Here is a 144179-nt window from a genome sequence, read left to right as displayed (position 1 = left end):
ATGTTTTCATACCTCCTTCTCAGTACATGCTTAATTCTTTTTAACGTCCCTCTTTGAACAGAAGTTTAATATAGTCAGCTGGGCAGCGGTTCTCTTCTTTTTTTGGTGCTACCCGTGCTCTCCATTCAAACAGTAGAGCTCCACTCGCGTTGTTTTGATGAAAGTGCGACGCTCATTGGTTGGGCGTTACCAATCGGTTCAATGATCACGTTAGTTCACTGTGCATTAACTAACGTTAACAAATAGGCCTACAATTATTGATTTTAATAATGTATTAGTAAACGCTGAAATTAACATTAACAAAGATTAATAAGTGCTGTAGAAGTGCAGTTCATATTAACTAGTTAATATAAAGTGTTACCTTTTATTTGAATAAACATCAAAAATCTAAAATGTTTGCATTATACCTGAGACCTAGATGAACACTTTACAGTTGGTTTCGTGACTAAGTCATTCTCTTTAAACGCTATTGAAGGTAGAAACGTGAATACCAATGTTGTAACTTTAGAGACGGTCCCTAAATTTGCGAATATCAAACGTTCAGCGTCAAACTACCTTTATGCCAGTATCTGCTTTCTTGGAGCCTCTATAGTATAGCTTACATAAAAAATGGTCTTTTATATCACTGTTCGAGTCCATTAAGCTGTGTTAAGAGTTTTACATGTCCTGGCAGGGGAATCCTATGACGAATGAGGGAAACCATAGTATTACAACACAGCGCCGCGATATAAAGTTAAAGAAACTAAACAACAGAGAGAAATATTTGTCTACCTCAGATTTAACGTTTGATCTGTACACCAGCATCGGGCAATAACGTTATCTTGTTCACTGTAGAGAAAGCTGTAGCCAACACAGGGAAAGTAACCGTAAAGACACTGAATTAAACATAAATGCAGCTTTTGTGTCTTTATCAGCTTTTCTGCATGTATACTGGCCCTGATAATCATCACACATTCACTTACTGCTTGCTCTAATTCTGTAAATCCGTTTTTATGAATGAATGATGACTTACTAGCTGTTGCTCGTCTTTGTAAACAGCCGCTAGCGGCACCTGCTGGTGAAGAAGACTAACAGCAGATGGATATCATGCATCGGCGCTCTACTGCTTTTCCTGCAGTTCCCCGGATGTGAAATGTTGAATTTTCTGCCGAATTTAAACCGCTGAATTTGTGGAAGCGAATTTGAAAAGTGAAATAAAATGGACTGAAAATTGCTAGTTGAATTTTAATAGTTGTATTTTTAAACAATGAATATTTTGGAAGTGAAATCTGAAAGGTGAATATGAATAATTGAATTTTTAATAATGAAAATGTGTGTGAAATATTTTTAATTGAAATATTCACAGCTTAAATATACGACCATGTTGAATTTCAGCCTATAAAAATGCAAGCCTTAAAAATACAATGCATCAAAATGCAAGTACAGCTAATGTAATGCATATTTTTTTTCAATTAGTGCAATTCAACAAGCTTTTTATTTCAAAAACATTTGGCATTAAATTACTTCCATAATATAAGGAATAAGGTTGGTAAACATCAAGTGTAATAATAATGAATGACAATAAAACAACTATGAATGTTTTGAAATTTCTTTTAAGAATACAAACTCATCAGTAAATATGTTTGGTCTCAGGTCGAAAATGCTGTGTCCAGTGGGCTCACTGGCATAGCCTGCACAGATGAGCAGCGACTCTGGAATGTGGGGATCCAGAGGAACCTCTGCCCGAAGAGGTTAATGGACATCACCTTTTCCCACCACCGAGCTGCTGATGTGCTGCTGAGACCAGAGGTAATGCCCAACAATCAACCTCTGCCTCCCACTCCTTCATTTCACACCCAGAATGAGCTGAGAGAGGGTCTCAAGCATCTTCGACTGCCTGTGGTCAAGCCTTCTGCACAAATGTCTGAGTGCTGCGCAGAGACAGGAGCCAGAACAGCCTGCATCCTCACCACATGCTGACCATGATGGCACCAACATCTACCAGAGGTGCATGTTGTTTTATGACAGTTTTGTGGCCATTGGTCCCAACAAATGTACACCACTGGAGTGTGTAACTCTTGGGCAGAGTTCCTCTCACCTGTGGCATGGCTCTCGTAAGGTTAGAATCATTGCTGCAAAGAAAGTCCCCATCAGAGGCAACTCTCAAACCTTTATCAGTGAGCACCTCTACCCCAGGTTCCATGGGAATGTGATGGGCCTCACCCATGGGACAGAGGTATGATGTGAAGATGGTGGAGGGGACACCTCAGCTGCAGCCAAATGGTCCACGGGGCATCTATGTACAAGTACAGCTTGGCATGTTCTGTAAACTTACGTAAGACTGAGGAATATTACTTAAGCTCCAAGTAATATTTCACCATTTAATTTTCATATATAATAAATCAAGATTCAGTTAATTTGCTAACTTGACATGGCTTATGCTTTCAAATCAGAAGACTTAATTCCTTTTAAGTTTTAATGGAACTTAAAACCGGGGTTAGCCGGGGAGAGGAGGGAAGCCTTTTACTTTTCTTTTACCTGCATAGGTCATTTAGTTCTCCTTCTAACAGTTAGTAATTCTTTTGTTTGTTGTTTTGGCTAGCCCCTCTCCAGAAGACAGTTTGCTTCCATTTTCCCTGCATAATTAAAATAAATTTTATATAAATAAGTGGCTCATTCACATTTCTGGGGCAGAGGACTGAAGGGAAACCACCATGTTCTTTGGTTTTGTTTCTCTTTCTAATTTAATTTAATCTTGTTTACTGTCTCCCAACCATAGACTAGGAGAGCTTGTAACATTACAAATATAAAACACAACCCTGACTCTTTTTGTTAAATGCCAGTTTTAATGGTCAATAATAGCCATTATAAAAGTACAAGCAGCTACAATAAAAAATAAAGCAAACGATTCAGTCAAACATTCAAAGTCAGTGCTCAAGTAGGCCACAACAGTAAACTATAATGCATAACTATATAAAGTTATGAGATTTCACTTTTAGTTCAAATTATAGATTCATGAGACCAAAGATCACCTGTTAGAATTACAAAAGATTAATTAGATCTCATGTTTAACCACTACAGAAACATCAGAACCAGTGGCAAATGTCAGAAGGATTGGCCAAGGTTAGGCTGTTCTCGGCGGGGTACATGAGCACTGAGCGCCCAAACTCCAAATAGGCATTACTTTTATCAATAAACCACAAATTTGTGCTTTAAACCAGTATATTCTTACCTGAAAAACTCTTTAAACTACATATGACATAATAACTGTAGTATGTTTGCATTACACAGGTTTTCTGCTTTACTATTGACGCTTGCTGGTTAGTGTGCGATGCATTCTGGGATAGCTGGCTGTCTCAAGTCCGCACAAGTCACCTCTCGATGCATCCTCAATAAAAGGGGCGGATCAAGAACACATCCTGGGATTTGAACTGTACTTGGCTAGATGTGAACTTTGAATTGGAACAGTACTTGGGCAGCGACTGATGACGTTTCACAAGAACACAGACAAGAAAGCATATTGAAAAATGGCTAACTATGAATAAATGAATGAATGAGGCATGTCGGGGTCTCTCCTCTTCCACAATCTGGATAATTCAACAGCAGCCACAGAGCAACAGCGCCAACTATAGGTGGAGATATCTGACTGTGTCTAACTTAGACAGAGACACTGTTGCTGAGCACAAAGATGAACTACTTATCATGATTTCAGACTGTGGTGATGTGGTTTCTTCACTACATGGATCTTCATGTGTATCTTCAGCTGATTTTTAAAAGAGAAACTCTTTCCACATCATGGATCCTCTCGTGTGCTTTCAGATTTGATGAATCACTGAATCTCTTGTCACACTGTGGACACTTGTAAGGTTTTTTTCTCCAGTGTGAATTCTCTGGTGTAGTTTTAAACGGTTTGCTGTAGTAAAAGTCTTCTCACACTCAAAGCACATGTACTCTCTCACACCAGTGTGTGTTTTCTCATGTGCATGTAAATATTGCAGCTGTGAAAAACTCTTTCCACACACAGAACATGAATGTGGCTTCTCCTTCGTATGAACTGTCAGGTGTTTCTTGAAGGCTGATTCCCCACAAAATGTTTTGCCACAGTGATCACATGTGAACGGTCTCTCTCTGGTGTGGATCCTCATGTGCTCTTTAAGGTGTGATGATTGTGTGAAACTCTTCCCACACTGATCACATGTGTGTGGCTTCTCTCCAGTGTGAACTCTCATGTGTTCCTTAAGATGTCCTTTTTGTGTGAAACTCTTCCCACACTGATCACATGTGAACGGTCTTTCTCCTGTGTGAACTCTCATGTGAACATCAAGACTCTGTTTGGTTGAGAAACTCTTTCCACACTGAGTACAGGTCAATTTATAAATTGAGTGATCCATTAAATGATCCATTTTCTTTTTCTTTTTTTCAATTTTATTTATAAAATTTTCCCAAAGCATTAACAGAAATATTCACACAATTTAAGTTATAACTTTTTTCCCATAAAACCCCTTCCGCCAAAATAATGCATAAAATATTAAGACAATGACAATCATAATAATAATAAATAAATAAAAACATAAAATGGTGAATAAACTTTAAATAATATACTTATTTACAAATGAGCAATATCATTATAAGAAATAAGTAATTTGAAATAACCATTAAAATAATAATAAAAAAAAAACAATACAATTCAAGTCTCTGACATGTTTGTGGTCTGTACATATTTATAAAACCAAACAACAATGGTGATCGTATTTAAATCAGTTTATCAAACTTAGTTACTATGATCAATTAAGTGGGAGAGTCTTCATATTTTCAAAGTGTGTGATCATGGGTTGCCAAGTTTTTTAAAAGTTTTGAACAGATCCTTTCATTAAATACTTAATTTTCTCTCATTTTAAATATGATATCAAGTCACACATCCACATTGAACCTTTGGGTGGGTTAGTTGACTTCCACTCCAATAATATTCTTCTTCTTGCTAGTAAGGTGGCAAAAGCAATAACATTTTTTACCTTATTTGTCAATGAAACACCATGTTCTGGTACTCTGAAAATAGCAAATTCAACACTGGGTATTATATCTAAGTTAAAGGCCTCATTTAGTGTTTTAAATATGAATGTCCAATAGTCATTCAGCTTTTGACAAGCCCAGAACATGTGAAAAAGATCTATCTTATCACCTTTGCATCGATCACACAAATCATCAACATTGGGGTAAATTTTTGAAAGTCTGCATTTTGCGTAATAGGCACGGTGGATAACTTTAAATTGTATAAGACTGAGGCGTGCACAAGAGGTTGATCCATTTACTCTATTCAAAGCCTCATCCCAAGTTTTGTCAGGTATTTCAGTTCCTATGTCCTTTGCCCATTCATCTCTAATTCTTTAAATTAAAACATTATTTGAGGACAGAACCATCTTACATATTGTCGCAATTTGACCTTTAAGAACAGTAGGAGACTGTCGAATTTTATCCAATAGTGAAGTGGGTGGCGCGTCTGGAAAAGTTGAGCTCTGAGCTTGAATAAAATGTCGGACTTGAAAGTAGCGAAATAGATTGGACCGAGACAATTGAAATTTCTCTGTAAGTTCTTTAAAACTGGCAAATGTGTTGTCTATATAAAAATCACTACACCTGGCTAAGCCTACTCTCTGCCACTGTGTATACGTGAAATCTATTTTACCAGCAGGGAATAAGTGGTTATTACAGAGAGGGCTAAGCATAGTTTAGACAAAGGCATAAACTCATCAACTTTTCTGTGACCATATTTCAAGCGTGGAACATACAACTGGGCTTGAAGAGTACTTAGAGGGAGAAAATGGTAATTTCATTGTTATTAGAGCAGAAAGTGATGTAGAAATACAAGTATTTGCCTCTGCCTTACACCAATCAACCTCAGGGGAGTTATACCAACAAATAATTATTTGAAAATTTGCGGCCCAGTAGTAGCCCATAAAATTAGGAAGAGCTAAGCCTCCCTGGGACCTTTGCCTTTCAAGGAGCTCTTTACGGATTCAAGGGTTCAAGAAAGGTTTAATTTGTAACCTGAAAAACTGCCGAAATCAGATAGCTTCTGCACTATTATTGGGACCTTTTCAACTGGATTTGATATGAATAACAGCAGGCCATCTGCATATAAAGGAACCCGGTGTTCTATCCCCATTCGATCAATGCCTTGTATAGACTGCAAGGATTTAAGCATAATGGAGAGCGGCTCTATCACTAATGCAAAGAGAAGGGGGCTTAAAGGGCAACGCTGCCTTGTGCCTCTTAGTATTAAAAAGAATTGGGAACGTATTTTGTTTGTTATAATAGATACCTTGGGATTAGAATACAGCAGTTAGACCCAGGATATGAAATTTGGGCTAAAATAATTTTTTTCCAATACTGCAAATAGGTATCTCCACTTCACTCTATCAAATGCCTTCTCTGCATCCAGGGATACCACCACCTCTGGGACCTCCCTGGATGCAGGAGAATGCATAATACCAAGAAGCCTCCTTAAGTTAGTAAATTAGTGGTGAACCCTAATAAAGCCTGTCTGATCTGGAGATACTACTACTGGTATAACAGTATCAATTCTAGAGGCTAAAAGTTTGGGGAGAATTTTAACGTCAACATTTAGCAAAGAGATTGGCCTATAGGAACTGCACTCAAGTGGATTTTTTCCAGGCTTCAGAATAAGTGTAATGAATGCTTCTGTGAGAGATTGTGGCAATTTTGCATTGTTTAAAGAATTCTCAAACATTTTCAGGAGAAGTGGAGCTAATTTTGTAGCAAAAGCTTTATAAAATTAAACAGTATATCCATCTGGACCAGGAGTTTTACCATTTTGCATTGCATTAATAAAGTCTATAATCTCTTACAGATCGATTGGTTGTTCTCCATTAAATGATCCATTTTCATTTAAAGTCAATTCACATTTATTTGTAAAGCACTTTTCACAATACATAACGTTTCTAAGTAGCTTTACAGGAAATGCATGTCAACTTTAGTGATCTGTTATAAGAGAGGACTGTGTCCAAATTATCTAATGTGGTATTAACCTAAAAGTTGATGTCAAAATAGGACTGTTAAGTTGATATTTAATTTATTTTCCTAAAAACTGTGTAATTATTAAGGGCCAGTCACAGTATTTACACTCACAACCCTGTCAGCCATTCTGGAAAGTTCATTTACTTCATACATTTTGGTGCTTACAATTTATTCCTAAAAAATAACAATGTTGAAAAACTGTATTGAAAATGCCTAAATTCTGGTAACACTCTTTCAATTCAATTCAATTCAGTTTTATTTATAAAGCACATTTAAAATCAGCCTGAGCTGGCCAAAGTGCTGTACATAGAGATTAAACGAAGAGGAGAAAGAAGAACATAAAAAAAAAAAAAAAAAAAAAAAAAACCCACATACAAATTATCAACAGTTAAAAGCACAAGAAAAGAGATGTGTTTTAAGCATGGATTTAAATTCAGCAAACGTAGAGGCAGTTCTGACTGGTGGTGGCAAGCTATTCCACAGCTTAGGGCCCGCTACTGCGAAAGCTCGGTCTCCCCTGCATTGCAGACGGGATCGTGGTACCAATAAAAGATGACTATTTTGGGATCTAAGTGATCTCGAAGGATTGTACATAGTAATCAAATCAGATAAATATTTAGGAGCTAAATTATTGAGGGCTTTGTAAACGAATAGCAAAATCTTATAGTTGATACGGTGTCGTACTGGCAGCCAATGCAGAGAACGTAGGATTGGTGTAATATGGTCATATTTGCGGCTACCTGTGAGTAGACGGGCTGCCGCATTTTGGACCATTTGAAGGCGAGAGATGGAAGAGAGAGGTAACCCGGAGTACAGAGAGTTACAGTAATCGAGTCGAGTTGAGATAAAAGCGTGGATGACTATTTCCAAACTTTTCCTGCTTAGGAAAGGTTTGACTTTAGCTAATTTGCGAATATGATAAAAACTGGTACTAACTATGGTGTTAATTTGTTTGTCTAATTTAAGACCATTATCTAGGTGAAATCCTAGATCTTTAACATCAGAGGTAAGATAAGGTGTGAGGGTACCAAGGTTGATAGAATCTTCATCTGGGTGCTCTTTTGGCCCAAACTGAATGATCTGGGTTTTATCATCATTGAGTATCATAAAATTATTTGTAAACCATAATTTGAGTTCATGCAGGCAAGCTTCTAATCTCTTGTATGCCGAGTTATCCTTACGTTTAATAGGTATGTAAAGTTGTGTGTCATCCGCGTAGCAATGATACGACACCCCAAATTTATGCATAATTGATCCCAGGGGTAACATATACAGCGAAAATAATAACGGTGCTAAGATTGATCCTTGGGGTACACCACAGGTAACGTGGGCCACGGAGGATGAATGAACACCTAAATTGACTGTGAATCTTCTGTTTGACAAAAAAGATTGGAACCATTTCAACACTGTACCAGTGATACCAATCAAGTGTTCAAGCCGAGATATAACAGAATCTTGTGGTCAACAAAATCAAAAGCACAGCTCAAATCTAAAAGCACTAAGGCCAAGGTATCACCAGCATCTGTGGCCATTAAAATATCATTAAGAACTTTTAAAAGAGCCGACTCCGTGCTATGAAGGGTTTTAAAGCCGGATTGAAAAATATCAGAGATAGAGTTGATTTGCAGGTAGTTCCTCAATTGTATAAAAAAAGGCTTTTTCAAGAATTTTGGATAAAAACGGCAAATTAGAGATGGGTCTGTAATTTGCATATATTGCAGAGTCAAGTACTGGTTTTTTGAGGATAGGAGTCACAGCAGCTAGTTTAAAACAGGCTGGAACAGTACCAGTGACTAAACAATTATTAATGATGCGCAAAATGTCTGGGCCGACTATATCAAAGATCTGTTTTAAGAAGCGAGAAGGGAGAATGTCGTGAGGGGAAAAAGTAGTAAATTGTGAACCAGATATGAAATACATGTAAAATAAATATTTAGTTTGATTTGATGTTGACAATTAATATGAAGGTTTCTCAAACCGAGTTTTAAAAATGAACATTATGTGTCATAGGTTTACTGTTTCTCTAAATGTGCAGATGTGCTTGAATCTTTCTAACATGAATGTTGTTCAGCATCATGAATGAAAGAAAGAATAAACACCAACCTCTTTGTTCTTCAGTATCTTCAGTGTGTTTCATTCTGCAGAGTTCTGGATCACTCATGTTCTTGGCAGTTTTCAGCTCTTCCTGATGCTCTGATGCTCGTCTGATGGGAACAATTCTGCATTTATTGGAGAACTGCTGTGGAAGGAGCTTCACTGATAATGTGACAGCTACGGGAGGAGCTTCATTAAGTGAAATTGCAGTGGGCGGGGCTTTGTTGACTGAACTGTGGATTGGTTGGAGGAGATGATGTGCCCAAATAAAAAATAAATCAGTTACTGTGCTATGTAGTGTCTGCATCAAATGAAATGTACAAAAGTGATTTTACATAGAAAACCCACTAAATGAAATGTGTCTATTTTAATGTTTCAAATTACTTTTGTGAAAATAAAATGTTTTAATGTGCCATCATCATTTATTTCACCCATAAACTAAGCGCATTAAGAATTTATATTGGTCTATCGTAAAGCATCTGATGCTAATTCAGAACTTTATTCTGTTTCTCCATTAAAATATTGACAGATATCTAAAAAAATAGTGAAGAACGGTAAGAAAAACAGTTAAAAGCACAAAGACAAAAATAATTGTTCATATTAGAGGTCCACAAATCCCCTCAGTCTGTTGATAGCATTAATGAGCTTTAAGTTCTTATGTGTTCCATTATTATTATGTATTTGGATCTTCTTAATGTAAAGCACTTTGAATTACCATTGTGTATGAAATGTGCTATACAAATAAAATTGCCTTGCCTCGCCTGTGTTGTTCCTGTGTTGTTAAATAAACTACATGTTAACTGTGGCCCTCTTGTTCTCGTCTGTTGTCTGACACGGTGCATGCCTGGTTGACCTTTCACTGTGCTCCGTGGCTAACAGGCTAATGCTACACTGTTGGAGAAATTTATAAAGAATGAAGTTGTGTTTATTAATTATACAGACTGCAAGTGTTTAATAAATGAGAATAGTGACAGCTCTTTTCTCCATGAATACAGTAAGAAATGATGGTAACTTAAACCAACATTTAACAGTACATTAGCAACATGTTAATGAATCATTTAGAAAGACAATTTACAAATATCACTAAAAATATCATGTTATCATGGATCATGTCAGTTATTATTGCCCCATCTGCCATTTTTCTCTATTGTCCTTGCTTGCTTACCTAGTCTGATGATTCAGCTGTGCAGATCCAGATGTTAATACTGGCTTGTGTAATGCCTTGAACATGGGCTGGCATATGCAAATATTGGGGGCGTACATATTAATGATCCCGACTGTTGCGTAACAGTCGGTGTTATGTTGTTGAGATTCGCCTGTTCTTCGGAGGTCTTTTAAACAAATGAGATTTACATAAGAAGGAGGAAACAATGGTGTTTGGGACTCACTGTATGTCATTTCCATGTACTGAACTCTTGTTCAACTATGACAAGGTAAATTCAATTTTCCATTCGATGGCACCTTTAAGTACTTATTGAAATTAAGTACCTATTGAAATTAAGTACCTACTCATTGAGTAGGCTGTTTTGAACACAGCGCCTGCATCCGAAAACTGGAAAATGCTGCCTTCGGAGGACACATTTCAAGGTAGTAAACAGGAAGTTGTTGTAACTCAGGCATACCATGTCCAATCTCCTCCAAACTTAACACAATCATATTTTGATAATATTTCTGACCTGAACACATCTATATCACAATATTAATTTATGGACAAAGTGCAACCTGTTGGCAGCAGGAAGTGTGCCGTTTTGTACCCACTATTCACTCTTTTTTTTCCCCCTAAGGTCAATGGGTGGTGGTGAGCCTATGGTGGTGCGAGGGCCCTTTCAGCGCTGCCTGCAGCTTTATATATTGGGGGCAGTCTTGGCCTAATGGATAGAAAGTCGGACTTGTAACCCAACGGTCATGGGTTTGTGTCTCAGGTCCGGCAGGGATTGTCGGTGAGGAGAGTGAATATCCAGCGCTCTCTCCACCCTCAATACCACGACTGAGGTGAGACCCTCGAGCAAGGCACCGTACCCCCAAATGCTCCCTGGGCACCGCAGCAATGGCTGCCCACTGCTCCGGGTGTGTGTGTGTTCACTGCTGTGCGTGTGCACTTGGATGGGTTAAATGCAGAGCACAAATTCCGAGTATGGGTCACCATACTTGGCCACATGTCACTTCACTTTATTTATTTAATTAGCATTATATTTGCGAGTATGACTCTCACTCCGCTTGTGAATCAGTATAACTTGCACACAGCCACTTAAAAACTGTTCACATGCTTCTATTGGTTTGATTTTGGTTGTCATTTGTTAAAATACAAAAAAACAAAAAACAAAAAAATCGGTGTCTTTCTGCTGAATGCCCATCCGATTCTCCTCCATGGCCATAAGGGAAAGTGAATATTTACACCATACCAACAAAGAAATGGATCAACTTCTGTCAGCTTTTTGAACACATTTATTTATTTGGACATTTTCTACCATATGATGGCTGAAGTATCTGCATGTGACACTGTTCTCATGGTAACCAGATCAACATTGTAAACTGAATTCTACAAAAAGTGAAAACACCAAATTATTATTCAATGGGATAAAATATCTTCTCTTCCCTGCAAACGATACCATGAAGAATGTTAATATTTAACGAAGTCAAAAACAAATAAAGTAAGCAGGAATCCATATTCATTTCAGTATCAGCAGACACAAAATGCTATAAAAAGGTGACAACTTTTAAAGTAAAAAAAAAACCCTTACACGTTACATAAATGATAAAAGCTCATTGTGGTTTCTCGGTTTGATAGATTTGAGCAACCATAAAAATGCAAAAAATAGGAATTTTGAGTTTGTATTAGGATTCCTATATAGAAGAATTACTCCTTACTCTCCTGCCACAGTTCGCCAGCAGCAATGACATCATGTGCAAACAACCTATAGAGAAGGGATAGGACGTAGCATACAGTGGGGATTGAAAGTTTGGGCACCCCAGGTAAAAATTTATATTAAAGTGCATAAAGAAGCCAAGAAAAGATGGAAAAAAATCTCCAAAAGGCATCAAATTACAGATTAGACATTGTTATAATATGTCAAAAAAAAAGTTAATTTTATTTCCATAATTTACAATTTCAAAATAACAGAAAACAAAAAAATGGCGTCTGCAAAAGTTTGGGCACCCTGCAGAAGTAATACCTTGTACTGCCCCCTTTGGCAAGTACCACAGCTTGTAAACGCATTTTGTAGCCAGCCAAGAGTCTTTCAATTCTTGTTTAAGGTATCTTTGCCCATTCTTCCTTACAAAAGTCTTCCAGTTCTTTGAGATTTCTGGGCTGTCTGTCACGCACTGCTCTTTTAAGGTCTATGCATAGATTTTCAATTATGTTGAGGTCAGGAGATTGTGAAGGCCATGGCAAAACCTTCAGTTTACACGCATCTTCATGTAATCCACTGTGGATTTTGAAGTGTGTTTAGGATAATTATCCATATGTAGAAGCCATCCTCTCTTTAACTTCAGCTTTTTCACAGATGGCATCAAGTTAGCATCCAAAATTTGCTGAAATTTTATTGAATCCATTTTTCCTTCTACTCGTGAAATGTTCCCTGTGCCACTGGCTGCAATACAACCCCAAAGCATGATTGATCCACCCCCATGCTTAACATTTGGACAGAGGTTCTTTTCAGTAAATTCTGTGCCCTTTCTTCTCCAAACGTACCTTTGCTCATTCGGCCAAAAAGTTCTATTTTAACCTCATTGGTCCACAAAACTTGTTTCCAAAATGCATCAGGCTTGTCTATATGTTCATTTGCAAACTTCATACACTGATTTTTGTGGTGAGGACGTAGAAGAGGTTTTCTTCCGATGACTCTTCCATGAAGACCATATTTGTACAAGTATCTCTTTATAGTGGAATAGTGTACCACAACTCCAGTGTCTGCCAGATCTTTCTGGAGGGATTGTGCAGTCAAACGTGGGTTTTGACTTGCTTTTCTCACAATCCTGCGAGCTGTTCTGTCTGATATTTTTCTTGGTCTTCCAGATCTTGCTTTAACTTCCACTGTTCCTGATGACTGCCATTTCTTAATTACATTCCGAACAGAGGATATTGGCATCTGAAAACGCTTTGCTATCTTCTTATAGCCTTCTCCTGCTTTGTGAGCATCAACTTTTTTTCAGTTTCAGTTTTCTAGACAACTAGAAGAAACCATGGTGCTGATTGTTGGGACAAGGTCAGATGAGTCTGGGCATTTAAAACCTTTGAGATTGACATCGTCAGGTCTTTCCAGACGATGATTGAGAACAATCCATGACACTGTCAGGTCTCAGCTTTTCAAAGGGGGCAGTGCATGATATAAACTCTCCAGGGTGCCCAAACTTTTGCAGACGCCATTTTTTTTTGTTTTCAGTTATTTTGAAAGTGTAAATGATGGAAATAAAATCTAACTTTTTTTGACATATTATAAGAATGTCTAATCTGTAATTTGATGCCTTTGAGATTTTTCCATCTTTTCTTGGCTTCTTTATGCACATTAATACAAATTTTTACCTGGGGTGCCCAAACTTTCAATCCCAACTGTAAGCTTTGTGAACTACAAGATTTTTATCCTAACATTTAAAGGCTGGTTCACACTGTGCGATTTTGGCCACGATTTGGTCGTCTGAGACAAATTTTGCAAATCCTAAAAGATTCCTATAATCCTAGCCTAAAATCTGTAGTCTTTGATCAAATTTTACCTCAGACAAAATTCTGGCAATGTCAGAAGTTTTGCCGCACAATCCTGCAGTGTGACTTCTATGACGAATGTCAAATTGTATTTGTTTTTCAAGACAAGCTGTGATCAAAATTAATGATAGAGATGTCTTTGTTAGCCACCATTTCAGTCCTGTGTGTAATGCAGCTCACTGTCACCGAATGTGTATGAGTTGATGATATAAAACTCGGGACAATTTTTCATGCATGTGTCCGTTTTTAACGCGTCTTGACTGTCGTACAGTCTGACATTAATGACAGCTGAGATCCCACAGTGTGACATGAGGATCTTGTTCATACAGCCTGAGAAGCAACCATCGTAAAGGACTGTTATAAATCGCACAGTGTGAACCAGCCTTAAGAGGCTGTTGTGTTGACCTTGATTTATTGCAATATTGAGCTGGTCAATTTCTTTTGATTTTAGAAAATAATAAAGAAATCAAATAAATTTCTTATTTTCACTGACATTTCTGAACTAGTGCATCTTCAAGCCTAAATTCAGCATGGTTATAATTAAGTCTCAGAAACTTTAAGACTTTAACTCAAATTGTATTAGAATTGGTGACTTGTATCTTGTAATGGAGTCATTTTTGTTGTAAGGTATCTGAACCTTTATTCAATTATGGTTTTCAGGTACTCTTTACACCTCTGCTCTTTCCACAGTGATGACTTCTAAAAAAGTCCTCTTTCGAGTGAATTTTCATGTGGCCCTTGAGGTAACCTATAAATCTGAAACCCCTTCCACACTTATCACATATGAATGGCTTCTCTCCAGTGTGAATATTCATGTGGTGATAAAGGGTCAATTTATGTGTGAAACTCTTTCCACACTGACCACATGTGAATGGCTTCTCTCCAGTGTGAATATCCATGTGGTAATAAAGGCGTCAATTTATGTGTGAAACTCTTTCCACACTGATCACATGCAAAAGGCTTCTCTGTGAACTCTCATGTGTTGCTTGAGGCTTCGTTCCCGTGTGAAGCTATTCCCACACAGAGTGCAGGTGTAAGGTGTTTCTCCAGTGTGAGTTCTCATGTGGGCTATAAGGCCTTCTTTACGAATGAAACTCTTTCCACACTCTTGACAGGTATGAGGTCTTTCTCCAGTGTGAATTCTCATGTGGGCTTTAAGGTTTCCTGTCTCATTGAAACTCTTTCCACACTGTTGGCAGGTGTAAGGTTTTTCTCCAGTGTGAATTCTCATATGGATTTTAAGTTTTCCTTTTTTACTGAAATTTTTTCCACACTGTTGGCAGGTAAATGGGCTCTCTCCACTGTGATTATTCATGTGGGCTATAAGGCTTTCTTTTCGACTGAAATTCTTTCCACACTCTTGACAGGTGTAAGGCTTTTCTCCAGTATGAATTCTCATGTGGCCTGTAAGGTTGCCTTTGTCACTGAAACTCTTTCCACACTGTTGGCAGATGTAAGGCTTCTCTCCAGTATGAATTCTCATGTGGACTTTAAGGCTTCCTTTTCTACTGAAACTCTTTCCACACTGTTTGCAAGTGAATGGGTTCTCTCTAATGTGAATTCTGATGTGGGCTGTAAGGCTTCCTTTGTCACTGAAACTCTTTCCACATTGTTGACAGGTGTAAGGCTTTTCTCCAGTGTGAATGCTCATGTGGACTATAAGTCTCCCTTTCTCACTGAAACTCTTTCCACACTGTTGGCAGGTGTAAGGCTTTTCTCCAGTGTGAATTTTCATATGGATTTTAAGTTTTCCTTTCTCACTGAAACTCTTTCCACACTGTTGGCAGGTGTAAGGCTTTTCTCCTGTATGAATTCTCATGTGGACTTTAAGGCTTCCTTTTTGCCTGAAACTCTTTCCACACTGTTGGCAGGTGTAAGGCTTTTCTCCAGTGTGAATTTTCATATGGATTTTAAGTTTTCCTTTCTCACTGAAACTCTTTCCACACTGTTGGCAGGTGTAAGGCTTTTCTCCTGTATGAATTCTCATGTGGACTTTAAGGCTTCCTTTTTGCCTGAAACTCTTTCCACACTGTTGGCAGGTGAAGGGTTTCTCTCCAGTGTGAATTCTCATGTGGACTTTAAGCTTGTCTTTATGTGTGAAACTCTTTCCACACTGTTGGCAAGTGAAGGGACTCTCTTTAGTGTGAACTCTCAGGTGGACTTGAAGGTTTCTATGTTGATTAAAAGTCTTTCCACACTGTTGGCAGGTGAAATAACCTTTAGTTTCTGTCTTTTGAGCTCCTTTTTGTTCATGACTCGCTACTTTCAGTTCCATTAGGTCTAAGGCAAAAATAGACATAAAACAATTTAGACATTTAAAGCATCAAAACCAACAAACTGTATGATCTATACCCTATCCTATCTTATGGATCAGGGATGGGCAGCTTTGGTACCATTCTTTTGCAGAGTTAAGTTTAATCCCTAATCAAATACATCTGCCTGTAATTGTCAAGCATTCCTGAAGACTTAAGGCTGACTTATACTTCTGCGTCGTGTGTACCCTGAAGATATGGCATAGGCTGTGAGTGCCACACAGACTAAAATGTAGCCTGACGTGCACCTCTTTGAAAATGTAACAACAAGCAATTCTACACGGACCGCAAGCCCTATGATTGGTTTGCTTATTTGCTGCTTCTCTGCCGCCTCTATTTGTAAGCTTCTCTGACAACGTACATGACAAACAGACACATAGCCTATGGTGCAGAGGCTCCAGCGTAGGTCTGACACAGAAGTATAAATCAGCCTTTACGATTAAATAATGGGGTTGGGTTAAATTTTGCAGGTGTGGTTGATCAGGGATGGAGCTAAATTTTGCAGAATAGTGTCCTGCCAGGACCAGAGTTGACCATCCCATCTATAGACCTTATACTCAATACACCAGTGGTTTTTAAACCTGGTCCAAAGGGACCCACCACTGCACATTTTGTATTTATGCTTTATTTTTCACATCTGGTTAAGATCATCAGGTTGTTAGAAGATTGCTGATATTGATGGAGGAATTTGCAAACTACAATTCCTGTTCATCACTAAGGTGAAAAGTGCTTTACTATTCAATAAGTAATAGAAGATATTTGTTGTTGTAATGATGTCAGACATAGCACACACAATAGTAGTAGCCATTCTGTACTTGGTTGTGACCTCACTTTATCCGTACCACTTCCAAGCCTAATCCAACTGTGCCTTCTCAAGCGAGCTAGGGCACGATACAGAGAGATCACACTAGTGACATTAGACTGAAAGAATGAATGCTTATGAGATGTGTTTCCTTTAGCACAAAACTTACATTTTATGGTTATACTATTACCTGTAAATATTATAAAATTGGGGCTTCCGGTAATGGCAGCGGAGCAATCAGTTGTGTACCGATTCTAGCGAGGCTAGTGCTAGCAGCGATCATGCAGTTAGCCATGAGAGCTCGTTACCTGATTTCTCACATGGATTTTTGCTTAAACACATTGCTGAAGTCGTTGCAGAAGAAGGTCGGTGCACACAAAAGGTGTTGACTGACTCTTTTAGTAAATCTGGAGTCCTGGCTGGATGTGAAAGTTGATAGTATCATCAAACGCATCGATGAAGTTGCTGTAGTTGCCGACTCCCTTGCGACTTGTCAGGCTGAAGCGGAAACTTGTATCTCCGCCTAGGAAGATGACATCGCACTGCTAAAAGTGAAACTGGCTACACTCAAGAAACATAACACGGCACTTATGGAGAAGGTTACAGATCTGGAGGATCATTCCAGACAGGACAATATCAGAATTCTAAAGCAAAAAGAGTCCGTTGAGGTGATCCCATACATTTTTTGAATCCTTCATCCCAAAACTTGACAGTCCAGTCTATCGCAATTGACCGTGCACACCTGAGGGCTTGGTATGCCTAAAGATGGTCGCTGTCGCCCTCTTATTATCAAGATTTATCGCTTCAGAGATGTTGCTACAATTCTGACCACAGCTAGATGCAAAGGCCAGCTTCAATACGAGGATCAACTTCTCCGCATCGCTCCTGACATTTCTCCTACAGTTTGCACTGCAAGGAGAGCCTTTAACCCTATCTGCGCTGAACTCATTAAGAAAGGCATCTGCTTCCAAATGAACTTCCACGTGTTGGTCTTCAAGGCAAAAACTTTCAGAGACCCGAAAGATACCAAAGCATAATTGGACGATAATATGTAAACTCTTATCTTCAGTTTTTCGATGAGTGTTTGTGATCTTTACAAAAGACATCTCTCTTTTTTCTTTATGATTCATGTATGTTCTATGATATGACTTGTATGACCATTGATGGGTGGTCGGCAAAAATATGGGAAAGTTCTCTTATGTATAAACCTTTATTTGGCGTGATGCTTTTGGTTTTTGATTTTAGCTAGGATATTGAGCAGGCGTGTATTTTTTTTCTCTGAGTCTTTGAATGATAAACAGATCCTTGTTTTTTATTTTTGTACCTCAGGAGTTTTAGACATGGGGGCACCCAATCTTCTCCTTGTTCTGTTTTAGTATAGTTCTAATACTAGTTCATTCAAGCCTGGACCAGAGATCAAAATAAACCCTTTCCTTTCTGTCTTTTTCCCCCCTAGGAATAGTTTACTTTTTCTGTTTTCTATTTTGTTTAACTTTTTATCACTTCTTAAATGGCTGATGGTGTCAAGTTCAAGGGGCCTAAATAATCCATTGAAACGAGTTGCTACTATGGATTTTTGTAGAAACAAAGAATAAATATAGCCTTCTTACAAGAGACTCATTTGGTCAAAAAGGATACAAATCACATGTATAATTTTTTTCTGGGTTCTTGCTTGCTCCTCAGCTTCAAATAAATCTAAAGGTGTGGCGATTTTATGTCAGTGTAATCTGCTCTTTAAGCTGTTGGAAACTTGGGCAGATAGCAAAGGTAGAATATCAGTTGTGAAAATTCATTATAAAAACAGAGATGTTGCCTTAGTTTCAATTTATGCTCCTAATAAAAAAGAATTTATCAAACAGATCACCAAGGTACTTCTGGAGCTTTCTGGCTTATTGGTGCTGATTTTAATGCTGTTGTTGACTGTTCAGTTGATAGGTTAGGAAACTCGTGACAAAAACTTAGATCAAAAATTTGCTTCTGAGGCTTACAAGTCCAGCCCTCTATCCATTAGGCCACAAACTGTTAATTTGCTGCGCTGAACTGCAGAAGAACTGATGACAGCACCTGTTTAATGTTTGGTTGACCAATCAGCGGAAAGGGGCGTTTCATTCCCACCCACATGTTGAGATCAAATATTCAAGTTGTTTATTCATTTTCTACCCCTGAACAAAAAATGAAAAATCAAGCCGAATTCTTGTTTGTTTTGTTTGAAAAAAAAAGTGTGAACCAGCCTTAAGGCGACCCCCATTATGGGGAGTTCTGCAGACAGGGGAATCAGTTCAGGAAAAAGAGGACAAAAATTAATTGGTTTGGGGAAACCAGCTGTTCGAACTTACACCAGCAGGTGAATCCTCCAAACTGGATGTCAACCTCTGACGTTTGATGACGGGTTCACCCGACAGAACAGAGGAGGGTTGTGGTACGACAACCACAAGAAGACATGACTCTGGAGACTCAGACATAGTGTTGCAAGGCTCTGAAAGATCAGCAGAGACATGACTTGACTCTGGACAATCAGCGGATAAGTGACGTGACTGGACGAACAGAGGAGATGTGAAGTGGCTCTGGGAGGTCTGCTGAGATGTGACAAGGCTCTGGGATGTCTTCTGAGACATTAAGAGGCTCTGAAAGGTCTGATGAGAAGGTGATGAGGCTCTCGTGGGTCTACTGAGACGTGACAAGGTTCACGAAGATCAACTGACTTGACTGGGTTCAAGAAGATCAACTGTGGCTTGACTGGGCCCACGAAGATTAGTTGTGACTTGACTTGGCTCACGAAGATCAACTGTGACTTGATTTGTTGTTGTGATGGCCAACATTTTGTGAGCGGGTTCTAGTGCAAAAGGCACAGAAGTAATATTCGTTTCCTCCTCGACTCCCACACTGAACGAAGGACCACAAAAATTTAAGGCATAGTCCATAAAGTCTCTTAGACTGCAATTGAACTTCCCTTCAGAAAACCAGGATTTTATGGGCTCATATAGACCAAATCGGAAAATGTCCTTCAAAGCCACATTGTCAAACTGGAACTTGAAAACATAACTCACAGAATTGGAGAACATATTCTTCAATGGATTAGTCTCTTTGCCGAAGATGAACTAGCTGGTTGACTGGATCCATGGTTGGACAAGAAACGCTCATAAAAGCTGTGGATCTTGGTTTGGCTGAGTATTCTGTAACGTATGGGACGGGACAACGGAGTTGGAGATCCACGTGCAGGCTTTATTAATACGATGAGCGTAGTCTTACAGGCAGAGGGTCAAACACCAGCAAACAGATACAAGAAGGCAAGGCAAAAGAGTAATCCAAACACAGGCAAAGGTCTAGGCAGGAAGCAAACGCTTATAAACAAGAAAACAGTCCAGGCACAAAAACACAGGCAATGCAAGGAACAAGGAGACAAGGACGGATACAAGGCTAAACATTCCATCTTTTTACTTACTTCTCCATGGGGGGCGCCATATTGGTGAGTAACTTCCGGTAGGATGCTCTGAACTTCCGTTTAGTAATTGTCATCAGCTAGATGATGTTCCTAGTGATGACGAATAGTGGAGGTTCTGGGAAAATTTGTGCTGTTTAAGGTTGTCACAACAGCTAGAGAAAGCTCAAAAAACCTCTGGAAGATGAGTGTTTCGACCACAAGCCATCAAAAAAATTGAATGTAAATTGTCCAAAATTGTGTTAAATTGCACAAGATGCCAACCGACAAAGAGGGCAAAAGACAATGGCTCGCTGCACTTAATTTTAAATTCCCGCCACGTAATCATCCATGTATGTTCATTCCATTTTGTGGACAGACATCCAACAAAGGAAAATCCTTATCCTGAACTTTGGCTTGGATATGTTCATCCATTAGGAAAGAAGAGAAGACGAGGAACTTGTCCAGACCAAGGTGAGTCTATTCTAGGGCTGGGCGATAAAACGATAACGATATGTATCGCGATAGACACGTGATCGATATCAATAAAAAATGTGTTCGATAAAACATTCGATATTTTTTATTCTTCATCGGAAGAAAACAGAGGTTGCGAAGCAAGTTTGGTTGCATTAACAAAGGTACTTGCTCTCTGGTAATCTAGCAACGTAGGGAGTGACCATAGACACGCTAACAGCCAATCATGTAACAGTATCAATTTTGGTTGCGCCATATCGTTGTCTCGTGCTGGATTCCTCTTCAGTAACCGGCGACTGATAAGCAGAAAATGAGTGCCGCAGTGAGTGAGAAAATTGTAAATAAAAGAGGAAAAGTGTTCATTGTGACTTTAGACTAGGGTGACCACCTGACTATTGATCTGTTGCAGGACAGTAGATGTGATTTTGCGGGACAATGCGGGACACATGACACAGATAAATTTACAACTATTACGCTATGTAAGTATTGATTTACATTTGTTGGCAAACTCGGCATATGCGCCGATTAATGTTTCTGCCGGTGGGTGCCCACACTATAATGTTGCGCTTATGGCAACATTAAATCCTGGAGAGAAGACAATTCTAGATTCACGGCTGCACATGCAGGAGGACAAAAGTTTGAGCGCGCAGATGTGATATCTGAGCGAGAGCGCACGAGCCTCCAGTTTTGTGCAAGGGAATCCGCCTGTGAGTGGAGAGATTGCTTCGTTCTTTTGATGCGCTTTCGACATTTTTCAATATAATAACACCATAGAACCCACATTAAATGAAATATTAACGTGAGAAGAAAGTCGTGTCTGAATTTCGCAATTTTGTATTGGTTAAAACAAATGGAGAATATCTCGGTTTTCTGTAGGTGCTCGACCATTTCCGTGTGTGGCACTTGATCGCCGCTGTTCGTTGGAAATATTTAACATCAGGATGGATGATTACATGCTTTAAATCATCGATTTGGGCAGCTTTGAGCAGCACTTGAGGTTCTTATCCAGTATGGAAGATGAAATCCTTGCTGGTGTAGTTGTGTTTACTGACTTTGATGAGGCCCGCTCTTTGTGCTGTCCATTCAGTTGTCATCAGAGGGAAAACCTCTCTCTATGATTGCGTTGGTTGGTTATTGTGACGAGCAGGGCGGCGAGAGCCGTGAGGAGAACGGCACGAGGCCGGTGACGCAAGTGATAATGAGCATCACCTGCGAGGCGCGCCGGCCTCGAGTCTCTCACTGAGGAGCTCCGGAGGCATAAAAGGAGGAGCGATGACAGTGAAGGACGAGAGAGGACCAGGCCTGGATATTATTTTATGTTTTATTATGTTTGTGTGGCCAGCAGACGTCCGCGAGGGTCTGCCGGGCATTACTTTCGTTTTGTATTTGTTTATTTTGAATTAAAGTTATGTTGAATGTTCTCCGGTTCCCGCCTCCTTCTTCCCATATTTACGAACTGTGTTACAGTTAATTTCACAGCTAGAATATGACGGCTGCACTAATAGATTTTTAAATGCTCACAGTTTTTATTATATTTCTTACTGTGGTATTGTAATTTCAGGGATGAAAAAAATGACAGACATAAATGAAATGCGGGACACTAAAGTCTTGCGGGACAAAGCTCCTAATTTCGGGACTGTACCGCAAAATGCGGGACGGGTGGTCACCCTACTTTAGACTTATGTTATTTTAATTATTTGAGTTTTCCATGGTTGTTGACATTTCTGTCTTAATAACTGAGGGGATTATGATCAGAGGAAGGTTAAGTTTAAAATAAAAATGTTTAAATGTAATATATTTTTCTCCTGGTCCTTATTTTAAATGGGTCATAAAAAATATCAGTAATTATCGATATCAGCCGATATGAAACACTGATATCGTGGCACAGTTTTCAGCCATATCGCCCAGCCCTAGTCTATTCACTAACGTTATTTACAAGTCTTAAGTGCTACTAGGTCAGCAGAATTGATCGAAATGCGGCTTATGATATGATATTATATAGATATTATGTGTGCTTAAACATCTTTAAGAAACCAGCCTTTCCTTCAGCACTTGAATGTTAAGTTGTAGCATAAGTGTATGTGTTGCATTGTTTTCACTGCCTGATTCAGATGGATAACAAGAGGAGTTTGATTCATTTAACATATGACTCATCGGTTCTTTAAACGATTCAGTATTAAGAATCGTTTAAATGAGTCTGACTTGAACTCAAACTTAAGCTCCACTTTGAGTGTCAACCAGGCACTTTTTTAATGGATATAAAGAAATTGTGTTTTTATTCTGTTCCCTTTTTCAAAGAGGTCCGAGTTTGTTCTTGTAAAGAGTTTACCCAAGTTTGCAGACCCTTAAATATTGACTAAATATTTTGGCAGCAGAGTGTGGTCTTCAGCAGTACGAGAACTTAAATGCTCGCCATATATCCCAGCTCAAATAGTAATATTTAAAAAAATATCAGTGTTTGTCTCATATCGGTTTACAAAATGTGGAAACTTAAAAAAAAAAAAATTGTAAAAATCGAATATAAAATTTCCTTTTTTTTTAAATACAAAAAAAACTCATTCTGTTGCATATAATGACCCAGCTAATGTAAGTTACAATATATAATTCCTTTTCTGTTTTTACAGGAGCTGGTGATTGTCAAGAGCACATTGAATGGAGGAAGGCCTGGAGAAGAGAGTCTTACATGTCCCACCATTCCCATGCAATCAAATGTTGATGACCACAGCTGTACATCTAAGAACTTTACCTCTGTTGGAACACAATGGGAAGACCACATCTTTGAGGAGCACTGTTATACTAAAAGAGAACACCATGTAACTTATGTAAACCAGTCAACACAGTGTGATACATTCAAGCCTCATACTCTGATGAACGACTGACTCTAATCTACACCGGGCTCCCACTCCACACATTTCATACCACACATTTCATACCCTTATAGCTGTTCTGTGTCCCCATGCAAATGTGTTATACCAGACTGAAGTTGAACAACAAATCTTGCTCACCCTAATGAAGCTGAAATTAAATCTTTTGATAGAAGATCTAGGCATTCGATTTTTTTTTTATATCAGTGAGTCAAGTGAGCAGGATAATTTCTTTTTGGATTGACACCATTGCTGTAGTCTTGAAGGATCTGATAGCATGGCTCCCCAAAGAAACAATAAGGGCCACAACACCAGAGGCATTTAAGCAGCGTTATCCCAATGTTACTTGTATCTTAGACTGCAGTGAAAGTAAAATCCAAAAGCCAAGGATCCTGGACTCAAGGTCTGAATCATTACAACCACTACTATGCTTGCAACACTATTAAATATTTAGTGGCTATTGCACCTTGTGGTCTAGTAATGTTTATTTCAGCAGCATATGGGGGCCGCTGTAGTGACAAATTTATCACCTGTGACTCTGGTATTCTTGAATACTTTAAACTGTGAGATGAAGTGATGGTGGATAGGGGTTTTTTGATTAGAGACTTGTATGAAAGACAAGTCAACTTGATAATTCGCCAACAAAACACAGCTGACAGAAGAAAAAGCCACATGGAGCCACAGGATTGCAAATGTAAGGATACACGTTGAAAGTGTACAAGGTGTTGTCTCAAACCTTGCCTATCACTTTTATGCCAAAGATTGATAAAATTCTCTGTATATGTGCAGCTTTATTAAATTTGCATGGTGACTTGATCCGTGAAGCAGATAATTAATGCTCAGACTGTTGCATGCGGTGAAATTTGTACGTATTTAATCACAATATTTGACATTTTTAATTCTAAAAAAAAATCTCTCTCAATATATATATTTCTGGTACTTTGTACATACACGTTTTTAAATTAGTCTAAAAAAAAATCAATACAAAACATACCAAGTGCAAAACATGTAAACGAGGAAATATCAAATAAATCCAAAATTTTGAAAACTTGCCTTGACAGATTACCAAAATTTTTTCTCTTAAGGCCCTTTCACACCGGACGCGTAACGGAAAAGCGAAACGAACAAACAAATAGTTTGCATGCAAATAGTTCGCGTCAAAACCATTCACATGAGCCGCGACGCGGATTTGCGACGTTTGTGCTCTGAAAGATTCCAAAACATTCGCAGCGACAACTGAATGAAAATATATATATATTAGGGCTGCACGATTAATCGCATGCGATTGTCATGCGTGTCTATATATCAGTAAAGCCGGTTCTGTGATTAGCGGTAAATGTCCATCACCTGCTTTCAAATGGAGCGGCACTTAATATACAGAGCCGTAGTTCGCGGACAAGCTACGCAATATCGCGTTCATAATCGAAGGTGATTCATCAAAAAGTTTAACTGCTCAAGACAAACAGCATGGACATTTCATCATCCTGTGAAGACGAGCTTTTCATTTTTTTTCAAAGACGTGCACTCAGTCAACAACACATTCACTTTCCATAGTCACGGACACAATTAGGTTTAAAAAAATTCAAGTTTTACCTCAAAAGGTTGTTATCCTTGTCTATAGCCTACAGCGACCTGCATACTCCCACAGGAGCTGTAATCTCGTGAGAAATGCGATACCTGTCAAAGGTTAATGTTGATTGAATAGCTAGTGACATCTACTGGACATTTCGTTTACAGAAAAGAAACCCACTCACATATACTGTGAGTAGCCAGGCTATAGGCTTCTGTCTAAGATAAGCAAACCTTTATTTGTACAGTGAAATTGTAAGTTATGCCTATGGACTACAGATAGAAGTTTAACTACTAGACATATAGTTTAAATAAACATTCACAAGGTACTTTAGTTTTCTATTGCAAATGCGTCGACACACATGCTATGATCCGTCATTGTTGCTGTGACGTCACCGTTGTTTCCTTGTATTTGATTGGTTGAAGCCTTTTCTGTCACCTCGAAAGTCAAAAAAATCAACATCGAAGCAAAAAAAATAAACGTCGTTTTTTCGCAGCAGCACATTCGCGTTCAGCGTGGAAGCACTCACAAACAGCTGATCAAAACATGAAACCATTGCGCGAATAATTTGCACGTCAAAATCGCGTCCAGTGTAAAAGGACCTTTACATGTCAGGATCTGTACACTTTTTTTTTTTAAAAAACCTCGTTAGTCTTTGTTTGTACCAGTAGTTTCAGGTTTTTTAACAATATTTTAGGTATTTTTCATTCAGTTTGATTTAATTCATTCACTACTCTTGGAAGCATAACAGTAGAGGTCTGCATTCCCACGGCTCTGTCGCAGGAACCGATAAGAAAGGCAGATTGTGGCCGGTATCTATAGCGTACTTTATGCAGGAGCGGGCAGTCTGAAAATAACCTGGTCACTCTCGAGATGCTTTGACATCAACGCATCTGTGCTTGAACTTGAAGTGAACAAATCTTTACTGACCAGTGGTTAAATAAACGTTCACACAGGTCCCCAGTTCCCTGTCCAAATGAGAAACCTGGCAATGATCCGTCATTTTTGGTCATTCTGCGCGAGTGCACCATCAGAGAACATTCAACCTTTGTGATCGGGTTTTGGAGAAGAGATGTTCTGAAATGGTCAGTCAGCGTCATTCTGATATTTTGTGGATGATATCAGATATCAGAAAAGATTTCATTTTGCAGTATAGCTAGTAAGCCAACAGTTTTCTTTATGTAATTTTGGCTCAGCCTATAGTTTTAAGTGACATGTGGTAGGCATAGATATACATAATAAAGGCTAGATGTCTTACGGCGGAGTCTCTAACGTCATCACCGGCGGCCATCTTGTCACAGGCAAGTTTTCTGGTGGGCTCTGTGGTACCTGATGTAAGGTGAGTGATCTGCACAAACACAAATACTCTTATCTCGCTGAAATCTTGACGGATTTACAAATGGTTTGGTTTCTTACAAACGTTATTAACGTGGCTATAATTCTGGATGCTTGAACATGGTGAAATCGCAGCTTTTCTTTTCAAAAAACAACTTAATCGTGCAGCATAGTTGTGTATCATGGCTACTTGCACAAGCTATCAAGGCTGAGACCACAATCGAGCTGTTCAATAGGTTTTACTGACCCCAATAATGATTTTATGACAGCTTTTGTCTAAATTAAATATATACTATATGAATATTAATATTACTATTATATAGTAAATATATAAATATATAGTAATATATATATATATATATATATATATATATATATATATATATATATATATATATATATATATATATATATATATATATATATATATATATATATCTCATGTTGCCATTCTGTACACTGAGTTTTAGTAGCCTATATATTGATTTAAAATAAATACCTTGTGCGTGTGTATATTCATTGCACCTATCTGTTCTGTTCAATGTTATTGTCATATGGAAGTCAATGGTTATAATTATTCATAAGTATGCAGTGTCATAAGTACATCTCTGACGTTTATAACAAACCAAACAGTTTGAAAATCGGTAAAAAATTGAGCAAGTTATGGTTATTTAAAAAGTACATGCACCATTAAAACACAATGTTATGAGTGAGCGAGCTGACTGTGACAAGATGGCCGCCAGATGCGGATGTCGACCTTCATTGGCCAGCAGCGTGGACGAGACATCTAGCCTTTATTATGTATATCTATGGTGGTAGGCTATTTAATTTAGCCTATTTTTCTCTGTGATATTTAGCCTATTATTCTTTGTGACATTTTTTCTCTGACATTTTTAGGGTGTTGACAGCATCATAGACTAGTTTGAACGCGAGATTCTGGAAACAATCTTTAGCTGGAGCCGTCAGGTCGGGAAGAATATCACTATATGCGGATAGCAAATGAACACCGAGTCAATTTTAGGCAGAAGCGGGTTCATGCGGAATAGAACCATTGCGGGTGCAGGTCGAAAAAAACAGTCCCGTGCAGATCTCTACATTACAGAGAAGAAAAAGCCTCTGAGACAAGTAGCATGCCCTGTTAAATACTCTGCATCATATGGCACATCTATCAGAATGTGTTCCTTTGAAGACCAGACAAGTAGTTTTGCCATTCTTAGCCCAGTACAAAACATGCCTAATTGTATCTGTCTGTAGTAGCTCCTGACTCCGTTCCTCTGTAATTCAGGCTTCCCATCTACCACTTTGATGTCACCATTACTCTTAGTGAAATGGTCTGCTAATGAGGTGGTGTCGTTCTTAGGAATAGGGCACTTTACTTCCAGAAGTTCCATACCATTTATTATGCCATCAGGGCTTGCAGACAGCCATGGCTCTGTCAGGCTGACCCTGCTACCTGAGAGGGACACTTGTAGACCTTTTTCTGCAAGAAGGTTTCGAGCTATTGCCTCATTCTCACTCCCATACTTCGTAGCTGCATTACCCCGAAAGGTAGAGAAGAGAATATGCTCTCTCATGAATTTATCAGGATTTGTCGTAACTCATACTGGTACACCTTTAGCTGAGCTAGTAGTGATCCTTATCTGTCTTGCACTATGCCAGACCTCTGACAAACTCTGATTTTGTGTTTGAATATCCAATTCAGCTGCCTGGTCCCTGTTCATTTCTATTTATATGTTTTAAAATGCTTTACATTTACTGCAAGTCAAAGTCTTCCCATGTGGCTGATGGGTTCTAAGCTCTCAGTGCCATCTGACACATTGGCATTGTAGCACTTTACCAAAAGACTATTTTTAGTTCAGAAAATTGGTTGTGTGTCTGAAGAACTGACTCTCTCCCTGAAGTCCTGATGTGTGTCATAGCTTGGTGTAGATCAGTGGTAGCCAACCCGTCGATCGCGATCGACTGGTCGATCTTTATCACTTTCCTAGTAGATCGCGAATATAACAAATATGAGTACAAAAATACATTACATTTCTCCAGTCATTGTACTGTATTTTTGTATTTATGTTATTTTCGGGGACTACTGGGACAGTGATAAAGGTGAATAGCCCACATCGAACGCTGAAGATGAACGCAAAAAGGGGAGAAAGTCTGTAGCAGACAGCATTGTTCAAGATGCTTGAAATATGGGAAGAAAATATAAATATTTAATTATGGGAGAAGGGTTATATGCATCTCTGAAAGGAATTGTCTTCAGAAAAATTTTGTTGGCAATGGCTTTTTATTTTTAAAGGTGACTTAGAACCAGTTTTAACAAGATGTAATACAAGTCTAAGGTGTCCCCTGAGCGTGTCTGTGAAATTTCAGCTCAAAATACCCCATCGATTTTTTTAAATTAATTTAACTACCTATTTTCAGCCATAATTACATATGCACCGATTCAGCGCACGTCCCCTTTAAATCTGGCGCTCCCCCGCCCCCGAGCTCTCGACTGCCTTAAACAGCATTTAAACAAAGTTCACACAGCTAATATAACCCTCAAAATGGATCTTTACAAGATGTTCGTCATTCATGCTGCATGCATGCATCGGATCATGTGAGTATAGTATTTATTTGGATGTTTACATTTGATTCTGAATTAGTTTGATAGTGCTCCGTGGCTAAAGCTAACATTACACACTGTTGGAGAGATTTATAAAGAATGAAGTTGTGTTTATGAATTATACAGACTGCAAGTGTTTAATAATGAAAATAGCGACGGCTCTCGTCTCCGTGAATACAGTAAGAAACGATGGTAACTTTAACCACATTTAACAGTACATTAGCAACATGCTAATGAAACATTTGGAAAGACAATTTACAAATATCACTAAAAATATCATGTTATCATGGATCATGTCAGTTATTATCGCTCCATCTGCCATTTTTCTCTATTGTTCTTGCTTGCTTACCTAGTCTGATGATTCAGCTGTGTTAATATTGGCTTGAGTAATGCGTTGAACATGGGCTGGCATATGCAAATATTGGGGGCGTACATATTAATGATCCCGACTGTTACGTAACAGTCGGTGTTATGTTGAGATTCGCCTGTTTTCTGGAGGTCTTTTAAACAAATGAGATTTACATAAGAAGGAGGAAACAATGGAGTTTGAGACTCACTGTATGTCTTTTCCATGTACTGAACTCTTGTTATTCAACTATGCCGAGGTAATTTCAATTTTTCATTCGATGGCACCTTTAACTTACCTCCAAATTAAGTAGCTAATTATTAGCGTAGTTCAGCTTTGTTTACAGCAGTAACCAAGGAAACGCAGTATCACTGCTGTTCTCATTCAGCCTGCTGTTTTTGTTTCATGCTTTTTTTGTGTATAGCATTTATAATTTCACACAGATAAAGCCAAACCGTTCTGTTTTTGCTTTAAATCTTGAAATTAAATCTAATCAAATAAAAAACTGCTCTGCAATGTGTGTAGCATCTTTGTTTGGATTATTATTAAAAACAGTGTTCTCTCTAATTTGAAATCTATGTGTTTTTGTTTATTATAATAAGAATAATAAAAAATATCTGCAACCAATATCAGAATGAGCCAATTTGCTTGTAAAAAATAGAATAAAAAAATCTACCTACCTACAAGACCTCTGGGTCCAACTACACAGTGTCCACCAGCGATGCGTGGATCAATGTTAAACAACCCGCACCCGACCGACGTTTTCAACTAACCCGCCCGCAATCGGACCGCAAAAAAAAAGAAAGAAAATATTGTACCCGACCCGCTTCCTTAAGCATTTTTTAAAAGTAGTAAATGCTCATCGTAGCGTCTGGGCCATATTTGGAAAAGTGTGACAGCCCTAGGAGCGCAAACTGTTCTTTTTTGAATGTTGTATGATATAGCCTAGTGTTATGTAATAAAGGCTTGATTTATTCATTTATTGTTTCATTTTCTTAACAATTAAGATGCTGCATTGTTTATTATAGTGTGCGTCTCTCCCCCGACTTTCCCAACAAAAATCCCGCCCCTCTCAGAATAATAAAAGCTAATGCGTTTAAAATAGCCTATTAAAATGGTGCAATGGCTCAGTTCAACGTGTTGGGAAATCGGGCGTTTTGTCCCGCGTCAGATTTATCAAAAGTTAATAAGCCAATAATAATGTTACTATTTCATTCTTTCATTATTTCGCAAATGTCTCCCACACGTTGCTCTTTCTATTTGTGTATTTGTGGCGCTTCCACTCCCCAGTCTTCACCTTTTCTCTTGCCTGCAGACTGAGCTCGTGCGTTATCTTCGCAAGTTATTCACCCAATAAAGTCTAGGCCTATGTATTTCAAAAAATTGTGTCAAGTACTATATAAATTACAAAGGTTTATTGGCCTTTATTTCAAACGACAACCGCGACCGAATACATTAATAATATTTTTGGACTCGTCCGGGTAAACGGGTGACCGCAGGCACCCGCTCATTTTGGACACCCGCGTACTGGTTTCCACTACTCCCTTAATTTGTAACATAACCCATGCGATGTGATTGGGTTTTTTTAACAGCCTGACTCGGCTCTACCTCCGCTTTTAGGAACGTGAACTACTGATAATTGTGACAAAGAACTCTTCAAATTTTATTGTGCTTCTTAGCTTCTCGCCGTCTACACCCTCAGACAAAACAAGATAATTGAATATGTCAACATATGTGACTACTGGCCATTGTTTCATATCATCCATCCAGGAGGTGGCGCTGGTCAACTTCGTAGGATAAGGAACAGACAAAGTTACGTTGTTTATGATCTTTTTTAAATAGTTTTTCCTGTGCTGCCACCGCGAACTAATGTTGCCATCACTTGTTGACATTATGGACATTAAAATGAGATTACAACAACTTTATTTTCAGAGAATTTCAAGTAACTTTAACGCCTAACTGACTAAACGCATGAAGTTGCAAACCTGAAGTCTATTTAATGCATTAATGATTTTTAATTAATTACGCATGCATTAACGTTGACAGCCATAATCAAAATGTAAAGTCTAATGTTATCATTAATGTTTCACTTTAAATACTTTGGTGAGTTAATAAGAATAATAGTTGGTAATTAGCATGAACATTACTTATTGGTGTATATTTATTAAAATATAATATATTTTAATAATAATGAAATTCAGCTGTGAGAATAAAACCAACCTGTTTGCTCCTCAGTATCTTCATGTTTCACTCTGAATGTTTCTTCAGTCTTCACGTCTTCAGTCTCCTCTTTATTAAACGCGATCTTTATGTCTTCAGTCTCCTCTTTAATAAATACCATCTTTAGATCTTCACTCTCTTCCTCTTTAATAAACACCATCTTTAATAAGAGAATAATTTAACAGAGTTAATGGACTTAAATGATTAAAATAAACACAAAAAACGAACACTGCAAATTAATTAACTTCATATTTAGGCATTTATGACCGATGAAAACACGATTAGTTAGTTTGTTTGTGTTTGTTGTTCTCGTTCATGTTCACTGTTTGAGCAGCACGAGTCGTGATTCACTGAATCATTTCTCAAAGTGTTTGATTCAATTGACTCGGAGTTGAAAAGTTCAGTTTCTCCATCAATACTCTCCAGAGACTGAACTCGTATTCACGATAAACGGATTTAGAGAAATGAGACGCAGGTTTACTGTTTCTCGTCAGTGGATGAGCTTTACTCACACAAATATCATTCATTACAGTTAGATAAATAAATCAACATTAAATAATAAACTATTTTACCATCGCTTGTTTAAAACAAAACACACACCTATTAATCATTTAACTGTTTGTATCGATTAAAACAGCTTAAATTCTTAAAACAAACCTTTCTTAGCAGAATCACAGCAGATGCAGTCTTATGACGTCATGTCTTCACTCCAAAATAAAAGTCCTGTTCAAACGCTGCACTGTCTACAAACACAGTGGTGCATAGAAATCTAGCTGTTTTACGGGATAATTTAAAAACAGTAATAAATATGATACAAACAAACATGTTATAACGGTTGTATGAGTTCATTAATATGTCCGAATTAAAACACGTTAATGTCAAAGTTGTGAATTTGTTTAATTAAAGTTAGAGTGTAACACACACACACACACACACACACACACACACACACACACACACACACACACACCAGTGGCGAGCGGAGACTTTTTTAACCGGGTATGCTGTGTGGTGAGTCATGTAAATAAATGTGGCCAATGCCGTTGAATGGGTTTATAGCTAATAAGCGAGACACTCACGTTCTCTCTGGACATTGTTAGTGATGGATCCGAAAGGGTCAATATTCATATTCATGCATTTTTATTAATATTTATGTTAATCGTTTATGGCTTATGATTTATCAGTTTCACGTTTGATTTCCTATGTTTATGTACTCATACTTTATATATATTAATTCTTGATCATATTTTCAAGTATTTACTTGTTATTGTACCCTTATGGTTATTCTTATTTTATATTTAAGAGTATATTGTTCTTCAAAGTGTTTCAGTGTGACAGGTCATGCTGACACGTTTGTGGTTAGACATTGGACGCCTGACAAGTACTGCAGAAGTGATGTTTTTCAGAATTAGGGAATTTTGCAAATCTTGCACTATTAAATGTCAGCAGACACTAAGGGTTAAAACAACTATTTTTGACACTGGACCAGTGGACGACATAATGGGTGAAATTAACCTTTTTCATTTTAACAAAAACATCAGTTGGAGTGGGTTGGGAATCTCCCTGTATGCTTATGGTATAATATGGAACTGAGTTGTTGATAATTGAGCTTTTTCCCTCCTTTACTCTCCTGGGCTTCTGCTTCTTCTCTCTTATCTGCAAATGTCTTGAATGTAAACATAGTGAAGCAGCCCCTGCGTATAGTGAATCGATTCTCGAACATCCATTCAAAAGCATCGTTAGCCAACTATGGTCAAAAAAAAAAAAAATTCCTTGCTACAAGCACTTTCCCAGCAAACACATTTACGTTGTGGCAACGTCTGTGGCACGTTGCAGTTCTACTATGGCAACGTCGCGGTTTACGTGCCTACAACGTTGTGACAACGTGGAATTGTAAGACGCCTCGGGGCTGCAGCAACGTTATAGCGCAACTTTGAGCAACTGCGACACGACGTTCTGACAACGTTTTTTTTTAAATGGTAGATTATAAATATTTCCCATTCTGCGTGTTATATTTTGTGGTTAATTTTTAATCACTCGACATTAGATCACTATATGTTTATACTTATTATTATTTATGGGCAACAAATTAGTCAATTATAATCAACACCTGCAAATGTACACTTTGAAGAGTAAAAATGACATACAAGGTTATATAATTCAACTTTATTAAAACTGCATATGATATTCTAATTATTCTTCAAAAGGTATGCATTTATAATAGCATGTAATATATGTGACAGCAAATAAATTATATATATATATATATATATATATATATATATATATATATATATATGTGTGTGTGTGTGTGTGTTTAATAAATAAAAAATAAACAGCAAAGGCAATTCAGAACATTTATTGAACAAAATTGGGCTCTGTACATGGCTGATAGGTGAGCATAGTCAAAGGCCAGGTGAAAAGATAACCAGAATGAGTCCAGGAAAGATCAACAAATCCAGAGGAGAGATGCAAGCGCAGAAACCTTGAGGCATGAGTCAGAAACCTGTAGACATCCAGGACCAGAGAGGGTTGCACTGCAGGCACAGGTGAACTGGGCAGAGAACAGAGCAGATCGGAGATTGATGTGACAGGACTAGACCGGGAGTGACTAGTGAGCAGACAGAAGGAATCAGTCTTCTCAAAAAGGTCCTGTGTGTGTGATCTCAAAATGGTAAAATTCTGATTATTTTTCATAAAAAGCTCTATTTACCTTACCTTAAAATTGATGAGCCATAACCTTGTCCTTCATTCTTGTCATCCATGTTTGGTGTGTTGCAGAAATCTAAAAAAAAAAAGATGTTGTGTTAACAAGAAAAAACAACAGCCATGTTATTATTGACTGACATTTGTAAAAATGTATCAAATGTTACCTTTATGTTAACATTAGTTTATGTAAAGGTAACATAAAGGTAACAAAGGGTTAGTTCAACCAAAAATGAAATTTCTGTCATTAATTACTCACCCTCATGTCGTCCCAAACCCGTAAGACTTTTGTTCATCTTCAGAACACAAATTAATATATTTCTGATGAAATCCAAGGGTATCTGATCCACATATCCACACAAATGCAGCATTGTCATTTCACGTTTTGAGGTCCAGGAAGGTAGTTAAACACATTGTTAAAATAGTCAACGTGGCTACAGTGGGTCAACCGTAATGTTATGAAGCAATGAGAATACTTTTGTGTGCCAAAACAAAAATAACAATTTTACTGGCGAATACTGAGCCTGCGTTCAGACCTAAACACAGAACCGCTGAACGTAAACAATGTAGCAGAATGACGGGACAGACAAATTTGTAGAATACATTTATCTTAGTTTTGTTTTTGCACAAGTATTCTCATTGCTTCATAACATTAAGGTTGAACCACAGAAGTCACATTGACTATTTTAACCATGTGTTAAACTACTGGATCTCAAAAGGTGCAATGATGTTGTTATCTATGTGTGGATCAGATACCCTCGGATTTCATCAAAAATATCTTAATTTGTGTTCTGAAGATGAATGAAGGTCTTACGGATGTGGAACGACATGAGGGAGAGTAATAATCTTTTAAAGTGTTATCAAAAGAAAGATTACCTTATAAGAGAAATTACCTAATTGTTGCTGTAGCATCACTGAATGTGTGTATAGTTGCTCCGTAGTCCCTCTAGCATCTCTGGATCAATGACATACAGTATTAGTAAATTATGACCATTTTTGATATATAATGTATTGTGTAAATCTGTGTATCTATATATACTTGCCAAAAAAATCCAGCTCTTGGCAAGGTGTCAAAACCCCATGATGGCTCGGGTGCTGAAAATAGTATGCAGAATCATATTGTTAATAAAATTACTATCTGCTGTTATAGACAAATGATATCAAAATTATAGTTCACAGTAAAAAATAAATAAAATAAAAATCTTTTAGATAAATTCTTACTTGTTCTTGGTGAGGAGAGCAGGGCCTGTTGTATGGTGTTGATATTGCCTAAAAAATAAAAAAAAAGAAAGAGAGAGAGATTTGTATCTAACAACACTTTCACACAGTACTTATCTAATGCATCCATGCATCAGGAATTACAGCTGCACTGATCTGAGGTGAATCTCACTAATGAAAACATTCTGAAAGTGTTACTTACTTTTTTATTGTTACTTAATCTTTAATATTAAATTTAATAGATTTATTAATAGACCCATTCAATTGTTTACAAGAAAATAATTAAAATAGTGTATGCTTACCTTCATTGATAGTTTTCATAGGAACACCCACCTGGAGGGTAAAACAAGGCCAAAATCAATATACAACTTATTGATGATGAATACTATACAGGCGGGCGAGCAGATGAGCCTAGAACACACAGAACGCACAGTTTGTCATTAGGCATTGCATTTATGTTCTAGGCTCATCTGCTCGCCTGTATGTAGTATGCAACATCAATAAGCTGTATTAATAATTTGATCTCTTAATCTCACTGTTTTATTTACTTTAAGGTAGCCTACTTATAGTGAATACTCTACAGTTCAGTGATTGAAATACTGCTGCAGATGCTGTATATGGACCACAAGTGCCCAAAACGTGCATTTTACACTCATATTTTGTTTACCTTTTTTTGAGACACAATGTAATATTTGTTGTTTGAAACAGATGGAAAATTAACAGGCCTGTCCTGCAGTTCTGTGGGTGTTTTGCCCTCCAGGTCTCTGCTCCAGTCACCTGACTGAAAGATATGAGTTAAGAACTTAGCCTGTTGAGTAAAGAAATAAACGAAAATCAATATAAGAATATTTGTTTTTTCAACCCTAGCAAAGATTTACATGCATAACATACACTACCAGATTCATAAGTTTGGATCTGTAAGATTCAAAGACATTTGACTCACTTACTTTCCAAGGGTACATTCATTGTATTTTATCAAAAATACAATATAAACAGTAATATTTCAATTATTATAATTTAAAATCTAGTATTACAATTTGTAATTTATTCCTGTGATCAAAGCTGAATTTTCAGCATCATTACTCCAGTCTTCAGTGTCACATGGTCCTTCAGAAATCATTCTAATATGCTGATTTGATGCTCAAGAAACATTTATGATTATTATCAATGTTGAAAACAGTTGTGCTGCTTCATATTTACATGGATTACATATCTTAACTGTCACATTTGATCAATTGAATGTGTCCCTCCTTGGATTAGTGTATTTATTAATGTACATTACGTATAAATTCATGCATTGATTTATTAAAAAAATAATCTTACTGACCCCAAGCTTTTGATGGGTAATGTGACATGCTACACAGTCACTACAGAACAGCTTCTGTAGTAATAAACAAGGTAAACAATACCGTGTTTCTAGCCTAACTTTAAACTAGCCTAACTAGCCTAGCGTTAAACATATAAAATGGAGTCGCTGTCTGTTCATAATGTGTTAAAATGTCAACCATCACTCAAGTAATTTTCTCTTTACTATGGCTAATAACTTTTGGCGTTATGTTAAAATATTTTTCATTTACCTGACCAGAAGAGGTTTTAACGTTCTGATCTGCATAAGACAACGTTAGCAATTACACTGGTAAATTTTGCATTAGATCGCAAACACTTTAGTCCAGTTTTTAGACAACAAATAAATGTAACATTTAGGCTGTTTTTGAATATTTGCATATCTTATTTATAGAGATAAAATAAAAGCAATACTCACGTATCCTGGCTCGATGAAGAGACGGTTCAACGGTCATTTGTAATTTAAAATGCGCGCTCCAGAGGAACAGGAGCAGTGACGAGTAGACGTCGTCCAGTGGTAGTCCAGACACCAAAGCGCAACCTTGAGCAATGGAACTGAGCGGTGGTCAGATGTCAACATTGTGACAACGCTGTAACAACGTTCACAACGCAACGTAGTTATAGCAACCTTTTGGCCACGTTGTTAGAAGGTTGGCTACGTTGTGCCAACGTTGTGTGTTTGTTGGGCTGTTCTTAAAAACTGACACTACAAGAGTATATATATATATAGGCTACACTATCAAAAAAGGGAAATACAAATTGTACCCATCAACATATCAACTACAATGTGTGGGGATCAGAGGTGTAAAGTACTTGAGTAATTGTCAGATAAAATTATTTGAAGATCAAATAGTTCGAGAAAATGTTTTAGGTTGAGCAATTCGGCACAGAAAAGCAGGTACCTGGATGCCAAAAAATGAGACAGACTCAAAGTGCAGTTCAATTATTTGGCACAAACTCTATTGTCCAGAGTTGCATTATATAATTAGAATATAAGAAGTGAAACTAGCAGTTCAGTGACTGAAGTACATAAAAGGAATATAAGGCCACTCATTACTATGACGTGAGGCCTGCATCTCTTTAAGGTGCACAGAGAAAGATCACATGATGAAAAGGGCACAGGATGTTTTTTGGAATCTCACAATGGCCACTTTCAGACAGAATGTCTTACCATTAAAACATCATTGTGCACAAAACTTGATTATTGTAGACATACACACACATATCCTTTTTTTTTTTTGGTGTTAGTTCGAGTATATATCAAACTAATTAAAAATCTGATTGGTTACTTAAAAGTTAATTAGATAATCTTTATTTATATGAAAAAAAATGTAACTCATAAACAATCACTTCTGATTAAAAATTGTAACTCATAAACAATCACTTCTGATCAAAAAAAATTGTAACTCATAAACAATCACTTCTGATCAAAAATTGTAACTCATAAACAATCACTTCTGATCAAACTGTAATCAAACAATCACTTCTGATCAAAAATTGTAACTCATAAACAATCACTTCTGATTAAAAAAAATTGTAACTCATAAACAATCACTTCTGATTAAAAAAAATTGTAACTCATAAACAATCACTTCTGATTAAAAATTGTAACTCATAAACAATCACTTCTGATCAAAAATTGTAACTCATAAACAATCACTTCTGATCAAAAATTATAACTCATAAACAATCACTTTTGATTAAAGAATTATAACTCATAAACACGGGCATAATCACAGTCACTGGCATCAGTATCATCATCGAACTCACGTTTGTTTGGCTGAACAACAGTTGGACGAGAAGATGTCTGGGTATGTTGAATATTTAGCATTACTTGGTATGTATCTCTTGATGTAATAGTTGTAATGGAACGCATAATGAAATTACTGATACATCGAAGCAAGCATGGTGCTATCAGCAGTAAGATCAACATGAGAACAATAATTGGTATCACTGTGCTGAAAATCCAGGTTCCCCATCCGCCCCAAAGAATATCGAGCCAGCCAAACCAAGATTCATCTCTCTTTGGCTCTGGGATGGATTCCCTCATGTGATTGATGATGTTTGTGATGTTGTCTGAATTATCTGGAATGTAAAAACAACAAGATACATCCAACATACGGCACACTCCTCCCCTTTCCGACGTGAGAATATCTAAAACTAATCTGTTCTGGATGACTGCTTCTCTCATTTTCTTCAATTCATCTGAAATTATTCCTAATGCGTGGGTGGTATCATTCTCCAATGATAAAACCTGCCATGCTAAGCCATTGATCTTGTTTAAAGCAATTGTGGTCCCTACTCCAGTAAAGAAACCTGCTAAAGACCATCCTACATTTTCCCATGGAGTTGTCCATGGACTAGAGATCTTGTATCCCTTGTATCGATCAGGCATATTATTTACATTTCATTTCTTTCGCTGTGGTGTCATTTTGCTATCGGTATCAATATTCTCTCTGGTCAACACTGTAGTTCCCGTAGAAAGCAATGCTGGATAACAGCATCCATGCCAATTTCCCTCATCTAAATGATAGTACGCCATTCCTCCACAGGTCCAAATCATTCCTGGGGCACTATCGAGGGATGAGAACGGGCATTCAAAACTTTCCATAGTTTGATTATGATACTTAATGCTACAGTTATTTTTATTCATAGCCGTTTGATTTACTGTTATGGTATTCCTACAATCTGACGTTCCTACATAATGCTTGCCTTTATTCGAACAAATACACAAATCTGCGTGATGTGATTGCACATGAAAAGCTGGTCCCTCAAATGGAAGACCTGTATATGAGCAGTTATAGTCTTTGAGAGAGGATGTTACAGTTTTATTAGCTCGTAGATTATCCGTCATCTGTACTATAATAGACATTTGTCGTGGCATGTCACATTTATTTTTCTCAAGATGTACTATTTCTGCGGTTATTGGGTACGTTTTCCACGCTGAATGTAGTTGCATACAAATCCAACATTCTCCGTCTATCTCATTCTTTAAAGCACCTCGTTGTAAAAGCGCTAATGCACATGCATAATTTCCTTCACATCTGGCTTTAGCTGCCCTAACTTCCTTAATAGCATCACTCAAATCTGAATTCATGATGAACTCTATGTCTTTTGCTGACATGTCCGGTGATAAATCATTAGAAGTTGGGGATAGCCCTGTTATCACGTCCTTAATTGTCATGTCTGCTTCCTGTTGAATTACTTTAATCCGGACTTCCTGGTAACCATCTTTACCTGTTCTAGCCCATCCACAGTAATATGTTCCTGCATCAGAAGGCTGTACGTTAGGTATTGTAAAATTCAGTACTAATGAGCGCCTTTTTTTTCCATCTGTCCAGACTACTCCTATCTGGTCCACTAATTTTGCGCTTGCTTTAAATCGTCCTTTAATTCCCCACTCATCTGGTCCAACATGCGCTTTTATCTCTGACCAACTACATGACCCAGTACAAAGGTATAACCCGCTACCATACAGGTTTCATATCGATTTTGAGTTAAGAACCATCGTCCCCAGATAAGCAGATATAGGGTCACACACAAAGCTTTCATCCCTTCCTTAAAGTTACTACAAGTGGGTTGGTATATGGTAGATTTCTTGACCCTAATTCTCTTTTATGAGGAATTGTGTCATTGTGTTTGAGTTTCTCTACTCCCTTCAAAAAGATCACTGACACAATTATTGCTGTTATTGTCATGAGGATACATGTTGTTCCTCTTAGACCACACATACCTTGCCATCTAAATGGATGCCAAGGCCTCTGCACTGATTCTACTCTTCTGGACATAAGAATTTAAAATGGGCTTCAATTAATGATTTCCAAACTTTGTCTATCTTATACACAATCAATTTTCCTTCCTGATGCGCTTCTTTTGGTTTGATTATATGTACTAGATCAGTATTTGGAGGTCTTGCTCGTAATCTGTCCTGTAATAAGTACCACGTATCTCTTGCATTAATTGGTGGACATGCATATATTGTAATTCTACCAAGGATGACGTTTTCAATGGGTAACTCAAAGTTAGATAATGTTTCGGATGCTATTTCAACCCACGTTTCTCCTTGTACTATTGTCCACTCATGCAACAGGTCCAATAAGGACATTAATTTGCTTCTTGTTTATACACTTCGAATGTTCCGTATTTTAAAAAACAGATATAGCACAGTTCTGTTTGGAAATGGTCTCTCAAGAATTATCTCTTCCAATCTAGGTTCTTCCTCTAGAGAACGCTTAGCTAAGTGAACAATATTTTCGTTGAACGCTGCAACAGCTTCTGCAACTGAACACTGTGTAAACCCCTCTAGAGGTAATATATCCATTAATAAAATTTGGCCCTTAGTGCATAGAGGGGTGTGTAAGGAGTTAACACTGTTTGGCTCAATGGGCCATCTATCTTCCAGCTTTGGCTAACCCCCACCTCACTATTAGAGGTAGTTCCTTCCTCAGCTTAACCAGTGTTTTGCTCCTCCCTGTTAGGCAGTAAGGTGAATCCCCTTTTGAGATTCTATTCTAAATTGGAGCTTGCCTGCTCTCCTGGAGGACAGTGCTTTATTCTCGATGCGTGTATCCACTGTGGTTGGTAGTCTGTCAGAACTCCTGTCCTTGTTACAGCGATCACCGTAGCAGGTCCAAGATACCTCGGCTCTCCCACCTTCGTCGGTTTCAAGCTTTTGATCAGCACACTCTCTCCTGGAACAAAAGGGTGAGTAGGCTTTTCTGAGGGAAGAGGAAGACACAGAGAAACATCAGCACATATAGAATTCAGCTTCTCGATGAGGGAAGTTACGTAGTCCTCCTGTATCACCTCCAGATCACATAGGGAAGTAATGCCTGCGCGGCCTTTGACCCATGGGGTCGGGAAAGGCCTACCCATTAGTATTTCAAACGGTGATAATTTAGTAGTGGAAGATGGAGTCATTCTTATCTCTGTCAATACCATGGGTAGCAAATCTAGCCATTTCTTTCCGGTATCTATGCAGGCTTTCGTGAGCCGCCTTTTTATCGTTTGATTAAGACGTTCGACGTTTGAGGAAGATTGTGGGTGAAAGGGGAAGTGAAAGTGCCAGGCAATTGATAATGCCTTGGCCAAGAGCTGCGTTACCTTTGATGTAAATGGCGTCCCATTATCACTTTCGATAGTGGTAGGTATACCAAATCGAGGAATTATTTCTTTGGTTAGAATCTTTACCACAGTTTTAGCATCTTCTTTTGCGCATGGAAATGCTTCTGGCCACTTTGAAAATCGGTCCACAATTACCAAAAGATATTTTAGATTACCTATTGGCGGCATGTGCGTAAAGTCAATCTGCACATTCTGAAATGGTGCTTGCGGATGCGGCAGTGCATCATGTTTAACTGGTCTGTGCTGATTTACTTTTGCGCATATAAGACATGCATCTAACACGAGCTTTGCAGTTTTGTGTACATCTGCAATACAATACAATTGATTGATTACTTGTACTACTTTTGCACAGCTTGTATGTGACAGGCCATGGTAGTGCCTGATGAGGATTATTAATCCTAACTTTGGAAGCGCTATTCTTCCCTTTTCATCTCTCAAGATCCCATCTTTATCTGGGGCACATCCGTGTTTTCCCCAATGCTCCAAGTCAGCCTGTGTTGGTTGACTCTGCAGGATCTTAATGTCAATGTCAGGTATATTAGTTATATGCGTAGCCATAGTTACCTGACTCTGATTACCCACAACAAATGTTGATTTGATTTGGGCCTTTGCCGCTTCCTTGGCGGCTTCGTCTGCGTTTCGGTTTCCCACCGCTTGTTCGTCATTCCCCACCATGTGACCTTTAACCTTTACTATGGCCACTTCGGAGGGTAACTGTACTGCCTTAGTCAATTGTCCTATTAGGTTAGAGTGAGCTATGGGTTTGCCATCTGCTGTTTTAAAGTCTCTAGCTTCCCATGTTTTAGCAAAATGATGCAGCACCCCCCATGCATACTTTGAATCAGTGTAAATAGTTACACGTTTTCCTGCCATCAGTTCACATGCTCGAATTAATGCTACTAATTCAGCAGCTTGGGCCGAATTATAATCCAAGGCGAAAGCCTCTATTACCTCTCCAGTGTCTGACACCACAGCATAGCCACAAAGGTAGACGCCATCAGAGGGTTTTGAACATGACCCATCAATATAAATATTCTCCCCCCCATCCAGGGGCGTATCCAAAAGATCGGCCCTGGAAGAACATGAGGAAGTCAATTCAATGATACAATCATGATCTGTCACATTATCTACCATGTCGGCCATACCTAGAACGCCTAATAGCGCAGGGTTGATGGATGCTGTTGGCTTAATAGTGAGGTTTTTGGTAGCCAGCAGGATTGCCTCATAGCCTGAGCGTCGTTGCGCTGTCATATGCTGTGTTTGCATATTATGTAAAATAGCTCCTACCTGATGAGAGGTATAAAGGATCAGCGGATGCGATAAAACCATTCTTTCTGCCATCTGTACAACCAGAGCAGCCGCAGCTACAGCACGAAGACATGCTGGCATACCTGATGCTATATTATCTAGTTTCTTAGATAGGTATGCTAAGGGCCTATACGTGGAGCCATGCTGTTGCAACAGGACGCCAAGAGCCACCCCTTCCGCCTCTCGGACATGCAAATGAAAATCTCGAGAATAGTCTGGAAGGCCCAACGCGGGTGCCGTAGTGATGGCTTGTTTCAAGGCAGTAAAATGTAACTCTGCCTCATCAGTCCATTTCAAAAAAGTACTTGGGGGAGCTTTGTGGTCAATCAGGTTTCGCAAATGCCTATCATGTATGGCACAATCAGGTATCCAGGATCTACAATAGTTCACTAACCCCAGAAAACTTTGAAGCTGCTGTACAGTTCGAGGGGACTTCATTTTTCTGATCATCTGGACCCTATCAGTCGAGATAGCTCTCAAACCTGGCATTATAATGTGTCCCAAGTATGTCACCTTAGACTTGACCCACTGAAGCTTGTCTCTTGAGGCCTTGAATCCAGCTTGGGCGAGCACATTGCAGACGATGATGGAGGCCTTTTCACAGTCCTCTTTTGTCTCCCCGGAAACCAGGATGTCATCTGCGTATTGAAGCACACAAACTGTAGAAGGCAAATCAGTCATTTTAGCTAAAGTTCTTTGCACTGCTGCCGAGAAAACGGCGGGCGAATCAATGAAACCCTGAGCAAGGCGTGTCCACGTCAGCTGTTTACCCTGAAATGTAAAAGCTAAAATGGGCTGAGTATCTGGATGTACAGGTACAGAGAAGAATGCTGCGCAAAGATCAATGACCGTGAAATATTTGTGAGTACACGGAATAGAGTTAACAACAGTTGGAACGTCAGGAACGATCGGTGCCAACGGTGTTATCAATTGATTTATAGCTCTTAAATCCTGGGTCAAGCGCCATGTTTTTCCATCGGCCTTGACCACTGGATTCACAGGTGTATTGTACGGAGAATGTATTGGTACGAGGACACCCTGCTGGACAAAATTATCAATTAATGGTTTGATACCAAGTTCTTTATCTTTAGACAAAGGATATTGTTTAATATAGACTGGTTTGTTAGTCTTCAATTTAGCTTTATAAGGTTCCATGTCTATGAAACCTGTGTCGTCTTTGTATTGGGACCACAATGATGGGTTAATCATGTGATGTACCATCTCAGGTGTGCCAGGCTGTGGTGAGGCAGACTGTGGTTCACTGGGCTCTTCCCATATAGGCAAAGGATTCACTGAGACCTGCAAACTAGACTGGAAGGAAAACACAACTTGTTTATCAGTAAATTTAATATCCATGTTGAGTCTGTGCATAATATCGCGTCCCAGCAGATTGATTGGGGCGTTTGGGATTATGGTAAATTTATGGAAAAATGGTTTAATTCCAGGAGCTCTTACTTCCAAAGGAGGCGTTACGGGGCATGGAATGTCAGTTCCTGATATTCCCACAGAGTTAACTACTTTATTAGAAATTGGACCCTCATAGTGTGTGGAGGTCATTGATGTCACATCTGCTCCAGAATCCAAAAGGAACGTTTGTGGCTGACCATGCACCATCAATGTAATATAAGGTAAATCTTCACTATGATTTGAAAAGGTTAAAGTTATCATTGATAGATCGTAACTGACAGAACTCTGTGGGCGACCCTATTGATTATTACGCCACGTGGTAGGATACGTGGCTTCTGGTTTATTTCTCTGTTGCTGTGGCTTTGCCCATGGCTTCCTCTTTTGTTGACCTTTCCATGCCCTACAATCACGGCGTAAATGGCCCTCTCGCCCACAATAATAACAAACTATTACTGAATTTCTTTGTTGGGCTGAGGGTTGTCTTACTTCTGCTTTTTGGTCATGAACTTTCACTTGAGGCTTCTGCTCTGCAAACATTGCGGTCTCAGTTTTAACTGTGAAACCTCCAGACGAGTCTAGTTCCCTAATTCGCTGTCCCAATGCATCTATTTCCATATTGAACAGATTAGTTGTTGTAATTCTGATCAGTTGGGCTTGTTTGCTTTGCATATTGTTCAAGAAAGTATTTGTGAACAAAGCCTTCATTTCATTATTTATTGGAAGTTTAGTTTCTTCCACCCATGCCTTCTTAAACCGCATGTAAAAGTCTGAAGCAGACTCTCTCGGCTTCTGCTTAGTATTAGCAGCAAAGGATAAATCTTGCCTTGCACCTATGCGCTTGTCTAAGAAAGCTCTTAGCTCTTTGAAAAAGATATCGTGATTTTCAGGCTCTTCCCAGAAATAAACATGGGGTGAGGCAGCTGTGCCTGAGCCGGTTGGTTTATCATTTTCACGTTTTAGAGTTGGACATTCATCCATTAACAATGCCTCAGTGACATCTTCTTGCAATGTTCTCAACAAAACTGCTCTGTAATCTGCCCCTGTAAGGTGAGCATATTTTGTATGCGTTTGCAGAACAGTCACAAATTTACTAGGATTCTGAGGAGAAGGCAGGCTTTTGCATATTGACTCCATATCAGACATTTTTAATGGTTTCATAGATATTGCATTTCCAGCTCTAAGCCACACCATTGCATTCTGACTGGGCGCCTCAGTTTCGCTTCCCCTTTTTACAACTTTCGAATCATTCTGCAACTTTTTTGGTTTTATCACAGAAGGTGCAGATGGTTCAATACCCATACAATAGGGTGGGGGTTTTTCTGCTACGAGTGCTTTTTTCTGGGCTACATAAGCAGCTATCTGTTTCTTTTCTGGCCCCTCATCCCAAATTTTCTTTATTTCTTTCCAGACATTAAAACTTTTTGTCATATAATCATAATCCCATTGCGGGTCCCCCCATCCCTCCTTCACTAAACGTTTAGCCAATTGCATATTTTCTTCTGTAAACGAACCCTCTCGGGGGTATGATACTTCAATTTGTGGTTTCATTTGTTCTGACCACCCTGCCATATTACTGACATAAGCTTCAGTGTAAAATCCCTGATTGTTTCTAAACATGAATTCAACTGGCGTTTCATTAAGTAGTGGTCTAGAAACTGAACCCCCCATCTTCCACTTCAATGTGTTAATAATTGATTTCAGCGTTAGTAAGTGTGCGCAAATCTCTGTACCCAATTGCCCAACCTTCAACCGCTTTACATGTATCGTATCTGTGACATGGGTGATGGTCCTATGTTAGGCTCGCACAAGACTTTTCGTCCTGATTGCCTCTATATTCACCGTCATTTGTTTGGGTGTTTTAATCTAATTTTGGGCTCTCGCCAAATTAGTCCGAATTCGGGTCGCCCCTAGAACACCCCTTTTTTTTTATGTCACAATATATCAACATGCAATAGCAATTGAAATTATTTCATCAATATGAAATATTGAAAGTTTTTTTTTATTTTTATGAACCAGTATACGCAGCCGTGATCCGAAGTACAGTGTGATCAGTACTGCACTTCCAACCACCCTAGTTAATAGCTTCATCAAAGCTACTGTTGCCAGCCGTAGTGTCACAACAATGGAACTGACAGTCCACTAACATCTGGTGATTAAAACCCAATCCTCACGTTAATAGTTTATTAAAACTACTGTTGCCAGCCGAAGTATAACAACAATGGAAAATAAATTCCACTAACAATTGGTGATTCAACCCAATCACTCTTATGCTAATAGTTAATTAAAACTACTGTTGCCAGCCGTAGTGTAACAACAATGGATATATTCCACTAGCTACTAGTGATTACAAAAAAACCTCTCGTATTTCCACGAGATGTTATAATAGGATCCTACAGGGGTAAGTGCATACTTCATTTAAGAAATATCCAAAAAACACTTACCCCCTTTTCCGTAGGTCCTCCGATCCCCGGTGCGCTTTTCTCTTTTCCCAGTTCTTCAGGGAGAATCCCCCCCGTTTCGCTGACGAGCCCCCAAACTGTTAGATAAAATAATTTGAAGATCAAGTATTTAGAGAAAATGTTTTAGGTTGAGCAATTCGGCGCAGAAAAGCAGGTACCTGGATGCCAAAAATGAGACAGACTCAGAGTGCAGTTCAATCATTGGCACACACTTTATTGTCCAGAGTTGCATTATATAATTAGAATATAAGAAGTGAAACTAGCAGTTCAGTGACTGAAGTACATAAAAGGAATATAAGGTCACTCATTACTATGACGTGAGGCCTGCATCTCTTTAAGGTGTACAGAGAAAGATCACATGATGAAAAGGGCACAGGATGTTTTTAGAATCTCACACTAACAGATACAATAGGGGCTATAGCACCTTTGGTGCTTAGCCCCTAAAAATGTTAAATTCTCTCTATAACTATATCAACTATATAAACCTTACTGATATAGCAAGATTTTTTCTTTTAGTTGTCCTCTTTCATAGACTAATTTCTTCTTGCTGTGTAAATTTGTTTAAATTCTTAATATTTTTCAATTTATAATATTCTGCAGAAGAGAATCGTGCTGCTTCTCTCGTGAGAAGTGAATTGTAGTTTTACTGTTCTGTACAGCATGTGATTGGCTGATCACTACTGATGTCACACATAAATTCATAAAAGCCTGAGTTGATAGAGAAAGCTGTTGATCAGCGTCATGGTACCAACAAAGCCTGATTGGATTGGATTAATTCGAAACTAATCCTGTAACCCTTAGTTTGAACAACTACCATAATGGTGTGGCCCCAGGTTGGATATATATGGATTTGACAACTCTAAACCTACTCTGAAACTCAACTAGCTTCATGCAACAGGCCTCAGGCCTGGTCCTCTCTCGTCCTCCTTTTCTCCTTCCGAAGCACCGCATGAGACTTGATCCATTCCCGCAGCTCTCGGACTCACCCTGCTTGCTACAATCATTAATATCAATATCATTATTTGTAATATTGAGCACTTATTGTCTTCGTTTTGTACTTTGTAGAAGGCACTTGCACTATAGCATCTGTGGGTTGTGACAAATGAAGGCAAATTAAAACACATTGGGTAGTACTACTGTGTGTTCTCTTGTACATTTTAAAACAGTTAAAAACAGTTTTTGTGCCATTATCATATCTTTAATTATCTTATTAGTTTTTCGAGGATGAATGTCTGACAGAAACTTTCACAAATAGTCTATCTTTCACAATTTGCCCAACATCAAATAAGGAGTTTAAGTGTTGATAAACTGGAATATTAGTTCCACTTTAATGATAAAGATCCACTTTAATGATAAAGCTAATTTAATCTCGGTATGTAAAACTGAATCTGAAACCACAATCACTGAAATCCCCTGTTTTTCCAATGGATGGTCCTTTGTGAAAGCAAAAGTACACAGCAATTTATATGCTCTGTTGGGACAGATCCAAGCTGCAGCGTTTTATATAAAGCATACGGCTTCATCCATTCCATCAGACCGTTAACAGACCTGAACTTGAAGCATCTGGCATTTCAACAGGTAAGGGTTATTTTGTCATTTTAAAATGAGAGCAGTTAAGTTGAAGTACAGCTTTAAACAAAAGCGGTTGTTATTCAAATAATTATAACCTTATAGCTATTAGCTATATATTTTGTATACCGTGTGTATATATATATATATATATATATATATATATATATTATAACTTTATAGTTTTGAGTGTTTAAATAGCCTGAATATATTTAAAGAAAGAGCAACAAATCAGATCAAAACTCATTTGGAAATGCAAGTTTTAAAACCTTCAATCTAATCTATCAATCTAAACAGCTACATAATACATTACATTTCTGATGGATCTCTGTGTGTAGATTCCATATTTCTTGCCTGAGCTAATAATCAGTCAGATTCACTATTGTTTTGTGAATGGATGTTGCTGAAGCATACCCGGGCCTTTGCTAACTGCTAACAGTGGTCTGATTTTGTTGTCACGGAGAGAAAAGCTACTGGATGAATTACTTCAGGGAGTATTAAATAATATCTGGATGCATTCTGGTAAAAGGTCTCCAGCATGCCATGTAGCACTGTGATTTAATTTCAATTGAATCATGTTGCAGAAAGGACCAACTGGAGTTTAATGTTCAGTAAAACATTTTGAAAAGACAAGAGTTAAGAAAAATAATAAATTATATAATAATAAATAAAATCAGACGAGCAGTCTTTATTGAACATTATCTCCATTTGATTCAAGAATGCATCCAGATATCATTTAATAATTCCTGATGTAATTTATCCAGTAGCCTTTCTCTCCATGACAGTCTACTGTAAGAGTTAGCACTGCAGTATCAGCAGGAGCATAGGCAGGGGAAGTATGGCAAGCCGTTTTTAGCTTAAATTGTTGACAGTGTTACTCGTCGTAATTGCATTTTTACTAGACAGAATTAAATCAGAGAGTGTGTGTGATTTAGAGTGAATGGAAATTACCTGTTTGTATTTGACTTTGAATCGTGTTGTACAATTAAAAGACTGTATGCTGTACAGTACATAAACAACCGTGTTCCTGCACTGGTATTAGCAAAGCTATTGAACAATGACTTTATAATATAAAACTTTATAATACTAGTACATGCAGTTATCGGCAACCAAAGTTCAAATTTTCTGCTTAATAGTAATGATCAAAACTTCCAAATAACAGAAACTCTTTCAAAAGTCAAACATATGATGTTTCCATTCAACAAAGATATGTTGAGACTTCAATAGATCTTAATCCACTCTCTGTGTCTATATTTGTTCTTCATGCTATAGTAAGTGCTAAATCCTCACTTTTACAAAAGTATATTGTCAAAAACTGCAGTAATGTATTTACTAAGGCAGCACACTCTGCACACAACCTACAGTATCTGCAGTCAGTTTTGACTGCAAAAGATGAGGTAATTTGATTGGATGTCATGGCATTTTGCCAGTTAGAAATACATGATCGGTACACTCTTAGAAAGGATGTGTTAAACTGACTCAAACTGTGTTAAATTCTTACACATCAATGGGCGAGTTTAGGGACAACGTTTGTTGTGTTGATTTCTACACAGTAACTGTGTTAATGATTTTAACACAGTAAATGTGTCTGAAAGGTTAACACAAAGATGTGTAACACTGAGTTATCCTTGGCTTCACACATTTTGTTATCCTTGGCTTCACAAGAAAAAATTAATGTAAAGTCATTGGTTGTTTTTCTTATTGTCAAAACTTATTACAATAAAATATCAATAATTAAATTCAATGCAGAATATAACAATACAATTTTAAGCAGTCAAAAAGGACAAAACAGTTCTTTACAGTCTCATTTGGCAACATGACACATAACCCATCCCCACCTCCAAAATAGTTTTACTTATTTCCAAACATTGTTGGATTGATGTACATTGCCAGCCAAAAGTTTGGACAATACTAAGCATTTTAATATTTTTTAAAAGAAGTCCCTTTTGCTCACCAAAGCTTTAATTTGATACAGAAAATACAACAAAAACAGTAATATTATGAAATATTACAATTTAAAATAACTTTTCTATGTGATATGTTTATATGTTAATTTATTCCTGTGATCAAAGCTGAATTTTCAGCATCATTACTCCAATCTTCAGTGTCACACGATCCTTCAGAAATCATTCTAGGATTTGCTGCTCAAGAAACATTTCTGATCATTATCAATGTCTGTACTGCATCTTCTCCACAGCATAAAAGTGATAACAAAAATAGTCTTTAAAAAGCCAACACAATGTTTTTGTAAACCTTTGGGAATAAAAGAACTTCTCCAAAGATTGGTTTCTGTTCAGACCTCGACTGACGACATCAGAATTTTCCCTAGATGCATGCATGTCCACAAACACAAATGTGCTCAGTTCTTCTTCAGAAAAGATCGCTGTTCCAACACTTTATAAAATATAAGAGGGAAAGAGAGAGTGTCAAATTGTTTTTTAATCTCCAACATACTATATTTTAGAATATATATTTGTAAGTAACAACTTTTTGTCAGCATATTCACACATTTAAGTTGAACTGTAAACTAAATGATGCCAGATTAGATTTTAATACTTACATCGCTAATTCTCTCCAAATGATTCATGGACGTAAAGACTGCAATCAAGGATTTAACCCATTTCAGCTTGTCTGCAGTGAAGGGATAGCTGTGTAAGATAAATGCACAATAAGACACATGCAAGAAGTCACCATGTGATGATTTTTATTTCCCTCAGTAGTTACGTTAACCCACCTGTGTGCTAATATGCTGAAATCATATTAGGCATCTTCTTGGTCAGGTGGGACTCTTGAACCTAATAAAATTTTAAAATAATTCAAAAATAAAAACTACAGTTGTTTAAAATAACTTGATTTGAGTTAATGATTAGTGAGATATACTGCATGCTTCCCTGAATAAATTCAATCTGGTGAGACTCACTGAACATAGAAAATGGTCCATCTTCTGATTAGCTCATTTGCTGTAGACATAATGCAAAAGTCACTTATAAAGTTAGAATATTTATATATTGTATGCAAACGTTACCTAGCCTGCACCGCACCAGTGGCTCCAAAGCACTTATCACATATTGCCAATGATTTCAGCAAACTTTCAAATCCACTACAACTACTTAAGACTAACACTAAGGAGTAGACCATTTTCAATATGCCATTAGGCCTACAGACGACATTTTGTGTAAACCGAGTACAATAGAGTACCTCAGGTGTTTTTGTCATAGACAGTAAAAGAAATGGACACAGCGACCCCATTGGAACTCAATTGAGACAAGTGAAGCCCATTTTTAGCGATTTTTAGCACTTCCGTTTCTGACGCGCAGACTCAAACTAAGCTTGATGACGTCAGCAACCTGTCTGACAGATGTAAATCTTCTAGTAGCTGTGCGTCAAAACTGCCATCGTTAATCTTGCAGAGACGGCGAGCTTGAGCGGGGAGTTCTTTGGCGTGAGTGAGCAGGAGTAAGTATTCTGATTAATTATTTTGTATAGTATTTTAAAATGTAACGCCAGTACGCCATATTAAGATAATCACCCCGATTGCCTGCGAGCATCTCCTCCTGTCTCTACGGTAATTTCTCTACTGTGCGACAGAGAGTCGAGTGGTTATGACGCAATCGTTAGCCTATTTTTACAAAAACTGTTTCTACGGGGCCATAATGTAACATAGAAGGTAATGGAGCCCTTTATACATTGTCGTGTATCTTTAGAAATAAATAATGGACAAATGGAGTCTTTAAACGCCTCAGATGTAAAGTTATTCACTGTCAAAGTGACGCCAAAATGAATAGGAGTCAATGGGGATGCTAACGCAAGTGAAGTTCTGCTACAAGATGGCGGCACCCGGCCGACTTCAACTTCCGGTCGACTTCCTTGGGCACTGGTTTTTGTATGCAAAACCCAGAAGCGAGTTAGCATTTTAGGACTTCCGGTTCCATCGCCCCGAAGTCAGTTGTTTTTTTGTTTTTTTTTTATGGGTTTTTGCTAAATCGCCTGAAATAAGGTCTGTGGTTAACAAAGCCTCTAAATATTTTCACATTTTGATGTATGACATAAAACACACCAGTTATAACCCGCTTGTGATTTTTTAAACCTTTATTGGGTCTTAAAATCGGCGGTTGCTAACAAATTGCTAAAAGGACTACTTCCTTTGGCGGGGACTTTAGACGTCATCATTAAAAACGGGACATTTGGACAGCATTTCTCCTGAAAAAGTGGATAAGTATTCATAACAGGGGCGTAAATCGCGGGGGGGACGAAGGGGACATGACCCCCCCCTATCTGAGTGCTGTCCCCCCAAAAAAATATAATTAAAAACCACTCTAAGTATTGTAAATAAATGATATATCCTTAAAATAATTGTGTAAGAAGTAAAGCAATACAAACGCAAACAGGCGTTTTAAGTTTAGAAACATTTTGAGTGACCCCTCCCTTGCCTCACAGTGGTTTGGTCCACCGCGCACGTCACACTCGTGCGTGTAGAAATCAAATCGGGCTGCGCCGGCGGGAGAGAAGACAGACAGTAGTTGAGAGGAGCTCTAGTAAGTAGGCTGTTAAGGCTATTTTATTCAAAAACATCGGATGAAGTGGTTATTTTTGCTTTAATGCTGACGACGCTGAGTAATTAGTCATAACAAAAAAAAGCAAGATGATAACATGATTTTTTTTTTTCCGTGAGTCCGCTATTTTAGCGATTATAATGTTACCTAGCGTTTGGTAGCTTGTTTACAATTATAGCTTGTTGGGATACTATGTCACCCACACCAACAACAATTAACAGTGTGATAAGAATATGTGAACTCTAATAAGGCTAGTAGATTTACTGTTGTGTGTTGGGTTTTGCTCAAAGTGTATTCATCGTATTTTGGTGACTTGGTTGTAAACAACTTCAAAAATATTCCAATAAATAAATGATTTTGAATATTTTGGTCAATTTAGTCAGTTTTTTATTGAACCAAAGAGAAACATTGCATAATGGCAGTCTACATGCTACACTAATAATAGTAGTAAGGTTTTCTTCTGTGTAACATTACATATATCCAGGGGTTAAATTGGGATTTCTTATGTGGGGGGGCTCTGTGGTTTCAGGCTTTCGAGGAGTGCACATGTGTATGCAAAGCCTACAAAATCTTATCAATTGACAACCTAAAAATAAGTCGACAGAGCCCTCTGCTATGAACACTTAAATGCAGATCAAAATCATTCTAGATGCTGGCAGTGTGCAAAGCTACATCTGATAACAAAGTCTTTCTGTAGGCCTAAAGGAGAGCATATCAATACAAAATACAGGGTATTGTCCTTTGGACAAGTAAATTGGTCACTTGTCTGACCAAAAAAGTTGTCTGGAAAAAATTTGATTTTTTTTGGTGTAAATATAGTTTATTCTGAAGCTATATTCTCAACAGTGTTCCGTCAGCTTTTGCATATTTATATCTGCATATTTGTGATATTTACCCCAAGGGCATTTTTTCCCCTTATCTTATTACATGCTTCATCTTTTATTTCATTTTTTTTTTTTACATTTGATCAATAAATTCAATAAGAAAAATAAAGCAGGACTGTTATGAATCAAATTAAATAATTTACACTGAAAAATTACAACTGCATTAAATAATGTTATGATATTCTTTAAATATTTTTGAATAAACAAATAAGAAATGTTGGGAAAATTTAAACATGAAACTGAACCGGCAGTAGGTGGTGGCAAGAGACTGTCCTAGTCATTCATTCAAACGATTTGTTCAAACGGCTGATTCATTCAAGAATGAGGCAGGTGTTTTGGAATAGGCTATTACTGAATCTTTGACTCAACCGATTCGTTCAAAACGCTGAATCATTCATTAATAAAATATTTATTATTAAATATTTATATTATCCATTATCAATCGCCACTTACACTAAATGTAATAGAATCATGCTTGCGTTTTAGTGATTCCCTAACTATTTTTGTTATTGATGTTTTAATCAGGACAAGTAAAGCTCTCTTTCTCTTGCCCCTTCAAAAAATTAAGCGTTAATGTCGAGCCCTGATAAGCCTATGTGCCGGGGCTCAGCCCCGGACGGCCCCGGCCCAATTTAACCCCTGCATATATCCTTTATAAGTAAAATTTTGGCTGTATTATTTGTGTCCCCTTCAAAAATTGCTCTTGAGAAATTTTATGTTTATTGTCCCCCCCTACTGTCCGATGAAATTTACACCCCTGATTCATAACAGCACAGATCATAATCAGCGAGCATGTTTTTAAATAGAGTTGTTTTTTAAATACAGTTTGAAGAAGATTGGTGGTGACGACGTTGATCCGCGACCATGGTGTGCTGTAGTCCGTTTATATCTGACCACTTTATTTAGGCTTCAAAATTTATAAATGTTGTGTTAACTTGTAAAAATTATCTTGATAGACAAAACGTGTAAGTGTCATAACCCTTTGTTAAACACAGCTTATTTTGTGCGCTTTTCCAAAAGTCTATGGGAAAAATGAATAGGCTTTCGATCGAGGGAACCTGTGCGCCGCTTATTTCTGGGTTGGCCTACAAAAGCACGTCATCCCTGAGGTACTCTATAGAGGGTATGCACGTGACGTGACCGTCGACCGTTATGACTGCGGTTACGCCCACTGAGTGGCACAAAGACTGAGCGGCAGCATTGGTTTTTAGCGTGAATGTCACGAAAAACACACAAAATACATCCAAAACAGAAAAGAGCTTTGAGATTGACTGTACAAATAGCTTTGACACAAAACCTGAGGTATATATTTAAAGACTGCCGAAAGCTACAGAAAAAGAAGCAAATGGATCGTTGCAATTCACAGAAACAACTGGACTCCAGCAGAGAAACATGGATTTGCAGTTATCATTTTGTGTCAAATTGTTGGATTGTGAGGTAAACTCATACCGCATATATTGTATTGTTATATATTATGTTGACAACTCATCAATTAAATACTTACCATCTTATATTCTGCATAATTGGGTGTTTTTAAATTAACACTGACAAAAACGATACTATATATTTTAGGGCTGGACAATATGACGATATAACACTGATATAAGTGATTACTCAGATTTAAGCCTACCTATGTTGTAGTTATATAAAATATTCACAGGCAGATTTGCTTTATGTATTTCCCCGGCGTCGAAATCAGGCACATATAAATGTCAGGAAACACGACTCCTGGCTGCATGTCAATATCCATGGATTAGGTTTATTTGACAAGGTGTAAGGAACACTTTCGAGCCCAACCTTTAGTGTAATAATTTGTTTTAGTCCGTATTTGTAGTTTCCCCTATTAATTCCAGTCATGCAGCAGTTTCTTTTGCCACTCAGTCCAGCTGAGGGAGCGCGTTCCAGCGGGAAAGTGACGTCGATGCATACTCTCTATAGTAACAGGTGCTGCCGATTGCTGCGAGGCGATGGCTCTTGCAATGATACAGCCCTTTAAGTTTGAGCCCGTGTCCACATGGGAAGTGTGAAAATATTCACAATTAATTATATATGTCATATCTCATGTCATTTGTAACCTGAGACACTAATCATCCGGTAACTTGTTAACAGTTGAACATTATTTAACTAATTTCAATGAAATGGCAAAGGGCATACACAGGTCATATTTGAAGATGCACCATTGATATGGCAAAATTGTACTTATGTATCCCATGTACTAGAAATGAGGTGACATATTTTCATAATTCGCTTATAAGGTGTATATTAGCAGGTGATATTCTAAAGACCCTTAAAATGACAATTCTACATAGAATATCAAATAAAAATAAAATAAAATATGATTGCTATTGTAGCGTATTCTGTACAGGTTTAATCAATTTATGGGTGAAATATATGAATATAATAAATCATAAAGCTTTATGATGAATTATGATGCATATATTGACCCAAGGGGGAATTAAACATATACTGTGAATTAACTACAACGAATTATAATCAATTACATATATGATTAGTTCTGGTTTAATAATTATTTAGAGAAACTATATTAGTTTGTCCAGCAAACTGTTAGCTCCTCACAGATGATTATAATAAGAAAGGTTATTCTCTGGCCACGAGAATACACTTCCTATTCTAGCATCCAACGTAAAACGATGGTGCTGGATCGAAAAACGTTAAAGTGACCTGGTTTTTGTTGAATGAGCAACAGAGCAATCGAGCATGGATATAATGTGTTTAATATATGAAAACTACTACTACAGAGGTTATACGTCTAAATATACACACATATATACAAGAACGGAAGTAAAGACAGGAAAAGAGAGATGACCAAAGATTGGCAAATTACAACAGTTAACCCTTTGAGAGCCAGCACAGAAATCAGTTTAAACGAATTTCAAAGAAATTAATACTTGCATATTGGTTCAAGTCAGTGTGCAGTAGAGTTTCAGTGCACGGCTTGGAGCGTTTGGTCCTTTCCGAGAGGGTTTCCTCCGGCGGGGTTTTCAAACGAGGTTTAACTGATGAGTAAAATAACCGAAAAAAGAGAAGAGAGAGAGAGTCGAAGGAAATGGTCGTCCCGGAAGAAGTTGAGCGCGTGATGGGAGTGCTGTCGCCTGAGGCAGTTCAGAGGCAATCGAGAGACAAAGGAAAAGTTGCGTGTTGTTGCTTTTATGGAAAACCAAGCTAACATACCTCCTTCTTTGAAACAACCAATAGTCAGGGTGCAATGTTTGGCGGGCAAAGTTTTCTTTGTCTTGTCTCCTGGCTGGATTTGCATAATTTATGAGGTATCAGATCAGATAGTTCTTTCTTCACAGTACCATTAAAAATAGAACAATGCATTTTACAGTTATGTAACATACATTGGTGAATAAGGCAGACCAAGAGCTTTACATAGACACCAAGCTTGTCATGTAAGAACAGCATATAAAAGAAGTTATAGTTTACAGTCAAATGGAATCGTTAGAAATGAAACTAGCACAACTAGTCTAAACACTAGGAAAACATGCATGCACTTGACATACACAACGAGTACATTTTGGCACAGTCATATTTTGAGAATAACTGTACATACAATCTCTAAGCATGTTTGTGTGTGTGTCTCGGTGTGTGCGTATGTGATGTGTATTTGGGCTTTGGCTGGAATGTCTGGTCTGGCACTTAGTCCACATGAGGGGCCCCTTTGATGTCCCAAGAGCTAGGAAATGGGGTTCTCTGTTTAACCTCAGAGGGTCCACGAAAGTGTCAAAGTGCTCGTCTTTCTCAGACCGTCCGGAGCCGGTGTGAGATTTACAAACACAGTTCAGCAGGCTAAAAGCATTCTGAAAATTCCAAAGTTGGTTGGCTAAGACTGATTCTTGTACAGACGCTACACTATAAAAACTCACAGGTGAACTTGTGGCAATTGTGGTGCAATGTTGACAAAACTTTGTACCCAGCATATATGTTGAATGTTACCTGAGAGATAGGAAGTGAAGGAGAGGGAGAAAGAGACAAAGAAGATAGGAGGCAAAGAAAGCATGTTTTTCAGAAAGGGACCCAGAGGAAAAGAAGAGCAAAGACAAGAGAGAGAATGATCTTCCTAATCACTGGATTGTTCCACATCGGTTGTGTCTTGGTCTGGATCATAATATGTGTTGATTTCAACTTTTGACACTTCCTCCTCTATTGCTGTTTCCTGCTGTTTTCTCTCCTCCTTTGTTACCAGTCAGTAACAAAGATAAGATCAAGAGCATTTCTTTCAATATATTGTTTTGCTGCTGTGCCGCCACAAACTGAATTGTGAGCAAGGTCTCAAAAAAGCTTTATATACCAGAGCAACGAGAAAATTCTATATAGTTTTAAAACAATGTTTCAATTTTTGTGAGAATACCAACTGGTTGGGTTCCCATGGGGGAAGATTCATGATTCACAACCCACAAGTGAGGACATTGACTGGTTCTCACTAGTTTTATCTCAGCCATAACATGTTTTTATTTAAATCTCGTGATGGTTACATGTTTCTGTGATGGGTAGGTTTAGGAGTATGGATTAGGTGATTGGGTTAGGTGATAATATCATTGACCTGATATAAAATCATTGAAAGTCTATGCAATGTCCTCACTAAGATAGCAAAACAAACCTGTGTGTGTGTGTGTGTGTGTGTGTGTCCAAAAATACATGCATGTAGTAGTAACAGATTACATGTAATCTGGATTACATAATCAGATTCCAAAAATCAAGTACTTGTAATCAGAGTAAACTACTTTTTAAAATACTCGTAATCAGACTACAGTTACTTTTTTATGGATTACATGATTACATATTATTTACACAATGGCAGTAAAATGTTAAATTCATCGATTCTCCTAATTTTTCATTTTTTTAACGTTTATATTTTTTCATAATAAACCTGACGCTTATATATGTTCATGATTCTTTGAGTTTTTTCCAGCAGTAAGGGGAAATGTATGAAATATAGATGAATATATATGAAATAATATAATAATAATATATGAAATATAGATTTAATATTTGGTGTAGCAGTGATATTGCTGTGTTTTTCAATTTTTTTGTCGTAATGTTGCCGTTTTCTAAATTGACTTAATTTTAAGTAAATATGATTACAAGTCTTGAGATGTGATTTTGTTTTATTCAGTGTTACTATCAGCAAACACATTAGTGTTAGTATTTTGAAGTATTAACTGTCCATACATCTGTTGAGGCTCTTGTTGGAGAATAGAATATATTGTTTGGAATGTATTTTTTATTTGTATCTGTCAAAATAGTACAAGATTTTCCTACAATATACGTAACATCAAATAAGGGTTAGCACAAAAGTAATCTAAATGTAGTCCAAAAGTAGTCAGATTACGTCACCAAAAATGTGTAATCTAAGAGATTGTGTTACTGATTACAAATTTTGTAATTTACCCATCTCTGCATGTGAGGGTATGGGACAGAAACTCTGTGCATGTCAAAAATGGGCATGTGCCTCAACTCAATTTTATAAACTTATTGTAGTCTTTTCCATTCATTTCTAATGACCGGTCAATTTTGACCAGGAACACCACAGGTGTACACAAGTTAAATAAAACACACAAAAGTTATCAAAGCTATTTTGTATGTTCAGATGCCCTGTGTGGACATGTCAAGGAACCTCATGACAATCAGATTAAGTTAACTACATTTTTCAGAGACAAAAATTGACCGTAATACGACAGGAGGGTTAGATTTCTTGCTCAGTATCCAGTAGTGATATGTGATAACATCCTGTTTTATATTGGTAAATGATAGTATGAATCTCATGGTAGTGAGCTAATAGTTTTTTCTGTTACTATCACAGGTTATAGTTAGCAAAACACAGAGTTCCTTTTGATATCTCCAGGTCAAGATGAAGAAAAAAACCTTAGTATTCTTTAGAAAAAAAAAAACCTAGACAGAAAGCCCCAACCCTGTCTTCAGTCAGGAGATTCATAGTGCAAGATGCAGGTTATCTTAGGTGAGATAAGGTAGGTATGAAAATCCATTCTTACAATGTCATGATTTTTGCAAAAAAAAAAAAAAAAAAAGGCGAATTCAAGCACTAAAGGTCAAGGTCAGAGTTTGAAGTGGTTTCCTTATTTGGAAGAAGGAAGGTACTAATTATTAGATCGGTTGTCATGACAGTGATGAAAACGAATACATTACAAGAAAGTTATAAAATGCTTGGAGTCTTCTGCTCTTGGCTTCCTCTTGTTCAGGTCATTCTGAAAGGAACAAGATCTTTATTTGTGCAAAAACTTGGTAATAAATCTTTTTGCTAGTGTTCAAGTGAAATGTAATCTTTTGAAATTTCTCTTTACAATCAGTCTAGTAACAACAGTTTTTACACTTATTACAGCAGCAGCATGGTGACTTCTCTTACAGTTAGATATGAGAATTGCTCTCTCTTCCACTCATTCACTGTCTCTCTCTCTGGACTTCATGTGATATTCTTTGGTGGTCTCATGTTTATATTTTCTCTTAAAAATCATTGTCCATTACTTTGCAGAATAGCCATGGTGATCTACACCGTAACGACACACACAGGAAAGCGGCTCTGGGCGGGCACCACTAGCCTTATCTCTATCCAGCTGTGTGGTACTGAGGCTGAGAGTGAGAAACAGAATCTAAATTGCTTTTCGTGGTTTTGTCAAGGATCGGTAAGTGCAACCAGTTAAACCAACAGTAAGGAGTTTTGGTCCAAAAAACATTAGTCAGAATCCTTACATTTGGAATACATTTGAAAATAAATAAATAAATAAAAGTTTTGAGTAGTAAGGATAAAAAAATTTGCATTTTTAAATTTATCTTAAAATATATTCCAATATGTCTGTGCAGGTGCGAGCATTTAAGATAAATTGCAAGGCGTCCCTGGGAGAGCTTGTATCTGTCGAGATCTACTCCAAGCCGTTTATGGGTCTTATTTACAACTATTGGTTCTGCGATAAGATCTTGATCAAGACGCCCGAAGGTGACGAGATTTTGTTTCCATGCTACTCCTGGCTTGGCTGTAACAAGAGGCTCGTTTTAAGACCTGCTAAAGGTAGGCACTCCCATTTCTGGTCAGGGCCAAAATTCATATTTATCAGTGTACTTTAAAGTTCAGTGGTGATGTCTTGCAAATGTACTGCGTGCACACACACAAACGTCACATATGTCTCTTACATTTAAATACATTTGAAGAGTTTGGTTCCAAAACGCTATACCTCAATTTTGATTAATAAGTAAAAATGTGTTTTCTTTACCAAGATGAAAACCAGTATTTTCTGTTTCAAACTTTCACATAGCATCTTTAGGTTATAATAACATTAAAAATTCAAATCTACATTTTGATTTTAAAAGATTTCTTAAAAAAAAAAAAAAAAAATTACCTAAAAAGGTAATAAATCCATGACACGTTTTTTCCCCCCAAAATGCAATTAAAATGCATTTAATTCATTGAATCAATATAAAGGTTATGTTTAATATTGAAACTTAAGGGTCAATTTTTTTGAAATTGAGATTTATACATCATCTGAAAGCTAAAAAACGAAGCTTTCTATTGATGTATGATTTGTTAGGATAATATTTGGTCAAGATACAACTATTTGAAAATCTGGAATCTGAGAGTGCAAAAAAAGAAAAGAAAAAGAAAATCACCTTTAAAGACCTGAAGGCATTTTTTAGAGTTTTTTTTCTTAGTGACAAATACACAAGTAAAGACTCATAACTTACAAAAATATAGCAAGGAGCCTCAAAAGGTAGGTATTGTTTGATAAAACACTTTTTAAATTTTTTAAAAATATAAATACATTAAAATTGGACATTCTCATGTTGAAAAACTGCTGATAAAAATAAACAAATATATATATTATTAATGTTATCGTTGCTGGGTGGCGCCGGTGGGCGGTACACTCCAGGTTTATAGAGACTATAAGCATTAAAAAGCCTAGTTTTGTGTTATTCCGAGACTGTCCTCCAAAAAAACCCAACCCTATAGGTCATTTTTCAAGCACCTTATTACGACCCATATTTATGTTTTAAAGTCATGCGCCCTCTAGCTGGCGTAAAAATAATGACAGTGTCGTGTTATGTCTGTCGTCATGAAATGACATTTGACTATCGTTACCAATCAAAATGCGTGTTCATTTAAATGCAATGTGTGGACTTTTTACACCATTTCTCCTATTTTCATTTAAGAAAACTCATTTTTTTATTAACAACTACACCGACCCCAACCCTAAACCAACCCATAGTGATTTATAGTGCAGATACATTTATTAGCACATGCGTTCCCTGGGATCGAACCCACGATCGCATGATCACATGATTGCATATTGTTATTGCAATGCTCTGCCAGTTGAGCTACGCAAAACCTGAAATGTGATGCAGATAAAAGGGAACAATGCATTAAAATGAAAGTGTCCTGTTGTCGATAGGGGCGCCACTTTAGTAAACGCTCCTATTGATCGTATTTCAGGGAAGTGACAGACAACCTATATGGTCGTATTGGTTGGAGAACATGTTGGTTATTCCACATTGGAAAATAAGCATGGATGGTTCCGCGAACATTGGATAACACATTGCATCCTGGAAAAACAAGAGACATATTTTTAGCCAAATATGGTACATCATTCATCAGTAATATCTCGTGATCACCACAATGGATTATGTTGTTTTTGGGCTCATTTTAATCTGTAAATGATGTGTCATGATATGATCTGTGCAATTTTCATGACGTTATGAGCAAATCGCCACATGAAATCAACATTTCTTTTCAGTTAGCGCCTGTGCGCTGTGTTTGTTGTAAACTCAATTTGTGCAGACTCAAGTCTAATGATCATTAGAGGGTGAAAATAACGCAACAGGAGCATGTTGGATGCTTGATCTGAATGTGTAAAGTCTCTGATTTTGTATGCAAAAATAATTATTGTGATATCTACTTGGTTTCCGTTACTATTGGCTCTTAAAGAGAGACACGCAAACGTCTTTATAACACATTACTTACAAAAATACATTTTTTATATATTTACGGTAGAGAATTTACAAAATATCTTCATGGAACATGATCATTACTTAATATCTTAATGCATTTTGGCATAAACGAAAAATCGATAATTTTGACCCATACAATGTTGGCTTTTGCTACAAATATACCTGTGCGACTTACGACTGGTTTTGTGGTCCAGGGTCACAGCCTCTGAACTTGGCCAATACTAATCTTATATACAGGTATTTGACTAAAAATACATTCAGTTGTCGCTCCCAAAAGGAATTCAACGGGTCATCTTGTTAATGTTATAAATAAATGTCTCCGTTTGTCATTAGCGATTAAAGAGTATCTGGTGCCACCGCACGGTTAAAATAAAAACAACCCATTTGTCGAGTACATTGGAATGGACTATAGAGAGTATGCACGTGACGTCACCGTCGACCATTATGACTACGGTTACGCCCACTGAGTGGCACAAAGACTGAGTGGCAGCATTGGTTTTTAGCATGAATGCCACAAAAAAACATACAAAATGGGAAAGAGCTTTGTGATTGACTGTACAAAAAACTTTGACACAAAACCTGAGGTATATATTTAAAGACTGCCAAAAGCTACAGAAAAAAAGAAGCAAATGGATCACTGCAATTCACAGAAACAATGGAATCCAGCAGAGAAACATGGATTTGCAGTTATCATGTCGTGTCAAATTGTTGGAGGTAAAATCATACCATATATATTGTATTGTTATATTGTCAGACAACAGACAGGAACAAGAGGGTCACAGTTAACACACAGTTTATTATTAGACAGAGGCACAAACACAGGAACAACACAGGTAAGCAGCTTGTGGATATGAGCATGTTGATGACAGTCACTTAGCTGAACTGATACAGAGTCCTTTTTCTTTGACAGGTAGTTTGAAGACTGAAGACAAGACGAGACACTGGAGTGGAAACATGGAGACATCAGAGGGGTAAGGAGTCCAGGTAAGTGCAAACTAGACCAGACACTGATGTGAGGGAAGTTCGAGTCTTTATAGTGCAAGGGGAATGAGGTTCAGGTGTCAATGATTAGGTGGTACGTAGAGTCGCCCCTCAGGACCTCCCGGCGGAGCAGGTTTGGTGGAGTTAGCCTCGGAGATTTGTTGGTTAACGTTCCACTGGATGGGACTGACGATCATGGCTGGAGGGAGGATGGGTTCTGGGTCTGTATTTTCTGCTTTACCATTCTTATCTCCAGGACGATAGGTGACAGTGAAATTGAATCTTGTAAAGAACAGAGCCCAGCGAGCTTGGTGATGATTGAGTCTTCTGGCTTCCCGTAGGTATTCGAGGTTACGATGGTCAGTGATGACTTCTAATGGATGAATAGCCCCCTCCAGCCAGTGTCTCCAATCCTTCAAGGCTAACTTGATGGCAAGCAGTTCCTGGTTCCCGATGTCGTAGTTCTGCTCCATCCAGGATAGCTTCTTGGAGTAAAAGGCACATGGATGGAGTTGTGGTGGCTCACCTTGCCGCTGTGACAACACCGCTCCGACCCCAGTGGAAGAGGCGTCTACCTCCAATATGAAGGGCACTTCGGGATTGGGATGGACCAGGATTGGAGTGGTTTGGAAAGCTTCTTTCAGCAGGTGGAAGGCTTCATGGGCAGATGGGCTCCAGGACAGAGACTTGGGCCGGCTCTTGAGGATTGAAGTGAGGGGTGCACTGAGAAGGCTGTAGTTGTGAATGAAGCATCTATAGAAGTTGGCAAAACCCAGGAAACCTTGTAACTCTTTGACTCTGGATGGAAGTGGCCAGTTCTGAATGGTGTCCACCTTCCTCTGGTCCATCTTGATGCCATGTGAGTCGATGATGTAACCAAGGAAGTGAACGGAGGTGGTGTGGAACTCACACTTTTCCAGCTTGAGGTAGAGATGGTGTTCACAGAGCTTTTCGAGGACCTGGGAGACGTTCGGCCTCGTTCCGGGAGTAAATGAGGATATCATCGATGTAGACTTTGACAAACGTCTGGAGGAACTCCTGGAACACCTCATTCATGTAATTCTGGAACACGGAGGGAGAGTTGGACAGGCCGTACGGCATAACCTGGTAATCGTAGTGCCCAGATGGTGTTACAAAGGCGGTTTTCCACTCATCCCCCCGGCAGATGCAAATGAGGTTATACGTGTTCCTCAGGTCCAGCTTGGAGAAGATGCGAGCCCCACGCAGCCGTTCCAGTGCTGTGGGGACCAGAGGAAGGGGATAGGTGAACTTGACAGTCTGTGAATTCAGGTGACGGTAGTCAATGCACGGCCTCAAGCCTCCGTCCTTCTTGGCCACGAAGAAGAATCTTGAAGCAATAGGTGGAGGTTGAAGGGCAAATGAAACACTGGATGAGGGCTTCCTTAACATACTCCTCCATGGCCTTTTGCTCCGGGATGAACAATGGGTAAACTCTACCCTTAGGTAGAGTAGCCCCAGGTAGCAGGTCGATGGCACAGTCCCATGGCCGATGAGGTGGAAGTTGAGTAGCCAGTCGTTTGCTGAAGACATCCTGGAATGCCCGGTATTCTGGAGGAATTTCCGCATTATGGTTAGTTTCAGAACTTTCAATGGAGGTTGACATAAGGGGTACATACTTGGAATGGGATAAGTTGACTTGAACTTTCATGGATGATTTCTGGATCAGAGACACGCAGGATTGGAAACAATTGTTAACCCATTTTAGGATTTCCCCGGTGTTCCATTGAACATGAGGTAGATGTTGTTCTAACCAGGGGCGTCCCAGGATGATATCAGCAGTTGACCCCTCCAGCACCATGAATGTTATATCCTCCGAGTGTAGACACCCGATGCAGAGCGTTAGTGTGGGGGAGAAGTGAGTGATGCGACCACGGCCCAGCGATTTGCCTTGGATGGTCTGAACTTGGAGGTCTTGCTGACAGTGTTTACGATATATATTGAGCTTTTGAAGGACTTGGTTGCTGATGAAGTTTCCTGCTGATCCAGAATCTATTAGGGCTTGCGCTGAAATACAGATGTGAGAATTCATCAGAATGACTTGAGTCTTAGTTAGTGGTGCAATACGAGCAGGTACTTGGATTGTACTCACTGCTGGGTGTGGTGGTTGGACACACCGCAATGACATGTCCTTCTCCCCCACAGTAGAGACACAGGTGTTGTTGAATCCTTCGATGACGCTCCGCTCGGGTGAGACGGAATGAATACACCTGCATCGTTTCGGGTGCTGGAGGGACGACAGATGGTGAGGCGGGCAGAGAACTGACAGCAGGCGGTGAAACTGAGCATGCTGAAATCCATTGTGCTACTCTGATGGACTTCTGAATCAGACATTCTAGACCCATAGTGTCATCATACACGACCATTAATTCTTTCACCTTGGGAGAGAGACCTTGTCGAAAAGCTGTTATTAATGCAGATTCATTCCATCCGCTTGCAGCTGCAAGTGTGCGAAAGCGTAATGCATACATACTCACGGTTTCTTCTGCTTGACGTAGAGTAAAGAGCTGGTCGTGTACGGACAGGTCAGCTGAACTTTGTCCAAATACCTCTCAGAAATGACTAAAGAAATCACGGATAGTAGCAGTCACCGGAGCGTCGGATTCCCACAACTGTTGAGCCCATTGCAATGCTCGTTCGGAGAGAAGAGATATGATGAATGCCACTTGGGCTCGTTCCGTTGTGAAGAGATGAGATTGGTTGGGCTTCCAAATAAAAAGAGCATTGTAGTAGAAACCCGCTGCAGTCCTCCGCCCTGCCGGTGAATGTCGCTGGTCGGGCCATGGGACTGGCAGAGGCAGCTGAGGTAGTCGGTGCAGTGGGTGCTGGGAGTTGTAGTGCTTGACGAATGGCGTGCACGAGGTCCAGAGTGACTGGAGGTGAAGTGCTCATGGAAGGTGTTGTGAGGGAGGATCGCACGGCATTCACCAGGGTGGCGAACGGATCTGAGGTGCGATCCTCACCTGTGTTCGTGGAGCCCTGCATGTGGTCTGGTCTTCTGTCAGACAACAGACGGGAACAAGAGGGTCACACGTAGTTTATTATTAGACAGAGGCACGAACACAGGAAAAACACAGGTAAGCAGCTTGTGGATATGAGCAAGTTGATGACAGTCACTTAGCTGAACTGATACAGAGTCCTTTTTCTTTGACAGGTAGTTTGAAGACTGAAGACAAGACGAGACACTGGAGTGGAAACACGGAGACATCAGAGGGGTAAGAAGTCCAGGTAAGTGCAAACTAGACCAGACACTGATGTGAGGGAAGTGCGAGTCTTTATAGTGCAAGGGGAATGAGGTTCAGGTGTCAATGATTAGAACTCGGGTGATTGGGAACGAGTGGGCGGAGCGTGAAGATCCGGTGACGATGCACGCTGTGTGTTGGTGGTGTGAACTGACTCTGTGATATATATATTGTGTTGACAACTCATCAATTAAATATTTTCCATCTTATATTCTGCATATTTTGCGTGTTTTTAAATTAACACTGATAAAAACTTTTCACATTTTAGGGCTGGACAATATGACGATATATATAACATTCATATAAGTGATTACTCGGATTTAAACCTACCTATATTGTAGTTATATAAAATATTCACAGGCAGATTTGCTTTATGTATTTCCCCAGCGTCAAAATCAGGCACATATAAATTTCAGGAAACATGACTCCTGGCTACATGTCAATATTCATGGATTAGGTTTATTTGACAAGTTGAAAGAAACACTTTTGAGTCCAACCTTTAGTGCAGTGGTTCTCGACTCCAGTCCTCGGGACCCACTGCTCTGCACATTTTGTATGTCTCTCTTATCTGACACACTCAGTTCAGTTTATGCAGTCTCTCCTAACGAGCTGATGATTTAAATCAGGTGTGTTAAATAAGGTATACATACAAAATGTGCAGAGCAGTGGGTCCCGAGGACTGGAGTTGAGAAACACTGCTTTAGTGTAATCGTTTGTTTTACTCGTGTTTTCGCAGTTTCCTCTATTAAATCCAGTCATGCAGCAGGTTCTTTTACCCCTCTGTCCAGCTGAGGGAGCACGTTCCGGCGGGAAAGTGACATCGATGCATACCCTCTATATGCACAGAGCATTATTTGGAACTTCGGCATTAATATAAGACAGCTCAAAAACTTCTGGTGAGATGTCATTTGCTGGTGGGTTGAGCATCATTAGTGTAATACTTAGTTTATAATCAGAATATAGTCACTTCTATATCCTTCAATCCTATAGTCAGGCATAGGATTAATTTAGTTAGTCAAACGTAAGACAGCATAAAAAATAAATCAATAAAGACGTACCTCATTGTTCCTCCTCAGCTAAATTCAGTTTGACCATCCGTTTTCACACTTTTATGTAAAAAAAAAAAAATCTTCAAAAATTAAATATTTATTGTGCACTTTAGTTAGATTAATTGAATAAAATGTGTTTTTACAAGTGCTGGAATCATTGAGCTTACGCTGTACTGACTGACACCTGCTGTGATTACAAAGGGAAAGTGCGGTGCTCGCTTTCTGTGTCATTCATTCACAATAACAGTTATTGTTTTTCTTAAGATTTTGTGAGTACTTCCAAAGTCCCTTTAAGACAAGTCATTTCACTCGGTGGCCATTTTTGCAACAGTAAACTCATGGAGACGGTAGGAAGACACGCACACAGATACTTTGCACAAAGGCTGGGAAGCATGCTGGAATGGAATGGATAAGTATTCTCAATGAACTGTAGCATCAGAATAGTAGTCCTTGTATCAACGAGACCAGACATTGAACTGAGGTGAGTGCTGTGTTTAAGTATCTGGCGGTGACTGAGTGATGATGAGGATCAGGTGCGTGTGGTTAGAACTCTGGTGAGGGAGTGCGCTGTGATTGGCTGATGAGCCTGGCGGGTCTGTGACACAAGTAATGTTTGTGGTCATCACATTAAAATAACATTTGAAGTGCTGAGGAAAAAAATGTGTGTGTGTGTGTGTGTGTGTGTCTAATTACAGGCATTATGTTTGTAAATGGTCCGAATAGCTTTGTCTTTATTGCAATCAATAAAACTGGTTTATTGGCAAATTAGGTAAATGTGATAACTGCATTAAAATATGAATATAACATTAAAAAGTCAACCATTTATGGTTTTGTGTCAATGTACAGTGACTACAGAATGAACAACTAACAGTTCACCGGAAATGCCCGAGCTGGCTTAACGACAACCAGGAAGTAACCGTGCATATATTCCACTGACTGCAACTCCATAGGGGCGTCGGTCGCTACAGTGCAAGTTTTTTTTTTTCTATCAGATGTTTAGAATCAAAACTAGCAATGGCAGATTTGAGAATTAATTATTATTGGTCAAACGGCTTTTAAAAACTGTTCATGACTCAGTTTTGGAGACCATGACAGAAGTTTGATGCTGTCGTGGAATAAGCAACAGCCGGCATTTTTCCTCCTCCCGACTCGAGTGCAAGGCAAGGCAAGGCAAGGCAAGGCAATTTTATTTGTATAGCACATTTCAAACACAATGGTAATTCAAAGTGCTTTACATAAAAAAGAATAATAAAAATAGAACATAAGGAATAGAAATAACAGTAAAAACAGAGAATTTTGCTATCTCGATGGAAGAGCTAGGAAGTCTCAGAGAGTTTGTTGTTGTTGTTGTTGTTGTCCATCAGAGTGGATCTAAATGGATCTATCCATCAGAGCGGATCAGAATGGATCTTCCTCACATGACAGGAGTGCTACCTATTAAGGCACTTCAAACTGATAAACACAGTTTCAATCTCCCCTTTTGCCAAGACACCTCAAACTGCACCACACCCTAATCCCCCTTCCGGAGATATCTTATCTATGCAACGCAGTTCAAATTTCCCCTTTGGAAATTTCCCCCTTTGGAAAGTGTCCTGACTGTAATCCAGAGATATCTTAACCATGCACTACAGCTTAAATTTCCCCATGGTTTGTCTCCTTATCCAAATTTACCAAATTTTAACCTAATCACTTTCTTCCTAAATCTCCCAGCTCTTTCAACCAGACAGCAATATTTAAAATGCATTAAAAGTCAGAATAACAAGATGATACATAAAAGATATAAAATACATTAAAAATGAAAATAAAAACAGGAAAAGGAATTAAAAGAATGAAAAGATAATACGTATAAAATAAAGTGCAAACAGATCGGACATAGCACAGTGCTCAATCAGCAAATGCATAGATAAAAAGATGTGTTTTGAGTCTGGATTTGAATGTGGCTACTGTTGGAGCACATCTGATCTCTTCTGGAAGCTGGTTCCAGCTGCGGCTGGCGTAACAGCTAAAATCAGACTCTATGAGCATATCTGCAATGTATTGAGGTCCTAGACCATTGAGTGATTTATAAACAAGTAACAGTACTTTAAAATCAATTCTAAATGCAACTGGAAGCCAGTGCAAGGACCTGAGGACTGGTGTGATGTGTTCATGTTTTCGGGTTCTGCTCAGGATCCTGGAAACAGCGTTCTGTACGAGGTCTTATGGTCTTTTTGGGAAGACCAGTGAGGAGCCCATTACAATAATCCACCCGGCTGGTGATGAAAGCATGAACAAGTTTCTCTAAGTCTTGACTGGAGACAAAGCATCTAATTCTTGCAATATTTTTGAGATGATAATATGCTGATTTAGTTATTGTCTTTACATGGCTAATGAAACTCAGGTCTGACTCCAAAATCACACCAAGATTCCTGACTTGATTTTTAGTTGTTTGACCCCTAGAGTGAAGGTACATGTTCACTTTGAGAACTTCATCTTTGTTTCCAAACGCAATGATTTCAGTTTTGTCTTTGTTTAACTGAAGGAAGTTTAGACACATCCAATTTTTAATTTCATCAATGCATTGGCACAGGGAGTCAATGGGGCTGTAGTCGTTAGGTGATAGGGCTAGGTAAATCTGGGTGTCATCTGCATAGCTGTGATATGCAATTTGGTTCTTTCTCATTATTTGGCTCAGTGGCAGCATATATAGGTTGAACAGGAGGGGTGCAAGAATTGAACCTTGAGGGACTCCGCATGTCATGGATGTCCACTCAGACTTATGGTCACCGATACTCACATAATAACCTCTCCCTTCTAAGTATGACCTGAACCATTTAAGGACCATCCCAGAAAGCCCAACTCAGTTTTCCAGCCTGTCAAGAAGAATGTTGTGATCGACAGTGTCAAACGCAGCACTGAGGTTGAGTAGAACCAGCACTGACTGAATCTCTGAACCTGAATCTGTGTTTAGGCGAATATCATTTATTATCTTTATGAGTGCTGTCTCTGTGCTGTGATGTGGTCGGAAACCAGATTGAAAGTTGTCAAAGTATCCATTCAAGCTTAAGAACTTGTTCAGCTGATTGAAAACAACTTTTTCAATGATCTTGCCTATGAAAGGAAGATTTGAGATTGGTCTGTAGTTGCTCAATATGGTGTTATCCAGATTGCTCTTTTTCAGGAGAGGCTTGACAACTGCAGTTTTCAGGGATTTTGGAAAAGTCCCAGAGAGAAGTGAGGCATTTACCACTTCTAGGAGATCTGCTTCTAAACAGTTAAACACACTTTTGAAAAAAGATGTGGGAAGTGTGTCAAGGGCGCAGGTTGATGTTTTAAGGTGCTGTACTGTTTCTTCCAAAATTTTACCATCAATTGCTTCGAAAAGAGACATAATAGCTGCTTTCTGATGTTGTGATCTGATCTGTTTTACCCCAGTGCAGCTCAAGGATGTGCTGATCGCCTTTCTGATATTATTAATTTTCTTAGAGAAGAAGGAAGCAAACTCACAGCATTTGCTGTCTGAGAGCATTTCACTGGGACTTGGGGGGTTTGTTAGTCTCTCTACAGTAGCAAAAAGAGTGCGGGAGTTGTTTGAGTTTTTGTTTATAATATTTGAGAAGGTCTGTCTAGCTTTGCCTAATTCCACATTGAAAGCATGAAGAATATCTTTATAGATGTTATAATGGATTTCAAGTTTTGTCTTTTGCCACATGCGCTCAGCTTTTCTGCATTGTCTTTTCATATTTTGCACTGCTGTTGAGTTTCTCCACGGTGCTTTTTGTCTGCCACTCTTCTTCCTGACTTTCACAGGAGCAATGTTATCAATAACATTCTGTACTTTTGAGTTAAAAGAATCAAGGAGAAAATCAACAGAGTCTGCAGATATGCTTGGTGTTAAAGATATAGCCTTCATAAACAGTGCACTAGTATTCTCATTTAAGCATCGCTTTTTGACCGAGATAGATCTAGCTTCAACAGTCGGAGAGATCTATAAATCAAAGAAAATACAGAAATGATCAGATAGCGCTACATCCTTAATGACAATGGATGAAATGTTTAGACCCTTACTAATAATTAAATCTAGAGTGTGTCCACGATTGTGTGTGGGTCCATGTACATGTTGAGTCAGATCAAAAGTATTCAAAACAGTTATGATTTCTTTTGCCATATTGGATTCTGCATTTTCTATGTGGATGTTAAAGTCCCCAGTAATAGCAAAACAGTCAAACTCAGAGGAAATAGCTGATAACAGTTCTGTAAAGTCCTCCACAAAGGCTGGAGAGTATTTTGGAGGCCTGTAAATAACTATAAGTAGAATGCGAGGAGCACCTTTTAACACAATACCCAAGTATTCGAAAGACAAGTAATCACCAAATGACACTTGCTTGCATTGATAGACATCTTTAAATAGAGCAGCAACACCTCCACCTCTCCTAACAGCTCTGCTGACACTCATAAAAGTAAAGTTAGGAGGGGCCGTTTCATTCAGGATTGTTGTACTGCAGCTGTCTTCAAGCCATGTTTCATTTAGAAGAATAAAATCTAGGTTGTTTGTGGTTATTAAGTCATTGACTAGAAGTGATTAATTTTTAAGTGAGTGGATGTTTAAAAGCGCTAACTTAACAGTCTTACTTTCTGTCTCTACAGTAATCTTAGTTTGACGTGCAATAGGTAGCAGATTAAATGGGTTTGCCAAACGGTTTGAGAAGGCCTTAGGCTTTCTATAACGTAATAAAACAGAAATAGAGAAAGCTACAGGCACACTGGGTTCCCACTTGTTCTGTAAACATTTGATAAAGTCACTGTTATCATAGCGGGGACCCGACACACATCACTGAGAGCTGTTATTGGTTGCATGAAACTCTAGATGGCGCAGGCTAATAGGTTCTTTAACACACCTGCTAATTATCACATCAATATCTATAGGTCACAGATGATTGGTTCCTCCTGTTTTAGTAGCCAATGAGCTGCGTGCTTAATCTTTAAATACATGAGTTAGCATTGCTTAGTAGCGCAGCGTGCTTCAGAAACCCTCCACCTTCCCCAGCTCCACATGTATAGATCTGCTACGGTTATTCATGTACGCTATATCGTACAGCAGCAGCATGTCTTACTTGCTCACAGCAGCGGGTCATGTATGTATTGGCTGTAGCAAGTCCCGTACTTGCTCTGCAGCAGCAGCAGCAATAATCAACAGCAGCAGCAGCAATTAAGCAGCAGCAGCGTAGCAGATCTATTCCGCCAAGACCAAAAATATCTACATTGTCATATCCATTACCATACCTAACACTCCGAGAGTTGTCATGACAGAACTGGGGGTTCACAGCAAAAGAGTGGGAGAGTTTGGTTCCAGCATACACCAGTTCCTCCATTTTCTCTGAGAAGCACAGAAGAGGGGATGCTGGAGAGAGGGATAAGGTGTCCGGTGAGAGGGGCTGTTGCTCTGGTGTTACCGGAGGCTGTAATATGTTGTCCTGGCTTCCCTGGCTGTTTTCCCGAAAGTCATCCTTGGGTGCTGAATCTTGGAGCAGTTCTAACACGTCACTGTCTCTCGGTGAGCTCTGTGGGCAGGGCTCAGTCAGGATTGTGTCAGTGAGCAGTGGTAGTTGTGGCTGCGTGGTGTTATCATTGACCTTGTGGGACGTGTCAACCGCATGTCCATTCAGGTGCTGAAATGAAGTCCTGTGGTCAGTTGTACTCTGTCCAGGTGTGTTTGTGCCATTTAGGTTGAGTGGATTTGCACACACTGCTGAAGGATGATGGAGGCAGAAGTAGATATTGTCCTTTAGCACTCTTGAGCCCAGTTTGTTTGGGTGCAGGCCATCATGAGTGAACAGTTGTCTCTGACTCCAGAACAGATTGAAGTTGTCGATGAAATTCAGTCCTTTTAAGTTGCAGGTTTTTTGCAGCCATGTGTTAAGACCAAGCAACCGTGTAAATCTATTTGTTCCTCTTGCTGGGAGTGGTCCACTGATGAAGGACTGAACTTTTAGTCTTTTAAGCATTTCAAAAAGTTCATTGAAATCCCTCTTAAGGAGTTCTGACTGCTCCTTCTGAATATCATTCTTCCCCACATGAATGATTAGTTGATTTGCAGTCTTATATTTCATCAGAATGCTCTTAAGTTCCCTGTTTACATCAGAAACTGTTGCTTGTGGAAGGCAGCATGTAGTTGTATCCCTGCTGCTAATGTTTCTGATAATAGAGTCACCCACTATCAGAGTCCTGGGCTCGGCTGCTCTCTGAGCTGAGTGCCGCTGACTGTTCAGCCTTGAGCGGCAGTTAGCATTGGTGTTAGCTGCTGGCTGATTTGATCTGTGTCCGATCATGTTTGGGGATTCCTCACCCACATTCATTAACACTTCAAATCTGTTCTCCAGATGTATTGGCGGTGGTAGGGAGCTATTGTTTGGGGTAGAGGATGCTACTGCATTAATATGTGATACTCGTGACAATCTGATGTCTCGAGTGCCTTTGGGTCTCGCTCCCTGTGTGTGCCATCGATTAATATGTTGATCAATTTCGGCACTCAGTACGGTCTGCTTAGGGGCATTAGATTCATGGGACTCACCGACTGTGTGCTGAGGACGTCCATGATGAAGATCTGTTGTGTGTTCCTTCTGGTTTGGTAGTCCCGCAAGTAACTTTGTTTCAAGGACTGCAATCCTTTGTAGAAGTCTGTGGCAGTTTGTGCAGCAGGTAGATTCTTCAACTAGAGGAGGCACATTATTTCTAATCCTTTTGGATGTAGGCAGCTGTGTTTTCCCTTCTCCGGAATGTAAGCTGATGGCTGCCGTCAGTGGGAGGCTGGTTGGATAAAAATTCCCCTTTTTTGTAGCAATTCTTCCAGTTAAAAAGATTGTTGGTGCCAAGATTTGTCGTTTGAGCACTGTGCCTATTTGCTGTAGTTAAAATTAGGAGATAAAATATAAAAGCAATAGAGCAAAGCGCGGAGCTGTAAGCAAGGGCGTCCGAGCAGTAGCGAAGCAGGAAGTAGGAAGCAGGAAGAGTGCCTCATCTTCTTAATCTCCTCACGTAAATGACTAGATTTCGATAGTTTACGTTTCTTCCCCACCGCAGAAACCACCACATGTTCATCAATGCCGTAAAAATTATTAATTCTTCTGTTTTTGTTGATCACTATGCTGTCCTCACTGCAGTGTAGCAACTGCAGCTATACAGCCAGCTAACTCTGATACAAAATGACGAAAAGTCGTAGTGAGCAATTTCTTGCTGTTTACTGTGGCTTTCAACATCATCTTACATGACAGAGTGAAAACTGTAACAAAGGAAAAAAGTTTGAATGTTTTAACAAATTTTGTCTAATGAAATATATCTGTATCTGCATGTAAATAAACACTGTAACTATGTTCGGTCTTTTCTTTTAAACATTATTGTAACATCAACTTATTAACATAATGAATTTTGTACTTATGACATCGCTTCTAGCGCTAACAACAGATGGATCGCATGTACACACATACTGTCAACTTCCTTCTTTCCTTACAGGAAATAACCTCTAACCCCCGAACTCCAGATCTACATCATATCAAAATAAAAGTCCTTAACATTTTGCCTTAATGGCAACACACTCCCTGCCTGGCATCTGTGAGGTCACTACACTTAACAAGTTATGTATTAACTAAACATATGAACATCATTCTTTACTCAGAAGCAAAACAAGTTCTGTCACTGGTCTAAGGTACTTTTTTGAATGTCCTTGATCCGTGGTCTTCAATTCCACCTTACAGACTTTCCCGTCTTCTCCAGGAATAACCTGAAACTGGAACCAGGGGCCTTGCATTCATAATTGCTGTCACCTCCGCCATTAGTGTGCACAAGACTTCATGGGTCAGGCGAGTGCCATTTTCAAGAAGCATTGACTCCAGGATCCTTCGAGCCACTCCAATGAGGCGTTCCCATGAACCACCCATGTGCGAAGCATGTGGTGGGTTAAACACCCAAGAGCATCCTTGTTGGTGTAGGTACCTCTGCACAGCGGTGTCTGGTTGGTCTGCGCTCATCCCGAGTTCTCTGCAGGCCCCTATGAAATTCGTGCCACAATCTGACCGCAGTTGTTTGGCTCGTCCTCTTATGGCAAAGAAACGCCTTAATCCTCTGGAGTCTGAGGCTGATTTGGGGCCTGGAGAAGTTTTGACATGCCCTGACATTTGTGCTTTTTTCAGTTGTTCATAAACATATTAATGGAAAAAGTGTCATTACACTGTATTCAGCACAAACTAGGCTACAAAAATATGTGAGGAACATGTATGTACATGTTTGTGTTTTTGAAGGAATAACATTTATGCGTGGTTATTGAAAAAACAAAAAACTTAAGTCACTGAAATAAGGCCAAAAAAAAGTATAGTAAATCTGTGTTTACGATACTTTAGGGTATTGGAGGTTGTAGACTAGAGTTTTTGCTTCAAAATTATGTAAAAATTATGCTGCCTACTCCTTCATATAAAACAATATATTGATTTAGTTTTTGTAAGACACTTTTTGCCAAGAAACACAGTATGCGTGGGGGCGTGAATCACCGCTGAATAATGGGCCATTCTCACCTGAGAAGACAAAAGAATTGCATAGTAATGAGCTGAAATTACTTGAATATTAATGAGGCATTTCAGTCAGGTAGGCTTTGAAAAAAACCTTCTGTGATGTCTCAAGCTCATCATGCTATATGAAACATACAGAAAAATATTATTACAATATAAAGTAATGGTTTTAAATTATACTTTAAAATATAATGTATTTCTGTGATGCAAAGAGTCTGAATATAGGCTTTTAGTTTAAAAGCATGCACATTTGGAGAAATACTGGATTCTCATATGCTTATGTCAATTTTCTATACAGAGGAGTTATATTTATTTAATATTAATTGTCATTACTATGAGCGCTGGTGTTTTCAATTCATACTTGAAGTCGGAGGGCACTCTCTGTGCATTTTAGTCCACAAATTCATCTAAAAGAAGAAGAGGCTATTCCATGAATGGAGTTTCCAATTCATACTGCAGCCGGAGGGCGCTAAAGAAACAAAAACTCATCTAAAATTCATCTATAGAAGAAAAGAAAACAGGAACTAACTGCATGTCTTCTAGAGCTCCCTAACCATGACTTTTACATCCAGATAAACACTTTTCAAGACAATAAATACACGATTGAGACGATGAATGCATGTATTGACTGAATTTGTGTCTGAATAGCGCTATATATTTCCTCTAAATTTGCGTCTGAATAGCGCTCCCTCCGTGGGCGTGGCCGCATTAGCGGATAATGAGCTGAATCACGGACTTCTGACATGGCTCTCTTTTCATACAGATTACATAAACACAGAAGGTTTGTTTTTGATTTGACTTACATGATTTAAAACCTGACATCTTAACGTTTTTTTAGACATAAGTGTAATTTTTCTGTGATTAGTATTCACTAAGTTACAGTTCATTTTCTGAGAACTATCAGATTGGACTTCGTTCAGAGGGAGAGGAGAGATCACGCATCATGTTAGTTTTCTTTATTTTACAAAAAGCACAACATTTTGTTTTTACTCTGAGTGTATACAAATAAAAGAAGATATTCTATAGTTTCAATTGATATATTACTTATGTCTCTATGACAAAAAATGACGGAGTATTTTAAGTCTGTTTTGCTGCAATGTGAAAAAAAACCTGCAAAACGCGCCGGCGCGTTTTCAGACCTCAGAGTGTTAAGGCATTGATACAACTCGAAGTGTCCATTGAGGCAATCACCTCAATGTGAACCGCCCTGCAGCTCATACAACAGAATAATATGGCCCACCTCTTGCTCTCAGGCTGAACTCCTCTTGTATGTCTGGTAGTGATGTGCCATGGTCCGAAGACATTTAACCCCACATACGTGAAGGGAGGGCAGGCTTTGAGACACTCTGGTGGCAAATCCGCCATTAACTGCTCCTGCATCCGTCCTCTGATGTCTGATGAGCAGCAAGGAAACATGGTTGTCTTTTGGGAGAATTACAGGGTTCTTTTGATTGATCTCTACGTCTGCGTTTTTCAGGCGACCTCCGATACAGATGAGGTCATTCTGCAAAATAGGGTTGAGATGACGTAGACAGCTGTTTATAGGAATTGGCTTGTCTCTTTCTAGAGCCTCAAATTCCTTTACGAATGCTTTTCTCTGTACGGCTCTAATGATGACTTCTCTGGCTTGGGAAAGCTCATCCAGAGAGCGAGGCAGCTCACATTTATGCCATCCTCTACACTTGTCCATCATGTTAAGGGACTTGTAAGATCTTGCAACAGGAATTAAGAGTGCTACAGCTCGCTGGAGAGTGTTGAAGGTGGAGAACCTCCCAAAACGCTCTATGCTGAGACCTTTCTCGTGTAGTTGGGTGGCATAACTCTTCACATCCGGACGAATTTCCGCATCCAATTCTGACTGACTAAACTGAACGACTGAATAGGCTCTGGTTGAATGGAAAGCTTACGCAGAAAGGTAGGTCCGTTGAACCACATTGTTTGTGTGAGACGTGATGCTGGAACAGACCTTGATGCAATGTCAGCTGGATTGTCCTCTGTGCGTACGTAGTGCCACTGTTCAGGATTTGTGGTCTGTCGAATACGCTGGACATATATATAAAACTGTCTGGATTGGTTATGAATGTATCCAAGAACCACTCTGCTATCAGTGTAGAACTTGATGGAATTTAGCTTCAAGTCCAGTTCATCCTGAATCAGTTTGGCCACTTCCACAGCCAAAACCGCAGCACATAGTTCAAGTCTCGGTATGGTTGGCTCTGACTGAGGAGCGAGCTTAGACTTCCCCATGACAAATCCAATGTCAACAATGTCTTGTTGGATGATCCTCAAATAGGCTACAGCCCCAATGGCCATAGTAGAGGCATCACAGAACACACAGAATTCCATCCGTTCGGCCTTGATTAGAGAGAGACCTGTGTACATCCTTGAAATATGGAAGTGCTTCAGCTCTTGAAGTGAGTTTTGCCAAGCCTCCCACTTGCCTAATTTCTCTTCAGGTAATGGAGTGTCCCATTCTGAAGCCTCAGAATTCAGCTCTTGGAGAAAAGCCCTGCCTTGAATTACGACAGGAGCCAAAAAACCCAAGGGATCAAAAATACTGTTCACCATGGAGAGAACTCCACGATGAGTAAACGGTTTTACCTCAATGGACACAGAGAAGGTGAATGTGTCCGTAGCTACCTCCCACAGGAGGCCTAAGCTGCGTTGGACGGGCGACTCCTTCGTACAGAGGTCTACCTCTTTTCCCTCTGCCACACAGTCCTCACTTGGGAAAGCTACCAAAACAGACGGACTATTCGATGCAAACTTGTGGAGCCTGATGTTAGACTCAGCAAGCGAAGCCTGAGTCCTACGCAGCAAGTCAATGGCTTCAGCATCAGTAGGGACAGAACAAAGACCGTCATCAACATAAAAGTGACGCTCGACAAAGTTAACGGTGTCTTGTCCATATGTTTGTGCACCGTTTCTGACAGCCCTTCTAAGCCCATAAATTGCTACTGCTGGGGACGGGCTGTTCCCAAATACATGGACTTTCATCCTGTAGTCTACGACTTCGCTCGTTGCATCATTGTCCTTGAACCATAGGAACCTCAAATAGTTCCTGTGTTTCTCTTCTACGAGAAAGCAGTAAAACATCTGCCTTATGTCTGCCATAACAGCCACCTTTTTCTTTCGGAACCGCATGAGTGCTCCCAGAAGAGAGTTATTAAGATCGGGCCCAGTCAATAGTACTGACATTTGGCTTGTGCGCATTTCCTAGGCAGACCTCTCCAACCAACACCCAACCTAGGTCAAGACGTTGAGCAAAAGGGGCGTTGGGAGGGCCATTTACTTGTTCCCTTACCTTGTGCACTCTAATTACATCTCTACCAAGCAGCAGGAGGATCTCTGCAGTGGGGTCAAACTCAGGAATGCGTTCTGCTACTTTGACGAGGTGAGGTTGATGAAGAGCGGCGTTCGGCGTGGGAATTTCAGCCCGGTTGTCAGGTAAGTCATTACATTCGATAAGTGGGGGAAGAGGGATTGTCACTTTCCCATCAAGTGCTTTGACCATAAAATCTTCAGCCTTTCTGCCAAATGTTTCCTCCGTGCCGGAACACGTTCTCAGTAAGTAAGGATATGGCTTACTCTGAATGTTGAAAAGATCGAAGAAACTGGACGTCGCCAATGACCGGTTGCTTTGGTCATCTAAAATGATATATGCCTTGATGGCTTTATCTGGATAGCCCTTGTGATACACCTTTGCTAGGCATATCTTGGAACATGACCTCCCAACTTGTTCCGCACCACATACTTCAGTACAGCTTGAGCTGACGACTTCCCTACTGTCGTTACCCTCTTCTCCCTCCCCGCCATTCATCGACGAGGTTACAGGAGCCGTGGTCTGTGGTGGAGGGCCCAGATGCATAGCTGAGACATGTTTGATGCTGTCACACTCGGAACATTTCACTACTGCAGTGCAGTCCTTCGCCACATGATTATTTGAGCCAGAGCATTTAAAGCAGAATCCTCTCTCTTTCAGAAAAGCTTTCCTGACTTGAAGGTCTTTGGCTCTAAAGGCTTTGCACTTCTTCAATGGATGTGACTTTGCATGTATTGGGCACCTCTTATTTGGATCACTGGAAGTGCTTGACTCTGCTGGGGAGACATTGGTCTTATGAACTGCAATGGGGTTCTTGGTGCTTTTAAGATAGGGACTTTCAACCTTTACAGAAGATCCACTAGCATTTAAAAAAACAAAACTGGGATCATACCTTTTCTTTGCCTCATAGCAGATGAATCTGGTAAAGAATTCAAATGGTGGAAACCGTCCTCCATTTTCTTCTTTATACCTTGAACCTGCAGAGATCCATTTTTCTTGAAGTCCATAAGGCAGTTTGGTTACTATAGGTTCAATGCCTCGTGCAGTATCCAGGTAGGACAAACCTGGAGAGTAGCCATCTTCCTTAGCACACTGCACTTCCATCAGCAGATCTGCTAACTCTTTACTTCAAATTTTCTTTCGCTGAAACCTTAGGGAACTTATTGAGTCGCGTGAAGAGGGCTTTTTCAACTACCTCTGGTGCTGCGTAGCATTCCTGAAGACGTTCCCAGGCTTTTCTGAGTGCTATGTCTGGACTCGCTACATGCACTGAACGCAGGCGCTTCACTTGGTTGCTGGATTCTTTGCCAAGCCATCAAGTCATTAAGTCTAACTCCTCAGTCGCAGTGAGAGCCAGCCCTTGTGTAGCATTTTTATATGAAGACTGCCAAGCACGATAATTTTCCGGTTTATCGTCAAACTCATACAAGCTTGCGCTGACCAGGTCACGTCGAGCTAAATATTGCGCAAGATGTTCAGTAGCAGATATGCCCTGGTCGGGTTTTAGTTGGGGGTAATAGCACGGAGCAGAAATATTCAAGTCAGTATGAAACTTCTTTGAATCGACTTGAGCATCCTCTCTATCTGTTAAAGTCTTACCATATGACAGTTTGACTGCTGGTGGAACATAAGCACCGTCTAGACCATCCTCCAATAAATTCACATTTCCTATGTTATTAGCCTGACGTACCTCATGTGAAGGAACATGGTCCTGCCGGTATGGAGAGAAGGGGTTATTCGGACTGAAAATAAGAGCGCCATCCGCAACAGGCAGAAAAGTCTGAGAGCAATCCTCAGTAAGCGCCCGCCTTGCGGAGCTAGTCAGGTCAAAATTAGCTTGGACGTAATCGCTTGTCCGTTCCATTTTATCTTCTCCTGAAGCACTCGTTTCATCCAACAGAATACACTTCGCAATTGTATCAGCCGATTCCCAAATGGCTGCTTCAGCTTCGGCAGTCGCCGCTTCACTACACATCGCGAGTGTTTCAAGCTCAGTCTCTCTTTTTACTTTCTCCAACTGTGATTCAGCTTCTTTAGATGCCTTTTCTATTTTTGCTTTAGCCTCTCTTTCTGCATATTCAGTGCATACTTTAGCAGCTGCTGCTTTAGCCCGTGCACGGATTGCTGCACTGTTTGATGACGCAGATGAGTGAGAACTTCCACTTGCTACAGAAGACTTAGCACATTTTCCTTCCATCTTGTCACAATGTTCAAGACTAACTTCAATGTCTTTTCACTATGCTGTCCTCTTAATGGCAACACAATCACAAAGTAGATAAGGAAAACTAGGATGCCAGGTGTATTCAGAGCGGCGCCATTAAGGCCTTTGCACACTGAGTCCGAAATTTTCACATGTGTTTTTTCGTATTAGTGATCCTAAAAAAATGTCACGCACAGAGACCTTGCACACTGAGTCCTATGCGTATTAATGAATCCGTTGCGAAAAAAATCGCAAAACAATACAAAATGAAGTCTTCAAGTAGTGAGGATGATTTAATTGTCCTCTCTCTTCTTAAAAATAGAAAAAGAAAGAGGAAATTTTGGGTCCATCCAATCCCGAAATTGCATAGAGAGAAAGGAGAGTTCACCTCATCAAGGAGCTGCGTGATTATCCCGAGCACAGTTATCTTTTACTTCAGGGTGTCAGTGGCTCAGTTTGATACTTTGTTACTGGCACAGTCTGTCTTTATATTCTGTCTCTTTGTATTCCACTCTTTGTCATTCAGTGCTGCTGCTTTGTCATTCAGTGCTGCTGTAGCCGACGTGGATCAACTTGTCAGATGGCATTCTGGATTTTGGCGTTCGCGTACGATGGCTCTGAATTGCCAGAACGTCTCTCAAAATGCGTGCCACAGATGCGAAAAAGGCAGAAAATCAAACCTGATCCGAATATTTTTATGACAGATGAAAGTTTCGGAGGCAGTGTGCAAACGTGGTAGACATAACATGTCGAATTTATTTTTTAACGTGCAATTTTATTTTTTAACGTGCAAAAATTTAGCATGCAAATTTATTTTTTAACGTGCGGAAATTTAGCATGCGAATTTCAGGCTCAGTGTGCAAAGACCTTTACTGTTTACAATGCATGGAATGGTGCACTGTGATTGGTTGAGAGGATGTATCGCATTCTGCAGAGAACCGCCATGTGTTTTGTAATAGGTCCACCAGCCAAGCATGCCTAGCTATGTAAGCTATGTAAGCTATGCGCACACACGCATGCGCACACACACACACACACACACACACACACGCACACACACACACACACACACATAAAACCAGGCCCAGCACCATGAGAGGACAAATGGGGGCATTGCCCCCTCAGTTTTAATTTGTCCCCCCCTTCTCCTCCAAACCTGCTTTCGCGCTGCTACTGCTGAGCCACGGACACTCTCTCTTATTTCACAACTATTCAGTGTTTTCAACTACATAATGTTTATTTGAGATTTCAGACATTTCTATATACATATAGTTAACCATTTTGTGAATATTTTGAACAACAAAAAAGGAAAAAGGAAATAAATGTGATACCTGTCATAGTATGGCTGCATGGTATGTCACTAAGGAATTAATAGCCATTTTAAAATAATGTTGTAAAATAATTGTCGCTTAAAAAAAATTAACTGACACTGGAGGCTCAGCTATGAGATATAAAGCCTCTAGAATGCATACACCAACACCCAACCACCCCAAAAAAAGTCCCATGCATGATAAGTCATCATCCTATGTTTTAATAATAATATATATGAAATACTGTAAAAAAAAAAATCTAAAATGTTTTTGTTTGCAACCATAAACAAAGCTTTTTGATTGTGAATTAATGTTTCCATTTCAGCTTTACTTGTTTTCCAGGTCACCAACCCAGTAGCCCAAAGACAAAGGACGAGGCAGCGAGAAGAGCAACAAAAGTTATTTAGGTTTGTGGGCAGCACACCAACACAAGTGTCTGTGTTATATTAAAATAAATTCAGTGAAATTAAATTCCTTCCAATGAAACACAGTTGAATATTCTATTACCAGGTGGCGTGTGTATGCTGAGGGCACACCCCAAGTTATCGATTACGACACTGCCCATGCTGACAGCTGAAGTCCATTTCTCTTTCACAAAGGAAACTGAGTTTTGCTTCACTGCTGTAATGCAGTAAGTGACTAAGTCATTTTTAGCCCTCCTGTAGTGTTCATCTCTTTGTTACACACTTTTCAGTGTTCAATATTGGGTTTTTTAGAACAACACAACCAAAAGAATTTAGGAAAACAACTGAACAGGTGTTGACTCTATTGTTACCTCAATTCTAAGCAATATGGACAATAGGCCTATTCTTGATTAATCTTTTCCATATAGGCTTCCTCTTCCAGATCACAATTATCAGTAGCAGCAGCATTGAGGCTCCTATCTTTGTAGCAGAAAATGAGGGAGAAGACAGATTATCGTGCTTAAGATATACTGTATCACTGTTGCAATTGTGTCTGAGTGTTGTAGTTTCACCCACTGCACAACATCTGTTTTTCATTGGATTAACTGTTTTTACCACATTACACCCAAGCACCACAAGAGATAAAGTGCTAAGGGTGGACTACTTTTCTTTTAAAGTCTGACACCACCTGGTGGTGGGAGACTGTAATATGAAAAGGGGTTATACACTTAGGGTTAAGTCAAGTCAAGTCACCTTTATTTATATAACGCTTTTTACAATGCAGATTGTGTCAAAGCAGCTTTATAGTGATAACTGGTATATAATTTTGGCTGCACAGCAGCTCTTAAAGAAAATGGTGTCAATGCAGGCAGGTGCAAAGCACTGTTGAATATCAAATATCAAGTGTCCCCAACTAAGCAAGCCAAAGGCGACAGCGGCAAGGAACCCAAACTCAACAGGTGAGAGAAACCAGGTGGGAGAAACCAGGCTTAGTCGGGGGGGCCAGTCCTCCTCTGGCGAACAGTGCTTTGTTACGATTCAGGTAGCTATCATAAGTCTGATGGGATTGCAACATTCAAAGTATTTATTCCAGTTCAATCCAGTTGAGGATCGTATTCATCATGCTGGTATGGACAGTTTGTTGAGGAACTGTGCCACTGGCTGTCGTGTTGATGAGGCCTTCACAATGGATGATCTAGTTGACTCAATCTCTGCTGATACTTCAGGGCTGCGTTGTGGTTGTGTCAAGGCGCAGGTCCTTGGTCTCACCTGGATACGGCCCGGATCCGGTTGACTACGGTAAACCTCGGGATAAACAGAAAGACTAATATTAGCCTAGATGCCATTCTTCTTCTGATGTAACGAGTACATCTGGTGTTATAGGAAGTGTTCCAGGTTCCGGCTGACCTAATTTATGCAGCCTAATAATCCTTTAATGGATTTGAAAAAATAAATTGATAATGTGTTATGTGTATGCCAGGTTAAAGAGATGCGTTTTTAGTCTAGATTTAAACTTGCAGAGTGTGTCTGCTTCCCGAACAATGCTAGGAAGATTGTTCCAGAGTTTAGGTGCCAAATAGGAGAAGGATCTACCACCTGCGGTTGATTTTGATATTCTAGGTATTATCAGTTGGCCTGAATTCTGAGATCGCAATAGACGTGAAGGACTATAAATGCTTTAAGAGCTCGCTCAGGTACTGGGGAGCTAAACCATTTAGTGCTTTGTAAGTAATTAGCAAGATTTTAAAATCTATACGATGTTTAACAGGAAGCCAATGCAGTGTTGACAGAACTGGGCTAATATGGTCATACTTCCTAGTTCTAGTAAGAACTCTAGCTGCTGCATTTTGTACAAGCTGTAGTTTATCAGGCGAGTGGAACAACCACCCAGTAGAGTGTTACAGTAATTTAGCCTTGAGGTCATGAACGCATGAACTAACTGTTCTGCATATTTCATTGAGAGCATATGTTATAGTTTAGATATATTTTTAAGATGGAAGAATGCGGTTTTACAGATGCTAGTAACATGGCCTTCAAATGAAAGATTGGTATCAAAGAGCACACCCAGGTTCCTAGCTGACGACGAAGACTTAACAGAGCAGCCATCAAGTGTTAGACAGTATTCTAGGTTATTACGTGAAGAAGTTTTTGGTCCAAAAATTAGAATCTCTGTTTTTTCTGAATTTAGTAGTAGGAAATTACTGGTCATCCAATTTTTTATATCAGCTATGCATTCCGTTAATTTTGTGAATTGGTAAGTTTAGTCAGGGCGCAAAGAAACAGAGCTGAGTATCATCAGCGTAACAATGAAAACTAACGCCATGCTTCCTAATGATATCTCCCAAGGGTAGCATGTACAGAGTGAAAAGCAATGGTCCTAGTACTGAGCCTTGCGGTACTCCATATTGAACTTGTGATCGATATGACATCTCATTGTTTACTACTACAAACTGTTAACGGTCAGATAAGTATGGTTTGAACCATGCCAATGCAATTCCACTAATGCCAACATAATTTTCGAGTCTATTTAGAAGAATATTGTGATCAATAGTGTCAAATGCAGCACTAAGATCCAGTAACACTAATAGAGAGATACAACCACGATCTGATGATAAGAGCAAATCATTAGTAACTCTAATGAGAGCAGTCTCAGTACTATGGTACGGTCTAAATCCTGACTGGAAATCCTCACAGATACTATTTCTTTCTAAAAAAGGAACATAGTTGTGATGAAACTGCCTTTTCTAGTATTTTTGACAGAAAAGTGAGATTTGAGATCGGCCTGTATTTGACTAATTCTCTAGGATCAAGTTGTGTTTTTTTAATAAGAGGTTTAATAATAGCCAGCTTAAAACTTTTTGGTATGTATCCTAGTGATAAAGATGAATTAACGATATTAAGAAGAGGATCTATGACCTCTGGAAGCATCTCTTTCAATAGCTTAGTCGGTATAGGGTCTAACATACATGTTGTTGATTTTGATGATTTAACAAGTTTAGACAATTATTTCTCTCCTAAAGCAGTGAATGAATTGAATTTTTCCCAAGGGACACTACAATGCACTGTCTGACACAATACTGTAATAGACAGTTTCATGGTTATACATTTCTTTCTAATATTGTCAATCTTGCAAGTAAAGAAGTTCATAAAGTCAATACTGCTGTGTTCTTTGGAAACATCAGAAGTTGAAGCTTTATTTCTTGTTAATTTAGCCACTGTATCAAATAAATACCTAGGGTTGTGCTTATTTTCTTCTAAAAGTTTTGAAAAATAGGCAGATCTAGCAGTTTTTAAGGCCTTTTTTTAAGGCAGTTCCGTGGATGTTTTGCCCAGGCAGGGTAGCTATGTAGTGGTGCCCCCATGGGATTAAAATGCCCCCCTACCCAGTTAGGCCATCCTGGCGCCGGGCCTGCATCAGATTGTCATGAGAATCATATATTGCTGCAGTAGCATCTTCTACCCCAGACACAAGGATTGCAAACACTCGTTTCCAACCACCACCTATACATCTTGAAAACTGATTTAAAGTATTAATGGAATAGTTCACCCAAAAATGAAAATTATCCCATGATTTACTGACCCTCAATCCTTCCTAGATGAATATGACTATCTTCTTTCAGACGAACACAGTCTGCCAAGGTTTATAATGGCTCTATATGACTCCAGGGGGTTAATAAAGGCATTCTGAAGTGAATCGATGTGTTTGTGTAAAACAAATATCCTTATTTAAAACTTTATAAAGTAAAATAATGAGCTTCCGGCGGACGACCGTATGCAGAATATGCAAGTCGACTTAAGACAAATGAGTAATCCTCTGACGCGATGTATGACACAGGATGTAGGAGTATCATAAGCGTAGACACCTCTCACGGTTCAAAGAAATAGGACTGTGCAACAAACTCAAGCTCCTCTTCTCTTATATCAAAATCGCTTTAAAATTTCTCATTTTAGACTTCTAATTAGTGGCCGGTGTTTTGTTTTGCACTCTTCTCTGCGTCATTGCATCTTTGTGTGGGGTCAGATGTTGCTCTTCCACCAAAATCGATGTGTGCAGTATCCGTATGGTTGTCCACTGGAATCTAGATATTTGAATTCATAAAGTTTTAAAGGGGTGGTTCATTGCGATTTTACTTTTTTAACTTTAGTGTGTAATGTTGCTGCTTGAGCAGAAACAGTATCTGCACAGTTACAGCGCTGAAAGTTCAATGGAAATGGAGATATTGTCTTTTAAAGTTTTGGCAGTTTAATGCCTACAAAAGCGACCGGTTTGGACTACAGTTAGATTCTTCCCGGTTTGGTGACATCATAAACCCTGCAAAACACTGCCCATGAAACACATCGCTCAGCGGCCCATTGGTTGTTTTCTTGATTGACACTGGACTGGCCTAATCATATCTTTGAACAGCACCATCTATAAGATTTCTGCCTGCATGCAGTTTCAGTGTGATCATGGAGAAGAAACGCAAAGGAGGTGCAGAGAAGCTGCGTGAGAGAAAAAAAAACAGGCTCTTCAGGCAGACGCTGCCAAATGTGTCAAATTGACACAAATGTTTTCGGCAGTAGCAGGATGCTGTGTCGATATTGTGTAAAGGTTTTCAAGTCCTGAGGCTAGTGCTTCACAGTACCTTGAGGCTCTAGAAAATACCTTTGGAACCTCTGAATCAGGGGAAGACCTTTACTTTGCTTTCAGGTTACTGAGACAATTCCCTAGAGAATCTCTGTCTGACTTCCTGAGACGAACAGAAAAATCGTTGACAAAGGTGGTGCAAAAAGGCGGGTTGATGTCTCAGTTGATGGATAAGGCAAGGATTGAACAGCTAATCAGGGGTGCTGCTTTCAACTCAGACCTGATGTTATTACAGCTGAGGCTAAGAAAACAGAAAGACCAACCTCCGACTTTCTTGGAATTATTGAATGAGTTAAAGACAGCTGAAGAGAATGAAATTGCACGTCGTAGAATCGGAACGTCAGTGAAATCAAAAAATCTGAAGACCGATGATAATCTGGAATCGGATGTAGTTAAGCAACTCCGAGCTGAACTTCAGGAGCTAAAAGCCAAGATGAGAGATGATTCAGCTAAAGTTCCTGTTGCATCCATGAGGATAGATCCTAAAAAAAGCTGGAAAAGCAAAGAGTGGATACTCATGGAGAGTCTGAAGTGAAAGAGTTAAAGAAACAAATTCACAAGTTGAATAAACAGTTGGAGGTGATGAGTATCAGTTCAACTGCTAAGCCTGTTCAAACTAAAACTAGCCTGGACTACAAAGCAATGCCTTCACGACTCAATGAGAAACCAATGAAGCCTAAGGAGGATTTCTTCTGTTACCGTTGCGGGGAAGACGGACATATAGCCACTAAGTGCAGAGCACCAGAGAATACTGGCAAAGTCATACAAAAGCTGGTGAGATCCCACCAAAGGGCTAAAACAGAAGGGAGCAGAGCGAAGGAAGATCCTGCTGCTTCTCGTGGTCCAGATTGTTTCTCCAAGAAGGGACTAACTGATGTCAGTGAGAAGGAATTTGTGCCTATGGGTCTAGTGGGACCAGTCTCAACCATTTCAGTAGAATTGAATGGATGTCCATGCAGTGCTTTACTGGACAGTGGATCTCAAGTTACCATTGTTTTTGACAAGTGGCATGCCAAGTACTTACCACAGATTCCCATTCAACCTTTGACTGGATTGTCTATCTGGGGACTAAGTGCCTGTAACTATCCATATAAGGGATACATTCTAGTGGATGTGCCATTTCATTTACTGGAGTGAAAGAAACAGTACCTGTCTTAGCATTGGTGTGTCCAGAACCACAAGGTCCTCAACAGGTTCCTGTAATCATCAGAACCATTGCAAGTTTTTTGCAAAGACTGATTTCACTTGGCCAGGAGTCAGGAGTTTCGGATGCTGCACATTCCCTAAGGATTCAGTCAACTGTTTCTATACCTTGTGTCCAGCATATGCAATGGAAAGAGGAAGTTACTGACTCAGTTGAAGGAAGTGTTAAATGGATGGGACTTGGATCCTTAACAGTACCTCAGAAGGGTGAAAAGTATGCTGAGTGTAAAGTCGAACTCAAGGATCTATCTAAGTCCACTAAAGGAGGGAGAGCGTTTTCACATTTGGCTCCGAAACACTGGAATAGCCTTCCTGATAATGTTAGGGGCTCAGACTTGCTCACCCAGTTTAAATCTAGATTAAAGACGCATCTCTTTAGCCAAGCATTCACATAATGCATCTCATACCAGATCAATTGCACATGACTATCTTTGCTTAATGTTATGAACAGCAGCTACGCTAATTATTCTCCATTTGCTTTTCTGTTTTACCTCCCGAGGTGACTAGAGAGGACATCAGTTTGGATCCAGCCTCTTAAGAAGACCTCAGATGACCAACACCTATGAAGAGACGGCGCCAACTCCTGCGAGGATTTCAGAAGATGCAATCATCTGGATCAACATGCACATTACCCAATTTCTATATCCTAATTATTGTTAATGTAATTCATTTTTCCAGGAGTTCATTGCTTCTGCCTTCAGTTAAACTGCTAACAGTGATTGTAAATTAATTGCCTAAATTATTACATTATTTGCTAACTGCATTCTTTAAATTGTGATGTTGACATGCATTCTCTGTAAAACTGCTTTGAAATGATATGTATCGTGAAAAGCGCTATTCAAATAAATGTGTGAAATGTGAATTAAGGCGAGAGAAGATATTCTTCTAGTGGAAGCCACTGATGAGAACCTATTACCTGCTGGAGTATTTGTCCCATCATCTGTCCTGTATTCATCTGATATAGACGTGGATAGCTTCAAATTGCTTGTGTGCAATGAGACTGAGAAAGATATAAGCATTCCTCCAGGGACGATGATGGCAAATGTTTTCCATACCGACATTGTTACAGTCGCGCAGGGAGATCAGACCGCTGTCAGGAAGCTGAATCCGAATATCTTTAACTTTGGCGATTCTCCAATACCGCCTAATTGGGAGAAAAGATTAAGAAAGAAGCTGTCTGAGCGAGGAAATATGTTTTCTATATCAGAATAGGATGTGGGAAAAGCAAAAGATGTGACTCATACTATCAGGCTGAATGACTGCACGCTTTTTAGGGAGAGGTCTAGGCGTATTGCCCCAGCAGACATCGATGATGTGCACCGTCATCTGAAGGATTTGCTGGCTGCCGGTATAATAAAGGAATCAAGGAGTCCCTATGTGTCACCCATAGTCATAGCTCGTAAGAAGAGTGGTGCTATTAGAATGTGCATTGATTATAGAACTCTGAATTCCAGAACCGTACCGGATCAATATACAACTCCCTGGATAGAGGACGCTCTGGATTGTTTGTCGGGAAGCAAGTGGTTCTCCGTCTTGGACTTGAGGAGTGGTTACTATCAAATTGAAATGGCTGCTGAAGATAAGGAAAAGACGGCATTCATTTGTCCTCTTGGATTCTACCAATTCGAGCGGATGCCACAAGGGATATCTGGAGCGCCAGCAACGTTTCAACGATTGATGGAGAGGGCAGTTGGAGATATGCACTTGCTACAAGATATAGTGTATCTAGATGATCTAATTGTTTTCGGAAGAACATTAGAGAGCATGAAGAAAGGTTGATGAAAGTGCTGGATCGATTGGAAGAGTTCGGGCTCAAAGTGTCTGTTGACAAGTGTCAATTTTGCCAGCCAGCTGTCAAGTATGTGGGACATATTGTGTCTGCAGAGGGCATAACCCCAGACCCAGAAAAGGTGAAGGCTGTAAATGAATGGAAGATACCTCGTGATCTAAAGTCATTGAGATCGTTTCTTGGATTCTGTGGATTCTATCGCAGATTCATCAAGAATTACTCCAAGATAGTTAACGGCCATTAATGGAACTGACCAAAGGGTATGCACCAGTGAGGAGTAAACAGAAAGTAGCAACCAAAGGCAAATATTACCAAGAGCTGGAACCCTTTGGAGAGCGGTGGACTGAGGAGTGTACAGAAGCCTTCCATACCATTATCCATTGTCTTACCCATGCACCAGTTCTAACGTACGCAGATCCAGCTAAGCAGTACATATTGCATGTGGACGCCAGCTTACAAGGTCTGGGTGCCGTGTTAAATCAGGAATACCCTGAGGGGTTGAGACCAATTGCATTCACCAGCAGGAAGTTGAGTACAGCTGAGCAACGATATCCCATTCATCAGTTGGAGTTCCTGGCTCTGAAATGGGCAGTCATTGATAAATTCCATGACTACCTGTATGGAACAAAATTCACAGTAAGGACGGACAACAACCCCCTTACATATGTTCTATCAAGTGCAAAGCTCAATGCTACTGGACATAAGTGGTTGGCTGCCTTAGCCACTTATGATTTCAGCCTCCAGTATAAACCTGGTAGTCAGAATACGGATGTTGATGTACTGTCATGTTATCCTTTGGATACTGGTCGGACCACAGAATGGATAGATATTCCTCAATACTTCAATGAGTTCTAATGTTTCAGAGAATTTATTGAGGCAACAGGGTAAGAAGTTGGCCATTTATCATCATCTTTTGTACAAAGTAACAAAGAACTCTATTGGAAAGGCGAAAGAGCAGTTAGTCTTGCCTGACAAATACCGAAATGAGGTCTTGAATTCTCTTCACGATGAGTCAGTTCACCTACGGATTGAGCAAACCACTGAATTGTGTAAAGACAGATTCTATTGGCCACATATGACTAGTGAAGTGTAGAAATATGTGAAGAATTGTGAAAGATGTATTGCGAGGAAAACTCTGCCACAAAAATCAGCCTACCTGAATCATATTAGAAGTAGTGGGCCAATGGACCTTGTTTGCATTGTCTTTCTGTCAATTGAACCAGATTCAAAGGGAGTTGCCAATGTTCTTGTAGTGACCGACCACTTTACCCGTTATGCGCAAGCTTATCCTGCAAGAGATCAGAAGGCGTTAACGGTTGCAAAGATCTTAGTGGAGAAGTTCTTTGTACATTACGGTTTGCCTGCCAGAATTCATTCTGACCAGGGCCATGATTTTGAGAGCAGACTAATCAAGGAGTTACTTGGATTCCTGGGGATCCGAAAGACGAGAACGTCACCCTACCATCCTCAAGGAGATCCCCAACCGGAACGCTTCAACCGCACTCTTCTATCCATGTTGGGTACGCTGGATACTGCTAAGAAAGAAAGGTGGAGCCAGAGTGTGAGTCAGTTAGTACATGTATATAACTGTACTAAAAGTGAAGTAATGAGATACTCTCCTTACTATCTCATGTTTGGAAGAGAAGCTCGTCTCCCGATAGATGTGCACTTTGGAAATCCTGCAGATGGAAAGAGGGGAGCAAATCATCAAAAGTATGTGGAGAGTATGAAAGAGTACTTAAGACATGCATATAAGTTATCTCTGCAAAATGCGCAGAAGACACAGCAAAGGAACAAAAGACTCTGATCAGAGAGTGAAGTTTAGAGTGCTTGAAAAAGGGGATTGTGTGCTGGTCAAGAATCTTGCAACGACTGGGAAACAAAAGTTACAAGATCGATGGAACTCAGTACCTTACCTTGTCCTGGAGAAGTTGCAGAATCTGCCTGTGTACAGGGTTAAGCAAAAGACAGGAACAGGTGTGAGAACTCTGCACCGGGATCACTTGTTGCCAATTGGAGAAGAAGTGAGGATAAACTTACCTGCTGAAAGGAATGAAGTTCCACGCCACATGGTGACCAGATCCAAAACTGTGAAGAGAACACAGAAAAAGGCAATAAGACATGGAGTGGACCCAGATAGTTGTAAATGTGTGGACATAACTTATGACAGTGATGACAGTAGTCATTGTGCATATTACCCAGTTGAACAAACAGTAGACCTTGGAAAACTGTCTTTTCCATCCTCTGAGAGGGAGAAAGTGAAGAGCCCTACTAGGTCTCGAAAGGATCCTGCTCAGGTGGAAGTGACTGGAGGAGATTTGCCAGATGATGATGTGGAGAGTGTTTCAGCACAGATGCCTGAGAACTTGGGAGATTCAGTTTCTGACGAAGAAGTCAATGAGTCAGTGAATGTTACAAGAGAAGAAGAACATGGAAGAGTTGGAAATCGTCCAAAGAGGATGATAAAACCAGTTCAGAAACTAAGTTATGATGCACTTGAAAAATCTACTGATAGACCCTTAACTATCATATATAGGGGTATGGTAGTGAAAATTCAAGAGTCTTCTAAGGTGAAGAGTGCTTGCAATACATTGTGGTGTCACCCAATGGCCACATGTGAACATTGTGTTAATGTGCATCCAAACCTGAAGTCTGAAGTTTTGCTACAGTTGTAGTTGGGAACCTCATGGGGACATGAGTATTTCAGTAGGGGGAGAGTGTAACCCAGATAGGGTTATTATTATTATGTTGAGTTAATAACAGAATGGGTTAATGCTGGGTAAAATAAACAAGTTATTATTGAGTAAATAATATCTAATTCATGAGGAGGGTTCATTTGGAATACATTCGATGGGAGTACATCATTTATGCTTATGTACATGTGATATTTTAAGAATTACGGTGATACTTAAAGTTTGTATGTAATGCACTTGCGAAAATGTGCTTTTGCCTAGCAAGTTAGTATTAATTGTTGCTGATAGGTTGTTGTTTTATTTGTTCCTGCCCTCACGTGTGAGAGTGCGATTCTGATTGGACTAGAGTAAGAAGAGGAACCTATAGAGGGACGCATGATAGTGTTGTTCGGATGGCGGAGAAGAAATGTATATGTAAACACTTTATAAGTTGTTGAAACTTACATTTCTTCATATCTGAGAGTTTAAGGACATTGATGAAAGTGTATGCGCGTTACTCAGCACTACAACAGAAAACCTGCTTATACTTGTGCAGAGTTCAGTCGTTAGTGTGAGAATACGATGGAAAACCGGACATTCACGTACACTGGACTGCATTAACGTTTATTTTGTCTAATTTGACGAGTTTTGCTGGATCAACAAAGACCCAGATAGCATTCTAAATCCCCGAGTGATTTAGAATACCTCTGGCACCATGGGACATGATCAGCGCAACATCGTCATGTGAGAGAGAGAGAGAGAGAGAGAGAGAGAGAGCGCATGTGTCCGAGCTTCAGAGGAGTCTGATTAGAACGCTGATAATCGAGGAAGTCAGGTGATCTTATTTCATTTTATTTGCTCAATAGAGTGAAGTGGCCATTTGTTGTTTCACGGCCCCAACGATCTCTAGCAACGTCCAGGCCTGCAACGGGGAGGGGATGGGACTTGTGAGGTGTGTGTGTGTGCATGTGCGCCTATGTGAGTGGCCACTCAAAAGTTATAAAAGGTATTGTTTCAACTATTGGTTGTGAAACAAATATTTTGTATTGATATTATTTGTTTATTTGAGATATTAAGGAAGGATTGATCTGTCATAACTGATTATTTGATGTGATTGCATATTTTCCTCAAAGGAAAAGAAAGACACAAGACAAGTGTATGGTTTAATTTTAAGTTTAGTGAACATTTGACATTTAAACATATATTTACACATTTATTTTATTTTACTGTGTATAAATAAACCTAAAGGTTAATTTTGTTATACTTACCTATTTGTGTTGATTGAAGTCATTATACAGTAACATTTCCTAGCTGACATAGGGGGAGGATAGCATTAGTGCATAGTCGAGAGACACTTTAAGAACCCGGTGCGCTGCTCTGGTTGTAATCAGGGAAAAGGGGGCGCTACATTTTAACAAAATAAGAGGGATCATGCAAAATGTGTGTTCTTTTTTATTTACTACTGTCCTGAATAAGATATTTGAGGGACTCAAACACAACTATTAAAAAGGGTTCAAACACTTTTTGAATTTGAAGATCAAGATAAATCTTACTTAATTTGTCTTCCGGGAAACATGTAAGTGTTACTGGATCTTAGTGCTGCATTTGACACTATTGATCACAACATTCTTTTAAATGGACTCGAAAATTATGTTGGCATTAGTGGAATTGCATTGTCATGGTTCAAATCATACTTATCTGACCGTTATCAGTTTGTAGTAGTAAACGAAGAGATGTCATATCGATCACAAGTTCAATATGGAGTACCGCAAGGCTCAGTACTAGGACCGTTGCTTTTCACTCTGTACATGCTACCCTTGAGAGATATCATTAGGAAGCATGGCGTTAGTTTTCACTGTTACGCTGATGATACTCAGCTCTATATTTCTTCACGCCCTGACGAAACTTACCAATTCACAAAATTAACAGAATGTGTAGCTGATATAAAAAATTGGATGACCAGTAATTTCCTTCTAAAAAACATAGATTCTAATTTTTGGACCAAAATCTTCTTCACATGATAACCTAGAATACTGTCTAACACTTGATGGCTGCTCTGTTAAGTCTTCGTCGTCAGTTAGGAACCTGGGTATGCTCTTTGATACCAATCTTTCATTTGAAGGCCATGTTACTAGCATCTTTAAAACCACATTCTTCCATCTTAAAAATATATCTAAACTACAGAACAACATATGCTCTCAATGAAAAATGCAGAACAGTTAGTTCATGCGTTCATGACCTCAAGGCTAGATTACTGGGTGGTTGTTCTGCTTGCCTGATAAATAAACTACAGCTTGTACAAAATGCAGCAGCTAGAGTTCTTACTAGAACCAGGAAGTATGACCATATTAGCCCAGTTCTGTCAACACTGCATTGGCATCCTGTTAAACATCGTATAGATTTTAAAATCTTGCTAATTACTTACAAACTAAATGGTTTAGCTCCCCAGTACCTGAGCGAGCTCTTAAAGCATTTATAGTCCTTCACGTCTATTGCGATCTCAGAATTCAGGCCAGCTGATAATACCTAGAATATCAAAATCAACCGCAGGCGGTAGATCCTTCTCCTATTTGGCACCTAAACTCTGGAACAATCTTCCTAGCATTGTTCAGGAAGCAGACACACTCTGTCAGTTTAAATCTAGACTAAAAACGCATCTCTTTAACCTGGCATACACATAACACATTATCAATTTATATTTTCAAATCCGTTAAAGGATTGTTAGGCTGCATAAATTAGGTCAGCTGGAATCAGGAACATCAGTTACATCAGAAGAAGAATGGCATCTACGCTAATATTAGTCTCTCTGTTTATCCCGAGATTTACCGTAGTCAACCGGATCCGGGCCGTATCCAGGTGAGATCGAGGACCTGCGCCTTGACACGACCACAACGCAGCCCTGAAGTATCAGCAGAGATTGAGTAAACTAGATCATCCATTGTGAAGGCCTCATCAACACGACAGCCAGTAGCACAGTTCCTCAACAAACCGTCCATACCAGCGTGATGAATACGATCCTCAACTGGATGGAACTGAAATAAATACATTGATTGCTGCGATCCTATCAGACTTATGATAGCTACCTGAATCGTAACAAAGCACTGTTCGCCAGAGGAGAACTGGCCTCCCGACTAAGCCTGGTTTCTCCCAAGGTTTTTCTCTCCATTTTAACACCTATTTGCCACTTGTTTGCCACCTGATGTCACCTGTTGGATTTTGGGTTCCTTGCTGCTGTCGCCTTTGGCTTGCTTAGTTGGGGACACTTGACATTTGATATTCAACAGTGCTTTGCATCTGCCTGCATTGACACCATTTTCTTTAAGAGCTGCTGTGCAGCCAAAATTATATACCAGTTATCACTGTAAAGCTGCTTTGACACAATCTGCATTGTAAAAAGTGCTATATAAATAAAGGTGACTTGACTTGACTTAACTTGGAAGTAGATGGCATTCACAAAATAGCTTTGTCTTATAAAAGACAGTAATAATTTAATATCTAATATAATAGTAACTACAAAGATGATGTTACCAACTACAGCTAGGATGTATCATAGGTAGTATATCAAGGTTAGTTCCACTATTAAAGGGTTAGTTTACCCAAAAATGAAAATTCTGTCATTTATTACTCACCCTTATGCAGTTCCACACCCATAAGACCTTCGTTCATCTTCGGAACACAAATTAAGATATTTAGTTGAAATCCGATGGCTCCGTGAGGCCTGCATAGGGAGCAATGACATTTCTTCTCTCAAGATCCATAAAGGTACTAAAACATATTTAAATCAGTTCATGTGAGTACAGTGGTTCATTATTAATATTATAAAGCGACGAGAATATTTTTGGTGCGCCAAAAAAGCAAAATAATGACAAAGTGATGGCCGATTTCAAAACACTGCTTCAGGAAGCTTCGGAGCATTATGAATCAGCATGTCGAATCTGCAGTTCGTAGCACCAAAGTCATGTGATTTCAGCCATTTGCTGGTTTGACAGGCGATCTGAATCATGATTTGATACGCTGATTCATAACGCTCCGAAGCTTCCTGAAGCAGTATTTTGAAATCACTTTATAAGTCGTTATTTTGTTTTTCTTTTGGCGCATGAAAAATATTCTCATCACTTTATAATATTAATATTGAACCAGTGTACTCACATGAACTGATTTAGATGTGTTTTTAGTACCTTTATGGATCTTGAGAGAGGACATGTCATTGCTCCCTATGCAGGCCTTAAAGATGTTTGCACTGTGTCCCTGTGTATTCTGTGTGTGTAGGTTAGCTGATCTGAAGCTACAGGGATTGGCTGACAGCAGAAGATTGTGGACAAGCTTCAGTGAACTGGCCAGAATCCTTAAAATCAGAAACAAAACCTTTGGTATTCATCTTGAAAGAATGAAATGTTCAAAATGACAAATTAAGTACTGTCTGTACTGTAGCATATGTTCTGAAATAGCATGCTTTGCAGAATACATTCAGGAGCACTGGGATGAGGATGAGTTCTTTGGCTACCAGTTTCTGAATGGCCTCAATCCCATGATGATCCAGCGCTGCTCAAAGCTGCCCGATAATTTCCCCGTCACAGATGACATGGTCAAAGACTCCCTAAGAGGGAGCAGCTTGAAGCAGGAAATGAAGGTACAATACTCGCTTCTGGCATGATTTGGAATTACTGGGTCTGGTTTGGTTTTGTCTAATTTCCTGTGTTTCTTAATTATTTTTTGTGATCTACCCCCCACACCCAGAAAGGGAACATCTTCCTGTCTGACTACAAGATATTGGATGAGCTGGTGGGAAATATAATCAGTGGCAGGCAGCAGTATCTCACGGCTCCCCTGGTCCTGCTGTACTGTAATCCCCATGGCATGATGCTGCCCATCGCCATACAGGTGAATCTTGCATCTGAAGCACAGCAATCTATGAAAGTTTATTTTTTTAAAGTGTCAATGTCTTCATGGAGTACTTATGACAGATATCTTGGAAATCCTTTTTCTTGAAAGAGAGAAAAATCATAACCCAGGTTCCCTCAGAAATCGTTTGCACCATTTTCATGCATGTTCAAATTTAATCTGCATAGTTAAAGCAAAAGCCCAGCAAAGAGAATCCGATCTTCCTCCCAACGGATTCAAAGACCGATTGGATACTGGCCAAGATCTTCGTCCGAAATGCAGAGTTTGGCGTTCACGAGGTCGACTTTCACCTGCTGAGAACTCACCTGCTGGCAGAGGTGTTCACTGTGGCGACATTGCGCAATCTTCCCTCTCCACACCCTCTCTACAAGGTATCGCACATGAGTTGGTTTTATGTGTGAAAGGTGAGGGCTTTTAGAAAAACAGGGGCATTTTCCAGACAATGCCACATCCACAGAGAGAGAAAGAGAGAATGAAAAGTTGAATAAAGTTACTTCTATACTATTTGACGGCAGGGGAGTTTTTGAGTTGTAGTCTGTGGTCTCACTTGTCTATTTTACCTCAGAGGTGTTGCTCCCCTTCAGTATTTGCCTTTTGGAGAGCAGGTCTGACTCATCTATAGCCTGTGAACACAGCCTACACAGAACATTAGGTACATGAGGGGTTACTAATGTCTTACTCAAACCCATTCACCTCTCTGTAACATTTCTCAAAAAAATGGAATCATTCTGTAATTTATGTAAAAGTAACTTGAAGGAATGGAATATAGGGAGTCACCTACAAAAGAAGGCTTGGAGGTACAGGTACACACACACACACACACACACACACACACACACGCAATAACGCAAGCACTAACACACAAGGAATTAAAATTCATTCATTCATATATTTTTATCTTGAAAGAATGTGGTGAATGCAGATCTTTTGCTTACTTTTCCTTCTGTAGCTCCTCTTTCCCCATATCCGATACACGCTCCAGATCAACATCATGGCCCGGAATCAGCTGATATCCAAGGATGGGGCCATTACCATGGTATGCACATGGCGGTTAAAGAAGTTCAATTTTCAATTATAATCCAATACACTTTTTTTCCCCCTCATGATCCTATGTACCTGCAAACATATCTTGTGAGATTGGTTATAAAAACAAAATAAATAAAAATATGATGACTGACCAAAAATTATAATTTTTTATTTAACTTTTGGGTAAATTATTATGGGGTTTGTGGTGCCAGAACTTTGTTTATAGCCTTCCACCTAACTTTAAGTCATGTGTCTTTTCTCCATTAACTCTTAGTATGCAGGAGTAGGTGGAGAGTCATTGGCAAAGTTGCTGAAGCGTGCTACTGCCTCCTTGACCTACAGCGCCCTCTGTCTTCCTGAGAACATCTCTGAGAGAGGCCTGGAGAATGTACCCTACTACTACTACAGAGATGATGGGATGAAACTGTGGAACATCATCAACAAGTATGACTACCAGTGGAGTTAATCTAGTGTATTTTTTTATTGCTTAAGGTACATAAGACAAGGAACAATGTAAGGCACTTCCATTGAAACAAACATTTAGAGTTTACATTAAAAAAAAAAAAAAAAAAAACAACAGAGCAGGGATGAGGACATAGAGTTAGCCAATGTAGACGTCAAAGAAAAAGAGAGACTAAAATAATTGACAAAGATAAACACAATGTTTCAGATTTTCTATTATGTTTTCTGAAGCATTTGAAACTCTTTAACATTTTTATGTGAGTTTGTGAAAATGTTTAAGTAGAGCTTACACTTTTTCCATTTACAAATATGGATATGATATTTACCCATCAATAAAACAAAATTAACATCAGAGAAGGATGGATTTAAATCATATTTAAAAAAACAAAAAACTTGTTGAGTTATAGGAGGAATTGTCTCCCTTTTTACTGACAACCAGCTATGTATATCAAACCAAAATTTAGAAGTAGCATCACAGTAAAAGAAAAGGTGATCAGGTGTTTCAGGAAAAGAAGAACAAAAACCACAAGGATCCACCTCAAAATGAAGTTTTTGTATAAAATCACTAACTGGGCAAATCCTGAACATAATAATGAGTCTCATTATTGTCTCCTTGACCTTTGGAGCAACAGGGTATGTCATATAACAGGTAAAAGCTTTATCCCTTACTGAAGTTTCAACATCTCCCAGAAAATAACACTGATAATCAGTGATGATACGTTTAAGTTCTTTGTAAATAAGTTTATTACACTTACTGTCTAAAAGGTCTACATTACATATTTTTAAAGAGGGAAGAGAAACTACAGGTCTAGATAAAGGATCATAAAAACTGCTTTGGATTATTCTTAACAATCCAGTGGGTATAACACTGCATACCTTATCATAAACTTTTATTGTTATTCTAACCCTGTATTTATTAATAAAATCATTGTGAGAAAAAAAGGCCATTATCATCTAATAAATCATGAATAAAAATAATGCCTTTGTCATACCAATCACTTTTAAACAAAGATTTCTGTGGTGTCCTTGAGCAAGCCACTAGAGGAAGCTTTGGTGTGAGAGTGAGAAGGCAAAAAAAGTGAAGATGTAGCACATGAGATGTGAATAATAAAAGATACTGAGTTCCAGTCACAGAGTTGGATAAGAGTTGGATAAGATTTATTTCAAGGCACTCAACAATTTCCTCTCAAGCCCCCATGTTCATACTCTTTTAATAGGCTTTATGCTTTCTACTCTCCAACTATGTGTATGTGTGTGTTACATAATACATCCAGTTTTTAGGGCTGAACTAATACACCCTGGTGCACTTTCTGATTCATATTTCAACAAATGTAGGTTCATGGGTTTAATAGTCAGTAAGCACATGCTCTATATGTACTGTGTTGCAAGTCACTGAATAAATTCCTGCTTAATAAATAGTGCAAAATAAATCTACAAAAAAAGTCAAGCTGTAAATATGTAAACCTGGAATACATCTGACTGTGAGGTTGCTTACAGGTTTGTTGCAGCTTTCTTGTCACACTACTATCAATGTGATGCAGACGTGCAGAAGGACACAGAGCTGCAGGATTGGATCAGTGAGATATTCACCAATGGCTTCCTGGGAAGAGATGGCTCAGGTCTGTTACCAGTCCATTATCAGGGCTGTTGCAGTTGAAGAAAAAAAATGTGTCTAGACAAGGGGTGGCGAACCTTTTCCGCATGATGAGCCACACAATAGATGTGTCTCACAATGACTTATTACTATCACAATTTACTACATATTACAATAAGTAATTACATAACATACAATAGTTTTCATGGATTTGAATGTTTGTATAAGCCTACCTCTTTTTACTTGACTCAGTGGGACACCTGGCACTCCTTGGTTTCCACAATCTTTGTTAAGTCTGGCTTGTATTCAGTTGTGGCTACTCGTAGTAACTCTTTTACATGTGTGTCAGTCAGGACAGAGCAATGCTTTGATTTCACTTGTTACAGTGTTGAAATTGACAATAGTTTGAGTGCAGCCTGTTTGACGTTGGGATCTCTCTCAATTGGCACAATCTTCCAAAACTTCACGGTTCCTTCCCTCAGAACACTTTAAAGTCTGTCATCCTCAGAAAGTTAAATAATTTCATTTCATTTTCATTTCATTCATTTATTCATTTGGCAGATGCTTTTATCCAAAGCAACTTACAAGTGAGGAATACAACAAGCGAGTCATCATGACGAGGCAGATAGACACGAAGTGCTTACAATACAAGTTAAGGCAGTGTTCAGAGTATCATAAACTACAATAGAGAAGGATTAGAGGAAGTGAAAGGATAGGAATAAGAAGTGCTCACGAAAGAGATGCGTTTTCAGCTGTCTTTTGAAAATTGCCAAGGATTCTGCATTCCGGATGGAGGCAGGAAGATCATTCCACCAGCCAGGAACATTGAATGAGAATGTTCTGGAGAGTGATTTCGTGCCTCTCTGTGATGGTACCACAAGCCTTCGCTCCTTTAATGAGCGCAGGCTTCTGGTAGGAGTGTAGACTCGTAAGAGTGAGTGGAAGTAGGCGGGTGCTGAGCCTGTGGTAGATCTGTAAGCAAGCATCAACGCCTTGAATTTGATGCGAGCAGCAAGTGGTAGCCAGTGCAAAGAGATGAAGAGAGGCGTGACGTGGGCTCTATTGGGCTCGTTAAAGACGAGACGTGCTGCAGCGTTCTGAATCATTTGTAGAGGCTTGATTGTGCATGATGGCAGTCCAGCCAGAAGAGCATTGCAGTAATCAAGCCTAGAAATGACCAGGGCCTGGACCAGACGTTGAGTTGCATGCTCTGTTAGGAAGGGCCTGATTTTCCTGATATTGTAAAGTGCAAATCTGCATGACCGAGCTGTCTTAGCAATGTGGTCCTTGAAGGTCACTTGGTCATCAAGGATTACTCCAAGATTTCTGTCCAAATTGCTGGATGCTGAAGTCATGATTTAGAGTCGGATTTGCAGGGAAGACGAGAAGCTCAGTCTTAGCCAGGTTGAGCTGCAGATGATGGTCTTTCATCCATGCCGAGATGTCCGCCAGACAGCTTGTGATTCGTGCAGCTACTGTGGGATCATCTGGTTGGAATGAAGGAAGAGTTGTGTGTCATCAGCATAGCAATGGTAGGAGAAACCATGTGCCTGAATGATGGGACCAAGTGATGTAGTGTAAATGGAGAAGAGGAGGGGTCCAAGAACTGAACCCTGAGGAACACCCATGGTCAGTTGATGAGTTTTGGATACCTCCCCTCTCCAGGCAACCCTGAAAGACCTTCCTGTGAGATAGGATTCAAACCAGAGAAGTGGAGTACCTGTGATGCCCAGTGATGAGAGGGTGGACAGAAGGATCTGATGATTCACCGTGTCAAAGGCAGCAGATAGATCGAGCAGAATGAGAACTGATGATTTGGAATTAGCTTTTTCAATCCGCAAGGATTCAGTGACAATTTCAAGCTGAGATGCTGCTTCATCTTCCACTAAAGGGGCTTTTAAACAGTCTGATTCAGCAATGAATGGGTTAATAAGAAGTGCAATCTGTGGTCTTTTTTGGCATAGGCTGGAGAATCTGTCCTTAAAACTCTGTTCAAGATTTTCAAGCAGTGTTGCATACCATGCAGTACTCCTATTTACAACCTCTGCTGCTTCTCCACTTGCCTTCAACAAGGATGGAAAATGTGTTAACTCTCTCTTTTGTTGATGCATCTTGAACAGCTTGAGTTTGTTGATAAATGTGAAAACACTCTGCACCAGGTCAGGCACTATCTTTAACTTCCCTTGCAGATCCACATTAAGGCCATTCAGATAATGCAGTATGTCGACCAAAAAAGCCAAATCTGAAATCCACTGGGGATCCCATAGGTCAGGATAGTCCTTCTGTTTCTTTGCAAGGAACAACTTCACTGGATTTAAAAGCTCAAAAAAAAAAAAAAAAGAACGAGAAAGCACAGTAACCTTTAAAAGCCATCTCACAGCGCAGTGATGAAGCAGATCAAATGAAAGATCTTCATCAAGCTCAGCAATGAGATTGTTGAACTGCCTGTGATTGAGAGCATGTGTGCATATAAAATTCACAATTTGCAACACAGGATTCATGATGTGATCCAAGTTCAGCTTTTTAGACACCAAGTGATCTGAATATAAATTTGTTTCAACCGAGTTGTTGATGTCCAATATTCTCTCTTCAACAATGTGCCGTGACTGCTGATATGATGCTAATGTAACTGTCTCTGAATGCTTGGTCAATTTCCGAAAAACCTGACTTTTATGATTTCAAAGTGTTTACCTTCTGCTTGCGCAGTTCACTGCCTTTGGGAAATTCCCGGGCCACCGTAGGATTGTTACAGGTGCTGGTGTGTTGGAGAGATGAGAGTAGCACAGATATCCACAATAATGGGTTTTAATCCAGAACGCAGGAGAAAGCATACAATATAACACATCAACATAACATTGGGTAACGTTAAGCACGGACAGGGAGTGAAAGGAGTGAGTCCATAATATAGGGAGTGCTGATGAAGGAGTCCAGGTGCCGGAGATGAGTGATGATGGGGAGATGACGAGGGAAGTGAGTGCAGGTGTGGAGAACAGGAGGATCATGGGAATTGGAGTTCTGGAGACAAGGGATCTGTGACAAGGATGGAGTGATGTGAAAAGGCGCTCAAGATTTGAACTCTTAAAATGCGACAATGTAGTCTGGCATATCAAGCAGAATGGTTTTCCATTTCATCAATAGGCTAGACACGTTAAATCGCGCAAGAAGTTCTTTTAAAAATAAGTTAAAAAAATAATAAGAGTAATATATTTAAAAACATCAAATTAGATTTAGAAAATACATTTAAATTAATTCATATTTATTTTAAAATAATTGATTTAATTGTGATTGTAAACACAGAATATGTGGAGACTGAAGAGCCACAAAAGAGCAGTCAAAGAGCCACACACGGCTCGTGAGTTGGCTCGCCACCCCTAGTCTAGACCAAGGAGTTTGCATTTCCAAAGGAATTGTTGCCATATCAGGAATTTAATCCAAGAAATGTTTCCTTTTTTTGTATTCAGCTCAGTATTTGCACAGCAAAGGATGGACATATTTGCTTTGAGGCACAACCGCTTTTGTAAACCCCACTGTTATTCACTGTTTTATGGAAAAGAACTGAACCAGGCCAATGGCCAAAAGTAGTTTATAGTTTATGGCTCCACTCTCCATTTTTTTTAATCTCCATCTCATGTGTGTATGTGGACTGAGCGTGTGTGTCCCCCACATTACACATTCACTCATATCATGAATGAATGAGCCAGGAGAAGAACAGGGGGTAAGGCAGCACTGTGTGTGTGTGCATGTCATGACTTATGAGGACACAAATTTGTATAATGACATGGGTATTACCCTGGTATTATGATGTAAACATGTTTTATGAGGACATTTCATGAGTCCTCATATTTAAAATAGCTATATTTAGTTATATTTAAAACATAATTTTCAATTCATTAACATTTATTTGTATAGCGCTTTTCACGATACATATAGTTTCAAAGCAGCTTTACAGAGAATGCATGTCAACATTACAATTTAGAGAATCTGGTATCGGAGCTGACTGTCCAATGTATGTGGTTTCAGAAATGTACATATAATCATGCAGTTAGCTAGCAAAGTAATAATTTAGGCAATTTCATTTTTAATCATTGTTAGCAGTTTAATTGAAGGTAGAAGCAATGAACTCCTGGAAATAATGAATTACATATTAACAATAATTAGGATATTAACATATTAACAATATTAACAATAATTATGATATACAGAAATTTGGGAATGTGCATGTTGATCCAGATGTTGTGTCATCTAAAGTCCTTGCAGGTGCTGTCTCTTCAAATACTAAACAATGTTTTAATAAAAATGTAAAAAAGCAGACAGTTATCTGTGATGGGTAGTTTTAGGGATAGGTGTAGTGTAGGGGGAGAGAATATACAGTTTGTATACTATAAAAACCACTACGCCTATAGAATGTCCTCACTTTGATAGCAAAACAAACCTGTGCGTGTGTGTGTGTGTTTGTGTGTGTGTGTGTGTGCGTGTGTAAAACATCCTAAAGCGAGTTCCTCACAGAAGCAGCCTTTCATTCTTCTTCACAGGAATACCAACTTCTTTTCAGACTGTGACAGAGCTTGTCAAGTTTGTCACCATGGTGATCTTCACTGCATCAGCCCAACATTCCGCTGTAAACAATGGACAGGTCAGTTAGTACAAGTTAATTCACTTCCAGTCTCACAGAGCCATTAAAGCTGCAGTCCCTGATCCTAATTCCATACACTTTTTCTCAAATCAAGCAAATTGCTCCATATATTCCTCTAACTGTCCGTTCAGTGTCCGAGCTCAAAAAACCCTCTGTTGTCCTGGCTCTGTGATTGAGAAACAAACATAACCATAAACAACCCCAGGCAATCAAGCTTCGGGAGCATGAAGGAGAGGAGTTACATTTGATACATTTGGCTGTTGAGTTTAAATATCAAAACCTTTCACGAAACTGAATTACAGACTCTGCTTTTAACTGTTGTCTGTTATTAACATTACCTCAAGATGCTTTAACCCCCTAGAGCAGGGATGGGCAACTTCAGTCCTGGAGGGCCACTGCCCAGCAGTGTTTAGCTCCAACCCTAATCAAACACACCTGAACCAGCTAATCAAGGTCTTCAGGATTAGTAGAAAGCTATAGGCAAGTGAGTTTTTATCAGGGATGGAGATAAACTCTGCAGGACACTGGCCCTCCAGGACCGGAGTTGCCCATCCCTGCCCTAGAGCAAGTAACCCATGACGACAAGCAAAACAGTCCTTCCAATGTTTCAGGGCTGCTAAACAGGCCTGGTTTACCCTGATAAAGAAGTGACCATGCTGCCAAGCATGAGGTGGGACCCAAAGGTTTAGCCAGTACTGCAGAGGCTGCATTCGCAAGAGGCGGAGCTGCAAGACTGGGAAGGCGAAAGCCATCAGCCCTAGCATCCTCTGGAAAAACTTCAGAGAAAGACGAATTCTGAATTTTGAATGAAAGGCGGATTGCGGTCGGTAACTATAGTGTACTTTAGGCGGGAACGGGTGGTCTGACAATAAACCGGTCACTCCCAAGATGCTTTGACATCAGCGCATCTGTGCTTGAACTTGAAGTGAACAAAACTTTCTGCAGTGGTGGCGTTCACACAGTCCCCAGTTTCCTGTCCTGAGAAACCTGGCAAGATATGTTCTTTGCATTAGAGGTCTGTGCGAGTGCACCTTCAGAGAACATTCAACCTTTGTGTTAAGATTTTGGAGGAGAGACATTTCTGAAACGGTCGTCGGTCAGCATCATTCTGTTCTTGCATGGATGTTAAAAAAGATTTCATTTTGCAGTATAGCTAGTAAGCCAACAGTTTTCATTTATATATTTTTGGCTTAGCCTATAGTTTTGAGGCACATGTTTTAGGCTATTTAATTTAACCTAATTTCTCTGTGATATTGACAAATAAAAATCTTGTACAGGTCCTTCTCAAAAAATTAGCATATTGTGATAAAAGTTCATTATTTTCCATAATGTAATGATAAAAATTAAACTTTCATATATTTTAGATTCATTGCACACCAACTGAAATATTTCAGGTCTTTTATTGTTTTAATACTGATGATTTTGGCATACAGCTCATGAAAACCCAAAATTCCTATCTCAAAAAATTAGCATATCATGAAAAGGTTCTCTAAACGAGCTATTAACCTAATCATCTGAATCAACTAATTAACTCTAAACACCTGCAAAAGATTCCTGAGGCTTTTAAAAACTCCCAGCCTGGTTCATTACTCAAAACCGCAATCATGGGTAAGACTGCCAACCTGACTGCTGTCCAGAAGGCCATCATTGACACCCTCAAGCGAGAGGGTAAGACACAGAAAGAAATTTCTGGACGAATAGGCTGTTCCCAGAGTGCTGTATCAAGGCACCTCAGTGGGAAGTCTGTGGGAAGGAAAAAGTGTGGCAAAAAACGCTGCACAACGAGAAGAGGTGACCGGACCCTGAGGAAGATTGTGGAGAAGGATTCCAGACCTTGGGGGACCTGCGGAAGCAGTGGACTGAGTCTGGAGCAGAAACATCCAGAGCCACCGTGCACAGGCGTGTGCAGGAAATGGGCTACAGGTGCCGCATTCCCCAGGTCAAGCCACTTTTGAACCAGAAACAGCGGCAGAAGCGCCTGACCTGGGCTACAAAGAAGCAGCACTGGACTGTTGCTCAGTTTTGCATGTCATTCGGAAATCAAGGTGCCAGAGTCTGGAGGAAGACTGGGGAGAAGGAAATGCCAAAATGCCTGAAGTCCAGTGTCAAGTACCCACAGTCAGTGATGGTCTGGGGTGCCATGTCAGCTGCTGGTGTTGGTCCACTGTGTTTTATCAAGGGCAGGGTCAATGCAGCTAGCTATCAGGAGATTTTGGAGCACTTCATGCTTCCATCTGCTGAAAAGCTTTATGGAGATGAAGATTTCGTTTTTCAGCACGACCTGGCACCTGCTCACAGTGCCAAAACCACTGGTAAATGGTTTACTGACCATGGTATTACTGTGCTCAATTGGCCTGCCAACTCTCCTGACCTGAACCCCATAGAGAATCTGTGGGATATTGTGAAGAGAAAGTTGAGAGACGCAAGACCCAACACTCTGGATGAGCTTAAGGCCGCTATCGAAGCATCCTGGGCCTCCATAACACCTCAGCAGTGCCACAGGCTGATTGCCTCCATGCCACGCCGCATTGAAGCAGTAATTTCTGCAAAAGGATTCCCGACCAAGTATTGAGTGCATAACTGAACATAATTATTTGAAGGTTGACTTTTTTTGTATTAAAAACACTTTTCTTTTATTGGTTGGATGAAATATGCTAATTTTTTGAGATTTTTGGGATTTTGGAAAATTTTTTGGAATTTTGGGTTTTCATGAGCTGTATGCCAAAATCATCAGTATTAAAACAATAAAAGACCTGAAATATTTCAGTTGGTGTGCAATGAATCTAAAATATATGAAAGTTTAATTTTTATCATTACATTATGGAAAATAATGAACTTTTATCACAATATGCTAATTTTTTGAGAAGGACCTGTATATGCTATGTAACATTTTGTATTTGTTATCCTCAATCACTCTCTTTCTTTAGGGGAAGTTTAAATGTGAGATTCTGAAAACAATCTAAATTTAGCGGGACCCATCGGGTCGGGAAGAAAATCACTATATGCGGATAGCAGGTGGACACTTAGTGAATTTTAGGCAGGAGTGGGTACGTGCTGAATAGAACCCTGTGGGAGCGGGTGGGAGCAGGACAAAAAAACAGTCCCGCGCAGACCTCGACCCTCATTTGGGCTGAGTCAAAACTGCACCCAGGAATGAAATACGTTGGCTGGGGAGCAGTGAGATCTTGGCCAAATTGACCCTGAGCCCCAGAAACTCCAGTTGGCTGAGGAGCACGGATTCGTGGTGTGCTAGCTTGTCCTGAGACCGGGCCAATATGAGCCAGTTGTTGAGGTAGTTCAAAACGTGGATTCTTATCTGTCTCAGAGGGGAAAGCACTGTGTCCATACACTCGAAGGAAAGGACTGTATATTGGTAAGCCACTAACTCAAATATGAATCTCAAGACTCGTCTGTGATGGGTGGCTATCTGGATGTGAAAGTGTCTTTCAGGTCCAGTGAGAAGAACCAGTCCCAGGGGCAAATCTGCTTCAACGTTAACATCCTGAACTTCCATCTCATGAGGGAGTGGTTCAGGAGTCTGAGGTCAAGGATGGGTCTAAGACCACCATCCTTTTTGGGGACAAGGAAATATCGGCCGTAAAAGCCCGATTCACTCTCTGAGGGAGGGACCACCTCTATGGCTCCCTTTTCCAACAGTGTCATCACTTTGGTGCGAAGGACATGTGCGCCGCACGCTTTTACCAAAGTGGAAATCACTCCGCTAAAGCATGGGGGCCAACTTCAGCGAGTAACCTTGCTTTTTTCCCTAATCCTAGGCTGGGGTTCCTGATGTCTTGGGAAAGACGGCGCTTAGAGGAGCGAGATCGCTGAGGTTGGATCTTAGGGGGCGCTGCCTGGGAGGCAGAGGGTGCTGGTTTGCTCTGCTGCTGAGTCGGCGCAGGCCTGGGGCTACTCGTGGCAGTGGCTGAGCTGGAGTGCTTGGGCAAGTGTCGCATTGCTTGGGGTGACTTCTGCGCAGCGGTGAAGCGCTCGGTGAAGGCCTCTACGGTGGGTCCAAAGAGACCAGCGGGAGAGACAGGGGTGTCGAGGAAGGCCGCCTAATCTATCTCCTTAATCTCTGTCAAGTTTAACCAGAGATGCCGCTCTAAAACAACGAGGCTGGCCATTGACAACCCGATGACCTGGGCTGTTGCCTTCGTGGCACTGCGCAGCTCTCTGAGCTTCAGTTCCAGACTCGTCCAGAGAGCGGAGGAGTTTGGCCTAGAACACCTGGAGAAAGGCCTTGGTGTGGAGCACTGAGGCAGCTTGGCCTGTGGACGAGTAGGCCCTGCCAGCGAGAGCAGAGGTCGTCCTGCAGAGCTTGGATGGAAGGGCCCGCTTGTTTTTCGGGACCGATTTTCGTGAAGAAAGCGATCCGCGAGTGCAGAGAGGCTAGACTCATGTTCTCGCAGTGAGAACATGAAGTCCTGGTGAGCGCCACCTCTGCCTCTGGGACTTGAAATGTTGTCATTACGTTGATGCAGGTCACACAGCAGGATCCTAACGAGATGCTCGCCAATAATCTGAGGACCTGCAAGCATGCTGTCGGTTAGTGGAAAGATCCTCAAGACACAAGACTTTTGGACTTCATCCTTAATCCATATGTCAAGGGGAGGAGGGGACTCTCCAATGCTGGCAATCTCGATGAGGCCCAAGCCCAGGAATCCCCTCATCCTTGTTGGGATTAGTTGAACTCACACCCAGTGCAGAAAAGCATACGACCAAAGAACAATTCTTCAGCAGCCAGCTCAAGCTCCAACACGTGCCAACTGTTCTCATAACCTCCCAATCCTCTTGCCTGATCATCATACAGAGCATTGCTCAAGTAGTTGGCCACCGGCTGGACCACGTTATGGAGACCCTCGCCCTCTTCATTTTCACGAAAAGGCGCCAGCATTGGCACCGTCTCCAGAAGTGTATCCATCATGGGCTGACAGAAAAATTGCTGGCTTGAAGGAGTGGATTGAAGTTGGGTCCGACCAGGAAGACAGCCTCGAACCTCGCATAAGTCCTGGTTTACGTCTTTCTGGCAAGATCATCCACGTGTTTGACATACCAGCTGGCAGTTGCATTGAGCATTCTCTGGCGCTTGATATGCATGTTGCACATAGTATTAATCCAAGTTACGGGGTGCTTAGCTGAAGCAGCCGCGTGGCAGTGAGGCGTCACAGCATACAGCTGTATGAAATTTTATCATGCTGCACAACCCGAAGGAGCCCTACATCTGCGTCGATAGGCAGGCGGTCGAGGTTACTTTTAAAGTTTGCTGACTCAGTCATTGAGTAGACTGGAAATAGGGTCCCCTGCTGGCCCACCAACTCCTGCAGCCCAGAACGTGACCATAGAAGGTCAATGGATGGTTCATGGCTATGGATGTTGCAGGCAAAATTCCCCAGGTCATTTTTCATTATGCTTGGCCTTTGCAAATCATGCAGTGGCAGCCCCTTGAGCCAGTTGGAAAAGTTGGAATAGACCGCGTTGATCATGCCAATGGTGTAGGCTTTGGCCATCAGGTCACTTTTGAACATTGGGTGCGCGCTGTTTGGCTTGGCCGGTACACAACTGATGTTCAAAAAGTAACTATCATCAACAAACGCCAAAACAGTCCCCATTGATCAGGCTTTCAATCAAGGCTTTCACACCCTCCGCAGAGAACCTTGTGAGGTCTATGTGTTTCTTGATTATGTGCCACTGGTTACTCACTTTGGAGGGGTCAACTTTACTCACAAACAAATAATGCAACCCTGCTTTTATTCAGCTCAGATCATTCAGCTCAATTACAACCCCAACAAAATCAAATGTGTACCTCACAACGTCTTTTGCTTCCTCCAAAACAGTGGAAAAATGGGGATGCGTAGGGAATTGTCCCTCAAGAACTCTGGGACAGTATGAAATTTGTTAAATTCCATTAAAAGCCACAGAGTATTCTCTGTACCAGCCACTTCAAATGGTTCCAAAATCGTCCCTAAAACACAAAACAAACATAAATAAACAACAAGGTCTGTCACACTACACTCTTATGGGGAGTTCACACCAGACGTGATTTGCGCGTAATTGAACGCATGAACATTTTGAGTTTACTCGCTTCATTCGCACGTGAAATTCACTTCACAACAGACGCGAATTTGCGTCATGAGAGGGGCTCTCCCCCTTCTTTAAATATGTGTCCCAGACTCTTCTATACACTTCCTCTGAATAAACACAACTCGTCAGCAGGAAAGTAGTTGTAAAATAAATAAATCAATTTGCCGGCTTTAGTTAGCTTGTAGTCTCAATATTTATATAGCCTATAGCTCAAATTGAGTAAAGACCGTTTTTTACAACTTAACAGATTGTCCGAACTCCTCACTCACTTTCTTCCAAGCAAGATCATTTTTATTCCTGTTTCTATAAAAGTATGAAGATGTATCTTACAGCGACGATGATTTTGTCCTCCATTATTGTTTCGAATTTCTGCCTCCGTCACTACTAGAGCAAGCTCCTAATTGGTTAACGCGGCGCGAATTTTCGCCAAAGTTCAGATTTTTCAACTTGCTCGATTTGCGCGAATCACGCGCGTCAAATGCCCGAAACGCTCACTCCACACCACAGGATGTCTATTCGCATCTTTGTATCGACTTAACATGTAAATCACTCACGCTTAATGCTTCATTCGCATCTGGTGTGAACGCACCATTACACATCCAAAATTAAAAAACAGTTACTTACATTTCCATTTTACACTCTTTTCAGCACTATAAAGATTGTTGGTGAGTTACAGTTTCAGTTTGAGATTTTTCCTGATAAAATTTTCTGGTTTACTTTTCAGAAAAAAAGTCCAGATTTTTAAACTTTTAAATTTAATAAAATACAATATATATTATGTTCAATTTCTTTATTTCACTGTTATTTACATTGTATTTATACTTTTAAGAGATGTCAATTATTTATTTAATTATTTACAATTATTTAAAACAAGGTTTAACATGCTATAGACATACATCTCCAAAATGAACACAAAAAAATTAGATGTATGAATTTAAATAGTTTTCTTGCTTTAAAATAAAATGGCTGCTATGTTTACTTTCACTTTCAAAGTCAAAATCTTCACCACATGTGATGACCTTTCCCAGTAAACAAAAATACACTTATTGGCCAAGTTGGGCCTCCATACTATTAGCATAAGGGGTTCACCAAGTGGGCACCCCACACTCTGAGTATGGACCCTTAAATCCACTTCCTGTCCGAGTTATACAATTGAAGTCGGACAGGAAGTGGCCGTATCTCAGGAACGGAGCCGAGTTGCGGCTTCATACTGAGGGTAAAGGGGTCCCCTAGTGTAAACCACACATCCAGAGTATGGACCCTTAAATCCACTTCCTGTCCGAGATATACACAGTTAAACCTGAACAGGAAGTGGCTGTATCCCAGGAACAGAAGTTCGCCGGGGCTCAGGACTCAAAGCAGGGTCCCTCTGAGGCCTATACATGTCACAAATCAAGAACACCGGGGAATTTCCTGTCCCGAGATACACCCACTTATGTGTAAGTGATTTTTACCAAAAACATGCTTTATCTCAGAAACAAAAGGTCCGAATGGCTCTGAACTTTCGGTGCTGAGGGGTCGCTATAGGATCTCTCAAACCTCAGAGTCCCGAGCCCCTGGGACACTCCGTTCCAACTCGCACCTTGTCTTGTTGGGCCCTTTATCTCACCTTGTGGGGGGGCTGGAAGCTCAGGCATAGGCACGTTGGAGAGGACACATCGAGACGCTACTTTGACCCAAGTTTAGTGGCTCTAGGTAAGGGGTCTCAAATTGGCCGGGGACTGTTGCTGTAATTGACACCTTATAGGAGGGCCATTTTAACATTCAAGCACAAGAAAGCGCAAATTTCTAGAAAATAACTTTCCTTTGCATTATTTCTCATTTACTTCAGATTTCATTACTAAAATATTTTTGCAATACTTAAAAAAAAAAAATGTAAACAGCAGTCTCTCTATCATTGTTATACAGTATTAGTTTTTAACAGTTGCAACAGTGCAAACAGTGCAAATATTTTCCCTTACTTTATTTTAGCTTAAATAATATCAAAATGGCCCGCGGGCTGGCAGTTTGACACCACTGCTCTAGGTGGATTGGCCCCAGAGATATGGACATTGAAAGTTTATGGCCCAAACCAAATTGCAAGTCCCACCCACCTGAATGAAGTCCCACCCACACAACTCACAAGTCCCACATGCCCCACCCATATAAGTCACAAGTCCCACCTACCTGACTGAAGTCCGACCCATACGTCACACTCACACAAGTCTTAACGTCCAACCCATTTAAGTCACAAGTCCCACCTACCTGACTTGAGTCCCACCCATATGTCACAAGTCCCAACTACCTGACTGAAGTCCGACCCATGTAAGTCACAAGTCACACCCACACAAGTCTTAAAGTCCCACCTACCTGACTGAAGTCCCACCCATATAAGTCACAAGTCACACCCACACAAGTTTCAAGTCACACCCACACAAGCACAAGTCCCACCCATATAAGTCACACCCACACAAGCCTCAAGTCCCACCTACCTGAAGTCCCACCCATATAAGTCACAAGTCCCACCTTCCTGACTAAAGTCCCACTCATATAAGTCACAAGTCACACCCACACAAGCACAAGTCCCACCCATATGTCACACCCACACAAGCCTCAAGTCCCACCTACCTGAAGCCCCACCCATATAAGTCATAAGTCCCACCTTCCTGACTGAAGTCCCACCCAATAATAGTCACAAATCACACCCACACAATTCAAGTCCCACCTATCTGACTGAAGTCCCACCCATATAAGTCACAAGTTACACCCACACAAGTCTTAAGGCTTGTTCGACTTGATGCAGCGCCGCAAAGAGCGATCGGCGGCTGACTTGAAGCAGTGCATGCCGGTAAGAAATGTTGTCCGACTTGAGACAGCGCTGACGTCATGTGACTGTGACGTATGGCTTTAAAGTACCGCGAGAGCGATTCGAGATCAGCTGCCTGAGGCAGCCAGCGCAGCTTCTGAAGAGGAGCTGCACGAGCTCTGATGACGACACAGCTGTTTCACGATTGGCCGGATTCACCGCATGAGAACGATCACGTGTGTTTCGTGTTTATTGTCACGCCTTCAGTTCCAGTAATGCTCAAAAATCTGTTTTTATAACAGTTAAAGCTCTTTTCATGTAGTCGCGATGTTATATTGTGTCATGTTTATCAAAATAAAACTGATAAAAAACGTAGACCCCACTACATTGGCATTTAAATAATATATGCTTATGTTGAACTTTATTCTTGTAAAAACAGACGCTGTAAGCAGTACATAAAGTATTGAATGAAAATGTCTCTGAAACATCAGTGTATTAGTCAAAAATTGCATTTATTTCACTTCAGCTGTGATAAAGTATGCAAACGCAGCGCGAGCGTCACTACGGGAAGCAGAAAGTGTCCGACTACACGTCTCCGTTTTCAGCTCCTCCCTGACTGCACACGGATACTCTCGCCGATCAGTTGCATCCAGCCGCAGCCGATGTCGAACACACCTTTAAAGTCCCACCAATAAGTCACAAGTCATGCCCACACAAGTCACAAGTCCCACCCACACAAGTCATAAGTCACACCCACCTGCCCCGTACTGTGCCCACACCAAAAAAAGAAAAGAAAAAAAAGAATTAGAGATGCAGAATAGGCTAATTGTTAAATAATGTGATGTAATGTATCATTACTACTTATCTAAAACAATTTAAAGCATGCCATAGTTCTGGGCGATATGGCCAAAAAATCTCTATTTTTGGGCTGAATGGCGATGTATAATCTTGGTATTTTGTATATTTTTCTATTTGAACTATGTAAAAAAAAATATTTAATTAAAATTTTTTATTTCACATCTGGATCAATATTTTCCTACAAACAATGTTCATATTGAAGGCTATGAAAACAAACATGAATGTAACCTTTTATGTTATATTATGTGCAAAAAAGGGGTCGAATTACATGAGGCCTACATTCTAACGTTGTGACACTACAATCTAAAAACAAAATAATGCTTTTTAAAGCAGAAGTTACATTCACTAAACTAAAAATAAAAAAAGCACAGACTAATTATTAGGCTGTTTTGATTACCCTACAATAGTCACTTTACAGTTACTGCTATCATAAAAATACACTTAGGCTAGTTGTTGGTTTGAAATTCTACATATGGCACATTTATGTTCGCAAACAAAAACAAAAAACAACAAATATTTTAGCTAAATGTATATTTTAGTCAGAATTATTGCGCTTTGTCTGTTTGGCGTGCATACGCACAGCGGTGCTCGTTCACGCAAGTTTGTGCTTCCACTCCTGTCTCCTGGACAGCGAAATGGAAATATTTTCTTGACTTTCTAACATTTACAGATGGAGAAAATGTCTGTGAAATGTAAGCTATGCACTGAGGAAGTTATTGGATGTCACTTTAGCTTAAAGATTATAAACAGAGATGTTTCCATCAATTGCTACAAGTTAAGGTTACGTATAATGACGAAAGCATGTTAGTGTTAGCCCTCCCAGAACCCATAGAGATTGCATTGCATTGCATTGCAGTCTATGAGAGCACTCAGGGCAATTCTCCACCAGAGTGAAATCGCCCAAAAAGAGGCGGTATTCCACAGAATGTGACTTGACGCTGATTGGACTATAGCGTATATCTAGAGGCAGAACAAACAGCCTAGCAGTGACAGCTAGCGTAACACTGTGGTTTAAAAAAAATCCATCCCTTTCTGGTGGTGCGTTTCCCTATTGCCCTAATGAAGAAACCGCCCCTGGCTCCCACAGTCACCAACAGTAACAAGATAACTCAATAAAAACCCTGATCAGCCGTATAGAGAAAGTCAACCTTGATCAGCTAGAAATAGCCCTGATGACGTGTAAACTCAACCCTGGGGGTTAGGTATATATACAGTGGGTACGGAAAATATTCAGACCCCTTAAAATTTTCACTCTTTGTTATATTGCAGTCATTTGCTAAAATCATTTTTTTTCCTCATTAATGTACACACAGCACCCCATATTGACAGAAAAACACAGAATTGTTGACATTTTTGCAGAATTATTAAAAAAGAAAAACTGAAATATCACATGGTCCTAAGTATTCAGACCCTTTGCTCAGTATTTAGTAGAAGCATCCTTTTGATCTAATACAGCCAGGAGTCTTTTTGGGAAAGATGCAACAAGTTTTCCACACCTGGATTTGAGGATACTCTGCCATTCCTCCTTGCAGATCCTCTCCAGTTCTGTCAGGTTGGATGGTAAACGTTGGTGGACAGCCATTTTTAGGTCTCTCCAGAGATGCTCATTTGGGTTTAAGTCAGGGCTCTGGCAAGGCCATTCAAGAACAGTCACAGAGTTGTTGTGAAGCCACTCCTTCGTTATTTTAGCTGTGTGCTTAGGGTCATTGTCTTGTTGGAAGGTAAACCTTCGGCCCAGTCTGAGGTCCTGAGGACTTTGGAGAAGGTTTTCGACCAGGATATCCCTGTACTTGGCCGCAATCATCTTTCCCTCGATTGCAACCAGTCGTCCTGTCCCTGCAGCTGAAAAACACCCCCACAGCATGATGCTGCCACCACCATGGTTCACTGTTGGGACTGTATTGGACAGGTGATGAGCAGTGCCTGGTTTTCTCCACACATACCGCTTAGCCAAAAAGTTGGCCAAAAAGTTCTATCTTGGTCTCATCAGACCAGAGAATCTTATTTCTCACCATCTTGGAGTCCTTCAGGCGGGCTTTCATGTGTCTTGCACTGAGGAGAGGCTTCCGTCGGGCCACTCTGCCATAAAGCCCTGACTGGTGGAGGGCTGCATTGATGGTTGACTTTCTACAACTTTCTCCCATCTCCCGACTGCATCTCTGGAGCTCAGCCACAGTGATCTTTGGGTTCTTCTTTACCACTCTCACCAAGGCTCTTCTCCCCCGATAGCTCAGTTTGGCCGGACGGACAGCTCTAGGAAGGGTTCTGGTCATCCCAAATGTCTTCCATTTAAGGATTATGGAGGCCACTGTGCTGCAGAATTTTTTTTGTAACCTTGGCCAGATCTGTGCCTTGCCACAATTCTGTCTCTGAGCTCTTCAGGCAGTTCCTTTGACCTCATGATTCTCATTTGCTCTGACATGCACTGTGAACTGTAAGGTCTTATATAGACAGGTGTGTGGCTTTCCTAATCAAGTCCAATCAGTATAATCAAACACAGTTGGACTCAAATGAAGGTGTAGAACCATCTCAAGGATGATCAGAAGAAATGGACAGCACCTGAGTTAACCCTCTGGAGTCTGAGGCTGATTTGGGGCTTGGAGAAGTTTTGACATGCCCTAACATTTGTGCTTTTTTCAGTTGTTCATAAACATATAAATGACAAAAGTGTCATTACACTGTATTCAGCACAAACTAGGCTACCATAATATGTGAGGAACACGTATGTACATGTTTGTATTTTTGAAGGAATAATGTTTATGCGTGGTTATTGAAAAAATTAAAAACTTAAGTCACTGAAATAAGGCCAAAAAAAGTATATTAAATCTGTGTTCACAAGACTTCTGGGTATTGGAGGTTGTAGACTAGAGTTTTTGCTTCAGAATTATGTAAACATTATGCTGCCTACTCCTTCATATAAAACAATATATTGATTTAGTTTTTGTAAGACACTTTTTGTCAAGAAACACAGTATGCGTGGAGGCGTGAATCATCATGAATAATGGGTCATTTACACCTGATATGTAAATGATACACCTGACACATAATAATGACCTGAAATGACTTGCATATTAATGAGGCCTTTCAGTCAGGTAGGCTGTGAAAAAACCCTCTGTAATAATGTCTCAGCTCATCATAAACAGCAATACTGTGAAATATTATTACAATTTAAAATAATGGTATTCTATTATATTCTTTAAAATATAATGTATTTCTGTGATGAAAAGTGTCTGAACAATTATGTTACCTCTATAGCATTTCATATAGGCTTTTAGCTTAAAAGCATGCACATTTGGAGAAATATTGATGGATTCTTATATATTTATGTCAATTTTCTATACTGAGGAGTAATATTTATTCAATATTTATTGTCATCACTATGAGTGCTGGATACTGTGTTTTCAATTCATACTTGCAGCCGGAGGGTGCTCTGTACACCTTTAGGTCACAAATTCATATAAAGAAGAAAAGGAACTAAGAACTAACGGCATGTCTTCTAGAGATCGCTAACCATGGCTTTAACATCCAAATAAACATAAATATATGAGTGTCACAGAAAAGGGTCTGAATACTTAGGACCATGTGATATTTCAGTTTTTCTTTTTTAATAATTCTGCAAAAATGTCAACAATTCTGTGTTTTTCTGTCAATATGGGGTGCTGTGTGTACATTAATGAGGGAAAAAATGATTTTAGCAAATGGCTGCAATATAACAAAGAGTGAAAATTTTAAGGGGGTCTGAATACTTTCCGTACCCACTTTATATATGTAAATATAGTGGGGGTGCACTACCATATCTCGGCACCTGGTGGCGCTACAGATGGGACTAAGCCCATTCGATCGGACATGGCCCAATTAGTATATATACCGAATTTGAGCTCTGTAGGTTCAAAAATGGTGGTGGGGGGGGGGGGGGTGCACTACCTTATCTTAGCGCCTGGTGGTGCTAGAGCTCCCAAACCACTCTTCGCTCTTATATATATAACACTAACCCACCTAAGTCCAACCCACCCAAAACACTAAGTCCAACCGTGCCCGTCATCTTGATGCAGAGGCATGACATATCGCTGTGAAAACGGTGGTGAAATGTGCTCTTTTGTGAGCAGTAAAAACCGCTGGAAATAGCTCTTTTAAAGCGGGCCAGATGGCAGTAGGTGAAACGCTGTGAAGACCAGAAGCGGCGAAGCATGTGGCTCGAGAGCGGCGCTCAAAGGCTGGCAGTCTGCGAGGGGGCCGGCGCTGCAGGTGGTCGGCGAGTCTCAGCCGGTCCGCTGCGTTGCCTGCGAGCTGTTCCAAGCAGATAAGAGAAGGTGAAGGCGTTCAGTCTCAAAGTCAAGCGAAACATCGTCGTTGCTGAAAGAAAAAGATCTGAAATCCTATGACGAAATGCTTGCTTATATAGCCACGCCTTCATTGGTTAAAAAAGTTTTCCAGTTTGAACCAATGGCCATGCAGTTACACTGCGTTATTGAAAAAGGCTTCAGTATTGAGTTTTTTCCCCATACGCAGTATGAGTGAAGTATCGAAAGGGAACCTTTATATATCCACTTTCCACAGCCCAAGTGATGTAAATTATGTGCTCTTAAGCCAAATATTCACAAAGAATAATAAGAGCATATGTCAAATTTTTCACCAATTCTTTTCCCCCAGTTTGACTTTGGCGGCTGGATGCCTAACTACCCCACTGCCCTCAGAAAGCCCCCTCCCAAGGAGAAAGGCCAGACCCCTGAGCACATGATCCTGGAGACCCTTCCTGATGTGAGCACGACGGTGAATGGGACGGCTGTCCTGAGACTGCTGAGCAAGGATTCTGCAGACCATGTGAGTTTGTACATCATCAGGGCAAAGGTTAAAAGACTGCCATTCAATTTTTGCTGTGAAAAAGAGAAACATCTGAATGCCGTTCTTGTGTATGTCATCATATTACTCTTTAAGACGATGGCTTACCTACAGTGCTTTCGCTCCTCTGGTTTGCATTACCTGTTACATTACAAAGGGCTTTCAGCAAACTGTAAAGGCCCCGATATACTTCAAACGAAATCGAAGAACGAACTGATGTGACGTAATTTCGAACAAAATCAGGCCAAAACGAAGTTCGTTTTGTGTTCTTTTTGGAAGTTCTAAACGGCTTGCCAAATGAACTTTCAGGAAAAGTTCACTCCAGCTGGAAAACACCGTTGTACTACCATTGATCAGTGACGATAACGCAATAGGAGGTGTGCGCCAAAGTTCCGCCTTCACTCGCGTGGACCGCGTCTTTGACTCATTTCGTGTGTTTGAGTTTTTTGATGTAAGATCTCCGTGGGTGAAAACATGAACATGCTGGATAGCTGCTAGTAATTCTTCTGATAAAATGAAGCACTGACACTGTTTTTTCATGTTTGATACTGTAAAGCTGCTATATAAATAAACGTGACTGGAGTACTAATTTGCAGAGCTTGTGCTAACATACCCATATTATTATGATCAGACGATTTTCTTATGTTTTCTATAAAAAAATGCTTGCTGTTTTCTCATTTTTTGTTGTGTTTATATTGTTACTGAGAAGAAAGTGTACAGCACATATTTACATATTCATCTAAACGTCGCTCTCAGCAGTGTGGGCGGCATCACATATTCATTTACGGTATATTGCTGGTCAAGCATTTCGAACTTCGTTTTACCCCTAAGCAAAGAACGAAAAAGAACTTCGTTTGAAGTATATCGGGGCCTTAAGCATAGTGTTGCTGTGGGCACTTACAGAATATTAGTGTGCTGTCATGCGTAGTGTGTTAAACTTTGTTGTAATTATAAACATGTTTATTATCAACATGTTATTTATGATAACAATCTTGTTACCCTGTCTGTAGTACCCTCTGGGTCATTTCCCAGAAAATCTGCATGATGAAGACATCCCCTGCAAGCTCATTGAAGAGTTTCAAAAGGATCTGAGGGAGTTGTCAGATCTCATCGAGGAGCGGAACATGAAGTTGGAGCTTCCCTACACCTATCTGAACCCCAAAAATGTGGACAACAGTGTAGCCATTTGAAAGGAGACAGTAGTCCTTCTTAATATGTTTGTCTTTCTACGGAGCCCTTAAAGGGACCTTTGCAAAAATAAAAAATATGCGCGCGCACGAGAAACTTATGGCGTGCACGCATTACAATTTCCGGTTTGTGTATACTAAAACCTATTTCATTTGTGCGTCACTGCCTATGAAGAAAGCCAGAGTATGCATGCACATGAACTAATAAAGATCTATTTGCTCAAAATTATGAAGAAAATGTGAGCATGGATGAATTAATAAAGATGTACTTGCTCAACATTATACAGAAAATGCGAGTATGGATGTGCATGAATTAATAAAGATCCATTCACTCAAAATTATAAAGAAGATAGTATGGATGCGCATGAACTAGTACAAACTAGTGTGATAAAACTAAAACAGTCCTATCTTTGTTGTTTGTGCCTTTGTGTTACAGGGCAAAATACAGTATGATGCAATTTTTTATTTTATTTTTTTTTATTTTAAGCGACTTGTTCAGTTTAGAAACCAGCAAACAAGAAGGGGTTCACTCCAGACAGGGTATAATTCCAGGTGCACTTATAGCATATGAATTATCTAGACATTTACATGATTTCTATTTTAACAATAAAAGTCTCAACATTGCATTAATAGATTTACATTATTCTTTTGTGGATGTGTAGAAAAGTGCAATTGTTTGTTTTAAATCAAAATAGGGAGCCACAGTGTCAGTTTCTATGGGCTTAAAGGCTAAAGTATAAAGTAAAAGTTTGCACACTACGGATACGGACAGATGTATTAGTGTCTTCAATGTAACGTTATACTAGTTTTGCGGTCTACATCTCTTTGTGTGCAAGCTCATCCACTGCATCACAGTATTTGAAATAATATCTATACATCATGTGAATCTACAGCAAAGACGATTATTTTTTTATAGCTCTATAGTTATCTATGCTTCTCTGTCTAAATACTGATACTTACCTTAAAATACTGAAGCATGGAATAAATAAATGAACCTCTGATCTCCAGTAGCAGGGAGCTACTAATAGGGGGGGACCAGGGATGGTTGTAAAACTTTTTTGCTTCGGCACGTTACTCCCTGATTTTTTTTTTTAGCTAAAGTTGTCAAGTTCTTATTCAAAGTACCCAAATTTATTTACTACAAATGGCACCGATTAAAACCGTTGCAAGAATATCACAGATGTCATGAGCTGATGTCAAATACATGGTGTTCCATTGTTACAACCTACTTAGTCTTGCAGACTGATGGCAGAAGGTCTGGACTCTATCGCAGCTTTCATTGGCCAAAGACTGCCCAAATGGACGTTTGACTGACATGTAACGCAACCAATCACAGTTCATTTTGTTCCGCATCATGTTTAGGGGTGTGAACATGAAAGTCGATATCCCAACAATAACAGACTGGCTTGCATCTAAAAAATTATTTATTTCGGAACATGTGGAAGTTCACTGCAACAATGGAGGCACAAACTATTTTTGAAAATCCAATGTTATGTTGATCCTAGTAAGCACTCAGTCTCACAGTTGTAAACACAAAGGTCTTCTTCCATGAGGGAGTTTTGCCTCACGGCATTTGTTTCCAGACAGACCCTTAAAGAACGCAACTCACACATCTCCCGGACATCCTGTAGAAGTCAACCAACCAGATGACGACTTCGAAACTCCTGAAGTGTTTCCAGATAAGTGTGCCATATACATCAGACGTTCAGCCAACGGTCCGTGGGAATGACGTCTGAGGCTGAGACTACAATCTACCGCATTAGTGGGGTAGGATGTAACGATTACACAAAATAAGCAGGATAATCTCTCTCTCTCTGTTACTGACCATAACTCAAATCCACGTTTTGTTTGACTCAGGGATGTGTGTGTATGCATGTTTGTGTAAATTATTCCACTACAAAAAACCTCTTTAACAATATGTTATGCTTAATGAGTACTCTACAACAATATACAGCTTCTGCTTGGCCCTGATTGCCAACAATTCCTTTGTGTGTGCAAAGTTTCAAGAGTTTTTGAGCATGTTAAGGGCCCCACAAATGCCTGAATAGTCAAAATAATAACAATTATACTAAAGAAAACAATAGGGCCTTCGCCTTTGGCTTGGGCCCTAATAATCACAATTCAACCAACCTGAAATGTTTAAATAAAATATAAAAAGAAATCCAAAATTTACACACAACTCACATTCAATAACATTAAACAATACTCTTGTTAGAACTTTGTCTGAATTGCCTTTTGAATATCGTCCAGAAAGTCCTGTAAGACGTCCAGTGGGTGAGTGCAAAGTGAGTTCAATCCTACCAGCTCAAAAAACAAAAGAGAATGTCTTCCCATTTGAAGAAAGCTGAAGAATTGAAGAAATCTTTTTCCCAGGTTCAGAAATCAGCATTCAATTCTTGGTGGCCCACCATCTCAAATCCATGAGAGAGGTTCTCAACTCAAGCAATAAACCTGACCTTTTTTTCCCCCCAAAACACTTTCATTAACATTCAAAATTATCAAAATTGCATCCATATCCACTTTTATGATAAATGTGTGTTATCTGTCAGGGATATTGAGAATGTGGAAATTAATGTTCATTAATTGCTAAGCAGAATATATTACTCAACATCCCAAAATAAATCATATTACCAATCAGAAAACATGCAAATGATCTTTACAACATGCATAATGATATGCATTGTAAGAAAATACATCTTTCAATAAAAATAAAATACATATAAACTCACCAAATCTCTAGTGTTACAGTTTGATTAACACCCGCTTCAGAGCTTCACAATCGGCTAGCATCCACACTTAAATCAGCAATCATCATTCTAAAACTATTTATCATCATCAACTATAAAGTAATATTAAGTTACTCATGCCCGTATTACATGAATTATAACAATATAAACCTTTTTAATATCTTCTGTGTCGCTCGTGTTCAGCGCGTCTCGTGCACTTCTGTGATGCATCTGTTTACTTCATACAAACTCGTGTACGTGTACTGCATCACGTGTTCTGTGCTCAATTATAATACTAATTATTTTTATTTATACATAATTAATTCACAATGTATATTAATAGATAGCTCACTCACTGGACAGAGCAGACGCAGGGAGAGGTGCGCCTGGGAAGTCCGGCTCTTTTCAAAGATTCAACTCTTTTGGCTCGGCTCACTTGGAAGAGCTGGCTCTTATGGCTCTTCATTTAGTATCACGCAGAGCCTTCTATTTTAGCCCAATTTAGCAATTGTAAATGAATGGTTTGTGTGTTGGTAAGCATTTTTTTTTTATTCAGTGTTTTCATAAAAGCCTTATTTTTATGTATTTTTTGTTGTTGTTACAAAAAAATACTATTATTAAACATTTTAATGTGTTTTAACATTGTAACATTGCTCTGTGTACCTGGCCCACAGAATATACACTAACAAGAAGCAAAAGTCAATAGAACGTTCCATTGAAACACCGGCGCCCAGCAGCCGCCCTGCATTTCTGCCATTTTGGGGTGAAAGCGAGTCATCAGTCCACTAGTTTCTATGGCAAGATCAGCTGATTTGTTAAAAAAAAATGTATATTAAAGCTGAAATCCAACCTGAATGCTGACAACACAGAATAAAATGCTGTCACTAGTGATCATCAAAAAAAGATCATCACAGTTTATTTTACACACTTTGTGTCTAAGTCTTCCACTTTTTTCACAAAATTTTTGCTTGTATTAGCATTATAAACACTGAATTAATACCAACATATGAAATTAAATTAAGGACATGCATCAGAAAAATTTACATTTCAATTACTTAATTAACATTTCAAAATATAAAAATCAAAAATGACCGAAGAGGGCCAGAGAGTTGTTTATTGGGCTTCAGTAAGATCAGCAAATATCACATTTGTAATCATGCCAATACTCAGAGAAACAGGAGTCTACTCGTGTTGCCATATTCAAATAAAGGTTTTAAAATGTAGGCCAAGTGACACTAATAATACTAGTATATGTTCAGCTAATTGTCCACCTCTTACAGGTTTGCATGTTGAGAGATTGCAGAATTCAAGCAACAAATTACAAAGTTCAGGAGGAGTGCATTCAAATGGTCTATCTAATCAGCTCGAGAGGAGGTAAGTATACAGACAAGTATCCTTTGTACGGGTGTGCTCTCAATTTTATATTTCATGCAGAGATTGACAGGATAGGGCAAAGATGGATAAATTCATATGTTTAAACAAAAGAAAAGAAGAAACATCACAGCCCAGAAGACCAACGGACATCGACCCATTCATTTTACCAGCCTGCAAGAAAATCGTAGGGGTAATGATAGGGGAGGACGCTGTCAAAGAAATGGACAAAATCCAGTTATCCGACAACATGATTAAACATTGCATTGACGACATGGCTGCTGATATAGAAACACAACTAACTGAAAAACTAAGAAGTGGCAAATTTGCACTCAAATGGATGATTCTATGGATTGCAGCGGACACTGTCATCTCCTGACCAGTGTGTGATATACTGATGAGGAATTAATGCAGTAGGGGAAGAAATCTTTATTGCCATCAATATGTATTTGAAAGAACGGGGTTTCAACGGGGGCATGTGTCATAGTATTTGCACAGATGGAGTGGCATCTATGACTGGAAAAGTAAAAGGACTGGTAACTATGGTAAACCCAGATGTGCAGATATACTCACTGCATGCTGAGTGTAGCATTAGAACAAGCTGTCAAAATTGTGAACAACATTAAGTCACAACCTTTAAAGTCCTGATTGTTTATTGTCATACTGTGCAATGAAATGGAGTCTGAGAATCAGAGTCTGCTGCTGCATACGGAGGTGCACTGACTGTCATGGAGCAAGGTGCTTTCCCGTGTTTATGAGATTCGACATAGGGGTCTGCATAATACTGTCATAATTTAAACTGTAATATCATAATCTGCCATCTGCAGCTTTGTGACAAATAATTGGAATGGCAAATGATTATTTAGCCATTAATTACATAAATCCGTCTAATCAAATGTGGAAAATAGACTGACTACCACTAATAAATTTAATTTGATCTAAACCATTTTCTGATTTTTATAGTTCATTTATATTTAGTCATAGCTAAATAGTCATAGTTTATTCCTGGAACTAAAGTATGTAGGGTTTGTTTCTGGTGGGACACTCATTAATGCCGCACGCTAGGTGTTCTCTTGGCCAAAAGCTTAGGGTGTGTCTCAATCAGCTCCCTAGTTCAGTAGTCAGGGCACTGACCAGGGAGTCGGCCATTTTAAGGGCTGTCTCAATCGCAGAATCCTTCCAGAGCACTGAAATGTTCGCTCCCTGAAAAGTCCCACAATGCACCGTGAAAACCAGGGAGCATCGATACTCACTATGCTCCCTTAAAGGAAGTTCTGAAGCGCGAAACTTGAATCACGTGAGCCAACTCACTACACATAACAGCTGCATCCGAAAACTGGAAAACGCTGCCTTCTGAGGACACATTTCAAGGTAGAAAGGCATCAAGGCACGTCCGAATCCAATGTTAGCTTCACTTCCTGTCTCATGAGATACCTTCATCTGATCGATTTTTGAAGGAAGCATGGATGTATCCTTCGCTGCCTTTGATATCCCACAATCCTGTGCTTTCCATTCTGTGACAGTTGAGCTAGAAAAATAAAGATGGCGTCCGAAAGTTGCGTTTGCTGCTCAGTTTGTGTATAAACGTACGATTTTGACCAACATATTTCAATTTTGATATAATTTCTATCGAGAAATTACTACTGTAATAATTAAATATTTGTTTAGTTCTCACCAAAGCTCGTGCTATATTGCTGTAGAATGTAGATCATTAAACTGTTACGCTGCCTCAGAAGTCCGAAATCAATTTCGTGAGGTAACTTCATGCACAAATGCTGCCGTACAAGTCATTCTCTTATAAGACAGCGAGGCAGCTACCTAGGTTTTCGGACGCAGCCAGAGATACGCGATAGATGTTTTTAAAAATACAAACCGTTATTTTATTATATTTCAGCATAAACATAGATCGCTAGACAGGTAATGAACATAATCTAGCTAACATTTATAATTTATTCACGGCTGAAATGTTGCACATATATGTATATACAGCATTGCTGCTGTCAAATGCATTTTAATGGTACTATGAAGAAAATACACTCCTATCTGATACCTCCATAAATTATGCAAATTCAGCCAGGAGACAAGACATAGGAAAAGTTTGCCCACCAACTTTGCACCTATGTCATTGGCTATTCCACCTCAAGGAGGTGTGTCGGCTTGTCTGTCATAAAAGAGGAGCACCAGGATTTTTCTGGGTGTTCTCCCGATTGCCCTGAATCATCCATCGCCCACTCACGCACGTCTCTCCCGGACGTCACGGCGACGCGCTTCCATCGCGCTCATCTTTCGGGACCACCATCTCTCCGGCGGAACTAACTTTCACGTCCTCAGTTCAAACCCTCCCGCGGAAACGGAAGAAGCCAATGAACTGCACCAGCGCTAAACCGAAACTCAACAAGCAAACAGATGCAAGTACCATTTCTGAATATTAGATAACTAATTTCTGTGCTGGCTCTCAGCGAAGGGACTGTTAGCAAGTTTGCCACCTCTCTTCTCTCTTTTTCTTTCTTTACTTTCTGTATATGGAAATGACATACAGTCTCAAACTCCATTGTTTCCTCCTTCTTATGTAAATCTCATTTGTTTAAAAGACCTCTGAAGAACAGGTGAATCTCGACATAACACCAACTGTGATGCAACAGTCGGGATCATTAATATGTACGCCCCCAATATTTGCATATACCAGCCCATGTTCAAGGCATTAGACAAGCCAGTATTAACGTCTGGATTAGTTAAGCAAGCAAGGACAACAGTGAAAAATGGCAGATGGAGCAATAATAACTGACATGATCCATGATATCATATTTTTAGTGATATTTGTAAATTGTCTTTCTAAATGTTTTGTTAGCATGTTGCTAATGTACTGTTAAATGTGGTTAAAGTTACCATTGTTTCTTACTGTATTCATGGAGACAAGAGCCGTCGCTATTTTCATTTTTAAACACTTGCAGTCTGTATAATTCATAAACACATCTTCATTCTTTATAAATCTCTCCAACAGTGTGTAATGTTAGCTTTAGCCACAAGCACAGCCTCAAGCTCATTCAGAATCAAATGTCAGAATCAAACTTACATGATCTGATATGCTGCATGAAAAAAACTTTGTAAAGTTCCATTTTGAGGGTTATATTAGCTGTGTGAACTTTGTTTATTCAATGTATTATAGAGTTGCGAGCTCGGGGCGGGGAGCGCGAGGATTTAAAGGGGACACACACAGATTCGGCACATTTTTCAACACAGACTTCAATGCAAGTGGATAAGCTAAATGTACCACTCTACCTTCTCTTCAAAACCTGTGGAGTGTCTTTATTAATACATAAGAATATTCTTTTTCAACATTTGCCCACTAAACCGGGTATTAATGGCTATTTTCTTATTGTGACGAGCACTATTTTAGAGAAACGTTACATTTGATGCTCCTAATTTAGATGAGCCACATCTGTTTTAATATCATTCCTGATATCGACTCCACTCATCTTATTGTTGGAGGGGACTTTAATTGCACATTGGACCCTTTTATGAATAGGCACTCCCAAACCTTCTAACTCAGCTACTGTTCTTAATAACATCATTCAGTTATTGAATATACTTGATATTTGGAGACTCCATCATCCTACTGACAAGGAACATTTCTTTTTTTCCTAATGTTCATAATTTACATATACAAGGATTGATTATTTTCTAATCAATTTCAAATTGACCTTCAAGATCCTCTAAATATCATAATATTCTAATATCTGATCACTCCCCAGTTTCTATATCAGTAGATTTCGGGATGGTAGAGTGAACGCAAACAAAAAACATCATTGCTATATTACTAGAGGAAGAAGGCTACACTGGACTCAACGAAATCTATTTTTTCCCTCGTGTAAAAAGAAATGAAGACGCTTTGGAGTATGTCAGAAATCCCGGTAGAACGAGGCATCAGTTTGTGCTGCATCATGCTGATCACGTCCGGTGAAGACAGGGTTTGTTAAAAAGTGGAACATTAAAAATATAAACAGCTTACCAACTTCAAAGTGACAGCTGAGCTTGTTTTTCATTCAGTTTAATCTCAGTTTTTATCATCTCTGATATTCTTTATTTTATAAGTCCATTTTGTTTTTTATATGTTTTTGTTCAAATTCAGTTGTGCCAAACCTGCTGTAACCATAGCCATTGATTAGCTGGGAGAATAGTCAAATTCTCGTGGACGACTAATGCTTTGCTAGTAAAATCAGGTGCTCGCACCCTCTAGGGGCCCCACAGGTTGAAAACCCCTGATCTAAATTTCAAATAAAATCCGGTGCCACGGCAACAGCAATCGAGATATCAAAAAATCTGTTCGTAATTTAGCATCAACAAAGTCTTGGGCTACGTTCACACCGTCAGTCCAAATCTGATTGAAATCCGATCAGATTTAGCAAGTGTGAAATGCAATTTATACAAATCCATTTCAAGCTACATTCATATGTGGTTTGAAATCATATTCAAATCACATTTCTGGAAGTCTGTTTCAGTCTGACCGCTCTGATCAGATCTCGTGTGGTTTATGCGATTCTCTCACAGCACGTAAAATGTACACGTCAGACGCTGTTGTAGGAAACATGCTTAGAGTCGCTGCAGAAACAAGGCTGTGTTGTTGCAAAGTGGCGGTCGAGCAGAACATGACACTATAACAGGGACATGTTTTGAGACCGGCGGAGATAACAGTGCAGAATAAAGCCGCTCATCCCAGATGCAGGAGTCCAGTGAATGGCGGCTGCACGATGTCATGTTGTAAATAAGACCACAACTATATTGCAAACCTCTCTATGTTGTGGTTGTTGTAGCCATTTGTGGCTTATGCCTACCAATGCAGAGTGGTTGAAAGATCGTTTAAGCAAACAATTGTTCTAAGATTTAATGGTAACACTGTATTTTAAAGTGATGTAATTACACACTATAGTAATGAGTTAATAATGCTTAATTGCGAAATTAAACCAAACCTCAACCCTAGCTCTATAGTAAATAAATGTAGTTAAAATTCAGGAAAATTTAATTCTGAAGTGAACTAATCCTTTAAAATTACTCAGTTCTTCTTTGAGTGATTACAATGTAATCGTCATCTTAAAATAAAGTAACCAATTAAACTGCCGTTTGTGTTTGACCAGTAGGTGGCTTTGTCACCTAATTGATGTGGTCAGTTTGGCATAACAATGACACAGTTTGGTGTCAATATGCAAAACCATTGCAGAGTTGTGGCTTTAGATCATTTTTGGTCATTTTGCAGTGATGTTTTTTTGTGTCTCAAGGTACAACGGTACTGTAGAAAAAGCAAATTTCATGTTTTGTTTAATTATAGCACCACCAATTTTTTTATGTGTCCTCACAGTGAGCCCATACATACAGTGTGTCAAGCTTGGTAAAAATATCTCATTGCATTTAGGAGTTACACATAAATTTCTATTTATGAGCACATAACAATGACCCATGTCCGACTTTGTATTTATTTGGCACTTACAATCAAAATTGTATTACTGCCCTCCACAGGTCAAAGTTTGAACTAATTGTTATATACTATTGAACTAGCATATTGCATATATAACAATTAGTTCAAACTTTGACCTGTGGAGGGCAGTAATACGCTTAGCAGCGTCTACACTGCTGGAATTCAAATAGAGGAGAAGAAGAAGAGAGCTAGTTCAAGATGAGCATTTAAGGTTAAAACTTATATAATTTTCAATTTATTTCAGAAAATGAGCGATGGTTTCACTAGATAAGACCCTTATTTCTTATCTGGGATCATGTAGAACAATTTGAAGCTGCAGTGAAACTAATTTTGACCTTCAATCGTTTGGTGCCCATTCAAGTCCACTATAAGGAGAAAAATCCTGGAATGTTTTCATCAAAAACTTTAATTTCTTTTCGACTGAAGAAAGAAAGACATGGGCATCTTGGATGACATGGGGGTGAGTAAATTATCAGGAAAAGTTTATTTAAAAGTGAACTAATCCTTTAAGGTGGGTAAGCTCCACATGGTCCACCAACCAACGCTTCATCTCTCCATAATGAGACCTCATGGAGTTTGGATCCACACCTCATACTAAGGTCCAGGATAGGATCCTGGGCCAGAGTCATCCTGGCCATTTGTACCTGAAAAATGACAGTGTCAGTTTATTTCTCATGTAGTTGATTTATTTACTGAAAGTCATTATTAAAAAGACTGTCCTTTTCCCAATCCCTGACGTGTTTTTTTTTTCTGAGGTACAGTAACTTTTTGTCACAAGAAATTTTAATCAACAGCTTATTAACAAATGAATTACATTAATTTCTTGTGAAGTAAAAGATTTACCTCAGAAAATGGAAAGTGGAAAAAGGCCTCTGACAGATTCATTTTTTAACTGAAAATGCTTAACTTCTCTGCTTTTTATACTTTATATTTCACAGGAATGTATTTATTTAATGAACTATCCTGTCAGATACTGGGAAAGTCTTATTTGGAATGTCGTAAAGGTGCCCTAGATTCAAAAATTGAATTTACCTTGGCATAGTTAAATAATTAAGAGTTCAGTACATGGAAATGACATACAGTGAGTCTCAAACTCCATTGTTTCCTCCTTCTTATGTAAATCTCATTTGTTTAAAAGACCTCCGAAGAACAGGCGAATCTCAACATAACACCGACTGTTACGTAACAGTCGGGATCATTGATATGTACGCCCCCAATATTTGCATATGCCAGCCCATGTTCCCAACATTATGAAAGGCATTAGACAAGGGCAGCCAGTTAACGTCTGGATCTGCACAGGTGAATCAACAGACTAGGTAAGCAAGAACAACAGCGAAAAATGGCAGATGGAGCAATAATAACTGACATGATCCATGATAGCATGATATTTTTAGTGATATTTGTAAATTGTCTTTCTAAATGTTTCGTTAGCATGTTGCTAATGTACTGTTAAATGTGGTTAAAGTTACCATCGTTTCTTACTGTATTCATGGAGACAAGAGCCGTCGCTATTTTCATTTTTTAAACACTTGCAGTCTGTATAATTCATAAACACAACTTCATTCTTTATAAATCTCTCCAACAGTGTAGCATTAGCCGTTAGCCACGGAGGACAGCCTCAAATTCACTCAGAATAAAATGTTAACATCCAAATAAATACTTTTCTCACATAATTCGAAGCATGCATACAGCGTGCATGACGAACATCTTGTAAAGATCCATTTGAGGGTTATATTAGCTGTGTGAACTTTGTAAATGCACTGTAATATAGTCGACAGCTCATGTGGCAGGGAGCACGCGAATTAAGGGGGCGGCGCCGAGTGTAAATCAGTGTATAGTTAATGATGCCCCAAAATAGGCAGTTAAAAAAATTAATTTAAAAAAATCTATGGAGTATTTTGAACTGAAACTTCACAGACACATTCAGGAGACACCTTAGACTTATATTACATCTTGTGAAAAAGCATTCTTGGGCACCTTTATTATTTAAAATTAATTTAAAAATTATTAAACTTTAATATATGTGCATACTCTGATCTTCACTGTAATAAAATGAAATATAACATAAAAGACAACACTGTTGTTGTTTTTTTGTCAAATGTCAGTTTTAATGATTAATAAAAGCCATTATAAAAGGTTTAAGAATATAAAATAAGAATTAAAGCAAACAATTCAGTAAAGCTGATGGTGATCGTGACATAACGCCCCCCTCCCGGAAGGCGCGTCCTCGCGACGTAAATGGAACAGCTAGGGAGGGGGGGTGGGTGCATTGGGGACTGGTATGCAGACATGAACAGGGTCCCCAATGCAGGTTCCAGGAACTCGGCCACCATGGCGGGTCAGGTGCTACGGGCAGCAACGGCAGGTCAGGTGGCTCAGGCGGCCACGGCAGGTCAGGTGGCTCAGGCGGCCACGGCAGTTCAGGTGGCAAGGGCGGCCACGGCAGGTCAAGAGTCTCTGGCGACCACGGCGGGTCAGGTGGTCTGGGCAGTTCAGGGGCCGCTGATGACCGCGGCCGTGCAGGGTTCCCACCCACAAACTCCCCACCCCTAGGTATACTGCCCCCCCCCAAAAAAGTTCTTGGGGATTTCAGCGGGGCCCGTCGCAGGTTCGTGGGTAAGGAGTTCGGGTGGCGGCGGCAGGGCCAGGCGTGTGGGTGAAGCCGTCAGGGCAAGACTCCTGAGTGGCGCTGGCAGCGCAAGGAGTTTGAGCGGCGCTGGCAGGGCTGGAAGCGTGGATGGCGCCGGCAGGGCTAGAAGCGTGGATGGCGCCGGCAGGGCAAGAAGCACAGGTGGCGCCGGCAGAGCGAGGAGCTTGGGTGTAAGAAGGGGAAGAATAGAATGAGCCTTCCTCTTCCTCCTCCTCCTCCTCTTCCGAGGATGAGGCGATGGTTCACCAGTTGGAGCGTGTTCAGGAGCAGACTCAATGGCTGGAACGCCCCTCACATCCTTGAGCACTGCAGGGGCGGCCATCTTGCCCGTGGGCACTGGCAAAGCAGCCATCTTGTCCAGCACGTCCAGGGCGCTTGAGTCCATAGCAACCGGCGAACTTGAGTGCGTTGCAATTGGCGAACCTGAGTCCATGGCAACCGGCGAACTTGAGAGCGTGGCAACTGGCGAACTTGAGAGCGTGGCAACCGGCGAACTTGAGAGCGTTGCAACCGGCGAACTTGAGAGCGTTGCAACCGGTTGGCTTGAGAGCGTTGCAACCGGTTGGCTTGAGTGCGAAGCGACCGCCGGGCTTGAGAGCGAAGCGGCCACCGGGCTTGAGAGCGAAGCGGCCGACTGGTTTGAGAGCGAAGCGGCCGGCGAGGACTTGGGGATGCCAGCTGCTCGGACCGTAGTCAGTGGAGGATCAGCCACACTGGAACGCAACCCTCTCCACTCCCGGACTGATCTAGAGACGTGACGTGACTCTGGGTGATCAGCGGCGACGTGACGTTGCTCTGGGTGATCAGCGGCGACGTGACGTTGCTCTGGGCGATCAGCGAAGGCGTGACGTTGCTCTGGGCGATCAGCGAAGGCGTGACGTTGCTCTGGGCGATCAGCGAAGGCGTGACGTTGCTCTGGGCGATCAGCGAAGGCGTGACGTTGCTCTGGGCGATCAGCGAAGGCGTGACGTTGCTCTGGGCGATCAGCGAAGACCTGAACTGTTGCTGTTGTGATGGTAGCCGCCATTTTGTGTGTGTTACCTGGCGCGGCGGCCATTACGGGATTCACCATGGTGTCGCATTCCTCCGCGACACCCACAGTAAACGGAGAGCCAACAGTCAACAATGCATAGTCCATAAAGCTGCTGAGTGACGAACGCGGTCCCTCTCGTCTTAGTTGATTTTGGAGAGGTTGGTTGACGCCGTCACAGAAGAAGTCAATCAGTGCACAGTCCGGAAGATCAGAGAGGTAAGCAATGTCCAGATATTCCTGCACATAATCCTCGATCGCGTGCCCTGCGTACTCCACAATAACAACTGATCAATGTCCATACCGTACAACTGAACTCCGGGAAAGCTGCTGGATCGTGGTAGTGGCGAAGTCTTCTGTAATGAATGCGGACTCATGGTAAGATCCATTTGCAGCTTTTATTCAAGTGAGAGTGGTCGTATAGGCAGGATCAATCAGGAGTGAACAGGAACAGCAAGGAACAGGCAGAATCGTGGTCAAAGAACAGGCAATGATCAGGACAGGCAGATATCACTCACAGGTCGGTATACAAGCAAGAGGTCGAGGCAGGCGGCAGACAGGGATAAACAGGGTAACGGTCCAAACGGTAACAGGCAGAACAGACAGGGAATAAACGCTCAGAAATGATACAATAGTAAACAAGACTTCGCCCTGAGGTGGTGTGAGTGAAAGTCCTTTATAGTCCTGATAATGATCTGCAGCTGGGTGTGGTGATTAGTGATGGTGTGCTAGGCTGTATGTGGCAACAGGTGATTGGTGTGGAGTGAACATGTGACTGGCAGAGAGGATTGTGGGAAGTGTAGTCCGGGAACTGACAGGAACATGACAGGAACAGATGGTGATCGTGACAAAAGCGAAAAACAACATTGTACAAAATTATATAATTAATGTATATATTATAGCCTACTAAAGCGCTTATTATAATTTTAGTTATGAAACGTCACTTTGCCTTCAGCCAAAAAAGATTTGCCACGGAACAAATTATAGATTCATGAGTCCAAAGATCGCCCGTTAGATATACAAAACACAAATTATGTCATGTTTAACAGAGTCATCAGAGCCAGCGGTAAACGTTAGAAGGACTAGACGAGGTAAGGCTGCTCTCGGCGGGGCACATGAGCGCTGATCGCCCGGTGATTGCCTGGATCTCACAACTCCGACAACATCAGATCAAAGCCCCTTTCTGAAAATATCTTTAACAATAAATCACACATTTCAGCTTTAAACCAGCACATTCTCGCCTGAAAAACTGTTAAAACTACATATAATGACATAATAACAGTAATATGTTTAAATTACACAGGTTTTCTCCTTTATTGTTGATGCTTGCTGGTAGTCGCCGCTTTATAGTTTGAACATCAACAAGCACTACTCATAATCAGGCTAAAATGGATATGTTTTTATACAAATTATTTAATTCATCAAAATTGATGATTTTTATGAATTTGAAATGTCTTATAAATTTAAGACGCTTAACTTACCTGACAAAAGAAAGATCACGGGCGAGAGAAGAGGATTTCCTAACTAACGCAAAGATCCCGCAGTCTCATTGGTTATAATTAATCACGTGGCGAAGAGCTGATAACGGTCATCTAATTTGTGAAGGTTTAAAATTCTATTACTTTCAAATAATAAAATGGGTAAATTAATCAGTCAATTAGGTTTAGGTTTTATTGGGGAAAAATAAATTAATTTCAATACATTTATTTACATTAATATCTTGTTTATTCATTTTTTCATAAATACATAAATACAATCCATTAAATAATTGCATTTAAATATATTATAATAAATATAATTCATTAAAATAGATTTAAAAACATAATAAATACAATTTAAATAAATAGAATTAATTTTAATTAACTTATTAAAATAAGTTAATTATATAAAATCCATTTAAAATTATTTCATTTAAATATATGCATTATAATGAATACAATTCATTTAAGTTATTTTAATACATAAATTATAATAAAAATCATTTCATTTCAATAAATACATAAATATAATAGGTCGGTGTCTAATGTACTGTAGGCATCATGTGCCTTGGTGTTATCGTCTGATTGGACTGCTGCCAAGTTCAAGACACTGACCCCCACTCATTTCATCATTCAGCAGCTAGGGCTGTCACGATTATGAAATTTGGCTGACGGTTAATTGTCTAATAAATCATGGCGATTATGACGATTAATTGCCTGTTTTAGGGCTTTGGCGATTATGAGGATTAATTGCCTGTTTTAGGGCTATGACGATTAATTGTCTGTTTGCTTTGACATTTAATTCTCATACATTTTTTGTTTGTTCATGAAATAATTTTCACACATTGTTGTGATTATTTAAATTAAATTTGATTAAATTTTAAAGTTTTTCCTAGCAGTAAATATTAATACACAATACACATAACACGTATTTAAAAGTATTTTTAATGAATATATGTTTCAAAAACTGAAAATTCTTTATCAAAAATGAACACAATAAAGTATCTGAAAAACAACTGAAATAAGATGCAATCAAAAATAAACTGCCTATAACAGAACAGGCCTTAGTAGTCAATTCTACTATGCAAACTGCATAATATCTCTTTTGCAATTATTGATTGAACTACAGATTACGAGAAAGAAAAACAAGCATGTTTACTTTTTCTGGCTTAAGGCAACATCTAACAGGGCTCACAATATTGCCAGCTGTACTGAACATTCGCGTTACACTCTCAGTCAAAGAGCGCCATCTGAAACGGTCTCGTTTATACTTAGGGGCTCGCACACCGAACGCGAAGCTCAGCGCCGCGCAGCGCCATGACACGTCTTTAAAATTTGAACGCATTGTTTTCTATGAGTGTACGCACACCGGCGGCGACATTCGCCGCCTGTCCGCGGCGCCCAGAAAACAATAGAAAACAATGCATTCGAATTTTAAGACATGTCGCGGCGCTGCGCGGCGCTGAGCTTCGCGTCCGGTGTGCGTGTTGTGTTTGTGTAGGACTCAATAACCACACCGTGTAACTTCATTCATAACAGATTTATCAACTGCCACCAACCTCTCGCGTTTTCCGACCTTTGCCGTAAACCACTGCTGTCAGCCTTAAAGGCACCGTAACCTGTCACATGCAGTGTATAACATAACAGAGTCCAACAGGACCCAATACTGAACGTTTTCAGACATAACATTTTCCCCCCACCCCCCTGGAAACTAGAACATAACATTTAGCCCCCATTTCCCAGTGTCACTATCACCCTGTCACATAGTCCCCATGCCAGATGGGCGGGACCCTCAGTCTCTGAGGGCGTGCTGGCCGTGAAACTGCAACGGGCGCTGCTGGTGGATTACCCCCCCTCCAATTATCTCTTGGCTCTGGCTGCCAACTTAGAGCCGCTGCTGGGGACAGAGGTGATGCAGGTACGGTGGGGGCTGCAACTCTGTGCAGGCGGTTTGAGTGCCAACGAGTCCCATTCTCCAGTCTGTAAGTAGCCGGCCCCAACTGCTTAGTCACCCGCAGGGGCTCTGACCAGTATGACTGCAGCTTATTTTGGCGGTGAAGGCGTTTGACCCTGACCCAAACCCCTGGAGAAAGTGAGGGGGTTTTCACCCTGTGCGTGGCATCAAACCTCTCTTTCATCTGAGCCTGCGAACTTTTCACCTGAGCTCTTGCTTTCTGGAGCCCTGGGCTCCCACGTGCCGGAGCTAGCTCAGCTCTCAAACAGTCCAGTGGTTGTTTTAGTTCACGCCCTATCATGAGCAAAGCAGGTGACACTCCTGTGGTGGAGTGCTTGGATGCCCGGATGGTTAGGAGAGTTTGGTTTAGCGCGTCGCTGAAGATTTTCCCTTCCTCCAGACAGGCTCGGATTCCATTTTTGAGAGTTTTATTCAGTCTTTCCACCCCCCCATTACTCTCTGGGTGATACACTGCCGTCCTGATGTGCTTGATGGACCGTACCATGAGAAACTCTGTGAACTCCGCAGATACAAATTGGGGCCCGTTATCCGTTGTGACGACACTGGGAAGGCCCCACCGCCCAAACAGGCTGTCTAGGCGGTCGATGATGGTGTGTGCAGAGATGGAGCTCAGCTGAAAAACCTCTGGCCACTTCGAATGAAGATCGTGCACAACCAGCAGATAGCGAGCGTGAGCAGGTGCCCCATGAAGTTCGCCACAGAGGTCAACCTGAATATGCTCCCAGGGTGAAGAGGGCCAAGGGGTCGGGGTGAGAGGGGCTGTGGTGGGCTGACCAGTTTTCCCACTCAGGAGGCAGCAAGCACAGTTACGTACCATCTCCTCAACATCAGGGTCTATGTTGGGCCACCACACTGTGTCACGGCAGCGCTGCTTCACCTTGACCACCCCCAGGTGTCCCTCATGCGCCATGTGTAGTACTCTGGACCTGAGAATCTCTGGAACGACTGCACGGTGGCCACGGGCCAGGCACACCGCTCCCCAGCAGGAGAGCTCATTACGGAAACGGTAATAGGGAAGCAGCCTGTCATCCACTTTGGCAGGCCAGCCGTCCTGGACATAGGTACGGAGCATCGTGAGGGCCTCATCAGCAGCTGAGGCCTGCTGCAGCTCTGCCAGAGTGACTACTGAACTGAGGGGCCCATGCAGGATGTGGACCCAGTCTTCGTCGCTTTCTGTGTCTGCTGTCATCCCGCCCGTCTCCTTCGTCACCGACACCGCTCTAGACAGGAGGTCAGCTACCGTGTTGGCCCGCCCAGGCAAAAACTCCAGGCTGAAGTTGTACTGGTTAAGCCTGTCAGCCCACCTCAGAAGTCTCATGGGCCTGTGCCCCGAGCCTTGAGTCGCCAGCAGTGCCGTCAGCGCTTGGTGGTCTGTGCGGATGGTGAAAGGCCTCCCGTATAGGTAAACATGCCAGCGTTCACATGCCCACAGGCAGGCCAGGGCCTCCCTCTCCCCTACTGAATACTTCTGCTCTGCAGGGGTAAGTGCCCGTGAGGCGAAAGCCACTGGCCGTTCCACCCCCTCCTGAGCCTGGGAGAGCACAGCGCCTAGCGCCACCCCGGAGGCATCGCAGGTGACCATGGTGGGCGCAGTCAAGCTGAAATGGGTCAGTGTGGGTGGGGAAGTGAGCTGCTGTTTGATGATGTGCACGGCTTCGTGGCAGGCTGGGGTCCAGTCCCACGGAACATCCTTCCTGAGCAGCCGGCGCAGGGGGGCCGTTGAGTCAGAGTAGTGTGGCATGAATCTAAGGTAGTAGGCGGCCATCCCCAGGAAGGACGACAGCTGGGATGGTGACTGTGGGTCTGGCAGGGAAAGAATGGCCTCAGTATGGGACACAATTGGGGCGATGCCCTCCTTCGAGAGTCTGAAACCCAGGAACTCGACCTCCTCAACCCCAAACATGCATTTCTCAGAGTTCAGTGTGACGTCATGCTGTTCGAAACGCTGAAAAACCTGCTCCAGGCGATCATCATGCAGTGCGGTGGAGGGCGCATGCACCACCACATCATCCAGATAGATGGAGACACCCTGGATACCGGCCAGTATGAGTGACATTATCTTCTGAAAACAGCTCGGGGCTGATGAAAGTCCAAACGCCATGCGTTTAAATCTGAAAACCCCCACGTGCGTGACAAACGCTGTAAGGTCCATGCTGGCCGGTGCCAGAGGCACCTGCAGGTAGCCGTTACGTAAGTCCATCTTACTAAAAACAGTGGAGCCGTGGAAATGGCTAGTGAGCTCCTCAGCCGTAGGTAGGGGGTACTTATCAGGGATGATGGCTTTGTTTACATCGGTGAGGTCGACACAGAGTCGCAGTCCGCCCCCCTTTTTCTTGGCTATTACCAGGTTAGACACCCACGGTGATGCGTCAACAGGCTCTATGACGTCCGCCTCCACCAGGCGATGAAGCTCGGCCTCCACCGCGTCACGGAGAGCCAGGGGAATGCGCCGAAGGGGCTGGATAATAGGGCGGACCGACCGGTCAACCGTAGGCTGGTGTACAAATCCAGTCATACGGCCCAGCCCGTTGAATAGTTGTGGGTAGCGGTCAGGCCAGGAGGTAGCGACCTGCAGGACATGCAGGCCCCTAGCATCACTCACAGTAAAACCCAGGGCAAGGAACAAGTCTAGGCCCATAATGTTAGCTCCCTTCCGGGTGATGCAGAACTTAGCGGCAGGCGCACATTGTTGATCATATCTGACGGGGAGGCGGGCCACACCCAGAGTGGAGATGGGAAAATGGCCGTAGCCTAACAGGGGTTTAGCTGCCGCGTCCAGAGGCACGTGACTGAAGAAGCGGTCATATGTGCATTTGTTCAGGATTGACACTTTAGCCCCTGTGTCCACGAGGAGTGGAATGAGAGCTGTGCCCACGCGACATGTGCAAAGCTTGAATGAAGGCTGTGGGGTCTGTACAGTGTTTATGGGGACAGCAGCAGTATCATGGCAAGCAGGAGAGGAGCGACAGCAGCGTGCGAAGTGGTTCAACTTATGGCAGTTTCGACAACGTTTTCCCTGGGCAGGGCATGACTGATCTCTGGTTGCATGTTTAGGAGAGCCACAGTTGCTACAGCTCTTGAGCCCACTCTCCCTGGGCCCCCTGTCCACTCTCTGTACATTCAAACTGTCACTCACCCTGTCAGCCGCCTCTGCAGTCGCTGTGTGCTGAACTAACGGTGGTGATGACGTCACAGGCTCGTGCACAGCGCGAACGAACTTGCGTGCCTCCGCTAGAGCCGTTTCCAACTGCTTTCCAATTACTAAAGCATCCGCCAGTGTTGTGGAGTCTGGCTCTAGTAAAAGTCTCTCCCTCAGTTGGTTACATGACGTTTTCTCTATTAACTGGTCAACAATAAGTCCATCCTCCAAAACCCCAAAATCACAAAGTCTAGCCAGCTCACGCAATGCTGATACATAGTGGGAAACGGTTTCACCTGGCTTTTGGGTCCTCTGACGAAACTCAAAACGATGCATCCGCCGGCTTCGTCCGCAGCTGAAATGAGCCTTTAAAGCGGCCGTGGCTGTGACGTACTTATCATCCGATAAGGTGAGCGTGGCGAAGATTCGCTGGCCCTCCTGCCCGAGACAATGGCGCAGGAGCGCGCATTTCCTCGCCTCCGCGAGGTCCGAGTGTCCCAAGGCCAGCAAATAATCCTCAAACGATGTCAGCCAGCGATCCCATGGAACAGCTGGATCACCAGGAACAGGTAGAAAAGGAGGCGGTGGTGGTAAGACGAGTTCAGACATCCTCGTTCGCCAAATGTTGTGTTTGTGTAGGACTCAATAACCACACCGTGTAACTTCATTCATAACAGATTTATCAACTGCCACCAACCTCTCGCGTTTTCCGACCTTTGCCGTAAACCACTGCTGTCAGCCTTAAAGGCACCGTAACCTGTCACATGCAGTGTATAACATAACAGAGTCCAACAGGACCCAATACTGAACGTTTTCAGACATAACAGTGCGAGCCCCTAGTTGATCGCTCAAAAGCCTGCGTTATAGGCAATTGACGAGACTGACGCCTGTTTCACACATAATCCGTCTGCAGTGCGTATGCGTTGCGTATTTTTTTATGCACCCATGTTAACGGATTAGAGCGTTCACACTGCACGCGGTTGCGGTCCGTCATTGCGTTCCAGGAGCGGTGCATCTGCAGCAGTGCAGCGATCGTTTACGTACCGAGTCTATTTTTCAGATTGTGTGTGGGCAAAATGAACATGGATTGACCTGAAATTGTAAAAAAAAAAAAAAAAAAAAATTATGCACATTTAAACTACTTTGTACATTTAGTACATTACATAAAGAATTTTTTTTTTAATGATTTAACGCCATGCCAGCAAGCTATATTCATGCCAAAAGGAAACATTTCAATTTCACAGTTCAGTTGTATCATTTCAAAACAATTATTTTATTTTAAAAAAAAAAAAGAACAGTGTTTACTTGCATAATG

General features: G+C 40.1%; 1 protein-coding gene and 2 long non-coding RNA genes across 3 annotated transcripts; 1 reads left to right on the top strand and 2 right to left on the bottom strand.

Moving 5' to 3' along the window:
• Positions 1–34096: 34096 nt before the first annotated feature.
• Positions 34097–35417, bottom strand: LOC125261558. Its single transcript, XR_007183364.1, has 3 exons — positions 35336–35417; positions 34472–34538; positions 34097–34364 (listed from the first exon to the last, which is right to left on the bottom strand). It is a non-coding gene; the product is annotated as an uncharacterized LOC125261558 (long non-coding RNA).
• A 317-nt stretch (positions 35418–35734) lies between these two features.
• LOC125261559 lies at positions 35735–37879 on the bottom strand. The gene is made up of 3 exons (XR_007183365.1): positions 37440–37879; positions 36345–36485; positions 35735–36010 (listed from the first exon to the last, which is right to left on the bottom strand). It is a non-coding gene; the product is annotated as an uncharacterized LOC125261559 (long non-coding RNA).
• A 10704-nt stretch (positions 37880–48583) lies between these two features.
• Positions 48584–124761, top strand: LOC125261560 (hydroperoxide isomerase ALOXE3-like). The gene is made up of 15 exons (XM_048180110.1): positions 48584–48897; positions 60837–60987; positions 61166–61370; positions 84286–84367; positions 84471–84591; positions 98925–99025; positions 99116–99285; positions 99393–99536; positions 99725–99928; positions 100507–100593; positions 100858–101027; positions 102543–102664; positions 107172–107272; positions 121650–121820; positions 122849–124761. The coding sequence occupies exons 5-15, from the start codon at positions 84482–84484 to the stop codon at positions 123026–123028; spliced, it is 1560 nt and encodes a 519-aa protein (XP_048036067.1). The 5' UTR covers positions 48584–48897; positions 60837–60987; positions 61166–61370; positions 84286–84367; positions 84471–84481; the 3' UTR covers positions 123029–124761.
• The last annotated feature ends 19418 nt before the right edge of the window (positions 124762–144179 follow it).

This window comes from Megalobrama amblycephala, unplaced genomic scaffold (genome assembly GCF_018812025.1).
Source record: "Megalobrama amblycephala isolate DHTTF-2021 unplaced genomic scaffold, ASM1881202v1 scaffold431, whole genome shotgun sequence".
Classification (NCBI taxonomy): domain Eukaryota; kingdom Metazoa; phylum Chordata; class Actinopteri; order Cypriniformes; family Xenocyprididae; genus Megalobrama; species Megalobrama amblycephala.
The sequence above is the reverse complement of the archived record's forward strand: the minus strand, read 5'-3'. Positions and strand labels throughout refer to the sequence as shown.

What these genes read in the sequence shown, in the direction of transcription:
- LOC125261560 (XM_048180110.1), top strand. Translation starts at nt 84,482, where the DNA reads ATGCTGAGGGCACACCCCAAGTTATCGATTACGACACTGCCCATGCTG. An exon ending in GCTTGAAGCAGGAAATGAAG is followed by an intron (nt 99,286 to 99,392) that starts GTACAATACTCG and finishes CCCCACACCCAG; the next exon opens with AAAGGGAACATCTTCCTGTC. An exon ending in AGGATGGGGCCATTACCATG is followed by an intron (nt 100,594 to 100,857) that starts GTATGCACATGG and finishes ATTAACTCTTAG; the next exon opens with TATGCAGGAGTAGGTGGAGA.